The sequence below is a fragment of the Ixodes scapularis genome, unplaced genomic scaffold (assembly GCF_016920785.2).
Source record: "Ixodes scapularis isolate PalLabHiFi unplaced genomic scaffold, ASM1692078v2 PGA_scaffold13__105_contigs__length_92229423, whole genome shotgun sequence".
Classification (NCBI taxonomy): domain Eukaryota; kingdom Metazoa; phylum Arthropoda; class Arachnida; order Ixodida; family Ixodidae; genus Ixodes; species Ixodes scapularis.
The window spans coordinates 72562465-72705740 of NW_024609839.1; the positions used below are offsets into that span (position 1 = coordinate 72562465).

Genomic DNA, 143276 nt, shown 5'->3' on the forward strand with positions numbered 1-143276 from the left:
CGTCATCTCTAAGTTTTAACGCAAGCCACCAGTCAAGCGCCCCTCGGAAAAAAACGCGCGCTCGCGTGGAGCTATTAACTCCCGCGGCGACTGTACCTTTATGTTGATCGTGTGAATAGGGTATTAGTCGGCATATGGGTTTACTCCTAAGACAATGCTGACATCTATCGGAAGACACATTTTTTCAGATGTTCGAAGCAGGAGCGAACACTACGTTTGTTAAAGGACCCATGAAACGAATTTTGGGCTGGAGTAAATCAATTTATATTGGGATTTTACTAATAGCACATCGTTCAGTGGGCCAAAAGAACAAAGGTAGCAAGTCAAGCCTGACTTTCGCTACAAAAATTTGCAAAACATAGCGGACTATTTCGTACCTCCTTCTCTTCGTAAACTCTCCGCCTTTTCACTGCGATACATCCGCGGACCCCGCAGCGCGTCACCGGGCTACTAGCCACCATAACCGGGCCCCCGCGGCGCGTCACCAGGGCCCAAGCGCACGTCACACGACACCGGACCTCACTTAATCCCTTTACCCCTAAGCTGACATTGCGGTGGAAGCTACGCGCTTGCCGGACCAATCAGCCGCCTCCCTTTCATCACCTGACCTCATTCTCTGCGGGTCGGTATGCGCGAGAGGGCGTGATCACGTGGAAAATGTGTGGCTGGCCCAACGAGCACGTAGCTTCCACAGCACTGTCAGCTTAGGGGTGAACGGGGTGGGGAAAGCAACTCCGTTTCACCTTCCGTCCGAGCACAGCGGACGCTAGGAGCCATCCCAGCCAACGCGGCGTTGAGGGAGTGTCATGCGACCTTGAGCTCCCTGTGTCGCCCCGCCCCACCGGCAGGTCACGCGACTTTCTCCCGGCGCTGGATCGGCTGGGATGGCTCGTGGCGTCCACTGCGCTCGGACTGAAGGTGAAACGGAGTATAGTCGGAATTTTGAGCGACGGGCTAATCTTCTAGGGGGACAATGGCTGTGTCCGGGCTACACAAGCGAGATTCCGAGCAAGAGGGGACTCCCTTCTTTCCGACTTCTTGAACTGTTTGGTACAATGCGCGATTTATGAGTTGAGGAGGAAAGCTAAACAGAAAAAAGTTGAAAAAGCGTTCTCGCGTCAAACTTCACTGCGTCGCACAGGCGCTTTGGTGTGAAGCTTCACAACCTCACACCGGCGCGTGCGCTTCGAGCTTCACTGCTTTGTACCGGCGTTCTAGGAGAAATGGACGACCTGCCGGTGCCTGGTTCAGCTGGCTCCATCATATCCAAAATTTTTCTCACTATTGTAGGTCAGCCTTCACTGACAAAAATTTTAATTCCGCCCCTCTTTTTGGAGGGCGATAAAGAGTGGAAAACCTCAGACTTTATTGTTTCGCTTGCCATGTTACGTTTTACGCAACTTTTTTTTTTTTTTTTTTTTTTTTTTACAATTGTATGCGAGATGTTTGATATGTAATTGAACAGTTCATTTTCATAGGTAAGTCTCCTAGAAAAGATCTAGAACCGCGACTTCTTAAAATACTCGCATCAATTCTCATTAAATGTAAACTATTCGTATTCGACTCGCCGTCAATTTTCAATATCCGTATTCGCGCATCTTCAATCAATAAATATCCTATTATACTGTATAAACAATTATTGATCACACTAGAATTGAGGCTACGTCACACTTCCGCAAGCGTGTCAGTTATTTTTTTTTCCCCATTTTCTTTGGCTTTTCACTAAATTTCCAGATATATGCACGAGATGGCGTATTTCACGCGGCTTTCGCGGTAAAGTGCGCGCAATGTGGCCTGCATGACCACAGAAATCTACTGCTGCGAAAATAAAGGTAAAAAAATGTAGGAAAGTAGGCAGGGATATTTCAAAATTTTCTAGGGAAGAAGTACCTCAGATAGGAAATTTTTGTACCGAAGGGGATTCTTGGATGTGGTATGGAACATCACTGCCGTGTAGTAGAAATGGCAAGTGCGAGACAGCGAGTGCGTTGCGCGCGCTGGTGCTACTTGCGCGATAAGTCCAGAATCCAAAAGACCCACGGCCTTTTGAAAATATCAGTGCCAACTACAACCTACATCATAAGTTCGCGTATCCCCCAACTTCCTAGCAAACGTATTTGCTACCAGTTGCAACTTGATCATTCTTTTAAATATGATATTGAGCGTCATCTTGCTGCTCCACAGCCAATGGCGTCCATATTCTACCCTGCGTTTTGCTAATCCGTGTGTGGTTTCTGGTGGCGCTGGCGAAAAATTATGTTGTTGACAGCCACTTACGTCTTTCTTTTTTCCAAGGTAAACAAGATGTGGCGCTAACCATGCGTCACATCTTGTTCACGAGAATTCCTCGAATGACAAGATTGGAGACACCAATGGACTAATACAGAAGCTCACCCTCCCGAGATAAATAGAATTTCGCAGACAAGAATAATGACATCACAGAAATGATATTGACTTCTAATCTCCAACACGCTTCCATTTTCATTATAGAAAAAACAAACAAAAACAAAACAAGTGTTGTGCATTGTTTGCAGGACATAATGCTTAGTGCGCTGTACACTATGAAATCATTCTACTATAATGTTATTTTATGTTTTAGTTTATGCCAAAACACTCAACTGGCGGTTGCAAGCCTAAAGAAAGCACTAGTTACCTACGAATTTATGTGTTGCATCCTCAATAAAATGAGCGGGTTTAATGCCGAATCATTTAGCAAAATTATTTTTTATCTCCTCTACTTTCAAGTCCACTGGGCAAGCATTGAAGGTTCTACACAGGGAAATATTGCTCAACAGTACACACACACACACAAAAAAAGCTTTCTTATGTATACTAAACTTTTATTAAAATCAAAAATTCTGAAAACAAAGTATGTTCACATTCTTTTTATCATTATAGTACACCTTACTAGAATAATGCTGTATAGCACGTCAACTGCCTCCTGTGGAGGCACCAGTGTGCTTATACATGCCTCAACCGTAGCCATGACATGAAAAACAGTACCATCGTCACACCTCTAAACTGAGAACACAAAGAAAGCATGAAATACGCTTGTGTCAAGTCATACGTACCATCCCTATACATATGCTACATAGTCTCATATACAAAGCACTCGCCCAAAGTGATCTCACAGTGACATGCCACTCTAGTCGCAGTATCCATCACCGATCGAGGGAATGTCATTGAATCCAGTACACTGCCCCTAGGGAATTGTTATACAGAGGAGAAAATTGTAAAAACTTGTAAGTCGAATGTCTTTCTTTTTTTTATGCAAAGCCATTTTGGGATGAAGCACTGTCATTTGACCAGAAACATTTTTTATAGCCAACGCACTTTATGCAGAAATGCTTGCCTCACGTGATATTCCAAGCCGTGAAGTAGTGTTGCACTCGCATCACGGACAAGACATTCATTGCCACCAACGGGATCCTCCCCCAAGAGTGTTGGTACAGATTTGTTAGGGTCAATACGCCGTATCGCTCGGCTTATTCATCGTAGGAAAAGTTTGACTCAAAGCAAATAATGTGGGCTAAAAAAAGTTAAATAAGATATCGATATAAATCCACCCGTAGCAATACATAGCAGGCACGGCCGTGCACGGCCAACCTCAATGAAATTTAAATCGTGCAGAAGCTTTGCCGACAAAGAAAATAATCCAGGACATATGCGCCACCCGATGAACAGAACCTCTCGAGATGCAAATCCTGCTAGAATTGAACCAGAAAGTGTGCTTTGGACTGGAGCCACTTAATAGGCTATGCTTCAAAGTAACGGCACTTCAACCATCTTGGGGCTTAAAAGCATCGTTGTCAGTTATCCGAACCTCGATCTGAAATCTCGAGAACGCCTTTTCGTTCGCCAGAAATGTTAAAACAGTTTGCAACGGAGCAAAAAGACATTGCTCGAGCTTCCTGACACCGTGTCCGAAGCGCAGGCAAGTTGAATTTGAGAACTATAACAACCGCCGACTGCGCCTGCTCTGCACTGAGCACCAAAATGGCGGCGCCCATGAGCGAATCGAGGATCGGGGTGTAGATGCTCTAAGCATAGCCTGTTCAGTGGGACATGCAAGTGCTGCGAGCACACCCTCAATGAGAACTGGAATATGACGTAACAAAACGAATTGGGTGGTGCAGACACCTGACGAAAAACTGGTATTGGTAGGTTGCCTGGAGCGCGTCTCCGACTGGTATGTCTACCGCGTCCTCAAAAGTGGTCGCTCTATGTCTGCCTCGCGACGTCCTAAAATTGCTGCGCCGTCGTCTGCCGCGGTCCTGGTGGCAGCACAGCCGCGGATGCGGCAGACACCCGTCCTGCCGTGGGCCGTTCCGCAGCCAGACGGTTGACAGACACTAAAGCTGCGGTCCCACCGCTAACGTGTCACACAAAAGACGGCCTGCAGACACTGTCCAAGGTACGTTCCCTCCTCGTATGACAATCCTGTCACAAAAACTTGCTATAGACGTGTTCGAAACATACATCATCATGTATGCATCAAATGTTGTGTCTTTTGTACGATGCTCGAGCGGCGTGACCTCGGCTTAAAGCAGCGACCCCGGCGTCGGACTGCCTTTTTCGCCAGCATTCCTAACACCGACCGCAAGGATTGCACCATTTGACGCCACGTCGCGCCGGCTGGCGCGGTGCTATTTGTCGCCACTTTGGGAGCCCTTTGGATGAGTGGGTAGGATAGGACGGTGACCGCCCCAGTCAAAGACACGTACCATGCAACCCCAGTTCCGGCGAGACAGGAACCGGCGAAACTGCATCCGACGGATCTCGCGTCCGACGGAAACGGATCCGGCGAAGTGGAACCGAAGCTAAAAGGCAGTTCAGCAGATGCACGTGGACTCGTTGTAGTTCCTGTCGTTTGCATGGCGTAGCACGACGCTCCGCGAGCGCTCCTCGGCATGGCTGGACTGCCAGAGGGAGGAGGTGGCCGTCATCATAGGTTTGGAGTTCTTGAGCTTGTGGGCGAGGGTCATGAAGATGGCCTCGAGGTGGTCCGACTCGCTCTCGTCCATGGCCGAGGTCTCGAAGAGCGGCATGTTGTGCAGGTCAGCAAACTTTTGCGCCATGTTGGTGCTCACGGCAACCTGGGAGGAAGGAAGGAAAGACAGCGCAAGTTTCTACATCGGGAAAAGCTGAAGGAGTGAAAAGTGGGTGAGAGATGGGAGAAACTATATTTGAGTTGGTAAGAGAAGCACCAGTTTTACTAGGTTTAGAGATATCTCTCTTTTAAAGCGTTCTGGAAGGAAATTGAGCTTAAATTTAAGCTAAAAGTTGAATCAGCAGTAGCTCGTGGAAGCATGCAAAACAGTCGGATGCGGCGCCTTGGGAAACCCTTCGGGTGAGTGAAGACAAACAAACTGGCACATTTTAGCCACTTTTGTGCATGACATACATTAAGTAAAAGGACATTTTGAGGGTTTACATACCAAATGAGATGTTTACCCCCCCCCCCCCTTTTTTTTTCCAGATTTTCGCAATGTAGAAAAAAAAATTAATTTGATGGCAAGTCTCCAGCAATGGAGTGAGAACTAATTGAACCATCTCGGTATCACTTAACATGCACCCAAAATCTGTTACATGGCGCCTTTTATGCAACAAGCATCGATTGAATCATGGGCACCTTGGGCAAGATTCGAAATCTGCGGTGATGGTACAGTGGGGTCTCGTTAATATGGACACCTCCTTTCCACCAAAAAAGCCTCCATAATTCAAGTTGTTCGTAACGATGCACATATTTACCCAGTTTGTTCCCGAAACATGGTGCCTCTAAAGTGGGGTGTTTATATTAATGGTGTCTGTATACTAACGACACATGACCGCACCTGTCCATTCTACATCCCAAAGGAAATGCGGTTTCATTGCCAAAGCCCCACCTTCTCCTTGCAATCGCACTTGTTGCCAACAAGAATGCGGGGGATGTCACTGGTGAGCCGGTGCTCGTCGCACTCCTCCACCCACAGGGGGAGACTCTGGTACGAGGCCATCTTGGTCACGTCGTAGACAAAGACCACGGCATGCACGTTGCGGTAGTAGTGCTGCACCATGCTTTTGCGGAAGCGCTCCTGCCCCGCTGTGTCCCAAAGCTGGAGCTGCATCGAGATGGCAAGAGAGTGAAGGCCCATTCCACACGTATGGCACGGCACTAAATAGCTCGAAACCAGCCATTCATCAGCACTATTGTCGGTGCTGACTCCATGCTGAGGAAGCACTTCATTGTGTCTGTACATTGGGAAACGCAGGGTCTCATGCAGCAGAGTGCTGGCACAGCACTGATGTAGACCATAATCGTTGCGCATACAGCACAGAGCTGGCTCAATGCTGTGGACACAGCACTGACTTTGCACTATGTATATCACTGCTGTGTCAGCGTTCCACTGCATGTGATGCTACCTTTTCCAATGTACAGACACAGTGCAGTGCCTACTCAGCACTGAGTGAAATTTGATTTGTCCATGCCTCACGGTTTCGGTTATGACATTTTCTAACCAGCTTGCCTGTATACTTTTGCTTCTTGAAATTCCTCCCATTGTCCTCAAGTTCTGACGGCATAATAAATGAAGTGAAAAATGAATTGAAAATGTAAGTCGCACCTAATGCATTGTCGACCTCTTATACGCCAACATCAATGCGGTGAACTCAGAATGACAGCTCCCAAGCCCACAAGATATGGGAGCCTTGCAACAAGAAGAAACAAATTAAACAACTACTGCAATAAAACGTTTATCTCTCTCAGCAAATCTCACAGCTGCTTTCTCGAGCAGAAAATACATACGCACATGCTAGTTTTTTTTTCTTTTTAACGTTTATAGGTTAGGTTTTAAGATGAAGTGAAGCCTCAAAAGCGCGACCGCAAATTTCCCCGCTAAATTTAGAGGGCAAAATAGCGTGGCATGGCTTCATGTCTATATGCAAATAAATTCAGTTTCCCAGCTAAATTTAGCAGAAAAATTGACATCACGTGACCTCAACACCAATTCAGTTTCCCCACAAAAGTTGGCGGGAAAAATAATGTCACATGACTTGTCACATGACCTATACATGTTTGCAAGTACGTCCTCAGGGCATCGCCATCTTGCTCGCTTGGGTAACACTTGGGCACGGCCATAATCCGATTATGACTCCTTAACCGAAAAATATTCGAAAACTTTTAAGAGATTTCACATTTTTTGGTTCTTTTGGCATTCACCTGGAGAATTGGTGGTTAAACATTAGCAAGGCGTCATAAGCGGATTATGGTCGTACCCAAGCGCACCCGAAATGAGTAAGATGGCCGCGCCCGAAGGCCGTACTTGCAAACATGTATACACAAATTCAGTTTCCCCGCTAAATTTAAAAGAAAAATGTACATCACTATGATGTCATTGCGTGACCTACACATAAATTCAGTTTACCCGCTACATTTAGCAGGAAAATTGACAAGTGAAAAGAGGAGTTAGCACCCCTAACTCTAACTAACTGTAACCGACTCTAACTCCAACGAACTCTAACACTAACTCACCACTAACTGCACTTAACACTTGGTTTAGCACTGGTGCATGGTTTAGTACAGTGGACTCGCAATAATTCAAACTCTGATATTTCATACTTCTGGTTAATTCAAACAAATTAAAAAATTTTGGTTCTTCCGCCATGTTTCTCATGCATTTATAAGCTACTTAATTCATACAGCATTTTCGCTTAATTCATACTATTTGTTCATTGCGGTGGGTCAAAGACGTGTATAGAGAGAGTTTGGTCAATGGGAGGTGCGAGCAGAGCTAGGGCGTGCACCAGACTCAAAAAGAGGGCTTGGCATGCTCTCTTGACCAACCAGAAGCCGAAAAGAATCCCCTAGCGGTGGTAGCGAGGAACAGTTCTGATCAAAAGTATACCTTCGTATATGGTTTTAATAAGCCCATAAGAGTGAAGTGTAATAACTCTTTGTGGTTGAAAATAGGGTGCACATGATGTTTTGATCATGATCATGCAGAAAGATGTAAGAAACGAATGCGCCGCTCAACTCTGTTTTGCTCGGGCAGAGTGTGACTGCTCGGCGGCAGATTCTCGGCGATGAGCGTAAGGATTATGTCGCTCGTTCCGCTAGTCGCACTCTTCCACCATCATTTTAGATGAGCGTGATTGAAACATCACGTGTACCACATTTTCAGTCACCGAGAGTTACTCGGATGCACTTATCAGGTTTGTTTCTCGCGACCGCCGCCAGGGTATTGTTTCCAGCTTCTGGTTGGTTACATTCGAATTTGTGAAGACGCCCTGGAACACGCCCAGCCCGCTTTCGGCCAATGGCGCTTCCTCATTTGTCTCCTATACTTTCCAACGAATGGCCAAACTCTTTACACATACGGCTCTGTGGTGGGTTAACCCTGCTGAGTGCACTTCTCACTGAGCACCTGTGTACTGCAAGAAAACAATACCTGCGAAGCTCGTGGTCATTTTTTTCTGCAGTATGCGGGTGCTCGCTGAGGAGTGCACTCAATGGGACTAACCTACCGCAATTATGCAAGCAGAACTGTCCTGACAATCTGCTTTCATTATTCATGCTTTTTTTTTTTCTGATGTGGTTAAATTTGACATTAAAGAAAGAATATTTGCATATAGCAAGCAGATATATAAATTCCCTCAATTAGCATAGCTGAGCGTCTCTCTAGGTTTAATTTTATGTCAAATCTGTCGTTTACATGCCACCTCAACGTAGGCACTGGACCTTCTGAGGCCACGGTTCATAGATATAGACCCTTTTGTTTACAAAAATGAACTGCCATTTGCGTCCCAAGCGACATTTGTTCGCTCCATCTTTGCAAGCCTGTCGAGCTTGCTGATGTCACCAGTGCTAGAAAGCATAAATGCTACACGGACAACAAAGTTGGAGATTTAACGAGGGCATTCGGACATACAATTTAACGTCCTGGAAGAGGCAAGTTGGTTGACAAGAATATTGTAAATATTTTAAGAGATTTCACATTTTTTGGTTCTTTTGGCATTCACCTGGAGAATTGGTGGTTAAATGTTTCATTGACATTTCAAGCAGTGGTGTTAAAGTGGGCTTTGCTCATCCTTTTTATGAACCAAAATTTCTCTGGAACGTCAAAGACTGCACTGCCTGGTGGCATTTGCCATGAAAAGGCTGTATAGTTATATTAAAACTAACTGAGCTTAGAAGTGGACAAGTGGAAGGTTGGGAACAACCTTCATGAGTTCGGCTGAATTTTCTATAGTAAGAGACTGGGAGAAACTATTAGATTAAAATATATTCGGCTAAAACCACTATTCGCTTCGAACTTCACCAATGTTTTATGTGTGTGCCTGCTTATAAATAGGTCCCTGTAGAGGGAAGTGTAAACATCTGCTTGGTATCTGTAACTATTCCTATCTACAGCAAGTTGCTATTTAGCCTCACATCATATTTAGATGAAGTTTTGATCATTCAAACTTCTGATACTTCAGACTAGACTCTCGCTTCCTGGAGTTTGAATTAATGCGAGTCGGCTGTACACCACCAGCGCTAAACCAAGAATGTTTCATGTGGCAACACAACACGTACATAGTAACACAACACGTAGCAATACAGTTTGCGACAAGAAAACATTCTAACCAAAGATAGCTTTAGAGAATAAGTGCACTGCCTGCACTGGGAAATGTGAAAATGTGAAAACAAAAACATTTTTTTGCCAGCATTTGGGTTTTTATATTCCCCAGAGCATACAGCACACTTATTCGTTAAAACCACCTTTGGTTAGAACATTTTATTGTCGCTAACTGAGCCAACTGGTGTACCACGCTAGACAGAGCTACCACAGCTGCATTTTTTACGCAAATCAAAAACCAAAAATTTTGTAAAGCTGGTTCTCTATTTTTTGTGCGTCAATTCAGCAGTGGATAAGAGGGAACATAATAATGTTCAAAAATAGCATAAAAAGACAAAAGAGATAAGTCTAAAAATTGAACACACCAGGTGCTGGTCTGCGCTATGCTAACCTTCTTCAACTTATATGTTTTCTAGACATGTTTTTTTTAGACATTCTCATTTCGCCGTGCATAACCAAGTGGCCCAAGTTTAACACTATCCTACAACTCCTATATTCCCTTTCCCTCAAAGTCGGATTGCAGCTGCGCACACAACGCGAACAATGAATGCCCCATGATCGTGCACTTTTTTCGGTGGATGCTTGGTTTAGCCGATAACAAACGCACAAAGACGACGAGTGCCGTGACGATTAACTTCTGATGCTACCATTCGATGGCGACAATCAGTGTCTCCATTAAGTGATAGCTTCGGCTGCGATCCAACTGATCCTTTGCCTCGGACCACTGACGACCTTGGCGGTTTCACCACAAGTCTGTTGTGCGCTCTTCTGCACCTATTGATCCCTTTCATCGTTTATAAACAGAAACAATCTCTTGCTACACAAGAGACTTCCGGTTGCTCCGATTCGGCAGGCATTCTGAGCCCAGGAATGTCAAAATTCCTGGGGCGATGAAGTTCTGCAAGAATCACGAAGTTGGGAATTTAGCGAGGACCTCATGTTGTGCTATTCAACATATAAGAGTGGATGGGTTGTCTTACAGGAGTAATATTACAAATCCCCAACAAATCTTTCGCTAAACGGTCCTTTAGCTAACCGCCTGAGCCCGTTTGCTGGAAGCTGGCTAACTTTAACCGTGGCAGAAAGTTAACCGTGTTTCCCTACGAGGGGGAGTGTTAGGTCAAGTGACTGGCAGAGCAGGGATGGCGGGGAAACATGGCGGTGCCCCTTCCAGTCAGCTTCGCTCGCCTTGGTACTAATATGTCTTAGTCACCGCACTATCGGGCATGTCTGTCAACAATGAATGGTGCAGGAGGCTTTTGCTTTGTCTTATTTCGCTCAAATTGCAAAGTATGTGCAATGATCTATCCCCATTTTTTGGGTAGTCTTTTGATTCTGGCAATTCCTAAGCCTAAAGGGACGCGGTAATTGTCAACATGGCAAGTCTTTGGAATCCTAGTGGGTTGTGTTGACTCGATCGGCTGGGCGTTAAAGGGATACTGAACCGAAATTTGGATTTCGCAAAGTAAGGCTGCAGAAGTGTTAAACGAGACGCTACGAACTCCAAAACATCACTCGTACATCGATATCTCAAACGGATGGCCATACTTTTGTAAAAGAAGGGCGCGATCAAGCGAGGTCTTTGACGTAACTGTCCTCCGGGAGAATTTGAGAATGAGGAGAAGCGGCCTCACTTCTCTCCTCCTCGCTTCGGTTCACCAGCTTGACGGGACATAGCAAGGAAGAGAGAGAATGGGAATCGTGACGTGCCTTGTATCGTCGGCCTCGTCGGCCGGATTCAATCGCGCACTTCTTTTCCAAAAAATATCGCGATCCGTTAAATATATCGCCGAATGAGTGATATTTTTTGGTTTTGCAGCTTCCCGCCTATCCGCCCGGCCTTGTTTAGTGAGCTCGAAATTTCGGTTCAATATCCCTTTAATGGCACGAAGAAGCAGACCGCATGCCAATTTCCGCAGGAGCCAAACTATGCAATCTATTTTTTTTTTACAGAGAAGGTTTTACACCCACTTCTTGCATGCTAGTCAACGTTACTAGATTACCGTAAAATACCGGGCAAGCGCCCACTCAAACTTTGGGGTAATAGCAAAAAAATGGGGGATGGGCGCTTGTCCGGTCATCAATTTTACATATAAATGTATTGTGCGTGTTTTTTAGACCTCACAAATTTGATAATGGGCACTTAATGTAGAATGGGCGGATGCGCGGTGTTCTACGGGACCTCAGTTGTGGAACTCCCGCAAAAGGGGGTACCCCCTTCACTCAATTCAGTCCGCTACCCGTCATTTAAAGTGCCATCTAGATTTTCGTTATAAAACTGAGTGGCCCATGGAGTATGGTGGAACGCCATTTGATGGTGCGCTTCGAAACATTTGTATTCCATAGAATACACTGTAGATACCATAGCAGCCATCCGGCACGTCGAACAATGGGAGGCGAGTCGGGTGAGTGAGGGGCGGTACTGCCCGTGCAAGCGGCGTCTATGAGCAGTTCCGTAACTGAGCTAATCTAATAACGTTGATGCTAGCCGACCATGCTGCCGGTGTGTCGCTCGCCTTTCACTGCGCACTTGTTACTCATCGTTTCCTAACACTGAACTTCGCCGTCCTCTTTCGCACTAAGAAGAAAATTTCAACCAGGCCTGTCTTGACCTCAGACAGTCAAACATTAAATAACATAGCAACACCCCTTACCGATTTTTTGGACCGCGAGCAACAAAAAGTGTTTCTCAAGCTCAAATGTGTACCGTGCTGCGTCGCAAACACCCAGCAGCGCACTTACTCAGGTACCCCATTTGCAAAAAGTTTTTCATGAAAGCCACTTATATTCGCTACAACCAGTAAGTGGCACGAGATACCTCCCCATAATAAAACACTCGGCTATCGTGCATCCAGCCCTCGTCAAGCTTGGCTAGGTACTTGTATGTACCTAGTAGGGGAGGGCTGTTCACTTTTTGCCGTGGTTAAAGCTAACCAGCTCTCAGCAAACGGGACCTGGAGAACTGGTCATTAAAAATTTTATGAACATTAACAAGAAGCGTTGCTATGGTGGGGTTTGTTTGTCCTCCAATTTGACTGGAAGTTTGCGGGATTGTAAATTACCAAAAGCGCCTCCCTGCGGCGACAATTCTTGGTTCGCTAGCAAGCAATTTTATTTATTTATTTATTTATTTAATTTACCTCAAAGCGCCCTTTCGGGCATTGTATGAGGGGGGAGTACAAGGTTTTCGACAAGAATTTCGAAACGATACATATCGTACATATTTGCTTAATAAACAAGAAACAATGCAATACACCCACTCGAAAGGAATACACTCTTACACAAACAGGAAACAATGTGCCAACCAGGCTACAAAAAGAGAGAAAAAAGACCATCTTTGCACATGAAAAACAAGAAAGACACCATCCCGCGATTCATTCCATGGAAAAGTGAAACAAACGTTCACATGATGATCTCGTGAGAACTACGCTCTAGAAAAGCCCCAGTGTCCCAGTGTCATGCTTTTCAGGTGCCGATACGTATCGGTGCAAACAAAATGTCACCAGTGTAGTCATCTTGACTATCTCAAGACGGGGAACGCCACGGACGCCGCCGAGCCTGGGTGATTGCAAGACAACGGCATTGGCAGACGGTGTTTGCCTACTTCAATGAGCCACTGACAGAAGACGCAACGCACGAAACGTGAGAATGCAGCGCTGGCGCCGCGGTGCCTCAACCGACCATCTCCGTACAACTATGGACCACTACGACACGTACAAATGCAATGTGCACGGTGATCGAGGAAAAAACCTTGAATACCAAAGCAAGCAACTCAAAATACTAGAAAATTGTGCATTAAAGAGACTCGCATTGCAGCAAATTACTTCAACAATTTAACTTAATTACAATTTGCTCCAAAAGTAGTTTAACTACAATTACTACTATGTGAAAAGTAATTCATTACAGTTACAAATTACTTCTACAAAGTAATTGAATTACTTTAGAATTACTTATTTATGAAAGCGACCCGACTTGGGCCGTATAACTTTAAATGAGTTGTGTAAAATGCAGCATATTTGTTCATACCTTGCCCCAATGTTTGAAGAGGCTTAAGCATCGCTGCATAAGTGTCACGTATTGTACTTTCCTTTTACGAATTTTGTCAAATTCATGATAGAATTTGACAGTTTGGGGCAATGAGGTACTATGTTCTTATATATTTAATAATTAATTATAAATTAGTTCATATGCTGGAAGACGCCAGATCGCTAAAGAAAAAATTGGGTTGACAGACTTTTGTTAGCCGGGCAAATCAAAATGTGACAATTAGTCATATGTGAATATTTTACTAGTGTTAATATAAAACTAAAATTCACACGTGCTAATACGACCACATCCACATACAAACATCATGGTATTGTAAATTATTTACATTGAGCTGAAATTATAATGGCTCAGAAATATATAAGAACCAAATCGGGGCTCCCAAATCCTTGGTGACCATATTCACAGATGCGAGGTCAATCGCCAGAATGCTCACGCAAATAACATGCAAAGTAAAACCACCAGGAAATAAACTTAAAAATAATACGAAGATACAAACATGTGACAGCACTGGAGGAGGGACAAAAAACTGGCAAAATAAAAAGAGAAATAACTTCATAGCCAATTAAAATTCCCAACCTCATCTGAAAGATCAAGCTCAAGTTTTTTTTCCTTTAATATTCTGGCATGTTTACATGATTGTTCTCTGCTCGCACCGCAGACGGCGCTACACGGCGCCATCGAGGTAGGCTCCAAAGAGGATTGTCTTTCAGCCCGCAGTGTAAGTAACAAAACAAGACACAACGCAACGCTATTTTTGCTGGGCGTGCGTGTCAATTTGTGCGTGTGTGTCACCGAGCGCTAGGCCGATTGTGCGAGCGCCGAGGCTTACAGAGAAATTCTGTCGGCACTGCAAAGTCTTGCAAAGTATATTGTAATTGTGCTTAAAATTTTCCAATTACTGACAATAGAAAGAAATTAAATAACAATCCCTTTTTGCTAAAAGTAATTAATTACAATTATAATTACCAGAAGAGTAATTAAATTACAGTAATTGAATTACTGCCCAAGCATGCATTGCACTAAGGGAAGCGTAATAGAAGCTTTCGGAAGATTTTCTGCTAAAACCAAGACCCGGCACGCCGACGCCCCTGAGGAAGCTCGACGCATATCTTCGGTGCCTCAGGGAGGTAGGTGCCCACCGCTGATGCATTGCCGTTCACGAAGCATTTGAACGCTTTTAGGTATTTGTAGGTTTTAGGTCGTTCTTAGGTATATCAACCAGGTGGCTCGAATAGTTGTGAAGATGTGCCCACAATGCCTTCAGCAGATTTGTCATTTCCTTGAGGAACAAGTGCTCTTTCTTTTCACCCAAGGAAAGAGTGAGGAATGCCGATCCTTTATTGGTAGATTTCTAGAGGTACCACAGTTAGTCCTCAGCGGCGAACTGAGGGACCTCAAAAACAAGCAAAAATAATGGCCAATTGAAAGTAACATACTCCCCTTAGAAGTTTGGCCATGATTAGTTTATTTTTTACTTCCACATACCCTGTATAGTCACATCATTCCTTCCATTTGTAGATATATTTCACTTTTATTTGTAATCTAAATTTCTTCGGTCAATTGTATTTCCTCGTGTGCTCAGGAGGCTGGCTAGTAGGCGCCCATGCCTACGGCTTATATACGTATCTGCTAGCCGTGCACGCCTCCTGCTTTCCCTCTTTTCCATTGCGCAAATAAAACAATGCCCGATTGATTCAATCAAACGCGAATACGTCACAACATTGATTTCAGTCTGCGTGTTGGTGATTGTTTTGCCACTAGATCTTGGCCCCGCTCGATTTTGAGATGAGACAGAGTGTAGGGCTTCCGAAGTTTACCGGGACGTTAACGTCAGTGCGTCAACAGATGAAAGCGCGACCGATACGAGAAGGCGAGCCAGCGATCTTGCGTACACGTAATCAGCGTTGTATCTTTGTTTCGGACCGTTAGCCTACCTACCTTAATCTGCTCGCCGTCTACGTCGACGGTCCGTTCCCGAAAGTCGACGCCGATCGTGGCCTCGGTCTTGGCAGGGAACTTGCCGCAACAAAAGCGGTACGTCAGGCAGGTCTTGCCGACGTTGGAGTCGCCGATCACGATGATCTTGAAAATGCGCTTCTGTTTTTCCACGCTCACCCGATTTGGCGTGCTGCCCTGAGTCGTTTCCTCCATCGTCGATCTCGGCGAGACAGAAATTCAAACGATCGATCAGAAATTGAGTGAAGCGTTGGGCTTTTGGGTGAAATCTTGGGCCTTGGTGTGTCGCTCGAGCTCGAAGGAAAACAAATGCAGCTGTTTACAACATCCAGGCTTTGCGTCGGTTCTTGACACTCGGCACGTTTTGAGGCGACAAACGTGACTAGAAAGGTGGGATCGAGTGCGCCTCTTCGTGCGTCCAGTGCTCAGTTCGCCGCTGGTTTGGGATCGTAGAAAGCGCTGCGACAGTTTCACAATCACGACAACAGAGTCAGTTTCGATATTCGACTTTCAGCTCAGAGACGCCATGTTTGCAACGAGAGTAGTGTGTCTCTTTCCCGCTTGCTTTCCCGTATGTCTTGATTGAGAGGCGTTTGCAGCGTTCAATTTTAGGAAACAACCTTGTTCTGGCACAAGTATTTAAATAAAGACATAAAAGCAAAGTAACTGTCTTGACATTTTCATTATTTAATTTGTTGTTTACTTTTTGTCATACGAAACTATGGATGTGACAAGTGGGTTGTTAATGCGTTTCCTTTTCAATCCCGACAGCCACCGCGGCGCTCTTGAATCCAGCATGGCGACGAAATACAACATCGGTGACCCTGTATGGTAAGGAAATTTTTTACGCGCTAGAAACGCGAGAGAAATTTTTACAATTCGTATGACGAGCAGCGAGAAACCCCAGTTTACCCTCGGTCTAACTCTACATTTTTTCAGGGCAAAGATGAAAGGCTTTTCGCCGTGGCCCGGCAAGGTAAGTCCGCTTTGTTCGCACTGCCTACACTTCAACGACTATTCAAATTCAAAAATCGCCACTCGACGCAGCTTGGATGTTTGTATTAAGCGAACGAAATGGATCACTTCGTTTACGTCGAAGTCGTCGTCTCGGCGTTCTTCTTGGCGTTCTGCGATTCGCGCGAGTCGCTTTCGGTTTCGCCGAACCGGCAAAGACGTCAGCGAACCCAGGGTGTTTATGCTTTTAGGCCTAGCAGATTCCGCCAAAACTCGTATCAACTAACTCTTGCGGCGACTGTAACTGGCCGATTCTCCGCGCAATTTTTTCTTCACCGGACACGCTTGTGTCGATTCTTTTGCATGTTTTCGCTTGATTGAGGAACGTTGGGCTGCGTTGCTGCTTTAGTGCTGCATCTAAACGTTCTTTGTGTGTGTAAAAGAGCGTGGTAAAAGCCACGCTCGCGTTCTAACGAATTTCGAACTCGACGCGCGCTGCTCAGTGTTCAATTTCCACTCCATGTTTCTTTTTGCTTGTTTTTTCCCTTTCCCACCTAAGGTTGCCAACCCGACGAAGGATGTGAAGCGTCCTGCACTAAAGAAACCCATGCAGTGTATTTTCTTCTTCGGAACAAACAACTAGTAAGTACAAATTCCTTTCTCACTTTTTTCTTTTTTTGCACATTTTGTTTTTGCGTGATTGTCGACTGGCGTGTGCACCTTGAGGACCCCAGGATAGCGGTTGTACTACGCTGGTCAAATTGACCAACTGCAGTGGGGACGCCAGTTGCCATTTCAGCGAAGACTGCTCGCAACTTCTGCGACTTAAAGGGAATGACGCACTAGTTTTTATCAAAATAGCCGTAACATCCGGATGGTTGTAGAACGGGACCATATCACAAGAGCAAATGACATTTTAGCGAACAGCGACATTTGAGCGAATAACGGGGGCGCACGTTAACCCATCTGTTGCGCTGCGCTTTACGCCGCTTCGCGGCGACAGTCTGCGGCAGCTCACAAAAATATGAACCCATTTGGCCCACTCGCTAAAGTGTCGTTCGGTGAATTGTGGGCGTTCGCTAAAACGTCATTTGATCAAGTGAGTGCCGCCCTTGTAGAGCAGCCGTACAAGGTTGGTTCTGCAACGCAAAGTAATTTTTATTTTGTGGAATGCGAGCGTTAAAAAGGCCTATTCACACAATGCATGTTGTTGGCAAATCTTGTGTCACGAAACTAGGTTTAGGGAAACAAATTCCCCGTCTGAATGTAACCAAAAAGGTGGTGCGTGTTCCTCGCTTCTGGAGCAATTTTTTGCTGAATCCTCGCCGAGGCCTGTCAATCACCCGAAGGAAAAACGCGGACGCTGCCAATGACCGCTCGACTTGGCTATGGCGCCTGACCTTTGAGGCAGAGCAAGCTTTTGGAGGAGTCTGATTTTTGGCCGATTCCGTATCCGAGCCAAAGCCGAAAAAAGAAAAACAAACATGGTGAGCGACAAGCGGAGAAGCAATGCTTACGGGTCCTGCTCGGTTGAAAGTGTATGAACGGCTTGTTAGCAGTATGGGTTGGTGGCGCGGTGCAGATTCATCAACAGCCGCAACGAGTGCAAGCACCGCATATAAACACGATATTTGGGGATAATTTCTTTTAGCAGTGCAAAAATGTTGGAAATACTTCGAGATCATCCGCCTGTTAATTGACATTCGCGGTCTTTCCCAGGTTTGGCAGAACTAGTAAACCCAGTGAGCCGTATCTGACGAAGTTTATTGAGTGGTATTAATAAAACAGACTGTCTCTTCACACTGTGCGTACTTCATATCATGTTGGTGCGAAAGGCTTGATATCCCCCACGCAGATGACAAGGTTTGGCGAAATTCTCATGAGTCAATACGTCACAGGTTTCGCGCGTTAAACTCCACGTGAGAACAGGCCAATTTCCTGAAATCTTGGTTTCGCTAAACTGGCGCTTTGAAAAGATGCATTGTGCGTATAAGGCTTTAGAGTCTTACTTCTTGCTTCCACGTCGGGAAGGTGTAAGCAAGCACCTTCATTCTGAAGCCGATCGTCCAGGAGATAGGGAGCACAATTCTCACATTACAATGCCACCATCGCTGAAAATTCCAAATAATTGCTGGCACGTTGAGAAGGGTAGGACGTCTCTTTTAAACACCTGGCCTCCAGCACACGCTCCTTACCTTTAGCTGTGCTTTTCCGTAGGCCTTGCATTGCCTTTAGCCATTAGATTCGCTTTGCCTTAGCCGTGCACGCTAAAGGCGGATCAGCTGAAATGTCTCCCATCTTTTTCTCATCCTGTTAGTGACCATAACTTCCCACTGTCGAGATATCCATACAACAAATTCAAATTTTTCCTATTCCAGGCGACGAAACATAGGTGCCCAAGCTAGTCTTGGCCTCTGGGTGACCTGTGCGCCTTACATTTCAAAAAATAAGTCCCAAATGTTTTCAGTGCAGTTTGTGGCCGTCCGCTCGTGGTACAGCTGCGGGGGGCACAAGCAAAAAGGGGACGTGTGCCGGTTTTAGATCCAGGCCCCTCCAAGTTGATGGCAGACAGCAAATAAAGGAATGAGGCAGAGAACTTGCAATTGAGTAGCTATGTGGCAATGACGTCGAACACAGTGGGTCACGATCAAATGAAACAATTTGCAGCGGTGGTTGTGCCACAGTGTGAGAATTGCGCTCTCTAGTTCCTGGATGATCAGCTTCACTGTAAAGATGTTTGCCTACACCCTCCTAATACCAAAGTATAACATGGGGCTTCAGTATCGCTCATAATCAACAAAATTATATTTACCTACGCGTTGCAGGCCTAATTTCGCATTGTTGTTCTAGGTCTGTCATAGAGATGACGGCCATTTTGACTTGCCAGCTGTCAGCATTTTTGTGCTTTCTATTACGCGGGCATGTTGGTGTCCTAACCTGAGCACTGCGACCACAGAGTTTGACACCTCCGGTGCAATACTTGTTCGACGTTCGATGCAACATTGATCCGATGCCCGGACCTTGGCGACTTTGCAGTGCGTGGATCCAGGAGGACCAGATTCAGCCGTACGAGGGCAAGAAGGATCAGCTTTCCAAGTCGAGTAAAACAGCAAGCTTCAAGGAGGCTGTTGAGGCTATTGAAGACTACGTCAAGACCATGCCAGAGGTGAGATACTTTCCTGTTTCTTCAGCTTGTTATTTTTATTGAAAACACTACAGGTAGGTGACGAAATTCCGCAATGCCAGCACAAACGAAAGATGTGACTTTTGAAAGACTATGTTCCACGGATCTGTGCGACATACCGTCTGATTTAGGAGATGGGATGGTGCCATATGGGGAATTGTGTTACGCAGGATACAAGCGAAGTCTGTATAGCAGAACCTCGTTGGTGTGCACCCAGTTTGGTCAATGGACATCTGACTTCGTTTTGCAGTTGGACGGCGACTTCCGCCTCCCTGTACTGTGCCGCCGTCGGAAAACACAAATGTGTGCATGTGACCAACAAGCTTTGCTGTAGCTCCTGTGGTCACTCCCATGAGAGCACGACACATTCATGTTTCCGGATGGCTTTGTTGGTTTCACGGCGAAGTCCAGAAAATCCTAGCAGTGAGCTGAACGGCCTCTGAAATTGCAGTCCCTGTTATACGTTAAAGGGCACTATTGGTCAATATTTTTTTAATTTGAGATTACGACTCTTTAGCTAACGCAGTGTCCCCAAATTACTAGGTATCTTTTCTTTTTCTCTATATTGTGTGGTTCTATAAATATCACAGCTCAAAGTTTAGATTGAGCGTCTACAGCAAAACCAAAACTATCTGTGAGGAATGGCAACACTGATCTCCGGCCGTGACTTGACATCATTGTGGTCCTGCGGTATGCAGTACAACCAATGACTCGCGGCTCCACTGCAACGTGACTTCACAGGTGTGCTGGGCCAGTGTTCTTCGACTGAAAGCTAAACCGCTTGCCGGCCGATAAAGAGCGCTGGTCGCATCTTTAAAATTTGTTCTAATTGAGTGCGCGGCTTCGCTTTGACGAAATATTTCGGCTGGGATCACATTTCGTGTCGCTAAAGAGATATCAGTCATTTATTTTGGTTCCTTTTTGTACGGGAGTTGCCCTTTAACTCCGTGGGATGAGTAATAATGGCGCCGCCAAATTGTCCCAGAAAGTCTGTCGGTGAATGTAAACCAACTTTCACATTCCTTTAAAGGGATACTTCAACAAAATTTGAAATATATCCGTAGTGTTCAAAAATAGGTTGAATATGATCCGCATAATCCTTAAATGACAGTCGCATGTTTGTATTTTGAGCCTGGTGGCTGTATTTTTTGTTATCAACTGCCCACTCTAGCAAGCGCTTGGAGAAGGCCCAGCTTAGAGCACATGACATCCGGCGCAATCGTGACGTAGTTCGTCTCGGGACGAGCAAAGCTACGGCGAGGCTGACGTCGAGGGGATGGCGTAGTTGTTCCTTTGTACGAATTTTGAGTGACGGGTTAATCTTCTATAATCTTGTAGGGGGACAATAGGTACTTCTGCAACACACAAAAGGGATTCTCGGGAAGACGGGAGTTCCTCCTGCCCCTCTTCTCTCGTCGTGGCCGGAGGCGAGACACTCACCGTCACTAGCTCTCAAGGTTCCTGGACGGGCATTACAAACGAGGCGTTAGCCACTCCACCAGGTGCTCCTTGTTAATCGTTTAATTTGTTTTATAATTACTTTTCGTGACTCTTTTAACAAGATATTGGTGTCTTCGATGTGACACTCCTCCTTTGAACACATATAGACCATAAAATAAGCGCTGAAATTCCGTTGTAGTATCCCTTTAAAGGCTTCGTATCCTCAGCCTGGCTACAGTAAGTCCTTATACTTTTTTTGGTTGCACTTTGAAATTAAGTTTACGCCTTTTTTCACCCAGTTTGCTCTCGGGTTCTTACGATAGGCTTTGCGTCGACTTTTCTGTGCTGTGTTGGCCAGGATAGTACAGTCAGTGCTGCAGCCTTATACTTCTGCTGGTAAAGGGGGTGATGGGGCTCTGCCTTTTTGCCTCTCCGCTAAGCCTTGCTTGGTATGCTGACAAGATCCAGAAACAATTTTGCAAAAACAAAAACGAAAAAAAAAAAAATTATATTTGTGGTTGAATTGCAAGCATAATCTAAACAATATTTATCATTTTGTTCAGGAGTGAAACGGAGAAATTTTGTGATTGGTTTTCGGTTTTAAAAGAAAGTTCAAATATTTCAGCATTCATTCTACGCAGCAAGGTAGAAAACTGCCGTTGGTTTACTGCCATTTTAAAGGGGTAGGGAAACGAAATTTCAGCGCTCATTATCTAGCTTGAATGTGTTGCATGTTCCACCCTAACCTCAAAAACACCAGCCTTCCGTTGAAAGGTGCAAAAAAACTAATTTTAAAGCTAAATAAACAATCTTTCAATGTGCACCTGGTGGATGCATGCAGAGCCTATTTGGGAGGTAGTCTAGCAACGTTGTGGAATCTGCTGCGTAGTCGTGACGTAGCAGATTCCTTCGGAGCAGCGCCGCTCTTTGGCATTTCAACATTTTCCCTCGTAGCTTTCCTCCTCAACTCACAAGTCGCAGATTGTACCAAACTGTCCAAGAAGACGGAAAGGAAGGACTCCCCTCTTTCTCGGACCCTCGTTCGTGCAACCGGACACAGCCATTCTTCCCCTAGAAGATTAGCCCGTCGCTCAAAACTCGAGCAAAAGTTGCTTTCCCCACCTGTTCAACCCTAAGCTGACAGTGTTGTGGAAGCTGCGTGCTCCTTGGGTCAGCCATACGCTCGTCACCCCACGGGCACTTCGAACGGCTCGGTTGTAGCGCGCTGACGCTATTGACACCACCACAACGCTGACAACGCCACCAAGGGCAAAGCTCATAACCACGCCTGCCTTGCTACTCCACGAACGCGGGAAATTTTTTCTTTCTGTTTTTGTTTGCGCCGGTTATCCCATGACGCATCGCGCTCTCTGTTCGCTTCTCTTCGAGCGCTTGCTCGAGTGCTCCGTTTGGAACGAAAAATATGGCCAATCGTTCAAAATACAAACGTGCGATTATCATTTATGGTTATTTATTGTCATGCTTGACTCATTTCCGAACGAAATCTGAATATTTCAATTTTTGCTTCCGTACCCCTTTAAAGGGAAGTCAGGCGTGTGAGCTTGGCCCACTGGACATAGCATGTTTGCTTGAAATGCTGGATAAGGAGCAACGCCTTCCGAGAGCCACGAATTTATTGACATTGTAGGAAGAATGAGATGAATGCCAACTGGAACTGTACACATTAGCACAGGTAGCCCTTGGCATTCCAGCCACACAGGTCAGTGTGGAGGGGGCATTCTCAGTGCCGACGTTCATTTTGTCGGAAGAGGTCTCGCATTTCACTGGGTACAGTTAATGACAAGCTGTTTCTGAGGTTGTGATCAGTGCCTTGGGCCGTTCTTCCTCGCAGTGTCGTTTACCCGGATTTCTCGGTTTTCTGTCGTTGTAAGAGGTGCACACTTGGTTGGTTCTGGATTTTCTTCGCACTCAAAGAGAAACCGTTACGGACCATAATTTTTTTTTTATTCTGAAGCAGAACAGGAACAGAATGCTTTTTATAGACAAAACTATAATTGGGACAAAAAGCATTTCGTTCCGACACCCTGATCCTAGCCATCTTCTCTAGCAAATGTAACGAGAACAAATGAAAGCCGCACTTAGCTTGATTGCTGGATGATGTACTTTACCAAAAACTGCTTTTAACATGAAATACGTGCTTGTAAAACACTTTCATTGGCTCTTGAACTTTTTACTAGCTTAGAAGTCTTATTCAATTAAAGGGGCCCTGCAATCCTATTTAAGCATCTTCCTTTTTTGCTGTTTCACCATTTCTTGTGGTTCGGGCAACCCAGCAGACACGGAGAGATTAACTAAATATCAGTGCATCATATTTTAACCGGACGATGCAAAAACCTCCCCCTCTTATGGGGGCACCCCGCAGTGTCGAACGCACACAGCATGTGACGGAATCGTGACATTATTGGTCCTGGTCAGCCGAGGAGAGAGAGCTGCCCCGTTCCCGGGCAGCTCACAACTCCTTTCCCCGTCTTCCCTTCCCTCCCCACATTCCTCAATCGCCGCGGTCCGCAGCGATTAAACAACAGCAAAACGTCGTTGTAGGGCCCCTTTAAAAATTACCCAAGCAGCAGCGCAGGCAATTTGGCAAGCAGTGATCGCCATTGCACTTCAATATCTTCAAGGCCACTAAAAAATCCACGCAAAACGTCCGTTCACGTGACCAGCTCCAACCAGTACAACGTGCTCTGCTCTCGTTATCCGCTACAGGTGCCTAGTTTTTCCCCCCGCAAACATTTCACAAGCGTCCTCTATCCGGCAAATGTTTTTGGAGGTGTTGTTGGTCCTCCAACTTCGAGAAGGCAGTTTCAAGATGTCAACACCTAGTAGTAGCTGGTAAAATGAAATTAATGCAAAGGTGCAAGTGGAGCTGGACAAGAATGATGAAAATAATCCCTAGACAAAGGGAACAATGGGGACAAAGGACAAACACAAGTTTGTCATAGTAGTTGGTCACTGTCGTCTCCGCAAGACGAAGCAGCGCGACTCTCAAAAATACGAGGTTCTCTCGTGGGTGCTTGTTTGGGAAATGGACCGCTGATGCATAGAAAAGGAGGAGGAGATGTTTTCTTCTTTCTTGTGGAGCACCGCAGAATCATGTCAGCCCTACCGATGTTGCAGTAAATAATCGTTGTGGGCTTTGGGCTCACTCGTCCATGCCTCAGAAAGAATCTTGGTACATCTTGGTGTGGATCGGTGCACCTTTGAAGCAGTTGCCCAGAGAGCAAAATGGGGTTGTGTCTGCCTGCAGACGCTTGTTTTCTAGAACTTAGTTTCACGTGAGTCTGAGTGTTCCAAGACGATTGACATACCATCTCGGGACTATGTTGTTCTTCTTGTTTTCGCTGTCCGCTCAACGGTGTACCAACGAGGTTCTCCCGTACTGAACTTAGTTACAAAAATGTAAAAGAATTGGCTCAGTGTGTGCTGAAATGTCGGCACAGAAATGGCAGCAACGCATGAACCCTCGCAGTTCTGAGACTGATCTTCTCCTCTGCTTGGGCTGCTTCACAGACCGACATTATCAATGTGCTCGGGACAGACAACAAGCTCTGGTAGCACATCATCGAAGGAGGACAGAAGTGATTGCAAGAGCGCTTACAAGAGGTTTTCTTAACTCTTGTGAGGCTGCTGAGAGCCCTTGAGATGGAGCATTTCTTCAACGAGTGTTTGTGTGGTTACGGCATGTGGGAATCTAGAGGCATGTGTCTCTAGAAGGCTCTATTGGTTGAGCGGAAGTGATTGTTTATTCATTTTACTGGTTTGTTTACCATTTTTCAATGTGAGTGTGACTCAACTTCAACCCTGCCAAACAAACGAGTGTGGGGCCCTTTCTGATTGCTCCGAGTCTGCCTGTAGGGGAGATCCCTATTATAAGGCATTTATGTGCACTCGGTTGCAGAGGAGACGAGAATGGCGGGGCGTCTCTTTTGAATGACCGTTCTCCAGCCTTCTATCATGCTTTGGCTGTGTTTGCATGCTCGAAGCTTTCGAAACGCCGAGGTGCTGTAATAGTATTAAGCTCGTGCTGAAGGCAAAACAACTGAAAGACGTCCCTGCTGTTCTCAGCCTGTCAGTGATCTTAGTTTTGCGTGTAAGCTACCGCACATATTTTTTTCCACCGTTTGCACACAGTGATGCTCGTTCCCTGTGCACACACCCAGAACAGTGGTAAGGCTCAGGAAACTTGTGACAGCAAGCAGAGACAGACGTGAAGACGGGGACACGGATGAGCGGTTGTCCGTCTTATGTTTGCGCTTCCACGTTTCCTGTGCATCCTACACTGTCTAGCCCAACAAGTCTGTCAATGGACGATAACAACAATGTTCTTCTGACACGCAATTGTATTGCGCTCGTTTGACCTCGAAGCTAGTGGGAGATGGGACAGGCACTTAGCAAAAGTGTAACGATGTCCGAGAAATATAGTTTGGACTGGCGTCCCCCGGGTCGCCTTACGGTTCATTTCTCACTCGTAACGTTATCGTGCATTATTTTATGTACCATGGGCAGGGGGCCCAGCTCTTCGTGAAGACGATTAGGCTATAATTTTCTTGACGCACGCCGTTTTTTTTTTTTTTTTTTTTTTGCGTCCCCCATCACTGACGCTGTTGTGTTTGCACTTTGCAGCAGCCGGTCAGGAGCTCTGATCTGCCCAGCATTGATGAGGAGCTATCCACAATTTTTCCTAATGGTTCTGAGAAAGATGCCCCCGTAGTCCGCGGCGCTTTGTCCACCCCAGCCAAGGTGAATAGCCGTTTCAAAGTTAAGTTTGAGGAAGCGGAGAGAGAAAAAGATTTTGTAACGCTAGTGTGTCGGCTCCACGGGTTAAAGGGGTTAGGACATGCAAAAAAATACAATGCCCGAGATAACTGCTATTAGATGTCGCTATATCTTTGCTAAACATCTTTTTTTGTAAACAACTCACTAGTTTCGTGTACAAACTCTGTCGTATCTCGGGATCCTCGGACCCCCCATTCAGGAAGGCTGCCATGTTTGAGGTAGTACGTCCCCCAGGAGGTAAAGGCGGAAGCAGAACGCAGCAAATCTTACGTATTCGCATCGGCGAATCCAAGTGAAAGGACAAGAAAGAGGGCAACAAAAGAGCGGAGAATGAAAGCAGACAATAGTTTAGGCGTGTTAGTTTTGCTGCAACGAGTTGAAGTTGCTCGAGTACTCGTCAACTTAAATTTATGTTGTACAATCTGCGACGCCGGTGTTTTCGTGAAAATTAAAGCTAGAAAAAACTAGGTACATACCTTGGAAGCGGTGTTTTTTAGCTTCTCTGTGCGTATCAAAGCATTGCCACCAATATACAATCCCGTTGGGACCACGATGCCTGCATCTATGCCCTGCCGTTCTGGAAGCGGCCGAAATACATGGGGCCTTTCCCTCTAGATTATAATAACTCTGTGGCACCCCCGTCTCCATATGTCACGCGTATATCTGCCCGCCTGCACTCGCGGGCTTGGCTGTTTCGGCGCTTGAGCTGCTTTATCTTTTGACTTTCTCGTTTCCCTCCCGCATTTCAAGCTGTCAGGGTCTAAGGCGTCACTCACGTCGCCAGAATCTTTTGTTTCGAGAGACTAGGAGCGAGGAACAGGCTAGGTGGCAAGGGAATAAGAGTAGCAGCGTAGCGTGTGAGCATGGATAGGCCTAGAACAAGAGAGCATCCAGCTATCGGATTACAATCACGTGGTTAAAGGGATGCTGCAACGAAATTCTAGCGCCTATTTTATTGTCTGAGTGTCAACCACGTTCTGACCACACCACAGGGACACCAATTTTTTGCTCAAAACAGCACCAAAGGATTTTCCTTTTCTTTCTCGGCCTATTCAACTCCTGCGGGGAGGGGCAACTAAAACGGCCGAGTTGTAACGTGCTGACGCCACAAAGTGGCAAGGCTCCCAACTACGCCAGCTTCCGGGAGCTCTCGAGACGCATCGCATTCGTGACGTCGCATTTTCTCGCACGGCAAGATACGTGGAAGCTGGTGTGGTTGGGAGCTTCGCCACTAAGTGGCATCAGTGCATCAAAACCTGGCCATTTCTGTTACCACTCCCCGCAGGAGTTGAATCGCCGCGGGAGAGAAGGGAAAAGTTGGTTCAACCAAGTTCAAAAAAGCTCGCACGTATGCGGCTTGCCACCGTACATCCGTGGAGCGGCACTGCTTTTATGTTCAAATAGATATAATGACATTCATCTTCCTTTTTTTATGTTTTCATGTATTTTTTTTTTGAAAAGATGACTGTCTCGTGTGCCCAGGACGTGGTGGACATTTAGACTATGAAATAGGCGGTAGAGTTTCATTGCAGTATCCCTTTAATGGACACCACGATGCAGATACTTTTTGTCGGTTAAGACAGTTCTCTCCAGGTTGCCTGGTCAACAGATGCAAATGATTGATGTATGAAAGTTGATTCTCAAAGTTACCGGTGCTAGAAAAATCACGAAACTTGGTTTGTGTACTGCCATAAAATACCGTGCATCCGCCCGTTCCGCAATAAGCTCCCGCCCCTCAATTTAGGAACATGTGAAAAATACACAAAGGAAATATCTATACATATTGTTGAACTTAGGAGCCCTCCTTCCCCGGGTTTTACGTGATTATCTTCAAATTTTGAGTGGGTGCGTGCTCGGTATTTTACGGTAAGTAGCCTGCAAACATTTTGTATAGAGAGAAATCCAACCGGTTTATTTCTGTGTCCTAACCCCTTTAACCAGCAGTTTAGAACAAATGTTGCCAATAGAAGTCATGCTTAGCTTGGAGGTAGTCTGGGCACTAGTTGAAGTTAGGTAATGCTAAACTGAAATTTTTTTTGTTTGTGTTTTTAATTACCCAAGTTAAAGAAAATGTAGTTCAAAGTTGAGCCTCTTGTCTTCTATGTATACCAGAATATTAAATTAATGGGGCGGCAAATAAAATTTTAATATTGTGCTTTTTGTGATCTGCACGATTGTTTTTGACTAACACGCTTGCTTTGGTTGGAGTCATGTGTTGCTTGCTCTGGGTGGAATCGTCACAAGGTGTTCATTTGGGTCGCGTGTATAGCTATCAGTTGGCGTAGCCAGGAGGGGCTGGGAGCATCAGCACCCCCACACCCCAAGTCACAAACATCCCAAGCTCATCAACCCCCCAATAAAAGAAAGAAATTCCTGGCGACTCCACTGATGGTTATAGTCACTGATGGAGTGAGAACGGCGGGGCATGTCTTTTGAATGCCCGCCTCCAGGACACTCTGCTCGAGGTGCAGAGGATGCCAAAGCACTGTCGAAGCTAGGAAGCTTGCACTGGAGGCGGTACAACTGAGGCTGCTCCCTGCCCTTCTTATCTTGTCAGTGACTGTGGTCAGACTTCACAGTTCTGGTTCTCTTTCTTCGTTTTGGTCACGTTTGGGGCTACGCCTTTGCAAAGCTCGCACATCGGCCGAAAAGCATTGGTTTTCTGCGGGGGAAGTGAACCAGAGACTTGCGCCGCTAAATTTAAGGGGCAAGGGTCAAGAAACGAAAGTCGTCGTGACGCTGTTCCGGATATGACGAAATCAGTCTGCCCCCAAACGTGCGCTAGTGTGTGGCAAGCTCGTGGTTGGTCGCTGCAGAAAAACAAAGCCTAGGCGGGCCCAAGTTGCCAACGGTATTAGGGCGGCAGGGACGGCATTCAGTTGTCCCACCTCGTGCATGCGTGCGGAGCCGAAGCACGACGGTAGACAGCAAGTGCATGGTGGAGGCCATGCATTCGAAAGGGACACCCCGTCATTTCCGTCCTGTCGGTGACTACGAAGTGCTCGATTGATACAAAACTGTGCCGATGCCTCTTCCGGGCTTGAGACCGAGTTGCTCCCCGGCCGTTGCAGGACGCATCTTTATCGTGAGACATTTTCAAAGTAATGCGGAGCTCGAGTTTGTCTGCTTTTACGGCGGAGCTGTTAAGGGTTAGTTTCCCCAGGATCCTGTCCCCCGCTAAGAAATGTCAACACAAAACTCTGGTTGCCGCCGTCGGTAGCTGTCCAAAGTGGTGTGTTTGCCGGTTGTCCGCTTGCTGCCGTCGCTCATAGATGGCGCAACCTTTCGAGCCCTTCCCTGCAGGGTATCTTTTGTGGCAAAGTAGCTCCGCAGCACATCCAGTGCAGCGACCGCCTGTGCGAAAGTAGCTCTTGGAGGAGTTTCTGGCTCATCCTCGTCGTCGTCGTGCTCGTCTCCGGTAACTTGGCCCTGTCGCAACTCCGCCACGATGTCAGCAACGGTTTGGGGGTCGCACGTTGGGACGTCGTCGTCCACAGCGACGAAATCGCTGAACGCCAGCTCCGCGCCGGCGGACCGGAGCTCCTCGTCCATGTAATCATCTTCAGTCTCGCAGGGGTCAGGGTCACCGCTCACACAGGGCTCGGGCTCCTCCACTTCTGGCGAACGCCGAAACCCGCACTTCCTGAAACAGTTCTTGACTGTTTCGCTGGTCACGCTTTCCCACGATGCATTGAGGTAATGCATTGCATCAAGCAACGTGACCTTGCCAGGGTCCTCGCCTCGGGACACGCGAGCCAAGAAGCGTCGCACGATGCACTTCCTGTACAGGTGCTTCACGTTCTTGATGATCCCGGCATCCAGAGGCTGCAGGTGACTCGTTGTGTTCGCCGGCAGGAAGACGACTCGGAGGTTGCGCAGGAACGACGTGTCCTTCGGATGAGCTGAACAGTTGTCCAAAAAGAGAAGCCCCTTTTGGTTTTTGCACACCGTCGAGGTACCGCAGAAACACTTCGAAGAGGCTGCAGGTCATCCAAGCCTTGGTGTTATGCTTATATATGCAAGAAAGCCGAGCAAGGTTTTTCAGGCATGTCGGGTTCTTCCATTTCCCGATCATCCACGGCTTGATCATTTCCGTGCCATCTTCGTTGCAGCAAAGCAGCACGGTTACTCGATCCTTGCTGACCTTCCCGCCCTGGCACTACTCCCCCTTCAAACTCGGGGACTTCGTGGGTTGCACCTTGAAAAACAGGCCAAGTTCATCGGCGTTGTAGACGTCGCGTGGGGCGTAGGCATTCACAACGCCTGGAAGCAATGAAATCCAGTTTTCAATATCCGCCGGATTCACGCTGGCTGCTTCGTCATTCACTTGGCGGTACGAGATGCCATGGCGAACCCGAAATCGGTCCATCCAGCCGTTCGAAGCTGCGAAATCCTCGATACCCATGATGTCTGCTATCTCCATGGCCTTTTCCCGCAGAATGCTGCCGTCGAAGTTCACACCAGACGCCCGTGCTTGCTTAAACCACTTAAGCAGCGCATCCTCCAACTCTTCCTGCTTTGCTCCGCGGGCCTGTTTCGTCGCTGCACCGAAGACCAGGGCGTTTTCTTCTATTTGCTTTCGTTTCGACACGACCGTGTTGACCGTCGACGCAGGCAGTCCGAGGTCCTTGGCGATGTCAATTCTTTTCCGTTTAGGGTCCTGGTCGACAAGTGCCAGGATGTTACACTTTTCCCTCAAAGTCAAAGGTTTCCGCTTGCGCGATGCCATTGCCGGTTCTCGGGCACGGGTACGGAAAGAAGCTAAGCTGACGCGCACCACGGCACGGCAACAGAGAAATGGCGGAATGCCGACCTCACGAAATGTCAAACAAAAAAGATGTCAGGTTCATTCATTTACTACCACCCGTACATGGCTCAAGAGTTACTCTTAGGAAAGCGTTTATCATCCTCAGAGTCTCGTAGCCAGTTTAAATGGTGTCTTCAGGCCCTTCAAGCATTTAGTGGAGTAACCGAGAGTGACTCTTAGTCACGTGTCTATCATGAAACCGACTAAAATCAAGAAGCGAACGCGAACACATCGACATCGAGAACGTTTGGCGTGCGGTGCGTGCGGCGACAACCGTTCTGCCTGAGAAGATTGGGAGCTCATTGCCCAGAAAACGTATAATCCGATCGATGTTTGGCGAAACTTTGGACGTACTTCCCGGGAAATCGTATTATCCAGAAACGTATGAACCAGTCGTAACTCTATGGGACATTTTTTGAGCCCTCGATTCTGAACGTATGAGCCGGGAAATTGTATGAGCCAAGATCGTATCAACGAGGTTCTACTGTAGTCGGCTTTTTGTGGATGGCTGTAACTAGACGTGTTTGTGGTAATGTAACTGCATTTGTAGCTAATTACATTTCATCTTGGGTAACATTGACCTAATCGCAGTGCTAGCCGGTGCGACCACCGCATCTCGAGAAGCGGTCCCTCAATTTGCACCCAACGATGTCGTAAGAGTGTCGTGCTGTCACCAACCGCAACCGCAATCGCTGTCGCATGGCGGTGGTGGATGTAGCAGCTCGCTCTCCAGCTTGACAGTCTGTGGGAGTATGGGCAGTCACGAGTTGGGACGTTGCGACACTCGCATTCGCTCGTGCTTTTTGCCCTAACTTCTAGCACCAGCTGCTGGGATCGCGACGTCCGACGACGCGACACACCGGCTTTTGCGACGTCCTTCGTTGTCGCCTCGAAACCACTTTCGACCGACGCAGGGGCAGGGCAGGACGCTGAACGCACAGGTCGAAGATGCGTTCCAGACGCCTTGGTGGAGCAGTTGTGGATTGCCCGCCTCCGCCGTTGTCTTTATGACGATTCTGATGGGACCCCGGCATTGTCTTCTTTTCTCTTTCTCGGTGTGGCGACACGCAGCTGCCAGTGCGGAGCGTGCCGGCGGAAGAGGAACCGGAAGAACTCCCGGCGCCCTCCTCGCCGCCGCCGGCCATAGTGAAGACCCCCAAGACGCCCAAGGACCGGAGTACAGAGGACAAGGAAAAGGAGCCCAAGCGGAGGAAAAAGGTTGGTCTGGCAGTTTCGGGGGTTTTGACAGGGCACTTGACCGTTTGATTGTCGTCGCCGGTGGCTATTAAAGGGCAACTCCAGTCGAAAACAAAACCAAAAGAAATTACTGGTATCGTTTTAGTGGCACGAAATACGATCGCAGCCGAAATATTACATCAAAGTGAAGCCACGTGCTCTGCTAAAACCGATTTGTCAGATGCGACCAGCTGCTCTTTAGCGCGCAGCAAGGGGGTTGACTTTTAGTCGGGGAAGGCTGGCACAGCACCCGTGACGTCGGGCCGTGGTGGAACCGCGGTTGATTGGTTGTACCATGGTGACGTCGCGCCGTGGCCGTGCGGCTGATGACCAATGTTGCCATCCCTCTGGCAGATAAGTTTCGGTTTTGCCGCAGACGCCCGAAACCAAACCTTAGGCTGTGATATTTATAAAGCTATGCGCGATATCGAAAAAATAGTTATACCTTGTAATTCAGGGGCACTTCTTTAGTTGAAAAAAGTTGTAATCCCAAATTCAAAAATATTGACCGGAGTTGCACCCTTTAAAGTTTGGAACGTGCCCCCCTAGACGTGAAACAAACTAAAATCTTTACATTTGTGCAGGCTTTGCTTTGCTGGGGCTCTTTATCATTTTGAAATTAGACGCTCCACCCGCGAGATGGCTGTTCCGCACATCGTCCGCTCTGGGGGTAGTGGCAGCGGAGCACCGGCTCTTTCGATTCAGACTTTTAACGCTTCTCAGAATTTAATTAAAAGGATAAGAGCTTGCCATTCGACGGAGAAGCCCTCATCCTTGTTCGATGGCGCCATCTGGCGCTGGCGATGCTTCCTAGGCAATTAATCCTCTATACCGATTTTTAATATAGAAATCGGCCACGCACAAATGTAATGTTTCTTTTCTTTTAAAGATGCTTTGAGCTTGTAGATTAAGTTATGACCGTAAACAGTCCATCGCAGAAAGTGGCTTAGTGCCCCTTTAAAGCCGCAGTCGTCTCGATCATGCGTCGAACAAAAGCCATTTTGCAGACGCTACCCGAGGCGCATGACTTTCTTGTCTGATAGTCCCGTCATGTTGGTCATAGAAAAACTCTTCTGCAGACATCGTCAAAGCACGTATTGCAGGAAGGCTTCGAACGTGCGTGAGGTGTGCACGCAGATAATTCTTTCACCGTTTCTGCAGCGTATGGGCAGTGTGACCCCGGCTTGAAGGGAACCTGCAGCGGTTCTGTATTTGAGAGAAAACGCTTAAATCGTCTCCATTGGCCTCCGGGATCACGAATGTCAAGGTCATTTTTTAGATTTGGTCTACGGAGGCTGTAGAAAATAGTCTTCGAAGTACAGCCGAGGCCCCTCCTTCCCAGAGCACGACGTCACATTAGCAGGGAGGGAACTGCTGCGCCAGTTGTGCCATGTGCGCCTAATGACTTTTCGTGCTCCACACTGATACAAAAGTATAAATGAGAATGAGTTTGCACCAAGGTGTGCCCAAACAAATTATAAACGAGAATTGCCGAAATTAGCCGTCTCACAGTTTTTGTTGGCAACGTTGACGTTGGAACTTACGGCAAAAGGAAACGCCGGTGGGTCCGAATCTGAAGCTCTGTATCCAAGGGTCGCTGCCGTGGTTATACTTTGTTTCAGCTTAAAACAGTTGTTACAGCATCCATCATTGCGAGGCTTCTGCTACCAGACCTCTTTGAAGCCATTCACTGTCGCTCTGCGAATGCTACAAGGACGAGCTCCAGACCTTCAGCGTCCGTGCCAAGAACGCGTGCAAGCTTTGTTCAAGGCCACACGCTGGCACATGTAGCATCGACTGCTTCTGGACATAAGTTAAAACAAAGCATAGCTGCCGTTGCTGTATGCTTTTCTGGAGTAACCTCATCTGAATAGTGGAGCAAACTGCGCCGCCATATTGCGATAAACTCAAAAGATATTTAATTTGGCGTGCCTTCCTCTTGTCTGTACTTGCTTGACTATAGACGTTTCCACTGTTTATAAATATGACAGTCCACACGTGCAAAATCAGTCCAGCCAGCGCTTGCTCGCTGTTGCGGCCAGCCAGAAACTGCGTGCATAGCACACAAACATACACTTTTATGGAAATGTGTATTGAAAGCCTGCAGCCCGCGTTGGCCCACCCTGAAACCCCGCTCAGAAAACTTGGAACATAACAAAGGCGAGTGAGCAGTGAGACGTGTGACGGAGCAAGGTACGAGCTGAAAGCTATCTATTTGTTTATATTTACCTCTTTGCAAGTCGGTTCCATCACCTGTCACACTCTCGTGCAGTTTTGCTTTATATGTTTTGTGTAATTTTGCTTTATAATGTTTTGTGTAATTTTCATGTAATTTTGCAAAAAATTATTCAAATAAAATGTTCATTGAAACAATGTTTAAGTTCACGTGGAGTTATCTGCACACCATATTTCCTTGAGTTTTGAAAACCAGATGACATTTAACCTCTATCTTGACATTCTTAAAACTCATATGCTGCTCCCAACTTGCTCGAAGACCTTGTTTTTGCTGCTCCCAGCCTGCTCCAAACTGTAGCTTTTTCTGCTCCCAAGATTGCTCCAAAGCTGCTTTGCCCAGTTCCATCCCTGCATTAGGAATTTTTGGAATCTCCGCTCTCGCACATCTTCAGGGCCTTTCAAAGCCATGCACGAGCAGTCTTGCTGTTTTCGAAAAAGTCGTGAAAAGACATCACGACTGGTTTCAGTGCAGGGGATTATACCTGGCAAGCTTGCGATTGCACGCACTGCCGACATGACTGACAGGCGCTTGGCAGCCGAATGATCCTTTTATGACATGACGACTGGTCGTAGGTTTTTAAGTTTGTTATTATCCAAAACGATTGAAAACAATGCCTGGACATTACCCTCAAAATTTGAAACTTGAACTCAGTATTTGTGAAGTAAAAGACGAATTTCCCATAGCCGAATTTGAAGCACCCGGGCGATCCGCGCCAATGCAGTGACGACAAAAGATTGAGTCGTCCTTCGATTCGAGTTTCTCTCATGCCTCGGAACCGTCCCGACTCAAAGTGTCGTGTTCGCCAACGTCCTGCAATCGGCCGCTCTTCTTTGTGCCTGCCGCCTATCGCTGTGAGGAGGCGACGCTTCACTTTTGAGTTGGAAGTTCTTTTAGGGCCCTTTCAGCGATCTCAAATTCTTTGAAACGGTGTGAGGTCGAAGAGAATGTGCAGTGAACTTCTGTGAGCAACGTGAGGGGTCACGTGGCTCTGGTTCTGCAAGAAAGGCTGCCCTCTGTGGTGTCACAACCAAAACTACAGTACACGAACGCCAAACCCTGTATTCTTGACCGTTTGACGATTTCCTTTTCGAAGTCCAAGAGGTCGTCAGGCTCCTAAAAAAGTTAACTTTGTCCGACTCACCGATCATCCTCAGTGCTACATGCGCCTAGCGCCGCCAGCGCCTCCATGTTTTCCAAGGGAGGTTAAAAAACCGGGAAGCAGCGTCACTCCGGACTCCGATGTAGTGCGTTTGCATTTGCGTTCAAAAACATGTTCTACGAATGTCGTTTTTAAATATTATAGAAATGTCACTTACAAAGCTTCTAAATTTCGTAATTTCTGACGTCGCAAATAAAAAGAAGCGAGGGGTTAAGAAGAGAGAGGGAAGGGCACCAAAAACACAAACGCGCCTGCACGTAAGAAAGTATTTTTTTGTGGTATTTCTTGTGTATGGCTACAACTCGCATCGTTTTAGACAACCCAACCTTTGGAGTGCCAGTGCCCCTTTATAAAGGAGCTGTGCAACAATTTCAGGGCTTTGCTTAAATAATTTGGGAGTTTGTGTCTTAACCTTTCTGAAGTAAAGATCAAAAAACCATTTTGCCTGCATATCCTAGTTTTTATTTTAGAAATTGACAAAGATTGGGGTTTTCGGCACCTCTCAACTCCTTCATCTTCCGAGTCACGTGCGCTGCGACGTGAAAGAGGCACGCACAGGGTTTCGGTGCAGCTCTTTTTCTAGAGCCATCAGTGAGCAGCGAGAACTCGTCAGCTCGCGACCACGTGACCACGTGCTTGCTTAGCGCAATCAACACAGCAAAAGGAGGAAAGTCTCGTCCGGCTCTGCCCCCATCCCCTTCCGGCTTCTGTTCGCGGTAGCAGATAGAGCTGACAGTTTTGTTGACCTCGGATAGATGGCGCCTCTAAAACTCCGTAAAATAAAAGTTTTGTCGATGATACCAGGGTTTTGATGCATTTATATTTATGTTGGGACAGCAAGATTTAAAGAAACATTACCTTTTATCGAGCAGATACTTGCACAACTTCCTATCTTTTTACAAGTCCCCCATTGACGTCACGCCGCGTGGTTCTCATGGCCGCCGGTTGCGGCTGCAGGCCGGGAAATGTTCTAATTTTTGCCTCGCAATTACGCGGCGGAATTGGAACATTTCAAAGGCCAGATGACCAGATGAGAAAGAAATAATTTTTTCCATTTCCATTTATTGTGGTTCAACACTAATAGTGCACACTCCTGCAAATTTTTATTGCAAAGTCTGAAATATTTACGGAGAAGTAAAACATTTTCGGGAAGCCGACGGTGCAAAATCGTGTTTTGAAAATGTGAAACTTCTATGTTTCCTATTCTCTAACAGCCGTGACTCTGCACCTGCACACCCTAGAATGGCGACCATACTTTCGTTGGAAAGAGCATTTTGTTTCACAGTTTAAGTACCTTAAGTATATTTGGTCGAGAGCTGACACTGTTCGGGCAAGAACGCTATAGATTTCTGCTTTCCCGTGGAAAAGGCTGTGGACATGGCCAAGAATCGCAAAGCCCTCCCTGACTGAAGAAAAAAGTAACTAAAACCAATATTCGTTTATAGAAAATTATGTGGGTTTGTCTGCATTGTGTTTCGACGATGCTTGCCCTGCCCATAATTGCCGACGCTGGTTCGTGTATTGCACGCATACCCAATTCCTCACTCGTGTCATAATCAATGTCCACATGTCGACAACAAAGTGACACTGGAAGAAGGCGTTTTAAACTCGGACTTGCTCAGCAAGGCCATGCAGGAGATCGGGTGTAAGCAGAAGGCATTACCTATCCTCTTGGTGCTTTCTAGTTGTCACCACCACCAGTAATATCAAGTGAAGTGCTGTGGAAACTTGAAATAGATTTTCTTCTGTTTCACTTTTTGCAGCAACTTTTGTTATAGGAAAGCTATCATTTCAATGAATTGCAGAATTTTTTCTTTGCTGTGAATATTTCCGAACTGAAATTTAATCAGGAATGTGGCTAAATATTGATTTTTCTATTTAAATAAAGTTCTTATTGCCTAAAAGTAAGGTTTTGATGAGAAGAAAATGCCTCATTACAGGGAATGCCTTTCAAATTGTGATTTGCACAAAAAAAAGCGCAGATATTAGGGTAAAAAATAGATAGCCGCACCCCCCTATATGTTCTAGTTACACCTGAAGCGTAGAAATGCTCAATAGTTTGCAGCTATTTTATATGAAAGATTTCCTTGCCAAGTGAGGCAACTTACATCAATAGCTGTATACCTCCCCCTCTAGCTTATCGGAGAATTGTCCTACGAAGATGAAACGTCAAACAGTGCATATAGGCTACGAGGTGAGCTTCAGATTTCATTAATACTAGTGATGGACCGAACCTGCCGAACTTTTGAAGAAAACTTTGGCAAAGGTTCGGCAAAAATTCGGCAAATGTCTGCGCACGCGCGACAACGCGACGGGGCCGTGGAATGCAATTGGACGCCGTGCTGTCGTGCGATTATTATCGTGCTGTGCAGTACAACCAGCAGTTACGGCGAGGTGTGGGGCTGTGAGGGAGTGTGGCTCTGTTCAATACGTTCTGTCTCAAGAATAGAAGATCGACCAGTAATTTACGGAGTCCTCTGTGCGAGTGACAAATGATGCGGTACATTCTGGATAACGTGATTTTCATTTGTCATTTCCAGTGATGCAAGGGAGTAGTTGCAACATTGGCACGCAATTACTTTAAAGCACTTCTCGCAATTATAACTATTCAGTTTTCGGCTCGGAAGTTGTGTGCCAAAACAAAATAATATTGCTCTTTCAATTAGCGTTATTTCGCGATTTTCATGTATCTGCATAACACTAAACACAAAGCTATCATGCTCGACGTTGCACATCCGACATTCCTAACTCTCCCTATCTTCCTAAATGTTTGTGTGTGTCCTAACACCAGAAACTATTATTGTAGAGATTAAAAACAAGACATTGCGAATATGGGATGCACACTTTCATGCAAAGCTGACGTCAAGTGACTCAAATCGAAAAACAAGCATATTTACAATAGTAATATTATCTCTTCTGGTGAAAGCTCAGCAACCGTTGCATTCATTCTCGCGCACAAAACGGTGACTCCCAGAGAAAGCAAGAATGCAGCATTATTGCCTTCATTTTAACAATGTACACATGCAGGCTTGCTCTGATAATGCCTCGAAACCGAAACTCTCGTAGCGTGATTTGTGACTGCGCCATGCTGGCTTCTACCCAACCTCGTTGTCACGTCACTTCTGCAAGGAGTCACTAAAATTGTCAGTAAACACACAAAAACGTCACCGATACAATTATATTGTAGAATATCACCTTATTTAGTAATAACTGTGTCAATATGCATTACATAAATAAAACCTGGAGAAGGGGAACAAGAAGGACAAAGTACAAACATAAATCTCCAAACACAGCTAGGTGACTGGTGAGCTACCGAAAAAATCCGCCTGGTCCAGGTATCGAACCCGGGACCTCTCCATTACAAGTGGAGCGCTCTACCAACTGAGCTCTACCAACTGAGCTGGACAAGAATGACGAAAATTTTCGTCATTCTTGTCCAGCTCACTTGCACCTTTGCATTTAATTGCATTATAATTATAACCTTAAATTTGCAAGCTTCACCCTTGTTGGTGTTAGACTGATGGCAACTGATAAAACCCGTTTGCTCTACTGACGTCTAACCCCTGGTTAGCTCAGTTGGTAGAGCTCTCCACTTGTAATGGAGAGGTCCTGGGTTCGATACCCGGACCAGGCGGATTTTTTCGGTCGCTCACCAGTCACCTAGCTGTGTTTGGAGATTTATGTTTGCATTACATGTTGCATTTAAGTTAAGAAGAAAGAAAAACAACATTTTTTCGTTCGAAAAAACTAAATATCAACGTTAAGTCTGGTACCAATGTATTTTGCCGAATCTTTAGAAAACTTCTGCAAAAGTTCGGCTCGGCCGAATCCCAAAATTTGGCGCCGAACTTTTGATTCGGTAGAAGTTTGACCCATCGCTAATTAATACTGAGCGACTGGTTTAAAAGTTGACATTTGAAGGTGTTGTCACCCCTGAAGGCGTTTTTGCGGCGTTTGCTAACGCAGGACCAGGCACACAGGCTGTCCAAACGAACGTCCTCCGAGAGCAGTAGTACGGGCTCGGCGAGCGCCAAGCGTGCCAAGCATGCCAAGGTAACCGCCGACAAGGGGCCCCCCGCAACGCCTTCTACACCCAACAATACCAGTGGAAGCATCGCCAACAGCACGGCGCACGTCTCGTCTCCCAACGCCACCTCGCCCTCACCCTCCAAGTCCCCTTCGAACCTCCTTCGCCAGTCGTACGTCAGCCGACCGGTGAGTGAACGCCCTCATTATGGTGCCCGAGGCACGATATTGATCATCGCGTGGGCTAGATCTTACTCGCCCCTCGCAGAGCGAGCGAGGATAGCAGTCGTAGACGATTTCTCTGCTAACGGAAGCGAAGAGTGCGATTCGTTTGCTACAGAGTCATTTGCGGACAGAAGTAAGGAGAGGAATCCCCGTTTGTCGTCTGCTAACAGATAAAAAGAGAAAAGAAAGTTGACCGTCTGCTACGAACTGAGTGAGATTAGATGCGGGCCGAAATTGTGATCTTTGTTAATTAAATTGGAAGCTCGAGCTGTGTTTGCTAATCTTGAGTTGTTCTGCTGTCGTACACGAGCTGAGATCAACCGATCTACGAAGAAGTACTAAGGACAAGAACATCAGAGGCAGCGAGACCTCTCGTTATTTGTGCTTTGGTGGAACGTTCCCACCAAAATATTGCCTGACTGTGAACTTGCGAACAAGTCTAAGGTTGCCTATGCGTCAGCCATACCGCCATGACCAATTGGCAGCCGAGAACGCTCTCGGTCTCACCTTGACAGAAATCAAACCCCCGGAGCGTGCGTCTGCCTGGTGAGTTTACCCGTAACTCAAACGTGGTCCCTCAATATCTGCCCGACGACGTTCCAGAAACGTCCCGCTGTTGCCTGTCGCGCTCTTGGCGGTGACACAGTGGCGGAGATGGCTGCAGCAGATGTTTGTTTCGACGCAGGTCGCAAAAGCGGGCAGTAAAGTCTTGGTAGTGACGCATTCCTGTAACTTTACATTTTTTTTTTTTGTCAGCTTTTAAAGGGGTCATGAAACGCTTTTCCAACTTTTTCCTGTTTAGCTTTCTTCTTCAACTCATAAATCATTCTACCAAACAGTTCAAGAAGACGAAAAGAGGGGAGGCCCCTCCTGCTCAGAATCTGGTTTGTGTACCCGGACAGAGCCATTGTCCCCCTAGAAGATTACCCCGTCGCTCAAATTTCAGACAAAAGTTGCTTTCCCCACCCCGTTCACCCCGAAGCGGACAGTGCTGTGGAAGCTACGTGCTCGTTGGGCCAGCCACACTTGCCACGTGATCACGCTCCTTCGCGCATACCCACGCGCAGAGAATGAGATCAAGTGATGAAAGGGAGGCGGCTGATTGGTCCGGCAAGCGCGTAGCTTCCACCACAATGTCAGCTTAGGGGGGAAGAGACTAAGTGAGGTCCGGTTTCGTGTGACGTACGTTTGGACCCCATGACGCGCTTTTGGGTCCGCGATGTGTCACAGTGAAAAGGCAGAGAGCTTACGAAGTGGAGGAGGTACGAAATAGTCCGCTGTGTTTTCAAATTATCGCACTGAAAGTCAGGCTTTTGACTTTCTACCTTTTTTCTTTTGGCCCACTGAACGATATGCGATTAGTAAAATCCCAATCTAAAATGATTTATCCCAACCCAAAATTCATTTCATGGGCCTTTTAAGTGTAACCTGGTGCTTTTTTGAACTGTAACTTGTAACGACGAGGGCAACAGCATTATTTTTGTCTTTGCCTTTCACACATTCTTTGCATTAAGACGTCATTGAACGGGTACAAGCTAGCCGTTCCTCACGTTACTTTTTAAAAAATACCTTGCCCAAGACTGTTGAGATGGGACGCAGTGACGACGGCGACCCTTGGATCCGCTCGCATTATTCGCCGGCATTTCTGCGACCAGCTGCCAGGATCGCGACAGCGTGGCACGTTGCCTGGATGGGACTGTAAACAGAACAGTCGGAGATGCATTCCAGGCACCATACCATTTAATGATGCACGGCGCCTCTAATTTGGGGGGCCATTTCGACCAAAGACATGCCTTTGGATAACCAACATCGGGCGCAAACTAGTTGAAACTTGGAGCAGCCCCCGACACAACCATTATTGGCATGGCTTTGCAACGGATTGGGTGTGCGCGAGGTGTGGCCCGCTAGGCGTAGCGGGAGGTCCCTGTGTTGCGCAGCGTATTTCCCGTCAGATTTGGCGGAGAAACTTTCCCTGGTGAAATCGACGGGGAAACTGCGACGTCATGCGAGGCGTTTCCCCACAGGGTCTAATGAGTGAATAGCGACGTCACGCAAAGAGTTTCCCCGCCAGGTTTGGCGGGGGAATCGTGACGATGCAGTCTTTTCACCTTTGCCGAATTCACGGTGCTAGTGTGTAGTTTGTGCGCAGCAGAGTGCGACTTTGTAGTCAACGACCGGGCGAGAACGGCAAGACGTCTCTTTTGAGCGCCTGGCCTCCACCAGACGCTCGTCGTCTTTTGCGGCGCTTTGGCTGCACCTGCACATGCGAGGCTTACCAAATATTGAGGTGCTATCAAAGCCAGGGATCTCGCACCGGAGTCCTGACAGCCGAAAGGCCTCCTTGGCATTCTCATTTTCTTTTGCAACAGTAGTGCAGCCGTCATGGCGCGGCATCCAATGACGGTGAACGCGGTACCGGTTGGTTCTCAGGTGACGCCTCCACTGGACGTGGAGCGGATATCGGACGTGCTGAAGCAGAAGCGGGTGAGCCCGTCGAACCTCAAGTTCGGCTTCCTGGGCCTGGGCAACATGGGGCAGGGCATGGTGAAGAACCTCATCAACTCGGGCCACCACATCACCGTCTGGAACAGGACGCCCTCAAAGGTCAGGACGGCTCACTTTCTTTTTTTAATGCAATGCACGTTTATGCTCTTAATCTTAGGAAGTGTAATGTTTGTCTGTTACACATACTTTAAACTTAAGTGAAGTTATATGACAGCCGCATGGCTGTTGTTTGATCTACGATGAACCTGAGCCGTACGTGTGCGTCCATCGTAGTGCTAACGTCAAACTGTCTCGCGCATTGGGTGGTCTGTGCATGTGCTCTTGTTCACAGTAGCTGTCCGAGCAAGCGGCGCACCGTTTTTAGGCAATGGCGGGCATAGCATCGTGTGTACAAGCCATTGCATCCACCCTCGCTTGTTTGTGAACTCCTCCGTGAGAGTGCATATAAACGAGCGTTAGGAAGTTTTAGAATGGCATGCCCATAAACTTTGCATATCCAAAGAAATAGCATAATCGCCAGTGCACGCGTGCCGAACTCAAGCGGCGTCTTGAGTTTTTGGCACGCGCAATATATTTGCGAAGATTGCATGTATACCCAAACTCGCCCCAAAGCCTCTGCGTTGCTCTCGCAAGGCGGAAGAAGTTGGCTAAAGCCAAGAAAAGCCAAATTCGAAAATGGCGGCTCCTAGGGCTGCGGCCGCCATGAGCGCGACATCAGCGCCATCTTTGCAAGTGTGATTTTTTATACGGGACGACACTGCACTTCTGCGGAAGGTGCATGTCACAAACGGTTTGGAAGACCTAGCTAGGTGGGCAACGATGGCCAAAAACTTGCTGCTTGCAACAAGCAAATACTTCTCAGCAAAGGTCAGTGCACCAGGCCAGTGATGCGCCAAATGCTTCATTTTGCGCGAGGGGCAATTTCCTGTGCCATCCTGATAAACATCCACCATATTGCACCAAATTGTGTGGCTGGCCGAATTAGGCGACGACTTGCGCCACCTATCAGCCGCATGCAACGTGAGCCACGGTGAAGGGGACACCTAGCGGCTGTGCTGTCAACCGGGGCAGGTGCTTCTTTTTTAGGCAAACGCAAGCCGTTCCGAGCACATGACAAAGCTGGCAGGCTTGAAGGGGCACTCGCGTGGATTCTGAGATTGTCTATTTATTGTCATAACTCAATCTATGGGCTCTAAGCATTCTAAAAAACCCAAATTCACATTAAGCTCGGCCGATTTCCCTATTAAAAATCCAATCAAAGATCGTACCACGCCCTCCTTTATGTGTCGTGGCACAGAACATTGGGGTGCACCTCTGGATGGGAAGGCAGCTGGGAGAGTATGCGACAGCCAATCACAAATGACGGCTTCCCAGTAAACTAAATTTTCGAATATGTGCGTTTTCTAGAAATCAGTTCGCCAGGAAGCCGTCACTTGTGATTGGCTGTTGCCTGCCCTCCCCTGTAGCCTTCTCATCCAGTGATGCCCCCTGGTGTTCTGTGCCTGCACCACAACACAGAAAGAGGGACGAAGCACGATCTTTGATCGTGCTTCGCCCCTCTTTCTAAAGTAGATGATGACTTCAGAATCCACTTGAGTGCTTCTTTAATGGGTTCTTTCTGTTCAAAATAAACAATGCACAGAAAGTTGCATCAACAGTTGTGTCAAGTTTTTTTATATGAGAAATATCTGTTTAGTAATCCCTCTGGTTGAATTTCTATGAAAGATAGGGATTTCATAGTGAAGCCCTCTGGAGACCCACATTACAAAATGGCATTACTGTATACAGAAAAGAAAAAACAAAACTTAGTAGGAGATTTTTTAACTTAAAAATTCTCTGAACAAATTAGGTGATCATAAGATTTCATAACTGCATGCTCAAAAGTACTTTGCAAAGTGATATTTAGGTGCTCAAGAGGGCTCCAAATTTCATGCTTATATGCTCCAAAGCACTCCAGAAGCCATTTTTAAGTGCTCAAAAGTGCTACAGAATTTGCTGTAAAGTGCTACAGAATTTGTTTTTGAGGTGCTCCAAAAATTGCTCCAAATCACAATTTTTTAGTAGCATCAGTGCACTAGGCCGCTCTTTGTGAGGCAAGGCAAGCGGACACTACCAGTTGACCGCTTCATCATGTTCTCAAATTTAAGAAAATCCAAAATATTACTCGAGCCTAATACATTTCTTTAAAGCGATAGCTCTACGTGTGATACTTTGCAGGGATTTTGGTGTTAGCGCTTGTTGTCTCTCTTCGGAGCAGGTGTTTCCACTGCCCGCACCGCGCGAAGAGGGCAGAGCCCCGATGACCTGCCAATAACGATGTGATGACTAGGGAGCGTCAATAGAGCCTCTTCCCTTGTCGTGTGCTGACGATAAATTCAGAACAAGTGTTTTCAAAGATGACTCGCGTTACATCAAATCCCACTTTGCAGCACCCATGTTGGAGGTGTTTGAGAACTTCGACCGCGTTCAATTTTATTTTAACATCTCTACTTCTTGAACCCAACTCGAAATGTAAAATACTCGCATGTTCTGGCTTAAACTCGTCGCCTTGCGCCCGGCTTTCCCGCAGAGCTTCGCCTCGTTTATCTGCATGCGTCCCCCTCTCCGCTCATCACTAAACGTCGACATTACCCCCTCCCTTTGCCGCTCAACATCACTGGGAAAACCCGCGTCTTCACTTGCTTCATCAGCGCCGCAGAGTCTTTCTAATGGCACCGGCGCTCCAAGGCCGTGCTCTGTCTAAGGAGCAAGCGCTTCCGCGGTTCGCAGCCGGCGTCAGAGGCTCATCACAGCTCACCACATGGTCGCAGTTTTAGTGCATTGCAACACGTTACCAATCTGCACCATTGTTACTAATAGTTTGTTTTAGCATGGCGTAAATGCAGGATACCTTTCAGTGCGCCATTGCAACCGGCATCTCGTGCTGCACCTTTGAAGCAAGATTTCCAGCACGAGACAGGAGCGTTGCCGTGCCCACTGTATCCTGTGGTAACGCTATGCTAAAACTGCATTATTAATGCTATCGGTGTAATTGGTGTTTTTATTTATTGCTCTATAGAAGAAGATATTCTAATATACTGTACTAGCTGCGAAATGTTTTGGTGGCACCCTTCTATTGTTCCCTCTTGTGACGTCATGACCTTGTGAACAACAAGTTTGGTGGTGTTTGTAATGAGCAGTGTGGAAGCTTGAAATCATTGTGCTCTGAAACCAACACTGCCAACACCGTCAAAATTGAAGTTCTTCGTTACTCTTAGTTCCGTCGATGAGAAATCCTTTGCTGACAGCACTCTGCCAATAGAACTGTTGCAAAACGTGTAGCACTACTCCAGCAGGGAATTTTGGGAACCCTCGGTACACATCACGCGCTTTCTCGTTGTGCCTCCGCGACTGCGTGCGCGTCCCGGCAGCTACCGCCAGCAGCCGTTGCAGCCGCCATTCCTCCCATCCATCGAGTCGTACGTCGTTGGCACCGTACCGCATCTGTGGCAGCGTAACGGCATCGCGACAGGTGAACTTGTTTAAATATGTTACCCGTCGTAACTTACCTTCACGTATTGAAGTGTCGCCAAATCCATTTAGTTTGCACTGCAACCATGGCAGGTTTTGATCAGGTTCGACAAAGCATTGGTGCAGCAGACGACAGAGCCGGTACAAAGGAGAGGGATGAGAAAGGGGCAGCCGTTGGCTCGTCGCTCGCCCAACTCGGCTGCTCGATGGTTGTTGCTGTGGTAACCTGCGCTTGCTCTCGTATGCCACGTGGTAGCGGGAGGAGAGGCGTACCGAGGACTCCCATTATTCGTCGCGCGCGGGCTTTCGAGATCTTTGCAAAGGGTCTATTGTGGAAGGCCGACCACAGCGACGGTTTCGATCGTGCACGTCGCCAATACCAGCACCTGTGCACCGTGTTATTCGCAGTGTCGCAACCTGCCTCACCAAAACTGTCTGTTGTAAGCACTCGTCAACAAACTGCTGACTTACGCAGTTGCGCTTAACAATGCTACAAGCATTTTTTACTTGCCTTTATAATTACCCAAAGGCAAGTGTGCATAGTCCGTTTTCTTCTTAAAGTGCTTGGAGCAAACTTATTCCTAGTGTCAATCGCTCGACACACAGTTGAGCGAGCAGCTTTCTTCACTTTTGGGAAAGAATAGACTTTTCATAGATCGCACGCAAGAGGTTTGCGCTGGTAGCAGAAGCTTTTGTCGTCACATTGAGCACAAATTGAGCTGGCGACCGTAGGACCCGAAATTCACAGCATGCATGGCCAACATTCCGTGGAATAAAGAGTTCTCACGGAAATATCAAAATTTGAATTAATTTTCGTTCTATGATACCCAGACATATATATCCTTTGGAAACATTCCAATCTTTTTACAAGAGATGCCAAAATTGACAATTTCGTAAATGTGACCTCCAAAATTCAATGAAAAAAAAATTCTTTGTAGTGGAATAAGTATTTTACATGCATTCAAGAGTTTCATTACTGCTTATTGATATCCTATGACTGTCATCTAAAATATTTTCGGGGAACATTGCGTTCTTCAGTTGAAATTCTCAGTTTAGTTGGTGTCCAAGAAAGTTGGGAATGCAATCTACGAAAAGTCTCGAATTGAATTAGGCATTCCTGTCTCTTCGTGCAACGCTGTTACAAAGCGGAACACAACCATTCTTATTTTAATGCAGTCGGTTGTTTTAGTTAAAACTTCATGATGCACGAACATGCCGTCCAGAGCCATTCGGTAACAGGAGCACAAAGGCCGGCAGTCCCTGCCACGTTCGTCCGCGAAAGGACAAGTGGCAGGCTGGAGTTGCAAATAGCGCGTGCGGTAAAGTTTGTTACATGGTGGCTTTGAATGTACGAGATGCCATGAATTTGGCGTTGCGGCAGAACGCCATTCAAAACTCTTGCGTAGTCTGCGCCGACGTTGGCACTGAGAAGTGCTAAAATTGGGTATACTCTTCTACTGCCTTGCAAAATATGCAGTGTCAGTGATGGTTCTAATTCTGACACCATGGTTGCAGTGTGTAGTTAGTGAATATTGACTACATTCTAAGGTCATTTTGAATTCTGCAAAACATCGAGAACAAGTGGAACTTGCATTGGATCGTGCTTTTTATCCCGCTGTCTGTGTTTCATCCGATGTGGAAGATTTGCAACAAGATATTGCGTTTGTCTCAAACAGCTTGCGCCAGAACTTAATTTTGACACTCAAATCTTTTCTTTTTTTTCTGCCAGTTTTTGAAATGGTCAGGCTTGCATCTTTGTTCCTTGTAATTGCCGAGAAATGGCATCCCAGCTCGCACTCCTCTGCTCTTACAGAACCATACACAGTGGCTCCGAGACCTAGTGTCACTGTCGGTCAGCATGGCGGGCAAAATAGGTAAAATTGCTAATTTCGCCCCACAACCCAGAAATTCAAATTCAATATTTTTACGTGAAATTTGTTACTTTTTTTTTTTTTACGGATGCAATAAACTGATTTTTTACTTTCAACTGCTATTTCCGTGTTGCCATTATCTTTTGTGGTCCACCTCTCGGGATGACGCATTCGACTTCATAGTTAAAAACTCATTGGCTCTTGCTGCAAGTGGATTCGCATTGCGAAATGGCGTGTGGCCGTATTGAAAAAATCCCAAATCCTAAAAAGAGGATCAAAACAAAATCGTCCTTTTCGTTTCCCTTGTCTCGGGGTTTTCCGAGTATGATTGTGCACCAGCTTGGAAACCAAAGCAAGGGAATAAAAGGCTAGTACTTTGTTTTGCTCATTGTGTTGAAATCTAGAATTCGAAGATGTAAAAATAGGCGCAGGGTAGACGACAGCGTAAGCAAGGAGCAAGCATCGTCCGCTGTTGGCCCTCATACTTCTGGGACATTGTGTCACATCACCGATTGCTGTTCACTCACCGACTGCTGTTCATTTGGCACGTGCGGAAGTGTAGTGGCGACATCACTCCGTTGTGGGCTATGTGGCCAAGGGAGAGTGTGCGCTCTCATTGGGAGATTATTTAGACATTAACAAAGCCTGGCTTTTGTTAGAAATAGCAATGATACTTGTTGTGGTCAAGTCTATCTGCACGTCCCAGCATCACTTTAGCAGAGTTGGAAAAAGTTGTGATTGCCCTGCCAGGTTAAAAAAATCAGGTGTATGATGCAGTCCCGATTTGTTTTAACACGTGATGCGTTTTGGGTCTGGTTTCAAAACCCAGAGCGGCTCAAAATGTTGCAACGAATGTCTGATAACATGGCCGGCTGTTACCACAGAAGACTGCATCGCCCAGCAGGAATCGAACCACTGACCTCTTTCCGCGATTCAATGAAAGCCTTTTGAAAGGAATGAAAAGGTTCGAGTGAGCAAGGGAATGAAAAGGTTCTGCGAGCCTTGTATGCCGTGTTCTGTTAGCAGGTATCTAATCGGGTTGTTTGGTGTCATCAAACCGCATGATATTCTCTTATCTAAATGACACCCAGCAACTTTTTTTTTTATAAGTGTTGTCTTGGTGGGTTGCTATGCTTACTCTCCCAAAGCTTCTATCATCTTTCTCTCAGTTCTTCCTAGCCGCATTTTTGTTGGTCCACGTCAGTTGTTTTGGATCACTAATGAATGCAAGTATGAATCACACACTTCCTTTTTAACTAAAAATAGGCACAGGGTTTTATTTCGGTTGAAAACAACGACGAAAGAAAACAACCCTGAAAACACCCCCAATGTCTGGAACCAGAATTAATCAAAATGTAGGTAGCACTCTTAAATTGGGAGAAAAAAAAAAAAAAAATAAAGATAACAGGTCCATGAAACGAATGAAGTATATTACTATGGCCTAGGCAGAAATGGCAAAGGACCTTGCTCGAGTAGTATGTCGGGGGAGCAGACGTGTTAAGTGATGTTCATTGGTGCCCTAAGTGAAATGGATGCCTCAGCTACCGTGACGACAGTTGCACGTCGTCTGGCAATTCCCGAAGCTCGCCAAATCTGAGCGCAATGGAACGAAGAACACCAAGGGAGCGGAGTACGCCTGCCTAAGAAAGTGTGCGAACACAAGCGCATCCCCCTCCTATCACAGAAAAATCGGTTCGACTAATCTACTCGCCACTGTCTAAGACTAGACCGAAGAGAAGAGCCGCAGTTGCCCAAATTCCTCGGTCACGCGCAAGCATGCCATGTGGAAGATACGTGGCTTACACCACCTTTGCATTGCCGGTCAGTGGACCTCAACGATATGTAGGCGTTAATCCGAAAAAACGCCCCGGTACGAAAATAAGCGGCTACCCAAACCTCTCCGCCATTTGAGACGAATGAGTCTAGGTTAGGCCTTTTTCCAGACAAGCCTGTTTCCCTTGCCCCCCCACCCCCTTAATCGAAACCACAGTCATTTCCACTTGCATTCGGATGAAGCTAGCCGCAGCACGACTCGCGCCAAATCAGCTTCGTCTGCCCGGGCTGTTCACATTGAGCCTCGGTTGTGGGAGTCTTCCGGAAACCCGAGAAATGTCTGGTTTAAGACCAGAATGAATCCGCACCATGCCAGAAACGGGCCATGCTAAACTAAGTGGTCGCATTCTTCTCTCGTTTCAAGTAAGTTCGATCCAGGCACACTGTCAGACGGCCGTTTCGTGGGAAATGTCCTCGGCGGCATCTGCTTCCGCCGTGGCCTCATAGTGATGGACTGTCACTTCCAGGGGCACCGTCTTGTGGTTGCCGTTCTCTCCAGAGGTAGAAGGTGCGTCACCCACGCTGGCGGCGTCCACTTTGATCGACGATGGATTGTTAGCGCTCGAAGAGGGCACGTCTTCCATCGAAACAAAGAGGCGTGACCGTGCCTCGAGGTCGTCATTGAAGCAGGTGTCTTCGAAGGGAAAGTGGGGCTGGAGAACCACCTCGTCGGGAGAGACTTCCGAGAGGCTGTCCGGGGTGTAGTAGGCAGACAGCTGGCTCTCAGTATCCAGTTGGTCCAAGAACAGCGGGAGCGGAAGGATGTCGAGCGGCGGTGGCGGCGGCATGAGGCCCAGCTCGGCGGGGTCGAAGATGATGGAGTCGGTGCGGGCGCAGACGCTGCGGCAGCTCTCGAGGTTGAGATTCTCCAGGATCTTGTTGAGGTGTTGCTGCTGGAGCTTGTAATTCTCGCGCAGCTTGTACAGGTGGGTCGTGCTGAACTTGCGGATGCGATTGCGCTGGAACACATAGTTCTCCCGCAGCCGGTCGATCTGGGACACGCCATAGTCCCGAACGCGCTGGACCTGCGATGCAGAAATTACTTCAATGAGACTAGCTCAGCTCTGCAACAGCTTGCAGGCCTGTGAGGACCTTCAAGGGTAATGATGATCATCATCATCATCAAATCTGTGAAAATTTTTAACATTAAGTGAATGAAAGCTGCAAGGAGTACATACCTGCATATAGTAGTTGTCCCTGATGCGGTCGATCTGTGCCGTGCCATAGTCGCAGAAGTCGCGGAGCCGCTCGGTCTGCCCAGAGTAGCTGTCTCTGAGCTTCTCCATCTGCAGGACACAGTTGTCCTTGATGCGTTGCACCTGACCCGCGTAGTTGTCCCGGAGACGTTCGAGCTGCTGGCAGCGGTACTGCTCGAGGCTTTCGAGCATGCGGTACAGCTGCTTCGCCCTCGGCGAGTTGGCGCCCACATCACACGGGCAGGTCAGCCCGAACCGCCGCAAAATGGCGCTCACCAGGATCCCAATCAGAGTGGCCAGCACAAAGGCCAGGGCAGTGGCACACCCCACTAGGACGCTCACAATCTTGACACGAATGAGGAAGTCGTAGTCAAGGGTCAGGTGGATGGCAACCGTGTGACGACCCAGGACGTTTGTGGCCCGGCAGCGGTAGTAGCCGCTGTCACCGCGCTGCACTTCGCGAATGAAGAGCTTCCCGTTTTCGAGCAGGACAAACTTTGGGGTGTCATTGCGGCCGACGGGACCGTTAATCGAAGAGTTGCCCACGGAAGCTCCGTACTCCCTGGTCCAGTTGAAGACGAGGCGATGCGGAGTCACCCAGGTGATGGATGGTTCAGGGCTACCCTCGACGTCGCAGTAGAGTAGGGCAGACGACCCGAGACGGTAGTGGGCCTGATTTGTGTGTTGCACGACTGTGGCATTGGTGCAAGTCATGTGCTTGTCGACGGCGTCGAGCACGGTATGGCCAGACAGCCTGAGCGGCTTGGCACAGAGAGTGGCAGACGGAGACAGGAGGTGGGCCGGTACGTGATCTAGCCAGAGGAGGAGCCAGTGGAGCCGGCAGTCGCAGAACCACGGGTTCCCATGCAGCTGGATCCGTTGCAACTGTACCAGCGGGAGGAACAGTCCGGCAGGAAGCGTGGTGAAGTTGTTGAAGCGTATGTCCAGCTTCCGTAGACTTCCCAAGGACTGCAGACTACCGGGGTCGACGGTTTCTAGTGATCGGCAGTTGGTCATGAGGAGTTCTTCTAGGGAGTCAAGTCCCTCGAAGGATTCCTTGGTTAGGCGGGAGAGAGCTCGTAGATGGGACGCATAGAGCCGGCGGAGCTTGTGCGTGTGTTTGAAGACCAGCTGTAGGCTTCGAATGGGGTTGTAGCTGATGTCCAGCACCTCCAAAGTGGGTCGGAGCGTCCCACTCTGTATCATCGCTATCTGGTTGTGGCTGATGTTAAGTGTGCGGAGAGAGTCCAGGCCCTTCAGGCTTAGGAGCCCCACGGACGTTATCCAGTTACGGTCTGCACGGAGGTGGACCAGCTTGTGCAAGGACCAGAAGACCACATTGTTGAGCTCGTGAATGCGGTTGCGTGACAAGTCCAGCATGGTGAGATTGGTCAAGTCTTGGAACCATTCGTGCTTGAGTCCTTCCAGCTGGTTTCCAGAGAGGTTCAACGAAACGAGGGCTTCGAGACCGTCGAAGCCATTCAAATTAATATCATTTAAGTGGTTGTCACTGATGTCTAGGGCCTCGAGGGTCCGTAGAGAGTAAAAACTATGGAAGCCTAGTTCTAGAAGCTGGTTCTGGTGGAGGTTGAGACTTTTTAAACTGCACGAGTTGTTGCACAGCCCGGACCAGGCGTTGTCGTCGAGGCTATCTATCTTGTTGAAGGAGAGGTCCAGCAAAGTCACTCTAGGGTCGAGGTCAAACGGCACAACCTTGAGGACCTGTCTGGAGCAGGCAGCCTCGACGGCTCCTTGATCTTTGTGGCGGCAGGTGCACGCAGCGGGGCAGTTTGAGGAGACGTCGTCATCCTGGAGACTAGCATGGACGTGGGTTACACTGGTGTCTATGGAAGCCAATCCGTGAGGAAGTCCCGCCAGCAGGACTGCCGCCACGGTAGCGTACGTGACTAGTAGTAAGACACCCCTAGCCGGACACTCTTGTTGCATCGTAGCTTAACTTCAATTGCTGCCGGAGTCCTGCGAAGGGAAGGGAGAGAAAGAGGAACAGGAGTATAAAGTCATTGTTCGCGTGCTGCGGCGGCCTCAATTGAGCCGTTTATCGCGCCGTCCTTTTATCGCAAAAGCCGAGTCTATTTGGGCTCGTCCGGACATATAGACGGCTTTCCTTTTTGCTTTTATGCTGCACGCACTATCCCCACCAATTACTTCCAAGGGTCAGATAAGGAGGATCAATCTCGATCCGAACCACCTGCGTCGGTGAAACGTGGTAGTTTGCTCGAGCAGCGCGCGTTGCTCGTGATCCTCTCCCAGGAAACCGACACCGTACCGCGAAGGAAGGAACTCCTGAATATGCGTCGCGATCCCTTTTGCGCCGAACTGAAGGTCTTCGGATGCTCCTGCCGTGTTTCCCCGAAGCCCCATATTCGTCCGACTCTCGTTTCGGCATTTCCGTGTTTTGTTTTGGCTCTTTTTGTTCTTTGTTTTCGAAGACTGACTGCCGCCGCGGTGCGGAGATGCGGCCGATCGAATAGCAACAGTACGGAGTCGAACTAGGCCTAACCAAAACTTCGCTTCGCTCGCTAGGCAGGAGCGAAGATTGGGACAAGAACGGGTGGAAGGTGTGTTTGGATCGCCTCGGCCGTTTTTGTTGTTCGTTTAATGCGGAATTGGGGGCATTCGGTCGGAATCGCGCGCGCGCGCGATGGGGGGGGGGGGGTCAGCGCTCTTGCACCAACACGGGTTTGCGCAACGATCCCTAGAAAGGGGTAGCTTTGCAGCCGTTGCCACTCACCCTAGCGCGGTTGTCGGACTGGCGCCGTTCGCTTTAGCCTGGGCCGCTTGCCTCGCACCGTGGTTCGACCGCGGTTCATTGTGAACTCGGGCTGGTGGGACAGTCGCTAGCGAGCATTTCGGACGCGAGCTTCCTCCGGCACGTCGAGACGAGCGGCAGCTCAAAGAGCGCCAACATGTCCGCTGCCTCGGCGATCGGCGTTGTGGAGCGTGGAAAGGAGGAAACCAGGCGCCGTGCTGCTTTGGGGCTTCGGCGTGGCGAGAGGGCAGAGCGAGCGCGAGAGCGGCTCTTTGGGAAGCGCTCTCGCTTTTTTCTCCTTCGCTTTCCTCCTTACTTTTTCTCTCTTTCCTTTCGGAGTTGCGTTCGGTGACGGTGGCGGCACGGCGGGTTTCTTCGATCCGTGACGTCATGACGGAAAGGAAATGTGCTGCTTGACGGGCAAAATGAACACGTTAGCACCTGGGGTGTGTTCGATTTGCAGAGAAGCGTGTCGCTTTTGATATCTGCGGCGCGTGTTCCGCCAAAACCGGTTTAATCGGAACGTACAGTACATGCGTTGAAAGACGGGAAAATACTCCTTTCTTATTTTTTTTTTTTTATATTAGCTTTGCCCGCTGCGCGGCAAACTTCTTTTATTATTTTTTTCTTGTGTGTGGGTTTTGTGTGACGGGAAAAAACGTCGTTTTATAAAGCCAAACTGTTTTTTTTTACTATTTGCAAGTTACTTATTTTTTTTTTTTTTTTACATGTCTATATTTCGGTTGTGAGGGAGGAGCATACGACCGCCTCGACTTATCTGGGCGTATCAGTGATGAAGCGGCCCGTAGTTGAATACAAAACCGTAGCTTTATTCTAGATTGCGACACAAGAGAGTGACCGACCCGATCCGGGGGGCGAATAAGTGCATCAAGGAAAGTGGAACTTTATTGATCACTCAAACTAAACATCACTTCTTCTTTTTTTTTTTTTTTTTTGCGTATGTATTGTAGCGGTTGCGCTAGGTGTTGGTTTTCGTGATCGAGGCAGCGGTCGTCCTTTTGTGATGCGCTACTCTAGGAGACTGCGTCTTAAATAAACAATGACAGCCCCCCCCCCCCCCCCCCCCTTTTCTTTTATGCGATTTTATAGGGGGGTCAGGACACTACCCGATCAATATTCTGCTAATGTCACGTGTATTTTTAATAAAGTCATAAAACGCACCTGCTCGAAACCGAAACTGGAGGAGAAAGATGCCAAAAGTCACGTAATTGTGCTTTTTTTTTTTTTTTTTTTTTAGTTAACGTGTTTGCAGCTTTTTAGAAGCCACAAATATATATATATCATATTTTTTGTCTATTTCTAGTATTGAGTGCGTGCCTTCGATGACCCACGACTTTGATTATCTTTGGTGGTTGTATGCAAACCATAGAAAACGGCATGTGTCCACGGAGAAGAGAGTGAGTGTGACTCAAATCGGCCAGTTGGTCGATCGGCGGTTTTTGGGCGGAAACAAAATTAATTTCGAGCCGCAAATCGTGTTTTGGGTAGATGGGCTTTCGTATGTCATGTACACATAAAAACCTCGGCGAGCATTAATACCGTGTCAGTGTCCCTTTACGCGTTCAAAACTTTTTTTTTTTTTTTTTTTTTTTGTAGCGCCGAGGCATTAAAGGGGTACTCCACCGATTTTTTGAGCTACCTCAACTAACTATAATTTTTGACTCCCCGGCCTTTAGCCTTTCCGGTATGCTATTCAGCATCGCGAAATTCATAATAGTTTTTGTGAAATCGGCAAATGAAAATGGTGCAAAAACCAATATTCAAATATTCGCGCACTTTTCAGTGCCGTGACGTCAGTGGCAGGCTGGCTTGCCAGTCGAGCAAGTAGTCTAAAAATAGAATATGCCAATCATTTGTTCCGTGCTGGAGCGCGGATACGGGAGCGAGCTTCCAAAGCACTCATTTGACACCAAGAAACTGCTTCAAATCCGTTGGGAACAACTTCTGTAGTCCAAAAGGTTAACCCCTGCCTTCCACTGACGTCATTTTGTTGTTGTTGCCAGTAGAGACTTTCAGTTTGAAAAACATGGTGAAGACCAAAACTGTAAATTCAATAACTTCGCGAAAAAACAATACTTTGACCTAATATTTGGGATACTATTTTAGCAATGTTTGTTGGTTAGTTTAGCAAAATTTCAAGCAAATCGGAGACAATGAAAAAACCGGTGGAGTACCCCTTTAAGCGCAGACCGCATGGCGCTTTTTTCTGCACGCGAAAACGCGACGCGCTATGAACGCTCGCGCGGAAGTTCACGTGGGTGCACCCGCATGCAGACGAAGCCAAGCACCGCCGGCCGCGCGTTACCAGCGTTGCCAGATAACAGAATTCTCAACACGCGATGTAAATGTTGACGAAAATACTACAAAATGAGAATTAAATGAACAAATAAGTAAATAAAACGGGTTTGTGTGTTAAAAGAAACACCTTTTCAATTTTTATATGGAAAATAAAAATGCTTTTGAAAACTTTGAAATGTGCTGAATACGAAACAGCGTACTGTGCTGGATCACGTGATAGTTCGACCGACCCTCATTGGGCGAGAGCCGCTTCGACGCCTCGGCCGGCGCTTCTTGTTTTGAGACTTTGTGTTTGTCCGTCCCTTTTTGTCCCAGTCTCGGGGTTTTTGTCGAAATGTTTAACCACCACCAGCTCGTTTGCGCCCTTACCTTTTGTTCTGGGTCGGCCAGAAACCAACGCTCCCGCGAAAACGCGCGCCCGCGCGCAGGAAATGACGTCAGTTTGACGCCAACGCGCCTGAATCGCGAGCAAAAACGCGCCATGCGGTCTACGCTTTACACGTATGAAGAAAAAAGAAATTGCACATCACAACAAAACACAAAAAAACTTAAACAAATAAGCGTGGATATTAAAAACCACACATTATCAGCACGCAAAAAAAAAAAAGAAAAAGAAAACCAAATATGTACAGGTCTGAAACGAAAAACATTGAAATCACAAATACCCACATCATCAGCATGCAACAGCCGAGGGACTAAAGTCACAGGGCATTGATCATTCTAGGGAACGAATCAGTGTCAGGTGATACGATATCTGCTGGCAGGTCATTCCACTCGGATGTAGTGTATGTAGCGCTTAGTATGCTTAGGGAACATGCACAAGGGGAACTATTTTATTATTATTATTAGGCTATTGGAATGGAATATTTTTTTTAAAGTTTATGGTGCTTAATATTATCTTTATAAATCCGGTGGTCGATTTGATATAGCTTGTTTCTCTTTTAGGTTCTCGATACAATGTACATGCGGAAAAAAGCATGTTCTTGCAAACACGTCAGGCATGGCAGCACACTTCAAAAAGCCTAGGAAAATAAACTCACTCGCTCCTTTTAAATCACTGAGTGCAATGAGCAACAAAACTAAAACGTGCGACGCTTCTTTTTTATTGTGAATTAATTAAAAATATTTAAAAAAATGCAATTTCATTTGGCAAACGAGTGTTCCTTAAATTTTTCATAGATATAAAAATAATACATTCTTTCCAAACCTAGATAGTTGCATTCTACATATCATAAAGTATGCGTTCCATGTTTGGTTGTGATAGAACAGTATAAAGAACTGAAATTCTTGCGCACGAACTCTGAAGATGCCCCGAAATTACGTAAAAAGAAAAACGTGTTGGAATATGTTACCGTAGATGTGTAGCTATACTGTTTCGCGGTGCGAAAAGTAGTAATTTGTTAATAAATTTCTGTGAGAATTAGAAGCTACTGAAGACTTCAATGGAGAGAAGACGGCTAGGCCTACTTGTCAACGCAAATGTGATGGCAGGCGACGTCACCACTTAAAAAATCACGCAGAAAAAAAAAAATTTTTTCGAATTTATGTCGTTCTGGGTTGCGTGGAGGTCTTCAGATGCGTATTGGATTAATTTCGCGATCATAACCGGCACTAATTATTTTTATGCATCAAACTCCCCCCCCCCCCCCCCCCCCCGAAACAAAATCCTGGCTACGTGCCTGCACAGGCATATGGGACTAGCCCCATGCTGTCGCTGTAGCGCACCATATCTAATTGAATTCTGCTCAGCTGCGTTGTGTCCATGGTTATCGCGGCGATAAGACGCGCCGTTCAGAAAATATGTCGGTGGCATCAGCGCACTCAGCTCAGTAAAACCTACCGGCACACCGCCAACTCTATGCCGCTAACGCTCCCATTCTCCTACTGCCGAGAGAACTTCCGGTTCCGATGCCGGCGGATGTCACGACCGTCAAAATTACACCACAGCTTGTTTTGCGGTGAGTTGGAGAGGAAGAAAAAGTCAATATTTCATTAATTTTTGGTGTAGAAGTTAATGAAACGAAAACGAATGCCCGTTCGGCGTTCAGTGAACATCGACAGTTTAATGGAAAAGTTATTTGGCAAAAGTAGAACGGTCATTTCATGATCCCTTTAAAGGATACTGCGGTTCACACGTGTGGGTTGTAGCAGGTGTGGGGACGTAAAAACCAACATTGGCTTTGTTTTAGCATGCCGTATGACGAACACTATATCACGACAGAAGTAATGGAATCTACAAAGTGACGGAAAGGTTTCACTTTCATTTGACAGGGAGTTTCGTTCGTTAATTGCTCGAGAAAAAAAACAAAAAAAACACGAAATACTCGAAAGATCGTGGTTAAGTTTGAGTTGTTTTATCGCCATGGTACAATAGAACCGTTTGTTTAAAGGTCGATATATCGTTCACTCTTGAGGCTGGTTCACACGTGTCGTCAGCTACTTATCGTCTGCCATGAGCAACAGTTAGGACGGTGCGATACAAGGCTGCAGGTGAACGCTCCCGCCGGCACGCGCTTAGCGCGAGGTCAGGGCTACGCTTGTAGCGCTCCGCGGCACATGTGAACGGGCCTTTAACCTCCGAAATTTTATTTACGAAAGCATAGATGCCTTAGACCGGGGCCACACTGCTTACGCATCATACAAAAGACAGTCTACATACAGATTCGAACGATAGTCACCCGCGAGATCCGTGCTTCGAATGCCGCTCGGCAATGAGTTCAAGGGAAAGCTTGCCACGTGGCATTCAAACCACTGATGTTCCGGTGGCTCGTGTTTGCGGGCTGTCTTTTTGTATGCTGTAAGAGCAGTGTGACCCACGGTTTCACTCTATTATCTTCGCTCTTGTCTCTAACGGCCGGACATGAGTTGTCTGAATTCGAACACTTTTCGATAGGGAGTATTCGCTGGCGGCCATATCTGTGTGCGCAGCTTTTGAGCGCGTGCTGACGGCGAGCTTCCGCAGTTCTTTTCACAACGTGCATTCCGCACCGTCAAGATTGCCGGTCTTAGCAGCCTATCAATGTGAGCTCGCTCTGAGCATGCGCTCTAAGCATCGCCCTCAAATATGGCGTCGAGTGAATCTTGCGAATCGCCCGACAAGGGGGGTGCAGTTTGCAAAGTCGTCAACGGCCCCGCGTCCACGTTCAGGAACACGCAGAACAAACGTTAGATGACTGCGAAAATGAAACCAACGATAGGACAAGTATTTGACGTTTTCAAATGGACCAAAACCTGATGGCTGTTCATGAAGATGCGCGCAGGTGCAACCGCGCATGCCCGGAAAACCCAGATGAAGCACCTGCGCGTGCACCGTCACTGCTGCCACGTGACGCCGGAGGCGCGCGTTGGATTACTCCAGGGTAATGAGCCTGGATGGATGGACGGGACTGAACCTTTTTAATCGGGCGGCGGCTTGCGCCACCTAGGTAAGACTTCTAGATTCAACGACTGACTAATCCGGTTAAATTCCTATTTAATGCAGAAAAGCATGAAATCGCATGTCTCCCTGAAACATAACCGAAAGTTAAAATACGTGTAACAATTTTTTTTTTTTTTTTTTTTTTTTTTCGAGTTGACTGGCGCCGTTTGGGGAGTTGTCTGCTATCCACAAATGAAGGGCAGCCCAACATGCCTCCGCCCTTCAGAGAACATCGTGATCGTGCCGTTGTCTCGGTTTTCATTTCTTTTAATGCCGCCATGCTACGGACAATAAAAAAAAGAATCGTCGACATAGACGAAATACGCGCAAAGATGTTGGTCGCGCGGGACGATGCCCTCCGATAATGGCGACAGCGGGAATCGAGCTCAAGAGAAAAGGATACGTACGCGCAGATGTGTACTGGAATAAAGTTGGTTTTAAATTTCTCGTACGTACTTTCATTCCATTTTCTTCCTTTTTTTTTTTTGGGGGGGGGGGGGGCGGTTGTAATTCTTATCTAATGACTTTAGTTGTAACTGGATTGAGTTTGAAGCAGCTGTGAGTTGACTGGCAGGCTTATCGGAAAGGAAACAACCGTGGCGTTCTGGTGTTCTTTGAAACGACTTTACAGTCGCAAATTTTTTTTCCCATTGGCGGGGCGGAATGGGTACGCCGATGAATAGCAGTGTTTTCAGTTTCCGTCGTAGCTGGTCGGATTTTACCTGCGAGTTTTCAACTCACAACATATGGCAGGATTTGAGGTGCTTCGTTTAGATCGCGACGCTATTCGGTTCAGGGAGAAAGTGGTCAAATTGATCGGGCAAGTTGTAGTTGCGATGGATCGTGCACTCAAATAGTTCCTTTCGCTCAAAGCAAGAAAAACGAAATAAGAAAGAAAAAATAAATATTAATAAAAACAAACAAACAAGGTTTGTTTACGTACTAGCATATTAGTAATTCAATCTGTGTCCTAATTTCATTTCTTTTTTATTTGTGTTACCTCGAATCGCCCACTTCTGGGTTTTACATAAAAGTTCAGAAGAAACAGTCGCACAGAAGTTACGATTCAGCAGCTAGCCAGGCCACGTGTTTTAAGCTCATCTCCGAAATCATCAGTGTTATCTAGAGTAACAATGCTGTCTGGTCGATGGTTGTAGTCATGGAACGGTAAAAGTGAAGCTCGCAACTGATCTGATGCGGGGATATGCGTTGCGCGGGTTTAAAGGCATTTTCGATTCTGGGGAATGATGACTCAGTCTGTGTAGCATTATCAACAGGCCCGCACAAGTTCTCATGTCTGTTGACGAAAGTGCGCCTGAGCCTCGGGGAGAATACCGTGCATGAAAATGAGTGTCTTCTATGGTACAAAGGTTGTTGTTGAGTTCGTTGAGTCCTTATTCTCCACCCAAAGCTATAGCGCTAGAGGTCCGAAATATATGCCAAAGTTTCAGCACGAACCGATGTTTTATTCAAGGGTTAAGTGTGGTTTTCTGAAAATTTTCCGCCTGGAAAAAGGGCCCCATTTTCCCTATGACATTTTCTGAAAATTGTTTATAACTTTTGAATGAAATATCGGTTCGTGCAGAAACTTTGGCATTTCGTTCGGATCTCTGGCGATACCTTTGGGCAGAAAATAAGGTTTCGGCAATGCGTAGTTTACTTTCTTTTTTTTTTTTTTTTTTTTTTTTGGGGGGGGGGGGGGGGACATGCTGTATGTATTTATGCCGTAAATTTAAGTTTCGTAAAGCGCTTTGTGTCTTAAAAACTAGGTCAGCGGAATTCCTTGCGCTTTAAATGTCGGTGAGGAACCTTATGTGTGCTTCTCATTACATAGAAATGCCACATGTCTTTTTTTCCCTACTCTGACGAAAAATATATTTCCTTTTATGATTATTCTGTCAAAGCTCGGTCGCAATTAAATGCATTCATCGAAAGCATCGAATACTGTAGTCTCGATGTAGCGATAAAATTGATTCTGGTAACAGTGTTTGTTTTCGGGGAATGGTCCAATTCAAATCATCATTTGAAAAGCCATGTAATATATACAAGTCAAGATCTGAATCGCATTTTAAATCGTGATTTTTTTTTTTTTCTCCATCCGGCTTTCGGTCATGCACTAGCGTAGCTCTTCGTTATTGTTAAGTCTGTTATTATGAAGTGGCACGGGACAAACGGGTCGTTCGTAAAGGAAAATGGGTTTTCTTTTTTTCTTTTCTTTTTTTTTTTTTCTTCTTTTTCCTGGATGGGCGAATGTGTTTTCCGTTGGCAGGAACGACTTGAAGAACGACTGGCAAGCGAGGTAGGTGAGTTACGTCGTTGAGGGGTTTGCGTGATGAAATGAGCGAAAGGGAGAGGATTACATTCGGGACGTTTTTCGTGCCGACTGACCGCGTGCGCTGTACTTACGGGAGCCGGCCACCGCGGACACAACCAAACAAGGTCGAAAGGACGCGAAAAGGAAATTGTACGCGTTATTCGTGTGTGCGCCTGCGTACGTTCCTCGATTGAGGAGGGGGGGGGGGGGGGTACTTTTTTGTGTTGTGTTTTAACGAATTATAAGGAACATTTAAATATTGTCTTGGGCTCTTTTTTCCGGTTTCCGCAAATATTCAAAATTTCGTTTAAAAAACGTATGTATTATCGTTAATATGGACGCCGTTAATATGAATACCCTGCTATATGGATACCACTTTCGGGACAAACGGGGAAAAAAAAAAAACATGCATTTTTGTCTCGTTGTCGTGAAAAAATCACATTATGGACGACTTTTTTTACGGGAACGGAGGTTTCCGTATTAACGAGGCATGTCTGTACATGCGTGGCTTGCAGGAATTGTGTACGCGGCAAAAAGGAAAGCTCACATTTTTCCGACTAAAATAACTTTTTTGTTTGTTCGTTAGTTTTCTTGGGAACTATTGCGAGTACCGCATACTGTGTGCGTGTGTCTTTGAGAGTGTTGCCAGATCGATTGTTCCTCCCTGTTGACGAAGAGGAAAGGTTGAAGCCAACTTCGCCAAAACTTGTCAGATATCTTGTCGGGGAGCTTTTGTACTTAAAAACCAGATTATAAGTATCCCCCCCAAAAAAAAAAGTTTCAAGAAAGAATATGCCTTGTCAGTCTATGCCGCAGTCAAAACCGGGGCTCCAGTTTGCCACCTTGATCTCTTCTTGAAAACGTTCGAGGGTTTTATTAGTTACATCACAATAAAAACAATTTAAAAAACTATGATTTTTTTTTTTCGTTTGTTTATATGTAAATTTATGACTGCAAAAATAGGGGGATGATCACTTATTGTAGCTCCGATCACACCTGCTTGTACGTGTACCTCGGGTATGTTCGTCAAAAAGAGATCCAACAAAGTTTCATTTAAACTGTTAAAACGGCTGGGTTGGCAAACAGCACTGATATAAGCATACGGCTGATAAAGCGTCGAAAATTTCGTCTGCTGCGGCGATGACATAAGCACGTTAATATTAAAATCATTCCCCAAAATAAGCTTTTAGGTCATTACCACCGATAAAACGCAACAGATAATCTAGGTATTTACAGAAGGATGACATACTGCCACCAAAAAAAAAAACAAAAAAAAACGATACGTAACACAAAAAAAAAAAATGTTATTCGCATATTCCTGTAATGTCACAACTTCGTAGTCATCAGAAACTGCCGTCCAATCATCGGACATGCGTCATACAAAAGGAGATCGTCTGCGGCCATCCAAGCCCGCATGCTTTCGAACGTGCTCGAAGAGTGTCTTTTGGGCGATGTGCGGGGGGGCAGGGTGGCCGGCGGCCGACCTTTATGGCGTCGCTGGGCTGGCTGCTCGTCGGGGGCATTATCTCTCGGACGAGGTAATCGGGCTTTCGTAACACTGCCCGCGCGAAGCCGACTCGCCCCGGCGGCGTGCGCGGTGGCACGTCGGCCACGGTTGCGCTTGCGTAATCGAGTGGGACGGCCAGGAGGGGAGTAAAGCAATTCTTTTTTTTTTTTTTTTTTTTTTAATTGTGAAACCGTTTTGTTTTTTCCCTTGAAATTTTGGGGTATTTTGACAATCCGCGTTCGGTCATTTTGATCATCTGGATTCATTTCTTAGCGTAAAAAAAAAAAAATGAAATACAAGTTCCGTTTTGGCGGCGAGCTTCCCTCTCCGTTCGGCAACAACGTCACAATAAGCGACCGATGAAGATATATTGTATATGTTTGTTTGTTTTGTCTGCGCAAGGTGGCGGCGTAGCTAGACCCGACTTCACTGGCGAAGCCGGAGCGTCAGATATAATCATCGCGCCAACAGCGGCCCCATGATGACGTCACGCTCGCAATTCTGCAGACGACATTCTGACGTCTCATAGTAGTATGCTCGAGCCTACACTCTCAGAAAAAAAGGGTGTATGTGGGTGTATCGCGCACCCTTACACCCCCCTTCGACTGGAGACACCCGGCGAGCGTAATCGCACTCCCGTCACACGAATCCTCCTCTCCCAAAGGAATCGGCGGGCGAGGCGAGGGTGTTGCCAGGTGCACCATTACACCCCTCCCCTCTCCTTCCTTTTTCAAAAAGGGGAGAGGGAGTGCTATCAGGAGAGCGCAAGAAAACAAACAAAATGCGCGCGGTAATAGAGTAGAGCGCGCGTCCTGATTAGCAGTCACTGGTTACACGTCATCCGACTGACAACCTATCGCGATAGCGATCGCGTTTCGCGCGTTATCTGGCCTTCGTGTTGCTAGGAGACTTGACCTCCTCACCTCCTGCATTCCATCTCGGCGTGCTTCGGCGGCCATACTTTTGCTTCGGCTGGCGGGTGACATCGCCTTTGTTCATTCGCGCTATTTTGAATTGCGTGTTTTTTTAGAAGGTGGTTGGACAAAGCGGATCGTGTTCACGAAGCGATGCTTGGCACGTAGCTGCACTGCAGTCACAAACCAAGATGTGCCCGCCCGATAAAGGTAAGTCTGCCGTTTACATGCACTCGTTGGATGCTGCGTTTTGCGAGGCATGGGGCCTGCTAGTTGGGGACGTGCTTTCCTTTTTCTCCTGTTTATGTCAGAGTTTCTTCGCTTTTGTATTTGTGGCATGTGTGCGCGGTGGCGGTGCCCGGTTCTCTGAGTGTACAAACGAGCACGACATCGCAGCTTCGAGACATTATTCTTGCGTGTAGAGCTGGCGTCATTCAGAGGAACGGGTCTCTATCGTTTCGCCAAAAAACACTTTTTGTGGACAGATGTTTCATGGACTCTCGTTCGTCGACACTACCGTTCCATCGACAGTCGTTACGCGGATTTTGCGTTGTAGGGACATTTCGTCGCAGGTGTATCCTACACGTACTATCCGCTTCGTGGCAACAGTGTGAGGCAGCTCCTTACAGAAAAAAAGGTAGTTTGTGCTGTCGATGAAGCATTCTGGCGATGAATCAACGCGTATCTATAAAACGATCTGTCGGTGAAACGTTCGATTGCAGAGCAACATGCTCGCGCTTGTTACCGGCTTCGCTCGCACGTATGGTTGTGCAATGCGATTTTCAGTGGGGATGATGGAACTAAGGTGGCGCTTCAAGGCAAGGCAGTTAGAGTTCTTTTATAGGTTCCCTACGGGAGTCAGAGTTGCGCGTTCATCTTCTTAGCGCCGTCTTTCCTGCACGGCATGTTGATCCAGCTCCTCACGCGACTTTTGGACCTCTTGGCGAATATGTGCTGCCACCTCGACACGAGGCTAAGTGTCGAGAAAACAACGCGCGCGCAAGGCCTCTCCCACCCGTTCTACACCCAAAACGTCAGCTACATCCTGTTCAACCATTGAGGCGCTGTGACCTAGATACTGAGTCCCCAAACTCGCCTTTGTCCCCATCGTGCGTAATCTTCCGCCCCCGAGGTCAACACAACAAAACCATATTCCCTCCCTGCTCGGCCACTTCGAAGAGGGAGAGGGTACTTGAATCATTGACTCTCGAACCGACGAGGCGCGCGGCGCGCTCAAAAGCAGGGGTCCGTACGGCGGGGCGCGTGCAACGTTACTTTCTTGCACGGTACGTGGTCGGATCTCGTCAAATAGCGGCGCGGCGGCACGTAGAAAATAGACGCGCAACTCTGGCTGGTACTCTAGTGCAGCATTGAGATTATAGGCTCCAGCCAGAGTTGCGCGTCTGGTTTCCACGTGCCGCCGCGCCGCTATTAGCCGATATCCGATCACGTGAGGAGCAGACTCCAAATGCCGTGCAAAAAAGCCACCGGTACGGCGGCTTCGCCGACGGTGCAAGCGCCTCGGTGTGCATACCCCCGCTTTTGCCTCCTCCTGTCCTGTGTTGTCCCCCCCCCCCCCCCCCCCTGTGCCACCCCCCTAAAACAGCCGCCACAGGGCAGGTTAAAGACTGGCCGGCGGCGCCCAAGGGATACTAAGAGCACTCCCCCCCCCCCCCCCCCCCCTTCCTGACTGGAAAACAAGTTGAAACGCCACTGACCGTACATGTTCCCCACGAACTACACCCTCCACAATACAGATACAACTACACATTGTATCTGTATTCCTGAATACTTTTTCACCAGTTTCGCGGAAGTGTCTCGGGGATATAGCATTGCATAAAAGACAATGTATCTCAGTATCTGTATTTTTGGCCTTAAAGCAGATGTATCTCAGTATTCCCGAATGCTTTTTGGAGTGTGTCTGCCCAGCCCTGGTTTATGGCACATTAATTTATTCTATCATTCTTATTATTTTCCAGGTACTTCGGGCAAATCAACCCATCTGAAGTGCGATACAAAAGTGCAACCAGTGGCATTGCACCGAAGTTGCGAACTCTTCAAGTGCTTTGACATCTGTGAGTGTACCGTCCTTCAATTATACTCCGTGTCACTAGTTGTGTGCAGTCCAGGTGAATGCAACGGCCATGCGAAGAGAGAAAAGGCGAGCACTAGGAAGGCATATGGGAGGGGAGGGCAGGGCTTGGGGAGAGGGGGAAAGCACTACGAATGTTAGATAGGAGAGGAGGTTACTCTCCTCACCCGCCTTTCTAGCGCTTGCCCTTTCCCCTCTTCGGGCATTGCCTTAGCCTGTGCGGCGCGCAAGTAGTGACTCGGAATATATTCACCATTGTACAGATTATGATGCACTGGCAGGGAATAGATAACTGGGTAAAATTAATCTGCTCAGTGCTTGAAGACGCAGCTCGCGACTTGCTTGAACACGGCCCACAGGAAACCAGCTGCAACCTCCCGTTCTCATAACGAGCATTACAAATCGCATGCATTATAATATGTCGCTAATAGACCGATCTCCCCAGCTAGTTTGAGTACGCCACCGCTGCCGATATGCATCGTGGGAGCTGTAGTCTTTCTACACGCGCGACAACCATGCTGGAGGTTTGCGCGAGCACACCACGAGGCAGCATGACCTGTCGCGTGAACTGGAGTCTGCCTCTTACGAACTGCAGTTATGGCGGCGTCACGCATGCGTGGAAAACTTGGTGGGATCGGTCTATTCATTTACGCTGGAGACGTAGCTATGCTCTTATAACATATCCACATAGTTAATGTAGTTTCGTTTTTATTTTTCAGGTGTTTAGTCTCTATTTTTCCTTCCCGTCTTTTTTTTAGTATTTAGCACCTGCACGACAATTCCGCTGGTAGGCTGCAACCACGAGCTCTTTGCCCAAGGATGCACTTCAACTGCATGAACTATCGCTTGTCCGAAGCAACCACCAAAGATAAATTCATGAGCTCTGGATTCTCGCCCTCAGAAAATATCTCCAGTAAAATACAAGTATTCGCTCAGACTGGTGCTACCAGAAATTCTCAGAAAAGCAAAAGGCATTCTTTCGAGACATGTTGAGCTTGAATATATCCTGAGTGAAATAAGCAACGGCAACAACAGTGTACTTGTTCTCTTGTCCTCTTACAAAATGCCAGTATGTTGGTGGCAGTACCACTTTAATTCTTGTGATTGCATCAGGAAAGGGATAAGGGGAGCACTACAAATGAATCACGGCTAAAAATGTCACTGTCAAGATTGCAAGTTACAAAATGTGGAGAGCGCAAGGTCCCTTTAACAAATTTCTTGACCCCCATGCCTTACAGAAGCCCTCGATCTTTTGGGGGTGGGCTATCTGGCCTCTACACTCAAATGTGTTCGAGAGCACAGTTTTAGGTGGTCCAAAATTTTGTTAAAGGAAGCTTGCATTAGGACACCTCTGATGTTGACATTCGTTTATCTGGTTAGGCGCCACAGTCCAAGGTTGCTTATGGCATTTTTCGGCTAATTGTGCATTTTATTAGTAAAAAATAAACACAGTTGCAATAAGAAACAGGCTGGCATTGTTGAAAACCGCCAAAATCAGTTGTTTAAGTAAATTGAAAACACATGCTTTTTATCTGTGTTTTCGGTTTGCCAGCCTTGCGCCTGTATCTAAACTGGTAAACTTTCCACCCCACTATTCTTCAATGGTGTGCAAAATATTTATGAAGTTGGCTGAGTTCCTGGTTTTTGGTAATGCTCATTAAGTAAGGTGAGGGGCCTTGACAGTGTCCTATATGTATCTAATCACGGTATACAACTGGGTTTTCCTTTTCAGGAATGCTCCATGGCTCTTTTTGGTGGTCAACACCCAAGGCACAAGACTAAAAGATAAGACATGCAAAAAGAAGAAGAAAGGAAACAAGCGACGTTTCTGGCGCATGCATTCAATGTGTATTTTTGTAGTATATGTTTCACCCAGTGTTTATGAGCAATAAATATGTAGGAACAGATACCAATTTTCGTAGCTTATTTTATAAAATATTGCATGATCCTAACAATATTATATTCGCAGGAGTGACACAAAAGCTCTCAATTGTATTTCAGGTTGACAGTTAGGACGTCAAAATGATGCCAGGCCACATAATGAAATGACGATAGAATGTGGGATTGCCAGCTTAATTGTTTTCGGGTTGACAAATGGGACATGAAAATGACACAAAACACCGTCGTTTGACGGTTAAAAGCTTGGAAAAGAGCTGCAAAGACATTTCCTGTCAATTTGATGGAAAATGTTCTAGTGTTAGTTTTGTTGACTTCGCACGTGTACATCTAAGAGTGGGGTTTATCGGTTCCCAGTAAGTAAGAACGGTGTGGAAAACGGTATATAAGTACACCTAAGAATGGGGTGTAACTGCATTCCCAGTAAGTGAGAAACGGAATATCTGTGCACCTAAGAATGGGGTGTATCAGTATTCCCAGTAAGTGAGAAATGGAATATATGTACACCTAATAATGGGGTGTATGAGTATTCCCAGTAAGTGATAAACGGAATATATGTGCACTTAAAAGAGGGGTGTATCTGTATTCCCAGTAAATGAGAAACGGAATATACGTACACCTAAGAATGGGGTGTATCGGTATTCCCAGTGAGTGAGAAACGGAATACACGTACACCTAAGATTGGGGTGTATCAGTATTCCCAGCAAGTGAGAAGCGGAATATATGTACACCTAAAAATGGGGTGCATCAGTATTCCCAGTAAGTGAGAAACGGAATATATGTACACCCCGGGGTGGGGTGTGTCTTATGCACCCGCTGAGGTGCACATGTGCACCTCCAAATGAGGTGCATGTATGCACCCCTTTTTGGGGTGTCGCATATATACCCATGGGGGTGTCGTATATGGGACAAGTCACATACACCCCACTGGGTGTAAGTACTACACCCTTTTTTTTTAGAGTGTAGCTAAGATCACCGCGGCTCGGATACTTCTAAGATGGCCGACCTCAATGAGCTCTAGCGTCGCCTTTAGCACCGCGGTCGTGCTACTGACGGAGAGCTTGTGAGGGAATCGTTTGCAACTTGGATCGGTCAAACCGCTTCCCGATACGATAGTCAAACGACAAGACGCGAATACGTTCTCGCTTCGACCAGAAGCTCGCAGAAAAAAAAGGACGAGAAGGCTGGAAATAGAAGTGAAACGAATCGCCTTCGCGTGCTTGAGGAGTGGCGTGTCAAGTCACTGCCGGTGAAGGTCGTGGTAAAGGAAAATCGATGGAAAACTCGCGTCCGCCGGTCGGGGGAAATACTGACATACTGTATACGTTCTACGGCCAGCCCGCAAAAATAGGCGGCCCGAGAAAAGAATGCCCTGACAGTCGAGAGGTCACGCGCGCGCGTTTCTGCTTCGCGAAGTCCTACTGACTTCGCGAAATTGTGAGTTCGAATCCTCTTTGGATTGTAGCTTGCTTGTATTGCTCAACTTTATAGCTTAATCTAATCGCATTCCTCAATCACGTTCCGACAACCGCGTTTCGCAACGAATGCGAGCCGCGGAGGGACGACCAGCGCAGGTACGATGGTTACCAAACGACAAAAGACTGATATGTTTGAAACCGAAAGTGTACCTCGATCACGTGATGTAGTGGAAGAACGTCAAGAAATAACTCACTGTTTGCACCACTTCCAATTTATTATTTGAAGGAGGAATAAAATTAAATTCCTGTTCGTTTTTTTTTTTTTTTTTTTTTTTTACATGGTTATTTTTGACGTTCTGATTTTTGTGCTGCCGAGAGGTGTCGCATGGTCGTTTCAGGTGGTCTCGAAAAAGACGCGATTTTTAAACACGGTTTGTGCGATGCAAACGCAGCATTTCCCCGTAATACTTCGGAATCAATGTCTTTGTCGATTAACCGTAACGAATATACGAAAATTAATATCCGGCAGATACACTTTCTTTTCGTGACCCCTTTCACTGTGATGAAAAGATGATCCATCGTGCGGCTGCCGCACCGTAGTTTCGGAGCGTTAACTGTACCGCATTATTGACCGCATTGGGATCATCGATCGATCTCTTCGATCGAGATAGATCTCAATTTCGTCAAAATGTTGATAGACATCTTGGCTAAAATTTTCCAAGCGCCAGGGAAAATGCTGGGAACGTAGGTGCACGCGGTTGCCTTGTCTGCTTTAAAGATTCGAAGTGAATAACCAAACCAAGTACAGAATGAGTAAAACTTTTATTGTACCACTTGTTACCAAAGAAGACGACCTGCGTGCGTGCTTGTTAGTGGTGCAAACCTATCGATTATGGAAGCTAAATTTAACTATCGATATTGAAAAACAATCGATGTGCCATCGATAGCCGTAAAACTATCGATAGTTCTACCGATTGTCGATTATCGTAAATTCGTAACGCTATCGATATTTGACTGCCGTGATACTCGATATCATGCTTCAGTAGTCGACTATCGTGAAATTGTGTATAGTCGAATATCGAGTCCGTTTTTTTTTTTATGTTTTAGATTGCTTTTTATAAGCAGAGCTCAATGATAAAAATGGAAATCTGGAGCCCTGTTTGAATATGGTGCTAGCGATGATGATCGAATAGGCGACTAGGAGGACATGACTACACGGACGAAAACGATAAGTGTGGCTTCTTTGGGAACCAAACAGGTTTCGAGAAAGAAAGAGAACAGTATTACCTTTCGAATTCACGTGCTTTGTGCACTGATATATTGCCTCATCGCCAACAATATCGTTACTTGGATCACGGGAAATTTTCGCTTTTATCTTTTCTTTTTTTTTTTTTTTTTTTTTTTTAGTTAACGTTATGTTCGCAAACTTACTGTACTTGAAGAATGGCAAATCTAAAAGCGTCGGGAACTAACCATGTTGGCTTGGTATAAGTTTTTCATCTGATAATATTCGATTTGAAGTCTCCACAACAAAATCTCTGTTACATTTATTGATTTAAAATATATATATATATTAGGTGACGGCTTCTTTATTTTGAAGTTGTATTTTATACTAACAGGTAAATATTTTCCCAGCCACAGTTATTAAAGTACTCTAAAATGGAACCGAACAAAAAGCGGCAACATTTCACGGCGTACAAGCCTAACTGCTTTTGTCAACAGCTAATTCCTGATTTTCGGGAATACACCATAAATAACCATAATCAGAAGAGAAAAAAAAAGATTTCCAGTGGAGTGCTCATTTTCATCTTTTAGTGGTCAAGGCTGTGAGAAGTAATATGTGACAAGTGAATACTAAAGGAAACACAAGCGTGAACCAAACTTGTGAAAACCCTGATGCTAAATGTCTTCAGCGAGTGTTTTTCCTAGCTCCAAGACAAAAACAAATACTGAATATACTTCATAGTTTTACAAATGCGTGCGTACTAAAGTGTGCAGCCTGATATCTGAACCCCACGAATATAGAAAATATGTACACAAGAAAACTAGCGAAACGCCATTTCTGTTCTACCTCTAAATGCATTGAATGAAAATGCAGCTCTATGCTTTGTTTCCTTTCAGTTTCATGATTTTCCCAGAACCACGCGTTGTCTGCCCGTACATAATCTGTCGGCATTCCCTTTTTGGGTAGGACTTTAATTTTCGTAACACTCGGTAGTTTTCTGAAAGCTGACTTTCCATAGTTATCGATAGTCGATTAAAACCCAACTATTGATACTACCATCAATAATCAACTATCCTTTCCCGGTACTATCGATAGTGCATCACTAGTGCTTGTTCGTGCCTTTGTGTAGACAGCGCTGAGTCAGCCCCAGTTTGCACGAGTCTCCGCGCAGAGAAACGTAGCCAGTGCAATTCCATTGCCTGGGGGTCTCTAACGCGCATCGCGCAGTAGCGATACACGCCGGTACGATCGAAACGGGCAGGGAGCGGGGATTGAACTCGGGATCCTGTGCTCCGAGCTCGCTAACAGGTGCGGTCACCAATCCCTCTCTGTGTGGGTGCGTATGTGTATGCGCCTTTATGTGTTTTAGGTACAGGTGGGTTCGCATTTCGCGTAAGTTCGAGTGAATCCAATGGTCGGTGCTGGGTAAACACGCAGGAAAGTGACAGTGAGCGAGGGGGTAGATAGTGCTTATTTCACGCGGCAAGTGATTCTCGCTCCCCGGTTCTGTTTGTTTGGAGAGCAGCCAGGCCGACCTGTGGCCCCCGCGGAGCGCGAGTGCTGAGCGCGTCCGCGTCAACAACTTAATGGAAGCTGTCCGTCGGAAGAACGTCGTGACACGGGCCCCCGTGACTTTCGCGTACTGCGCCTCTTGGGGGTTCTCGTTCGGGGTCGCGATCTTCCCGGCGTTTTATTATTTCTTTCGGTTCACCGGTGGCTCGGCTCCGGTCCGACGCCGATGAATGGTGGGCTGTGTGTGCGCTCCATTCAGCTAGCTACGAACCAGGCGTGCGTATTCGTATCAACGAGCGATATTGGTCGCGCTCGGCGTGAGAGCGTTGTTGCGCACCCGCAGCGGTAACGTCGTCGGAAGTGCGACGCTCTTCCGCACGCTCCGTTGTACAGCTGCCACTTCCACGCGTCACTTTCCGTGAGTGACGGCTGCGTCGTCTGCGTGGGGAAAGGGAAGAGGGGGGCGGCTTTGCTTTTTTTGGTGTTATTGGCCGGTCAAACTTAAAGCGACACTGACGGGGTATTTATGCGCGCCGAAGTTTTTATTTGTACTTGATGTCTGAGAGTCCAACGACCCAGAACGCAAATTGGGCCTCAAAATTCGTTTACTTTCCGCCCGATAACCGTCGATCGAGAATCGGCCGGTTTGAGTCGCGCTCGCTCTCTCTTCTCTGTGATGACGTGCTGTTTTCTATGGTTTAGACGCAACCACCGGAGATAATCGAAGTCGTGGGTCATTCAAGGCACACACTCAATATTAAAAATAAAAAACAATATATATATTTTTTTTGCTTCTAAAAAAACGCACATACGTTGATTAAAAAAAATTGACAATTACGTGACCTTTTTCCATTAGGGTCATAGCAGAGAGGGTAAAAGAGAAAAAAAAAATTCACTCCCCCTCTCACCCCGCATGTCGTCTGCTCCGCCGAGTGGGCTGTAGCTAGCGTCCGGCTGGCGTGCAAACTCTGTTTAAAATAGCGTCATTTTGGAACTTTCAAGCGCAGATCCGCCGATTTTGGTATGCCAGTTGTCGTGTAATATTATGCTAGATAAAAAGACTCACAGGGTCCAATTGCGCTGTTACCTGCGTGCAATTAAAAAAAAAATTATGGAAAACTGTGTCAGATTGGCCGGTCTCTTTGACGAAAAGTAAATCCGGTTGCTGTACCTTTTTTACTATACAAAAGGTCGTACTGGTGTAGGCCTTTAGCGACCATGAGTGGAAGTCTGAAATAATAAATTGTGGGATTTCCCCTTTGTGGGGGTTACCACTTAGAAACACACAAAGCTCCTCGGGTTCGGATAAAGACGTGTTTATTGACTGAAATGCCAACACGCAAGACAATGAAAAGTCTGGGCGCTGGCTCAATTGCCAGTATCACCCGGTCGGTTTCCCGCGCTGCCGCGTTAGACAGATTCACGGAAAGTCGGAGGCCCACAAAGAAAAACCGAGCTCCGTAGAGCCAGGGCCTCCGCCGACGAGAGCCCCTGGCTAGTCAGTCAGAGTCTTGAGAGCAAGGAAGTCAAAGGAAGTGTTGCTGAGCCGCCCCTGGCCCACCTTCGGGGCCAGCTTATGGAGCCTCGGAGAATGGCCCACCTTCGGGGCCAGCTTATGTAGCCTCGGAGAATGGACGCGCCCGGGGAGGCCACTAGCAGTCGCGTCCATTAACTCTCAAGGGTGTGCCAGTGGCACATTCACCCAAATGGGCAAGGGAGAACCGGCTCCTTTGGGGAATTCGGCCTCGTGGTTCCTTGTATCCGGGAGGCCGACGCCATTGGTGACGACGACTCCCACGGCCTGCTCGAAGCTAGGCCTGGATAGGGATAGGGGGAACCCCATGGTTCCCACAAAATAAAACGTGCTCTCCTGCCGCAATACAAGCAGTAGTTGAGGGTAGTACTGGCGGCTGACTCAACTGCTATTTAAGTAGCGGAAAAAAGATATGCTAGTTGACCATTTAGCAAAATAGAACAACAGAGAGCTATAGCCCGATTTTGGAGTAGCCATAACTATTCTAAGAACGCGAACCACTTCACAACGGCAGCCACGAGCAAGAGTTCGATGTTAGGTAGAGCCCGCCGATACAGACCAAAGATGGAGAACGGCAACCTCCCTGTTTGTCGTCTGCTAGCGGAGTCGGGCGCGTGCCCTCTCTCTCGTTTTACCCCGCCGAACCCGCTGAACTTCTCGGATATGTGGAGGAGGCGCTGCGGTCGAACAAAATGGTGCCGCCCAGAGAGCGCTAAATGGAATTCTTCTTCCTCCCCAGTCCAGTTCCGGTTTCGAGCAGTTGGTTTTGTTTTTTGTTTGTTTTCTAAAAAAAAATGCACGTGACGGTGTAGCAAAAGGTTGATTGGGTGGTCTTTTGACATCCATAACGGCAGATCGCCTAACAAAAAAAAAATTTAAAAAAATAGTTTTCGGGGGTGTTAGTGTCCCCCTTAAAGACCGGTCTTGTCTCTCTCGTCCTACTGGGTTGCAAAAGTGTGCACTGCGCTTAAGGTGTTTCGTACGGATGCGGAAAAGTGATAATATATTATAGCGGTGACATCAATGAGAAAAAACAGCAAATAATGACCCGTACCTCTTTTTTTTTTTATGATTTGAAAACAAAACACGGTGATTTATATTTTGTTGTACATTTCACTTGCGTAGATACTGCGGTCTAGTGTTTGCGAAATATCCGAACTTTGGTGGGAGAAAAAAGTATGTGTGTGTGTGTGTGTGTGTTTGATTATAATGCAGTTAAATGCAAGGTGCAAACGATCTGGACAAGGATGACGAAAATAATCCCTGGAGATAGGGAGGGAACAAGAGGGACAGGAGGACAAACCTAGCTGCGTTTGAACATTTGTTTGTCCTTTGTCCCTCTTGTTCCCTTTCTCCAGGGATTGTTTTCGTCATATATGTGTGTGTGTGTGTGTGTGTGTGTGTGTGTGTGTGTGTGTGCGTGCGTGTGAGAGAGAGAGAGGGGGGGAAAGGGGAGAATACAGCGGCGGAGTGTGCAGATGGTTACGAACGATAAGGTCAGTGTTTCTTTTGTTGCCGGTCTTTCGGGCGACGAGGCGAGCCGCATGAAAGCGACGGGAGCAAGCGACCAAGGCGATGAGCGACGTTTTCGAGAAATCCAAGTACTGAACGACGCAACGGGCGGCAGTGAGGAATCTCCGTCGCTCGTCGCTGACTCTCGTCGCTCGCTGCATCGCTTATGCGGCGGTTTAGCCTTTATCCGAGCAGAAGCTCTCCTCCCGTAAATCGGCCAAGCACGACTTATTTATTTTTGTTCCGCTTACTTGTTTTTGTTTGACGTCGACTGCCAGGCTGGTTTCTTCTGCTTCCTTTTTCCTGCAGCGACGGCGTGCGCATTGCGTGTTGCCAGGGGAAAACTCCGGCGGGTTTAGGCGTACGCTTTGAATGTGGCTTGTTTTCGTGCTTTGACCATTTGTTCTTGTTGTTGTTGTGTTTGACGCATGTGTACATAAAACAGCTGCCTTTCTCCGTCTGTCGACGACGCGTGTGTGGTGGGACTGGTGTGTAACTAGAGCCACTAAATCAGCTGCGCTGCGGAGTGACGACACTTGAACCATCGTGGTGTTGCAAATCAGTGTTGCCAGTTATCTGATGCTTTCGTCTGAAATTGCAGGACACGCTTTTCCGTCCTCCAGAAATGTTAAAAAGGCCGCCTCAGAGCAAAGCGATTATTATCTGGCCCAAGCTTCCTGATGGCGTATCTCCTCAAGCTTGGGAAGTCTCACTCTCGCGTGGTAACGATCGTCAGTTGTGCCGTCTAAGCATTAGGCACCAAAATGGCGGCACCCAGAAGACAGACGGGGAATAAAGTGCCTGTTCTCTAAGGGTGTTCTATTAGGTGACTCTCGGTCTAGCGACACGTGCGATATTATGAATCTTTTGTGATTTGGAATTCGTTATTTGCTTTTATTCGCGCTCTCGGGGTGCTTCTCTTCTTTGATTTTCATTTCCAAATCCTTATTTTTTTTTTACTTATCTCCAATCTGAAGGGAGACTGTTAAAAGCAACTCAATTGTTGTTTATAGCAGCTACCTCGAGTATGTTTGTATTACTGCTAGGGTTGCTCGGTATAGTGATCGATTTAAAATGGTTTTAGTTCCTGTGATTCTCTCACCGTTTGAAGTGATATGTGTGTTGTCGTCGGTTTCTTTTTTTTTTTTTTTTTGAAGAAAAGGGGGGGGGGGGGGGTAAAAAAAAGTTGTTGAATTCAACTCGGCCACCTTTTTCCCGTGCTTCGGTGTTTTGATCACGAAACTGCGATGAAATAAAAACAATAATGTCGCGCGTTTTCTTTTTTCTTTTTCGTTTATCTGTAGTCGTAATTGTCTTTTGCTATTTTAGCCGCAAGAATAGTCACAGCCTCCGCGCTCGACAGCCGGGACTTCGTCGAGGCCAAACTTCGTCTCACAAAAACAGTTTTAGTGAGACGCGTTTTAGTGGTCAGAAATGTGCAACATGGCTGCGGCCGGTGGGGGTCGCTTTCAGCTGCCGGTTTATCGCTCTACCCCGTTGGCAGACCCCAAGTTCGAGTTCGTCGGGTAGTCCTTTATTGTCACGGCATCGGCGATTCTCCCCGCTTTGCGTCGGAGATTTTGCTTCCTACCTGGCGCTCGGTATAATTATGCCCGAGACACACAAATGCCGAAACTAAGACTGTATCCCCCCTTGTAGGACTTTTCACTTTGTCGTCCTTTTTTCGGTCGCGCACCAGTCACCTAGCTGTGTTTGGAGATTTGTGTTTGTCCTTCGTCCCTCTTGTTCCCCTTCTCCAGGGATTATTTTCGTCATTCTTGTCCAGCTCGCTGGTACCTTTGCATTTAATTGCATTATAGTTATAACCTTGAATTAGAGCTTCACCCTTGTTGGTGTTAGACTGGTGGCGGCTGATCAAACCCGTTTGCTCTACTGACGTCTAACCCCCGGTTAGCTCAGTTGGTAGAGCGCTCCACCTGTAATGGAGAGGTCTCGGGTTCGATACCCGGACCAGGCGGATTTTTTCGGTCGCCCGCCAGTTACCTAGCTGTGTTTGGAGATTTTTGTTTGTCCTTCGTTCCTCTTGTTCCCCTTCTCCAGGGATTATTTTCGTCATTCTTGTCCAGCTTGCTGGCACCTTTGCATTTAATTGCATTATAGTTATAACCTTAAATTGCAAGCTTCACCCTTGTTGGTGTTAGACTGGCGGCGGCTGATAAAACCCGTTTGCTCTACTGACGTCTAACCCCTGGTTAGCTCAGTTGGTAGAGCGCTCCACCTGTAATGGAGAGGTCCCGGGTTCGATACCCGGACCAGGAGGATTTTTTCGGTTGCGCAGCAGTCACCTAGCTGTTTTTAGAGATTTGTGTTTGTCCTTCGTTCCTCTTGTTCCCCTTCTCCAGGGATTATTTTCGTCATTCTTGTCCAGCTTGCAGCTTTGCATTTAATTGCATTATAAAAATATGAAAAGGGGCGTTTTTTTATATGTACTGCTCTCGACTTGCCCACGAAGGCGATGAATGCTGGTACTTTCCCGTTCTAGTGCAAAGGAAACTGCAAAAAGTTGGCGGCGTAAATTCTGAGCTTGCGACTGCTACTGCATTTGCGTTGGCAGCTGTTGGCAAGACTGAATAGCTTACTTCCACACAGGTGGCGTCATCTGTCGGTAGTACTGCTAACCAACGCTGTCGGGCTGTTCATGTGCGTTGGGGTGCGCCAAGATAGGAAAGCTGGAGCGGTCACCCGGTGGGTGACAGGCCGCATAGATAAGCTATCGGTGGTTCTCAATCTTTAAATGAAAAAAAATCAGTATTTTTTTTTTTTTTTTTTTTGTGTGTGGGGGGGAGAGAGAGAGAGAGGGTTGGAAACGAAATAATACGAAGCAATACGAGTATTGTGCGCGCGAGGCTTCCAGAAAGCGTTGCGTATGGAACGCCGTGGACCGGCTGTCTGTGGTAGCTATGCTTGTGTAATGCTGACTTGACTTTGGCGTCACTTCGGGGAACACCGCTTCCCCTGCATTGCGATATTATCGCCGCGGAGCAGCGGGCTCTCTTATCTTCTTATCAGTCACTGTAGCAACTTGAGTTGGGCAAGTAGGCAAGCGTTGCATGAAAAGCAAACAATGCAAAGACAGAAAAAAAGGCGCGTGGATAAGTAAAATGAACACATAGATACAGCGCTGTGTCTGGTTGCGTGTCGAGTTTGCTGAGGTGTCAATTCGGCTGAAGGCTCAACTTGGCTGAAAGGTTAATTCGACCGGACGCTCTAATTCGACTAAATAAATGCTTTGTTTGGCTCAAGTATCTGAATTCATCTACATGGTTTTACTGGTGCATATGATTGGCTGAGGTCTCCCCATTTTACCTAACTGGGACTTCCAGTCAAATGAAGCATCCAACCAAATTATACCCTAGTTACACAGGCACCCTTGACCACAGTCTATTCTGACTGAAGCCACACCTAACTGTGGCTAAGGGTGAGGGTGCTTTTTGTAATTAGGGTAATAGAGATTCTAGCCAAACTGCTACACGGCCGTATCATTACGGTAGGCTTGTCCGAATTTTCAAAATCTTTGATTATCGCCTTAAATAACGTGCTACTCGATTTGATGTCTGTATCAAACACTGACAGCACTCGGAAGTCGTGCAGTATTTCTCATGTTAAGGTTCTGTTCACAGTTGGACAGGTAGCTTCGTTGAGTGTGTGTCTCATCGCGCACTGGTGCACTGCAGTGAAGCAAGAAACACGGAGTATTCATTGCGATTTTGTTAATCTTGCTTTGCCGCAGCGCAACTGCATGCTAAGGGTAAAGCACTGCTCCAGAGCAGGACGTTGAACTACACAAGCCTTAGGTATGCTCTGCAGCTAGTATATATGATAGACTGCAGCATTTATACGATTTTATTGCAAATTTAGCGAGGATACTTATGTATTGTGGGAAGATTTATATGGGTGGATCTATAAGCTTATGTGTTTACTTCAACTCGTTTAGTTACCACCTTTACCTAAGTATCATCTGTGCAATGGCACAATTAACAAAGTATATTAAACTAAATTAGCTGGAGTGGAGGATGGAATATTGGGAATAAACAATGAGTTTGACTGGAGTGTTTCTAGGGCTCATTTATTGTATCATGAAAACTAGTCAGTAAGTACTATGGCTTTATCTCACATCTATTGCATCTTGAATTGGTTTTGTTTTCAACTTATGAAACTTGTAATATGGGTTGTTAAAGGTCACAATGTTCTGTTTTTATGAGGCTTAAGTTGTGCTTCTTTAAATGGCTATGCCTTCTATTGGAAGTCCATAAGAGGAACCAACCTGCTACCAGGACAGTTCTGAATAGCTGCCGTTCAGATAAATTGTGATTATGCTGTTTGCTTTTTATGCTATGCGCTGGATTATATTTAAGGAAAAGGGTATGCTTGGAAATGTTTCTGGAACGTCATATGGAGATGCTTTTTCATTGTGATATTTTGTTTGTATTTAGAAAAACACCTCTCAGCTTATAGCTGCAAGTTTGACCTGGGTGACCAGCTCCAAGATTTACTTATACTGCTAGGAAGCATGACTTTTGTGACTCCTGAGCTACTCCACAGCGGAGCTTTTACTGCTTTAAAGAGGATCTTTTCTGCTCCCAGACCTGCAACAAAAAGCTGAAGCTTGCTTACAACTGCACATTAATGATTGCCAAGGGGGCCAGTTGAAAGAAGTATGTAGCATTGAGAACAAAGTACCTAAATTAGTTCTGCATAATCTACTTCTTGGTTGGTAAAAATAAACATGCTTCTAATAAGAAGTTGGCCGAGCAACATTGGTAAGCACCAATTTATTAAACCGAATGCAGCTGGGATTGACGGCGCAATGAGAGAAAAACACAGCTTGGAGTCGAGAGCAAAGTTTTGCCGAATCCTTGGAACGTCCCAAACCACTTAAGGAAATGAGGGAGCGCAAGTTTTGAGCAGCATTTGCATCCGGCAGGAAAACAAAGGCTGTCTCGTTTTCATGCAGTGTCGAGACTTTGTGAAGGCGGGGGCCACGAAGGGGCTGACGCCGGCGGACGTGGTTGCTGCCTCGGACGTCACCTTCTGCTGCGTCTCCAACTCCCACGCAGCGAAAGAGGTGAGCCTTCTCAGTCCGCCTGTTGTTGCATTATTTGTGTTTGACTTTCGGCATTTTCCAAAGCACAGGTCACTTTTTGTTTTATGCGAAAGCGTTAACTATCTTATGGAGGGGAGCCAGCAGCATCTGTAACCGCAAAACGACGCCAAAGAAATGCCCATTCTTTCATTGGTTAAGAAAAATGGCTCCTAGATACTCATTGGCTGTTTCGTCACGAAGGTATGCGCTCGGGCGCTGTTCTCGTGTCAGTCGTTACTGGAAGGGGGGGGGGGCGAGCTGCGGCAGCTTAATAAGAGCACGCATTCGACCACTGCTCTGCCTCTGTTTCTTTCGGCACCAAGGAGATGACTGTGCCTGAGGCATCTATATCGTCGACGGTGGCCGCAACCTCAGCAGTAGCGAAACGTGGCCGTCCACGCCAGTACACCGCAGACGAACTAAGGGAGCGGAAGAACGACATTCATGCTTTTGCGTTCACAACTCGTAAGAAGTGCTTAGGTGTCCTCGAAATTTTTTCGTGCATTATAACCATAATGTTTTTTTTGTTCTATATAGATTTTATCTGTGCAAGATGTAGGCTCTATACACATTTACCTCAAAGTTGGAACTGCCGATCACCTGCTGGCAGCCTGTTTTTTCGGCGGGCAAAGCCGGTTTGAAGTGTGGCAGCATAGATTCGCCGGTCGTACAAAAAGGTGCAACTTATATGCCAGCTTTTCTTTTTCTGAAAACGGCCGTGCATAGGGCTTGTGCAACTTACAGACTGGGAAACAAAGTGCTTTGCTGTCTCGCCAAAAGCGGGGAGCTTTGCTTCATTAACACAACTACAAGATGGGGCAAAGCCGAAAGAGAAGCATGCATGACTGGCGCTTGCAGCGTTTTCGTTACAACGTTCAGTCGCCAACTGTAGCTACTGTTAGGATGTCGAGGTAAGTGAAAAGTTTCAGTTGCCTCACCCCCGGCGCAAGGTTCCTACCTTCTATGATGCTTCGGCGCCTGATGAGCCATGGGCATGCATGCGCAGCCAAAGCACTGCGGAAGGCAACGAGCAGGTGCTGGGGGCCAGGCACGGGAAGGAGACACCTTTTCATTTTCATCCTGTTAATAACCATACACCCTTTACCGCAGGGGTGGAACGGCTGCGCCATTTGCGCCATTTTGCGCCAGACGCATTTGTCTGCGCCATCCTGTGCCATGTTTCGGAAACTGCGCCACAGTCAATACCTCGCGCCATTATGCACCAAATTGGAAAACGTGCGCCAAAAAAATTGTATTTTGTCTTGGTTTCGGTTTCTATCGACTCGATTGGCAACAATGATCGCGTTTAGCTTGGTCGGCCTTGCAATCCTTTTTTTCTCTTTATTCTCCCTGTGTATCCCGAGTAGGAAGTGTGCGAAAAAAACTCGGGGTTCGGATTCCAAGCGCTACACCATCTGCCTCTGGATTGTTATTCTTCAACCATAAGCGGTTAAACAAGTCGGTCGAGGTAAGGTCGAGTCGTTAAGCGTCAGATTGCCTGAGGCTCCGCAGCCCGGGATCCGGACGTCAGTCAGTTGAAAACAAATGAGCAAAAGATTCCTTTGAGCACTTCATCGTTAGAAGTTGGAACCGCATTCCTGCAAGATAAATCGTGATTTGATAGATCTGAAACGCAGTCCGATCCGAAACCTTGCCGGCCAGCAGCTCTCACGCGAGCGGTAGATCTGCTCGGCATACGTTAACCTTGCTCCTGCTTATCGCTTCGAATACGATAACTCCGTTAATCGTAGTCTGCTGCTTCGATATTGAGTTGCACAATAGGATAAACTCGAATTTTGTTGCGATATTGAGTTGCGCAATATGAGAAACTCGAAATTTGTTTCCCTGTTCTTCCGCGCAACTGCACGTTCGTTGCTTACGCACGTCACGTGGTTCGCACATAAAATCACTCTGTCGAGGACGTGTGGACTGTGCGATAAGCGGTGCTGGTTTGCATTTTGAGCAGCTGAAAGCCACTCAGAAAATATCAAGGCTCACAAAGTTCCAAGTTTTCGCAACTGTTACACTGTTATCCCATCTGCCTAGGTCCCTAACCACTCATGTTTATCTGGGCTGCTAAGCTCAACTGAAATTGCTCCCGTGCTTGTCTAAGATACAAGCTGGAGTGCAATGAAAACTGATCTGAGCTGCTCCTAGCCTGCTCCAGAGTGTAGTTTTAGCTGCTCCCAACCTGCTCCAAAACAGCTGTTTTAGCTGCTCCCGTGGCTGCTCCCAAGCACATTTCATGAGTTCCACCCCTGTACCGTCTACAAGCGAAAACCGTCTTTTGGCTCCCAAATGATTTCCGGTCTTTTGGGAGCAAAATCAGACAGGCACAACTTGACTTCTCATGATAAAAAGGCTCTAGGTACACCTAAACACTTCATATGAGTTGTGAATGTGAAAGCATGCATGTCGTCGTTCTGGTTCCTTAGTTCGTCTGCGGTGCACTGGTGTGGACAGCCGAGCGCGCCCTCTCCTCACTGCACTGACCTTGGCGGTGATGCCACTGCCTTGCTCGGCGGCCAGGCAGTTCATTTGACCGGCGTGCTGGCGGTGCGGACCCGCAGCGCCATGGGGTGGCAGTCCTTGAAACTATTGACGCGCGCCAGCCAATGTTTTGGCTTCACTGTTCTCTATTGGGAGCAAGGAAATTAGGTGCCGTTTGGCTAGGCTTTTCGCGCAGCATCAAAGCTGAGAGCCATCAGATCGCGGCTTCACTTGGAAAAGGTCAGGTGCCGTTTGGCGCGGCTTCTGAGCTGATGACATCGGCTCGCTCCATGGGACGGTAAATGCTTCCGCATTAAAACACTACTAGACAAGTTAGCTTGCGCCCTATCAGGCTCGTTTGAGCCTCTTACTTGGTCTGCCCTCATAATGATTACACACATGTTCAAAGGTAAGAAAACTGAAATGCTCACTTTTTTTCTGTCTTTTGTGGTTGCACATTCATAGGTTTCCGAGAAAATGCCGTGCGGTTTCTATGGCAGGCGCAACCCATCATTCGAGTCGACTTTTGGATACAGGCGTGTCTCTCCGCACGACTTCATTGCCGTTGGTGCACGTCGTTTCAGATGGTGTTTGGGAACTGCGGTGTCCTGCAAGAGATCCGGAACAACAAGGGCTACGTGGAAATGACATCCATAGACCCCGACACGTCACAAGACATATCCGAGGTGCGTGCCAGACGTTGTCGCTCGTTTCAGGGTGTTTACCTAACTCCTACGCTTGTCAGTAACTTATCAGTAGTGATTAATATTTCTAGGGGAAGGGGGGGGGGGGGGGGGAAGTCTCTCAAGTACAAAGGGTTTGTTTGGTTGTTTTGTTTTTTTTACAGTTTTTGTGTTTTTTAGTGTAAGTCTGCCATTGGCAAAAATATTGGCATTTGTCCAGGCTTGTGTCGAAGGAAACAGGACACGGACATAGAATTTCCCAACTTGCGGGGAGTACAGCCAAACCCATTTATAACGAACAGCAGGAAACGCTACGATCAGTTTCATATAGCAAGTAGTTCGATATAGCAAAAAACATTTACAACGAACTTCTACGATGCGTTCGTTGTAAGGCCGAGAGCTTCTCTTTCTTTCTCATCTCTTCGCTTCCGCCGTGTAACTCCTCGCTGGAAAGACTTTTTTTTTTTTTTTTTTTTTTTTTTTGGCATGCGTGCAGAGTTTGTTTTTTAGCTTATCTCTCCTTTTGAATCGCTTCTCTTCGCTCAATTATGTTCGCAACTTGAGCTTTTGGAATTTTCTTTCTTTCCTACTTCTGTTTTTGGGGGAAGGGACAGGCTAGAAGACGATTGTTTGCGCGTTTTTTGAGACCTTTCCAGGAAAAAAAAGTTTGATATAGGCAATATGTTGTTCGTTATAAAAAGTACTTTTTACATGCATCCTTATTAAAATTTTCCATGAGTTCGATATCGACAATAATTCGCTGTACGTGGGTTCGTTCTAAACGGGTTTCACTGTATGTGAACGACCCAAGTACTTGAAAAACATTTGAGTGCCGGTAAGAGGGGGAAGGCGGGGCAGTGGGCATGGTTCCCGAAGAAAAAAGCGCACAGTTCGGGGGAGAGCAGTGTTTCGGACCAACACAAAATTAAGTCATAGCTAAAGATTTCTTTCCGTGGGGCTTGGGTTTCTCTTATTCAAAAGCAGCTCAACTCCTTTTTTTTCTTACTTTTTTTTTTGGTAAGACGGGCAAGGACATTTATTTTCAGGGGTTCATTGGTATTTACCGAAGATGCAGAACCCTACTTACGAGCTGGAAATATTCTCGGCTATGTTAGCAGGTTGTCTGTGCCAATCTGGAAAAACTGATGTTGACGGGGATTTTCAGAGCATCTGGAAAATTTTCGAGAAGTTGGCTAAGTCGGGGAAAACAGGTGCCATGGACGGCGCAGCAACATGCAACAGAGCAGAAGGGTGTGGCATGCGGCGGTGTAGACAGCCTTCATACAGAGTAACAACTGCTCGAAGCATCGCTAGGCGGCGTAAGCCACCATCCGATTTGCCGGATCAAAGGAGAGCAGCCACTACAACCCGATCCTCAGCATTTTCTTCTTTCGTAAGGCCCGCTTCAGACTAAACAACTTCCCCAGGAATTTCGGTGCTTCTGGCAAGTGTTCCATAGCTTTCCGTAGTGCGACACGAATGGCTCGGATCGCATCTGGCTGGAAATGGACGAGCAACTCGGAGACGTTTGTAGCTTCAGCATCAAATCAGGGACGCAATATTTTCACATGACACCCTGGGCCGGTGATGATGACAACAAAGGACTTGGGTCTGGTTTGAAATCGATCGTTTTTGGAAATAAACCATTTCAGAAAGATGAATTAGTATTCTCAATGACATTTAAAGGTATGAAAACATGTTTATAGCATGTAACTGCGTGTCTAAATAGTGCAAGAAAAATCTAGTTTAACGATGATGATGGTAAATCGCAGAAATCAGTTGCTGCGTGCGAACGCAGGTGGCCCGTGTTCCTGGCGTTGCGACATCGAGTTGCTGGGGGAAATTTCCACATCTGAAGCTGGCCTAATGGTCAGGGAGTTTGATCAAAACGTTTGGGGCAAACCCAGTAGAGTTAGAGGGAATTCCAGAGGGGCGCCCAAATAGCGGCTTCACGAGCGCGTCTCCGTTGCCGCAGGCCATCTTGTTGCGGGGCGGCCGCTACCTGGAGGCGCCCGTGTCGGGCTCCAAGAAGCCGGCCGAGGACGGGACGCTGATCATCCTGGCGGCCGGCGAGCGGTCCCTCTTCAACGACTGTGCCAGCTGCTTCGAGGCCATCGGCAGGCACGCCTTCTACCTGGGTGGGTGGGTGGGCGCTTTGACGCCAAGAAAAGAAAGATTGGCCCTCTCCCTCATTGTTCTGGCAAAGAGCGATGCAGAATGCGGCGCGACGTAGAGCGGCAGTTGCTAATGGAGTGCAAACGGCAGGGCGCATCTTTCAAATGCCCGTACTCCGGCCCGCCTGTGCATGGCATCATCGCTAATGAATTCCCGACCCACCCAAGGCAGCAGACGCATTTGTCTTGGCATTGCGCTTGTCCTGTTGTCGGCGGCAATGCTGACACAAGCTAGGTGGCGCTGCATAGATCTGCTAGCGATATATAATATATGTAGTATATAATAGGGGGTAAGGGCAACAGAAATGCAGCTGTAATGAAAAATAGAGCACTTTGGAATTACAACAGGTATGAGGTGGTGAAAGAGATTTGGAAAGGGGGTCATGGTCCCTGGCTTGACTTTTGGAAACGCAGTGCTATGCGTGAAATCCGAAGTGCATGCAAGACTAGAAATAAAACAGCGCGGAGTAGGTAGGCTGGCTTTGGGGGCACATTGCAAAACGCCAAACCAGGGAGTACAAGGAGACATGGGATGGGCGTCTTTTGAGAACAGGGAAGCGGTGAGCAAGATAGAATTTGAGGATCGGTTGAGGCAAATGGATGGGGACCAATGGGCACGAAAAGTTTTCAGCTATATATACATGAGGAGCGTAGACACAAAGTGGAGACAGCGCACTAGGAAATTAAGAGGAAAGTTTTTAGGCTATAGTGGAGATACGGAAGAGCAGGTCTCAGTTAAGAAGAAAGTTAAGGCCACAGAAAGAGATTGGTGGCTAGACGGAATGCAGACAAAGACGACTCTTTGAAGCTATAGATTAAACAAAACAGTTATTGCCAAAGAAAGCATTTATGACAATTCTAGGGGAAGCTCATTGTTGTTTGAGGCGAGGACGGGTGTTCTGCGAACTGGAGAGCGAGGTACCAGGAAATGGATACGGTGTGCACTGCTTGTGGAGAGGAGGACGAGACGGCTGAGCACTTGATAATCTACTGTAAAGGGCTTCACCCTATGCCTACTGAAGGCAACATGGATTTAATAAAGTCCTTGGGTTTTAGAGACAGCGAAGGGAGACTGGATTTCAAGACTGTAGAGATTACCAAGCAAAGATTAAGTGAATGGTGGCAGAAAGCGAGAGAAAACTAGGTATTTTCTTATTAACTGATGGCAAGGGGGTTTATAGCCCAACTTTCTTTGTAGTGCGGAGTAAATATAGATTTCACATTTAAATATTCTAAGCTTAAATGGTAAAACAAAATGGCTAGGTGGCATAAGCTACCGCCCAATCCAAAGGGCTCAGCTGCATTCATGCATCCATCATCCATCCATCCATCCATCCAGCGATGACATTTCAAGACGAAGATCGAAAGTATCGAAAAAATTTGTCCCTTTCATGCACTGTCATTATGGTGCATCAAACGCGTCTCCAACTGGTATGTGTACCGCGTCCAAAAAGTGGTCCCTCAATTTCTGCCGGCTGAGGTTGCGAAAATTTTCTTTAATCGTTATTCATTTAACTTTTGCAGTGTCTGTGGGGCATTGTTGCGGGGCCGAACAATAACGAGAACTTTTTGGCATTTGTGGCGCAAAGTGTCATTTCTTGTGGCTCACTCCAGTCCTCTATTGTCCTCGCAAAAGATTAATTCTCACAGTGCTCCGTCCCAGTGCCGCGTTCAGTTACTTTGAGCATGTGACCTTTTCAATAGAAAAATAATTTGGTATTGATAGGCACTGAGATCAGCTGATAATACCGGCGGTTTTGTGGTAGGTAATGTATAAAAATATTAAACATAAATTTTCGTGCCTAATCTTTGATGGACAATGGCCCAGTGAGTTTTTCGTACAGCAAAACCTCGTTATAACAAAATGGGATATAACAAACAAATGGATATAACAAAGCAATCATAATTCCCCTTGCTTGAATAGTTGGAAGAAATGGACATTGGCTATAACAAAGTAATGGTTATAACAAAGTAATTACGACCGCTCCTTCAACTTCTTTATAACGAGGTTTTACTGTATTAGTGATGCTCGAAAATCGGTTGTCACGGTTGTGCTGTTGCCTGCTGCATTCCTGTTGGTGGCACTGCAACAAAGCCGGATGCGGCAGACGCCTGTTCTGTCACAGGTTACTGTTCAGCTTAACAGCCTGCGGAATAGTCGGGACGTCGCAACGACAGCGACGCCCGCCCTTTTTGTCTGCATTCCTATGAGAAACCACCAGAGTCATGACGCCTGACGTCGCCGGAGCCCGTTGGCTCCCGCGACATCCTTTGTTGTTATTTCTGAACCGCTTTCGACGCAAGGGCGGTATAAACGGCCAACATGGTGGTCAGAGACGCGTGTCTGGTGCCATACTTTATTGCGGAAAAGGCATTGGAGTCGCAGAATGTAGTGTGCATCGCTTCGCGCCAATGCTGCACGGAGGAACTCTGTACGCATTTTGTGCCTAGACGGTGCAAACGTCGTCGCACGTAGTGTCGGCAAAAGAAAGCCCTGCCAAAGCTAGCACTCCGGCGGGAGTGCTAGCTTTGGCAGGCTTTGACTCGAAGATTGCGTCTCTCACGGTCGCGGCCCGGCTTCGACCTCGTGGCGGTAGCGGGGTCGAAGCTAGCCCGGCGCGTGCACCGGGCTGGCTTTGACCCCGCTACCGTCACTGGAAGCTAGCCCGGTGTACGCGCCCTTTTGTCGTGGAAGAGCATTGTGGGAAGTGGCCAGGAGCCCGAGATATTCCGTGTCGAAGGACAAGAAGCCCCGCCGCTCTCACCTTGTCGACGATCGCGGTCTTCGAAGTGGTCGCCTCTCCTCGCCTCTTGCGGAGCGCTCACGTCTGTCGTTTCCCGTGGATGTCCAGGGGACGTGGGCAACGGCTCCAAGATGAACCTGATCTTGAACATGTTGCTGGGCACAACGTTGGCGGGCCTCTCGGAGGCCATGGCACTCTGTGACCGGGCCGAACTCTCCCAGAAGGACCTGCTGGAGATCCTGGAACTGGGGGACCTCAACTCACCCATCATCACTCAGAAAGGGCAAGGTACGCTCCCGCTGCAGTTACCGGACGCTGCAGGTGCTCAAATGGACGCTTGACACTTCTAAAAAGTGCGCGCCTTTTTCGATTGCTCCGAGCCGGCTGTGTCTTGGACAAGCGCCTTGGGCGTCCGTTGGACACTTGCTCTCAGCGTCGACTCTCAACGGGTCGTATGCTTCACGGAGGAAGTGATGACCAAGAAATGGCGACCGCCAGTGTTGCTCGACAGGATTTCGAAAGGGCTCTGTAGCCCTTTTTCAAAACCCCATTGGGCAACGTTGGCAGTCGCCGTTTCTTGGGCACGAATCGCGTGACTGGATCAGAGTCCTCGCTAAACATTTACACAACCCTCATGTCCATCACATGCTCGGAGTGTGCACCCAAACAATGGTGAACTCAGATAATTGACATAGCGTCTACTAGATGGCGCACACTTTCGAAAAGGATCTATTGCAGAAGTTCCAGCACTTCCGGCGGGCGCCCTAGCAATTTTTTAGGTTCTCCAGGCTTCTCTAGCCAAGCCAAGTTTAATCTATAGCGGGAGTTCTCGTGCTTTTCAATCTCGAAGAATTTTTCTATGTCTCGACTCAAAACTGAGTTACCCCCGCCGGTCTCCGCAATGATATAATAAAGCGGAGCAGAAGCCTACAAAGCTTGTAAATAATGTTGCACATTCTAGGGAGTGTTTTTCTCTTATTCATGCATCAATGGGTGGCTTAGATACGATAAAATAGTGCGTAAACCGGGGACACGCTCTACTCGGGGGCAAGGGGGTCGAGGAAATAGGGGAGCTTGGGGAACCCGTGAAGACCCTCTGAGGAGCCTCTGGCCTAGCGAAATGTGGTGGTGAATGCTACAAAGAGTGCAGCCAGAGTATTTCATTTTATGTATGCATTGATCATAAGCTAACATTTTGCGACCCTTTGGGGTTAGGATATGCCCCTTTTGATAAAGCACCTTGTTTCATCCAGTTTAAGAGGCATCGTGCAGTGGGGTATGTAAGCTCGAGGTACCACCGCCCCTCTTGCCGTTAAGTCGTGGGTTGAATTCCTGCTTTCGACAAGCTGGTGAGCTTTCGTGCGCCACCCGTCTCGCAAATGTTGCATTTGTTACCGTAGCCTCACTGAGTTTCCACAGCAGTGAACCATGGCAGTTTAACTTGTGGGCATAACTTAATACTGTCTAAGCTTCGCTCTCAATTTCCTTTCGGTTTTAATTGTGCCGTGCGCTTTTACGGATTCGCTACTACTTTGCCATCATGCATTCTCAAGCGACGCTAAGGTTATGAAAATGATCACCAAAAGTCACAGCATACCCTTACATCTAAGCGAAGCAAAGAAACAGCTAGTGAAAATGGTAGATACCATTATAATGCTAGCAAAACAGCACACAAACTTTGCATTCTTGGCAAATGAAACGCCCGACAACGAAAGTACAGTCAACCGAAGCGTAATTAAAGGTTCCTTATCTAATGTGGGCTGTTTCAAAGATTGGAGAAATCTAAACAATGAAGGAGAGATTGTCAAGCTTAAGCAATGCGGTTCACGCTAGCAGAGGCAACCGTACGACAGAGCAGTTTTCCCAAGAATTCCCAGGGTGCCTCACGCGCCGCCACAAGGATGCACACCACTTTTCCAAATGGCACAACGTTTGACGCGCGGCCGTTTTCATTGCTGTCGTGTTTGCCATTTGCCGACAGTGTTGCCGTTTGGACTTGCAGCAATCATTGAGGGCACATTTGCCACCCACATGCCCCTGCAACACCTCCAGAAGGACATCTGCCTCGCCATCGGCATCGGCGACCAATTGGAACAGCCGCTACCAGTCACAGCCGCAGCCAATGAGGTGCCCTTCCACTCTGTACTCGTCCCATAGAACCCTTTTGTAATGAGGGCTTTTGTTTAGTACAAAACGTGCCCCCCAGTCGTTTGTTATCTGTAGGCCAACATTTAAGTCTGGTTCGCACATTTGCATGTGAGCAGTCATTAAGCACTCGTGACCACTTGCAAAAATATGCACTGGGATACCAACGCCATCTATGAGGTAGGCCTGCAACCGCCGCTAAGAGGGGAAATCATTTTTATATGCCAAAAATTTCCTGAATTTTTTTTTCTTTTTTTGTAATAGTGATCTAAAAGTTTAGAGCTGTTTTGGCAAGTTTCTAATTTTGTGCATCACTATTAGTGCTAAAATATCAATTTTTAACATCTATGTAGGCTGGGTTTGCATTGAAGTTAGTTCTGAAACGGAATTTTCTCGAAACACAAAATTCGCGCTCCTTGCAGATTTGCTCGAGGAATAACTCGGCATCTTGGGCAAATAGAAATATCAATATCACTTTCTTTTTTTTTTTTTCTTTTTTTTAATGCAATATGTTGCAAAATATGTGAGGCATACAATGCTGAGGGCAGAAGTTTTACTGGAAATTTTTCAACTGATCTAGCGTTTTATCACTTAATTGCCACATGTTGAACACTGACCTTCAATGCTTCGTAAAATCACCAATAATGGTTCAATCTCGAAGGTACTTCCGACGTTGTATTCTTCATACTTTGTAGTATCTGGCCATGCATTAAACATAATTTTTTGTTGAGTGAATGTTTCCCGCGTTGTTCCTGAAAACAGGCAGGTGAGTTCTAATTATTGTGGATACTGAACTGCTGACTGGAAAACTGACCAGATATATTTGCAATCAGCAAGAGAAACTGAACAAGCTCGTGCACCTTCATTGAGTCGAATTCCATCAAACAATGCGAGGAGCAAGTCGTCTGCCTCTTGCGCAGGGGTTGCGGCGACGTCAGGAAGACACTGAGTTCTGATGGGCTTTGATTGGAAGGATAGTGGGTAGACGTTAATGCTAAATGCCTCAAAATCTACCCGCTTTTTTTTTTCTTCAATTGTTTAATAAGAGCTTGGCGTTCTGACATCATCGCAACCCCTGTGCAAGAAGCCGATGAACTTGTGCTCCACGTAAGGATGAAAGCTTCAAGACCAGTGTTTCCCCTTATCTACTAGCGTGAAGATTTTGCAGTCTTTGCGAGATAGAGTACACACTTCCTATGAGAAACGGGTGTTTTTAACATTGTCATAAGTTTATCAAGCCCATAGTGAAAGAGTAATACGGAAAAAATAATTAGGAAAGGTATGGAAATCGCAAGCGTTCCTGGGCCACCGGATAGGTGGCACCGGTGTCTCCTCGTTGCAAGCAATCTCAAGGGACAGCAGGGCTGCGTAATGCACTCGATTGCAACCAAACACAAGTGTGTGAACCAACCTTTGTACTCTAGTGTGGTGCGGCGAATGTCGGCACTTTGTTCTCAAGTTTGCTACTTCGTTACCTTGCGTGCAAAACGACATTGACGCTGGCCAGCATTGCTACTCGGGCGGGAGAATGCCGACGCCGGCAGACTTCGCCTGACGTTTGCCTCATTTTTGCCTCGCGACAGCGATTGTTCTTTTGTACGTCATATTCGGTTTCTGAATACCGTAATATCCCGACTCGTCACCCATCCCCGAGTCATCGCCCATCCCACTTTTTGGGCAAAAATCAATTTTTGCCCAAAAAGCCAGCGAAAAAGGCTTCCCTGAGCCTTTTTCGCTGGTCGTCAAAGCCGCTTGTTCCAGCCTTCTTCATTACGACGTCCCCGGATTTCAGGGGGGTCGATATCGTCGATTGAGAGTGTTCATACTTCCGGACGAGACTTCCGACCTTGAATCTTTGCCGCCTATCACGTAGGATTTGCTTTTTCTCCTCGAAGGAGATAGCTTTTCGCTTCGTCGGAGCCATCTTTCACGCCCGCAACGCGGGGAAGAGGAGGGCGGGGAGGGGTTACGAGGTTACGGGTATGATGATGATGATGATAGCGCCAAGGTTTTGAGGCCGTGCGCAGCACCTACTCACGGAGTATTCGGTCGGGGCCCATCGGCGATCATCGCGTCCGCCGATCTCGGTCGTTTCTTCGCGGAATTTCACCATTTTTATCTCATTTTCCGTTGAATTTTCGTAGTAAACACATTCCACGCGATCATTTATTAATCGTTATATCCGATATGCCGAAAAAAATGCATCGCTATATATGGTTTATTTTTACATAAAACCGATGCAAAAATTGATGCTTCTATAAAATCGATCGTTATAACCGATATATCGTTATAAGTGGACTGCACTGTACCCCAACGCAAACCTTGCGATCCGTGAGAATTCGTCCTACCCGAATGACGCAGCCGCAAACCTTACGGTTAGAGGAAATTCGTGACAAAGTAAAATGAAAAAGGGGAAGACACTTCACTTTGTTTTCAAACCTTCTCCCCAATGGCTGCAAAACGAAATCAGAGTACATGCATGCGAAAGAAAAACAAAGAAGATAACAGAATCTTTTGCTTACAAAAAAGTTCATTCGGACAAAAAACTAAAGTGAAAAGGTAACACAAGCCTTAACCCATTCAGGGATTGCGCGGTCAGAGAATGCCCCATATCCCGGAATGTAACTGCGGAGTGTGAAGTCAAAGTTTGTCTCCACAGAAATAAGGTCACTGCGAATATCTCCTTCTTCCGGAACGTCGCGACCGCGGTTGGTAAGGTTGTGCGATGTTTCAGACAAAGCCAGCCGGTAAATAAAGGTTTGTTGGAATGCCGCACACAGGCGTTTGTAAAACGTCCCATTTAGAGCTCTGTGTTTGTGGTGCTGACGTGGCGCCACGCAGCAACGCCGCCTCATCCCGCGTTCATAGCACGCCGTGCATGAGCGCACGCATGCATGCACCAAACGAGAAAGTTGCACAAGTGCCTGCTCCTTGTGGTTGACTAGATGCCCGACTTGGCCCAACGCTAAAATACTTGTCAACGCGATCACCGGGTTTCCCGCTTTCCCAGCATCTCTTCTTTCGCCTGCAAGCTTGCTCGTTGCACCTTATTACTTTTTCTATTTTCATAATGGCCATTTTTCTTTTTTTTTTTGCTCCATTTTTTTTTTTAAATTTTTATATCGGGGAACAAAAGTTTTAGAAACATGCTATCATGAAACAAGCGTTCGCATTGTATGCCATTCGGCAGTGTTCATCGTTCGTATGCAAGCAACGGACATCGCGATAGTAAATATTTTTAATGAGCATTTTTTTGTATAAAACAATGGCCCTAATTCGAGTTTTTATTTCATTGTATTTCTTGTGCAGCCATGCTTGATACATATTTTTAAAAAAAAATTGGTGTTTTCTAAGCTTTTTCTAACCTTTCTGTGCTTTCCCACCGAGACATGGCCCATCCCACTTCTTTTTATGAATTGCAAGCGGCAGGGGGTGGGCGATGACTCGGGATATTGCGGTAAATCTTGAAAAAGAAGTACCAGTGGCAGAAGTTCTTACCAATACGCCGGAACAGCCCCCCAATTTCGTTGTTCCTCTTCTCGCTACCCTCTCAGTTTGTGAGGGGAAGGAACTGTAATGTTTTGCATTGCGGAAACTGCATCTAAATCAAACGAAGAGCGTGCTATTTTAAATTTCTCAGTGTGCGAGACAACAGCTGTGTCTTTTTCTGAAAAAAATATGCTTTCTTGCTAGCATTTTTGGCCAGTGTTACGTGCCGACTTACAGAAACAAGAGCGAGCATCAATTAACGCCGACTGTAAATTGATACAATTATTCTTTTGTGTAGTACCCCTCATGTTTTTGTAGAGCGCAACTCTTAGGCACCTGTTTCCGGGCTGAGCGGCGTCCGCGTCGCCGTCGAACAAACAGAATTTAGTGGGAAATCTAATACTATGCGCGAAATTTAGAGGGAAAATTTTCGCTAAATTTCCCACTAAATATAGTCGGAAGATTTTCCCTAAATTTCCCACTAAATACAGCAGGAAAATTTTCACTACAGCTCCGGCTAAATTTAGCGGGAAAATTTTCGCAAAGTTTAGCAGGAAATTTAGCAAAAACTTTCCTCTAAATGGAGGAGGAGATGAATACCCTCCCCTCCTCCTCCTCAAGAGTTGCGCTATGATTTCACATTACAGAAAATTGTAATTGTCTTTCATTTTTTTAGATTGTACATATCTTATGTACCGTATTTACTCGCATATAAAACGCACTTGTTTCCCAAAAAATTGACGCATATTTAGAGGGGATGTTCATTACGCGGAGGAAAATTTTTGCATTTACACACTCTGCGCAAATGTCATTTTAAGTGCCAATATGACATGGCAGGGTACTGTGGCACGTCTCCACTGACAAGCGCACCCATGCCTGGTCATGGGCACACCACAGTAACCATGCTCTATAAATTGCGAACCTTTTTTAGGGTGCTTTTGGCGTGCCCTTTGCTGAAGAAAAAGTGCCCTACAAAGCTCTCTTAGCACAGAAAGCGATGCGACCGTTCCTAGGCCTAACCACTTTGGAGATATCACTGTCCGATAGCGGATCGCAGACGGCGGCGATTAGTTGACGTCAATGGGTCCAATGGACGAAGCACGTCTGGGGCTGGGCAATTCTTTGACCCCAGCTTCGCTAGACGTGCGTGCCGCTCGGTTTCACGTTTGATCACTTCCGCAACCACGCAATTCGAGTCATTGCTAGAGCGGCTTGGCTTGGCTTGACTTGGCCTGGCCACTTGGCAGCAAAAGAAAATTGGCTTCAAGACTCGCGGAGCCGAAAATTAAAACTGCGTTCATTACGCGAGAAAAAGAAAAAAGTCCAAATATTGATGCCCGTTGTGGAAGGTGCGTTCATTATGCAAGTGCATTCATTATGCCAGTAAATACTATATCTGCCCTTTTTTCTTTTCTTTTTTTTTTTTAACTTAAAGTTTGATTTACAAAAGTTTTGCTGCACTTTGGGGGGCTACCACATATTTGAAATCAGCACAAAATATCGAACCAGGTTGTACAGTTTCGTTAAAGGCCGACCTACAAAATCATTTTCTGCATTGTAGGAAAAGCCTCCTTGCCACTCTTCCAGTTCCCCCTCTCTAATTGCTGCCTTGACAGCAGGGAGACTCCTTTTGTTGCTGCATCTTGGGGCTGGATAAGCCGGGGTAAGCTCCCGGCTTATCCAGCCCTAAGATAAACCAACAAAAGGAGTCTTCCAATGATCAAGGTACAAGGTACCTGTGGGAGAGGAGGATATGGGAAGGGGGTGAGGAGAATTTTCCTATCCCATGGAAACTGATTTTCTAGGTCCGCGGCTAATGAAACTGCACAACCTGGTTCAGTTTTTTATGCTGATTTCAAATATGTGGTTGTTACTTCAGCAAGTCAATTAATTCTTGGGATAATGAAAAATATCCTGCCAAGCGATTGATCAGACCGAATGAAAAGGTTAAAAGCGCGAACGGAAATAAGGACAATAAAAGACACAAAGACGACAGGACAGACGCTAACTCAAATAATTTTATTAGAAACCTCGTCACTTATATGCACACTCGTTTGCCCAACTTGCTTCTGAGCCAATCACCACTCTTACCAGCAGCCATTCAAAAGAGTCGCTTCTTTTTGAAGCAGGTAAAGAGAAGGTGCACCAACATGTTCGTCATCTGTCTTTTTGATAGAAAAGGCGTCCATAATATCTCTCCCTGTTTTATCTTTTCGTGACTTTTTTATTTTTTTTTTAATTTTTGTTGATTTTAAAACAGGTTTACCGCCAGCGCATGCATCTCTTACAGTGGTCTGCCTCCCACGTGGTTGTGCACAAAAGATTATGCTTTCGTGCTCCATCATTTAAACAGTTTCCAGTTTGCCCGATGTAAACTTTTCCATGGCTTAGCAGTATCTTGTATACAACATTGGTGACACATTCAGTATACTGCACTGCATGCTTCTTACACGTGCTTTTTTCTGCTGTGTCAGCATAGTACAGTTTTGAGAGAGTTTGCAAGGTGCTGAGCCTTTACATCATAGCTACTGGCTTTCTTTTTCATGTTGGGGCATATTTTATGCCAGTACGGAAATCGGAAATCATGTTTACTCCTCTTTTATCTTTCTTTGTCTGGCTGCACCTTTGTAGGTTAATACTTTTTATTTCTTGAAAAAGGCTCTTGCAGCAGCTCGAAATTAGGTCAGGGGTGTACCCTACGTTTCTGTTTGTGCTTTTAACCTTATAAATCAGTATGGATTAACTCTGCTGAACCAAAATTTTAGAGGCTAGAAGCGGCAAGGTGCACAAATTGCAGTGTGGGAAGTACTTTTTCAGATTGCTTCATTATTAGTGACTTCACGACGCATTGAAGTTCAGTGCATGGCAACCAACTGAAAAGAAAAAAAAAAGAGAAGAAAAGGAACACTTTAGCAGTTACTTTTGAAATGACCATAAAAGAAATGCTTGATTTATGTTGATCCCACGAATAAATTCTGTATACACAGGATGTGTTTCCGCGGCATTCTTAGGACTTGTAATCGACAGTGCCAGGTGGGCTTTTTATTCCGAACTCTGTCCTTTTTTTTGTGATGGTGGGCACGTCTTGGATTTCTTGTTTCTTCTCGAACTGTTGGAATGCCGGAATTCGCACAACAACAGCTAGTTGCTACTCCTGTGGCAGAGACACGGCCAGCCAGCTTTGCGCCCACTCACTTATTGGCGCGGTGGTAGAATGGCGAGCTCGAAATGGCGGGGTCGTAGGTTCGGTTCCTGTTGGGGCACGTTTAGGAATTCATTCTTTCATCTCCATGTACTACTTTTTTTTTTATTTACAGATTGTTATCCGAAGTACTGTGTGTTAAAGATTTTGTAAAGGTTTTGTCTCAATTCATATCTTTTGTTTACTGATTGTCATTTTTAACTTTCCCTGGGAATCCCAGTCCTTAAACACCTGTGTTAAAATTCCCTTGACCTAGATTGAAAAAAATCTGTGTCTGTCACCGGTTGCAGGTTTTCAAGCACGCCAAAAAGCACGGCTACGCGGAACACGATGCATCTGCAGTCTACATTCGAACGCGGCTCTGAGAAAACTTTTCCTGGGCGGGACATACAAGGGCAAGGCAAGGCACGGCACGGGACAAAAGACGGACACGGCTCCACAAGTGGCTCAAGCAAGCCAATCCAATCCGGATGCACGCCGACGACCACCATCCCAGACTCGACGGAAAGGCGGCGGCGCAAACTCAGTCTCAGTATTTTCCCGGTTTTGAAGCATGTGATTGGTCCCTTAGGCTCTTCGATTTAATTGACCGAAATTAATCTTTTTGTTTGTTTACGTTGTCGCTCGCACGTTTTTGTGTCAGAAGGGAAAAAGGAAGTTCTGTGTTGCCTAGACTTGAAAATTGTGTAGTAATATGGTTTGCTTTTGTTTTGTTTTACCCGGTGCTGGCGCACTTAGCATGAAGAAGGAATTGTCATGATTTGTTTTTCTCTTCCTGGTTTTTTTTTAGATTTGGAATGCAGTCATTGAAGATGTCTATGTGCTAGAATTTACTAATCCGAGCCACCAGGTTAGGCTTGAAATTTAGTGTTCATCTTCGTAAAATTGAGAAAGGCGCCACTGTCATGTTCGTGCTAACTGTGCCGCACTGTGTGCCGTAGAACCTTTTGAAGTTAAGACTGATATAATGAAAAAGAGTATTAAGTAAGTTTCTATAAGGGTGCAGGCATTTGAGGTATTGATACACTAAAGTATATCCTTGGGAAAAGGAAAACAAAAAAAACACCGACTTTGTTTTGTTGAGATTTTACGGTTGCGATAAATAGAGGCGTAGGTGGCATGAAAACACAAGCTTGACTCGTAACATTGCATCGAAACTGGTTGTCAGGGTCGTGGGGTTATTGTCTGCTGTTCCCTTCTGTTCCCAAGAGGGGGGAAAATGGGTTCGATCATTGCCGTCTCTGTGTACAGCCTTTGTTTTTGTTCTCATTTTTCTAGATTACGAGACGAAAGGGGAGTGAGAAAAAGAAAATGCTGATGGAAGTCATTGTTGCCAGAGTACTGTCCCTTGGCTGATGTTGAAGAAGGCCTAGTTGTAAATAGGTACGAGAACAGTGGGTCTTCAGACGTGTTCCCACTAGCGTACGTTGTTACCATTGCCACATTTTTAAACGACTGATTGACACACAGTAGGACAACGGGAACGTCTGGGAACCGACCGTACCCGTCCCCCCAACAACACACTTCATTGTTTCCGTTTGTCATGTAGTTCGAACGCGCCGTTGCACGATGGCTCATTCTTGGGAACCGAGCATCGTGATGGCGTCGCCGTCGGTACACCACTCGTATGTCCCGTGCACCCCGAAAGTACAACTTTTCTAAGGACGGGGGGTGGGCGGCCTGACGTTGACCGATCAAAGATCGGCAGGCGACATGCCGATTGCCGCCGTCGTTTGCGACCGGGGACGGAAATATGCAAAAGTGGATTGTTCCGCGCACGCCGTCTTTGCGTCCTTGCCGTTGCTGCCGCGAGCATCATTAACCACACGCAAACATACACATACACCCCATTCCATTGGAGAGTTTCATCCTGTCACAAAGCAACATTGCAGAGAAATAAAAAAAAAAGTATCATGTTCATTTATTTTAAAACGTGGAGTGGAACTTTTACTATTGTGTCGCTTCGTCGGGCTCTTGTCTTCTCATGGTGGGTCTGTAGTTCTCGTGCTCAGGTCCGAGGGAAGGGGAGTAGCACGGAGCCTAGAAACGCATCTCCGACCTGGGTGTTTGGCGCATCCTCGAAAATGGTCCCCCATTTCCGCCTGATGACGTCGTCGGAGTGTCGTGTCGTTGCCTGCTGCGGTTCTAGTGGTGGCACGGCGGTGGAGGTAAATGTTGCAGACGTCTGTTCTGCTTCGGGTCCCTCTCCAGCTTGACATTGCGTGGGAGCTTCGGCAGAGGCCAGCAGCACTCGAGTTCACTCGTGCTTTTTGCCGGAACGTCTACGACCGACCGGCCGCATCACGACAGCATGATGCTCCGGCTTCTGCAGTGTCGTCTGTGACCACTTGTGACAGTTTTTGATGCGTGGGTGGTAGGGACCCTAAGGGCGAATTAGCCGATGGAGCGGTGGAAGCTGGAAGTATAGACTGTTTTCTTGGGCGGCGCAATTTTTAATTTTGCAGCACCCTCTGGAGTGGGTCGGGTTCTGTTGCCGCGCTGAGTGGGGGCGGAAGCTGACCTTTTCCGTCTGCCGTTGACGTGCAAAAGCGACGGTGACCGATGAAATGTGATTTCGTGATTGCCGTCCAGTTCTCTTTCCCAGCAACCCACTTCCAGCCTGGGGCAGCCCTTGCCCACTTCTCTTGCTCTCTCGGTAAAAAAGTCTCGTCGGTAACAAGGCGTGAATGGCACGAAGAAGCTTCAGTCGTCCCACCTCGTTTGTGAGCTTTCTACCTTTGGCAGTACTTCGATGTCTCGTGCAGCCAAAGAACAGTGGAAGGTGCGAAGCGTGTGCTGGAGGCCAAGTGTTCAGAAGACACTTGGCCTGTTGTTCTTACACTCGTTGACTGCCGGTCTTACCTCCCGTGATCAAGGTTAAGCGATGAAAGACTGGCGATGTATTGGTTGGAGAGTATATAGCTTGTGCCAGCTTAGCAAAGATTTTCTGACGTGTCTCCTTTCACACTACCCAAGGTAAGGAATTTTTTTTCTTTTTAAAGGGCAACTCTGCTTCATTTTTGATATTTAGAAAACTATGTAGTCCTCTTCCATGACAAGTATTACGATCTAATTCCGTTTATATATTTAATAAACTGGCCAGCAAACCTTCACGCGAGCCAAGTCGCCGAAATCTGCCAACTCTAGAGTGCGGCTGGAGGCGCAGTCAATGCCACGGAGTTGGAGCAGCCGACATTGAGCCACTACGTCAGAGGCATGACTACGTCATTCTCACGTTTTGCTTGTTTTTACTTCTCGGAGCGAAATTGAACAATGACGTCATGAGTTTCTCCTCCCGGTGTTGGCTGAACGGCGTCCACGTGATCACCGTAACGCGGATGCGCTAGTTTGCGCTGCCCTGCGCGCTTATCAGTCTGTTTCTCCGCTCCCCTTCGTTTTCGTCTTCTCCCCTTCCCCCTCTCCCCGGGGCCACCACCGTCCACGCCACGCGAAGCGACCTGCCCGCGTCGCGTGTCCTGTCCCCCCCCCCCCCCCCCCCCCCGAACGTCACAAGACCACGTGGTTCGACGTGACGTGGCCATGACTCTGACGACCCGAGACCAATGTTGCCTGACGCAACCGAAGTTTCGGTATCAGCTGATGTTTAAATTAGGATTACACAAATAATATTCCACATTTCGCGAAACCGAAGACGTAGAGTTGTTTGGTAGTGCTTTGTGAATTTGAATCACATGTAAGCCTAAAGTTTTCGGAATTGAGCGGAGTTGCCCTTTAAGTTACAAGGAAGCAGTTTTATAATCAGTTGTGATCGTACTGCTTACATCTTCGTGTTACTGCTATGCACTGAAAGAAAACCGTAAACGAACTGCCGGTTGAGGCTGGTAGTGCACACGCTCGGAAAGGCCTTGGTGGTTTTCTTTTTCTCTTGTGTCTTTTGTTAGTACCAGTGCTAATCCGACAGTTCTCTCCGTTTGCATAAAAATAACCCCTTGTTTTTTTTGTTTTTTTTTTGTTTGTTTTTTTTATATAGTTTGGATGTTTAGGGTTTTAGAGAGTTCTGGCTCCGGGTTTTTTCCGTCTTCCCGCAATGGGGGTTACTTTTCGGATCATTGTTTGTCCGAACGTACAACCAAATTTTGTTCAATATTGAAGGACTGATATAATGTAAAGGGCAATTTTAATCAATAAGGTGGTTAAATAAGATAAAAGCGTGGCGACGATGGACGTCTGGACCAAGCGTGTCTTCGCGCGACCCCTCCATAGATGTGACTGACCAGCCAGAAACTCCTAAAGGAAACTGGAAAAAAAAAAACACGGAATTTTTAGGTTTTAAATTTTGTGTTCTGTTACCGTCGGCACAAAACCAAAATTAAATCTCGCATTCTTTATTCCCCGCTAAACAAACAAAAAAAAATGCAGTGCCTTAGCTTGGCTATGCCAGGACATACTAGCGTAAGCTTAGGTTCAGCTGGTTATTCTTAGCTTTCATGGTTGTCTAGGATTAGCTTGATTATCGTGCTTACTGCTGCTTCAATTACACACACACGGTATACGCATTATGTGACTACTTCGGGATCTGATGAGTTGAGCTTCTCCGCTCCTATTGTGGAGGAGGCGCCGTGTAACCGAGCCTTTGGTTGCACGTCAAAAGATCCCCAGGCGGTCCAAATTAATCCTCAGTCCTCCGCTGGGGCGTGCCAGATGCCGGTCGTTGGTTTGGCCAGCTGTGCGCCGTGTCGTTATGTATCAAGCAACCAGGCTGCCGCCCAGAATAACCGGACAGCGCGAGCCATGATCTCGAGCGGGTGCATCGGGGACTGACCTAGGCGCCATACCAGTCCTGCCCGTTCCGTCACTGCTCCCCGCGCATGCGCAGCACGGCTCTCCAGGAGCCACGCGAAGCTGCTCAACCTCGGCCAGTGTAGTTTACGCTACAAAAACAATCACAGTTTTTTTTTTTTTACATTTATGTGTTTTGTTTTGCACTGTGCAAGCAGTTAATGCTACACTCCATCTCACGAGTTGCGTGCAGCAAAAGCACAGGCTCGAGCGCATGGCCTTCAGATGTGCTTTTCTTTCGCGATCACTCGCGAAAGGAAAGCAAATCTTAAAGCCATGTGCCCGCGCCTATGCCTTTGCTGCACACAACTCCCGAGATATAGTATAGTGCACATGACCTGTGTCTTCATAAAACACCATGCTGGAAAAAAATATATAAATTCCAGCATCGCGTAACGCATGCCTCCCGAAGGTCGCGTGATACAGACACGCTGCATTGGATTGGCTGGGACGAGGAGCGTCCTCTGCGATCCATCGTAAGGTGAGGCGGAGAGCGCGCGGTCGTTGCCTCTCCCCGTTCTTTTGGGCTGCGCGTGTGACCAAGTGTTCTCAAAGGCAGAAAGCTCGCGCTAGAAGCGGAGACATGCCCAGATCACACACTGCGAGTACATCGTACATGCAGACACTAGGGAGTTTTAGGGAACCGTTTTTGCGCATCCGATACGGTAGTATACGATGGGCCCTCCGGTACGAACTGCGCATGCGCTATCGCAGAAGACTCACATGCGCAGTGCGTACCTTATCGAATGTGCAAAAACGGTTCCCTAAAACTCCCCACTGCCTGAGCCATGTTTCTTGTACGGCTTTCCTGTAACACTGGTCATACGAAAAAAAAAAACAAAAAAAAAACGCATCTTTACGTGGTGATTGATGTTGATTGGGGCGAAGCTCTGGTGGTGCTTGTCTGCGCAGACGTTGAGCCGCAGCATGCCGAGCCTTTCGTTCGTTTTCATCCATGTCACGCCGCGGTCAAATGCTCAAATGCGTATATAACCAGGTTCCATACCACACATTCTCTTTCTGACATGGATGAAAACGAACGAAAGGCTCGGCATGCTGCGGCTCACCGTCTACGCAGACAAGCACCACCAGACCTTCGCCCCAATCAACATCATTTACCTCGTGGAGATGCGGTTGTTGTTTTGTTTTGTTTTTTCCCCTGCACGTGCTCACGTGAACGTGAGCGCGTGAGCTCACGAGCAGGAGCACGTGCACCCGACGGCGGACGGACATACAGACATGGCTAGCCCCTAAGGAGCTTCGCCCCTAAAACCGTCCTAAAGCCTAGTTCACATGCAGCGATTTTGATTTTCTGCCGTCGCGGCGCTCGTGCCGCAGAATTGCTGGTGCTGGCCAGAGCGCCGCGACGGCAGAAATCGCGCCGTAATTTTGTCCACCATTTTGTTATCAGCTGTCTGGCGCGTGTTGATCACACGACACCCTCAAATCGGTAGTTTGCAAAAGCTTGTATGTGTTATCACGCCTCCTTTTCCTTTTTTTTCTTTTTTTTTTTTTTTTGCTGATAATTTTTTTAGTTACTTTCAAAGAAAGTAGGGGATTGACGTCATGTGAAAACGCCCAATACCCATGCGCAGAGAGAGGGGCGTGTTGTGTGAAGGTTTAGGCAGCGGGTAATCCGGAAATGAAAGTGAGGCAGTTTATTTTCTTCCGGCGAGCCCTCAGCTCCCACCGCACTGTCAGCTTAGGGGTGAACACGAATGCAGTTTGTGAGGAACAGTGTGCGGCGTTTCGGCTGTCGGCGCATTGCAACATACCGCAAGGAATCGACACTTTTTATCTCTGTTCGCAAGGGGAAAAAAAATGTTCGAAAGAGTAAATGTGAGCGGGGAAGGCGGTTATTTATATGGACGGACAGGATGTGCATTGCCTACACACACAAACCTCTCCGTCAAAGAGACAAGAAATGAAAGCGTGTGTGGGGCCTTTGTCTTTTCAAAATTTTTGCTTTCATAGATCTAAGAGAAGAAAAAAAAAACGATTTGTAATGTGAGCTAAATCACGCTTGTTTTAACAATATTGACTTAAATCAAGCCTGTCCCATAGAAGAAAAATCTAAAAAGAACGCTGTTGCTTGCGTCACTAGTCGCTACAATCGATTTTCCAGAGTGCTTTTTTTTACTTATAAAAGAACTATTAATAAAGATCTATGAGTGATCGAGTCGTGATGAGCAACACAAAACGCTCCTCTCGAGCAAAAAAAAAAAAAAAAAAGTGTGTGTACGCACACAATCGCACACAAAAATTCGGCGCGGAGAGAATCGGGCAGATCGACCGAGTTTCGAGTACGTCTATGGTTGATCTTCTAGCGGCTAGGATATTGGCTTTGTCTTGCATGGGCTTGCCGCCTTGGGTATCTTTAAACAACAAGAAAAGGCCATTGCCGATGGGCGACTGGCAAACGGCTTTCGAGATCGTGTAGACGTCCTTTGTTGTTGGTGCATCGCACTTCTGGTATGGCCTCGGGACCGTTCACAATTCGTCTGGAGTCTGCCGGAGGGGCGATTGGCCAGACTTGGCACTCGGTGAACGAGACGGGCAGAGAACAACTCCGGTTGCAGTTTCCCACAGAAGAACTAAAAAAAGAAAAAGTAAAAATGTGCGAGCTTGGTGGCGGCGGTTCGCCGGTAGTTCCGTGCTGATCGTTACTATTATATGACTTGCGTGTGATTCACGTTTTGATTTGTTGATGTATGATACGAAAATATTTGGGTCACCAACCAAGAAATGAATATAATATTAGCCCCTGTTCCAACCCAAAGTATGACGTAATTTACATCGAAAATAAAGAGTTCTCAATTAAATTGCACCTTACGACATAAACACTAAATTACTTTTCTTTTTTTCTGGTGTGGTTGCATTAAAAATTAGTTTGCAACGTTTAGAAAGGAATTTAGTGACGAAAGAAAATTATTTTGAGGAAGCGTGGTTTAAATTATATGGTTCTAAATTAAATAAAATCTGATAATATTGTACTTCCAAAATGTATACACCGTGCCCCCCCCCCCCCCCCCCCCCCACACACACACACACACGCGCGCACACATAATATATATATGGGTAATTTGATTCTCAACTTTTTGATTATTTTTTCATACTTGTTATCGGGTAACTCCTATAATAAAAGAAGACGCAAACGGCAAGTTCGTCGGATTTTTTTGTTTTCGAGTTATGGACCGTTGAAGGGGCCAGGGCGGAAACTGTCGTTTTTCCAGCTTATCGGGGGTGCCATATTTCACTCCATCCCTTTTCCTTATTTTTGCGCTACACCAATATAACTTTTTGGGAACAATCTCGGTATATGCTTTATTTATGCTAATTAATCGTCTAGGTCGTAACATTCTTAATGTATTTCTTTTTATTTGTCAAACCGCCTCTCTGGGACGATATTTGACGAAGTTCAGCAAGCTGTGCTGTCTGACCTAATCAACATATGTTTATGATCTTTACATCACCCTAAAGCTCAAATTGAGCTCTTTCTTTTTAGCATAATTTCGATATTGTGCAATAAATATATAATGCGCTACATCTGCCTGAAAAACGGATATTTCGAAGAACTAGCAAAGTTTGGAGTCGATTATCTAAAAAACTCGACATTTTATTTCTTTTATTTTTTATTCACAGTTAGGTAATCTAGTATCAGGTGGGCGCGGCCATGTTGTTGCACCCAGACTTCATATTACTAATGCCCCATGCTTGTCCGGCACTCAGTGGGCCGGATTGTTGCATATCCGAGTACTAGTTCAGAAAATGGATGAACATCAGGGACTACCAACGGAAATTGTAATATATTGTTTGTATGGCATCTATTATGACTCGAATCTCGTGCTATGAGCGTTCTGAACGGGACTTCGTACAGGCGCTCTGCTGAGCAGAATTTCGGCCTATGTAAGGTTTTCTACTTATCGTTGGCAGTTACCTCAATATCCAACCATAAACATTAATAAAGGTTGAAGTAGTGTACTTAAAAAAAGTTACTTAGAAGTCCGTAGTCCGTATCCACAAGTGCGGGCGCAGCGCTTACTTCCTCTCAATACGGGGGAATGCAGATCCTTAGAGAATTCCTCTGGGGCCTTTTGCTTTCGGATTTGAGTTTGAAATACCGAACTTGATATGTGATTGTCATATTTTCTTTTGTCAAACAGATATGCAGTGCATACACATGTGTATGATTTTGTATCTGGCGCTTAGGAAGTACGGTTCATTTTTTTGCACATACGGACACTCTCGTAAAATAACGAGCATTTCGTAGCGTACGTGTATGGCTTCAGATGTGTTAGTCATGTGTTTAGGTTCCATTTGTATTTTCAGGTATTCATGCCGCGTTACTTAGATTTGTCCCTCTTGACTTAAGTTTGTCCGGGAGTCTAGATGGTATACGTATCTTCTCCGTCAATACATAGGGCCAAGCTTGCACGCCTTGCAAATCACCCCAGTGCCAAGTAAATAAATATTGTTAGGATAAATACTGTTGCTTCACTGACTTTTACGCTCAGATATTGAGGTAAGTACTAACATTAAATAGAAAACCTTACATAGGTCAAAATTCTGCTCTGCTGAGCGTCTATGCGAAGTCCCGTTCAAAACTCTCAAAGCGTGAGATTCGAGTCCTAATAGCAGCCATACAAACAATATAATAAAATTTTTGTTCTTAGTTCCTGATATTACTTAACTGTAAATAAAAAAAAATGAAAGAAATGAAAATTGGGTTTTTTTAGAAAATCGACTTCAAACTTGCAAGTTTTTATAAATATTCGTTTTTCGGGCAAATGTTCCGCTTTATATGTATAGCGGAAAATATTTAAATTATATTTAATAGAAAGAGATTGATTTCAGCTTTACGGTGATCTAAAGATCATAAAATATATTGATTAGGTCACACAGCACAGCTTGCTGAACTTCGTCAAATACTGTTGCAAAGAGGCGATTTAAAATTTAAAAAAAGAAAAAAAATACATTTTCTTTTAATTGTCTAACTGCCTCTCTGCAACAATATATTTTTATGATCTTTCAATCATCGGTAATGCTCCAATTAAGCTCTTTCTTTTAAATATAATTTGAATATTTCGCGCTAAACATATACCGCGGATGGAAAGGGGGTGGGGGGGGGGGGGATTTCGCGCATTGTTTTCTCGCCGCACCAAATAGTTCTGGCAAGATTTGGTTGTTGAAGGAAGATATAATGGTTTTGGCGTTTGAAGCGTCTACGTCTCGATAAAATGGTCTCTTGTCCTTCATGTGCAGTTGTTGTTGTTGGTGTTTTTAAGTTGAACAGAATAGACCCTTTTTAAAAGTTGGCGCCAACACCTGTCCGCCATTGCTTGCTCACCTATGAGCATTTATTGGACACGAGGCTCTGCGTCAGCGTTCGGCGTGAACTCGGATCCAATCTCGCGCTTCGCAAGCAAGCAATGGTGATCGCCAATGTTGCTTGACGGACTTTTGAAAAAAGTCTATTGTTGAAAAACAAAAAAAAAAAAAGAAGAAGAAACGGGAAAGCTACACTTATGTGGTTTGTGCAGGTGAGTTATACGGACAGGGGGACATAGTAATAAGGGGCTAACCGTAAGGATCAACCGGCTATAAATCATATTTGTCAATCAAATTTTTGTATTAGTGAAAATAGACACATGATTTCAATGGCAAACTTGCTAAACGTCATCCAAAAATTTTTTTTTTTTTTTTTTTTAGCGCGTGGGAGGCGTATTAGTGCGCTAAAGGTATTACTCGGGCAACAGGTACAAGGCTGGGGGGCTGTAATAAAAGAAGAAGAAATCACGCGGGCGCGTTATCGCACCTGTAACCTTGCTCCTACAACGAGTGGTCACTTCAGGGCATTCACTGCGCTTCTCACGCGCCTAAAGTCTTTATAAAAATGTCTGATTTAGTGGTTTCCGACGACGCTCAGTACGAAATTTCTAATTAGAACAATGTGTCTATTTTCACTAATTGAAAAATGAAAGACGTTTACAACTCTCCGTAACGCCGAATTAGAGCGCAGCTCTTGAGGAGGAGGAGGGGAGGGTATGCCCCTCCCCACATTTAGCGGGAAATTTTCGCTACATTTTCTGGTAAATTCAGCGGAAAAATTTCCCCGCTAAATTTAGCGGAGAAATGTTTCCGCTGAATTTATCGGGGAAATGTCTCTGCTAAATTTAGCAGGGAACTTTTCCGCTAAATTTAGCGGGGAAATCTTTGCGCTAAATTTAGCGGGGAATTTTTTCCGCTAAATTTAGAGGAAAAACGTTCCTCCTCCTTCCTCGTGACGTCACACGTGACGTCACGTGGGACGTTATTATGGGAAACATCCCATAATGCAACGCGCGCGGTTACGCGGACGGCGGCGCCGCTCAAGCCGGAAACGGGCGCCTAAGAGCTGCGCTCTAAAAGTTAATTAGCAAATGTGACTTAATTATCTGACTGATCGTTACGATTAGCCTCCTATAGATGTGTTTTTTTTTGTTTGTTTTTTTTGTCGTTCTCAGCCACGTGGGTTCCGTATCTGGTATGCGGGACGAAAATATAATAAAACATTTCAATCTGGAATATGCGAGAAAAATATTGCTGAGGCCAAACAAGAATGCGTCACAATCACGTATTTTTCGTGAACACCTTGAAGTGGCGTGGAGAGATCAAAACGATGTTTTAACGTATACCAGAATTGACGACATTTAAGATGGCTGCGCCCTTGTGGAAAAGCTGTATACTATATGTCCTCCTGGCCGCAGAACTCACCTGCACAAACCGCATTAATGTAGCTTTCGCGTTTTCTGTTTTTGTTTTTGTTTTTTTTTGTTTTTTTTTAACAATTTTGTTAAAGAGTAACTTTGCTTAATTTTTTTTTTAAACAGTGCAGCTTTTTTTTTTTTTTTTGTAACACCTGGGAAGACCACACGTCAGATATTACGACGTAGTTCTGTCTAAATGTTTCTTAAACGATCCGGCAAACTTAAACGGTCCGGCAAATGTTCAGTGATGGAACTGCTGCGCCATTCGCGCCAAACTGCGCCGGAACGAATAACGTGGTACATGCTGTTACAAAGGCTGTCTTTGTGCACTATTTGCGCCATGTCTGCGCCAAAAGGGAGCTGTTGTTGAAAAGGAAACTGAAGGTGTCTGTCACGTGGTATTGTTGGCGATGCTTCTAAAAATAAAAAAGTGCAGTTTTTTTCTTTTTTTATTGTCTATGTGCGAAGAGTAGGGTTGCGCGAATATTCGAATTTTCGAATAATAGTTTCAAATAATGAGCTTTTCGATATCCGCTTCAAAATTAACTGCGATGTTCGTACTTTTCGAAGTGTTGATCGCGGCGGGTTAGCCCCCTTGAGTGTGCTTCTCCTGAAGCACCGGTGCACTGCGGAGAAGCAATACCCGCAAAGCTAAAACCGCAATCTCGCGACTCGCTTGGCCCCAGCGCAGCCGCGCACTTAGGCGAAAAACACTTAAAGCGGTAGGGTGTATTAAAAAACCAAAAAGGAAACATTGTGATTGTTGATATTTACTAGTAATGGACCGAATCTGCCGAACTTCAGATTCGGCAAAGTTCGGCACATGCCGAACTTTTGAAGGAAAGTTTGGCAAAGCTTCGGCAAAGATTCGGCAGAAATTCAGCAAATGTCTGCACACGTGCGAGAACGCGACGAGGCCATGTATTGCAAATGGACGCCGTGTGGTCGCGCGGATCGTACAGTAGAGAGTTTTAGTAGATCGTTCCGATGACTCCGATAACGATACCTGATACTCCGCCACCACCTCCCTTGCGCATGCATAGTATCGCTATCGGGGCTATCGGAGGTATCGGAACGATCTACTAAAACTCTCTAGTGTAGTACAACCAGCGGTTACGGCGAGGTGTGGAGTAAGCAACAGGGTAACTGTGCGTTTATGGGCCTTTGCGAGTGTGGTTCTCTTCAATATTTTCTGCCTCAAGAATAGAAGATCGACCAGCAATTGATGCAATCCACTGCGCAAGGGACAAATGATGCTGTACATCGTGGATAATGTGATTTTCATTTGACCTTTCCGGTGCTGCAGTAAGGTAGCTGAAACATTGTCTTACAATTACATTAAAGCACTCCTCGTAATTATAACAATCCTGTTTTCGGCTCACAAGTAGTTTGTACCAAAACAAGACAATATTGCTTTTTAATTAGCGTTATTTTTCTGTTTTCATCTACCCGCATAAAACTAAACACAGAACTATCATGCTCGACTTTGCACATCCGACATTCCTAACTCTTCACATCTTCCTAAACGTCCGTGTGTGTCCAGACGGACACACACGGAGGTTTTATGCTTCTAAATTAAATTAAAATCAAAACACCAGAAAACGGCGTTTTATATGTTTAAAACAAGACGTTGCGTATATGGGATGCACACTTTGATGCAAAGCTGACGTAAATTGACTTAAATCGAAAAACATGCATATTTACATTAATATTGTTATCTCTTCTGGTGAAGGCTCGGCAACCGTTGTATTTGTTTTCCCGCACAAAACGGTGACTCCCAGAGAAAGTAACAACGCAGCGTTATTGCCTTAATTTTAGCAATGTACACACAGTTGCAGGCTTGCGCTGATGAGGCCTCAAAACCGAAACTCCCGCAGCGCGATTCGTGACTGTGTCACGCTCGCTTCTACCCAACCTCGTGGTCACGCCACTTCTGCAAGGAGTCACTAAAATTGCCAGTAAACACAAAAACGACACTGATACAATTATCTTGTAGAATGTCACCTTATTTAGTAATAATTTTGTCAATATGCATTACATGTTGCATTTAAGTTAAGAAAAAAAAAACTGAAATCGTTTTCCCCAGAAGAAAAAAAAACAACTAAATATCAACGTTGAGCCTGGTAACAATGTATTTTTGGTGAACCTTTAGAAAAGTTCAGTTCGGGTTTGCCGCATCCCGAGATTCGGCGCCGAATTTTCGATTCAAAAAAAAGTTCCGCCCATCACTAATCATTGCAGTAAAATCTTCAAAATTTAACGGTGGCTATGGCTATTATGCTAGAATGTATGTTAGGCAGTGATGTTCTAACGACCTTTGTTCATTATTTGTGCTTGTTTTTTTTTTTTTTTAGTCAGAATTGAAGAAAATAATGGCATATAGCAAGAATATTTATAAATCCCCTCAATTAGGTATGGTTGGGCTCCTTTATAGGTTTAATTTTATGTCAGATATGTCGTTTTGTTGCCATCCCAATGTAGGTATTGGACTTTCTGAGGCCACAGTCTATAAATATAGCTAGATTAAATTTAACGGAGCTCACAAGTGAACCACTGGAAGCTTGGGAACAACCTTTGCGAGTTCAGCTGAATTTTGATTGAAGCGTGGTGTAACAGTAGTGAAAGGCGTGGAGAAGGACGCAGCTGCTGTCCAATGTTTGATTAAAAAAATTCGACCAAAAGCACTGCACACTTTGAATTTGCTTCAAACCCAAAATTCATTATTTGCACATGCCTGACTACTATTAAGCAGGGAGCAGAGTGAGACACATTGAGCAAAAAAATGTGCGTTTGATATCGAACTCGTGACTGTTACGTCACCGTGACACAAACCCTACAAAGTAGCCACAAACATCTTTTTACGTCAAACACAGAGGGAAGACGCCATCGGTACTCCTAATAGGTTAATTGAGTCATCTGCAAAGTTACCCGCGTATGAATGTTCAATAAATAAATACATATCTGTAGCGGCCAGGACCCCCTGTGGGTACGACACTTTAAATAGTCTCCCAACACTCACACAACTGCAGTTTTTGTTTTAGGCTAACTTTTAAAGAGATTGTTTTAAATTTTCTGACATGAAAGGGTCAAAATTGTCTGCTTCAAGAGTGGGAATCTCTGCTCCAAAACCTGTTGTTCCCTGCTACAAGAGCTGCTGCATGTCGCCACTTGTCAGTTCCACCACTGAATGTTTCTTAAAAAGCCCGGCAGCGTCATCGAAAAGCACTAAATCAGTAATTTTCAGGAAGACTTTGAGCGCGTGAGAAGCGTAGTAGTGTACTAAAGTTACCACTCGTGGATCAGGTACAAGGCTGGGGCTAGATAAGAGACGGAAAAATTGCGCGGGCCCGTTAACGCAACCGCTAGTCTTGTATCCTGCTCCACGAGCGGTAACTTTAATGCACTACTACGCTTCTTACACGCTCCAAGTCTGTCTGAAAATGACTGATTTAGTGGTTTTCGATGACGTTCAGCAAGTTTCTATTGGGAACCATATAGTTGGCGCAACCGTCGCGCTATCATCACCATCAAAGTGGAGATAGGAGCCAGCGTGCTGGCCCCATTGGCTCTCCACGTTCGCGCGCGAGGTGGTGTAGATTCTTCTGCTTATTTTGTCGCATAGTATAGGTGGAAAAACGATTCTAGCAGAGAATGGTGCGGTACTGTTCGGTACTTCAGTGAAGATCGAACCGCGCTACCAGCGTACGGCCTAAATTTAGATAATCGCTTCTTTGGACGCGTCGTCTGCTCTGGGCAGATGTTGGGAAGCATAGATTACCACGACGGATGCCTGTTTCCAGGTGAATTGCATTAGTTATGTTAAGTATCTGTTTATATTAAAAGAGATATATTGGTTTACCAGCGGGGAAATTCAACAAAACAAGAAATTCCAACCGGATACTTACATTATGCTGGTACTGTGCGTTGTGGAATCGCAGGTTCTATGCATTTTTTTTTGTCTCGCTACTTTTAGCTTTCGCAGTAATAAATATTTCGCATTGAGAAACGTTAGTGTTGTATTGGTATTACCGTGATATTGCTAGTTTCTATGAGTAAACAGCTCCGCTGTAGCCAATGTTTCCCTTTCCTGTGACATGGTGTGAATACGCTTTTCGGAGTCGGAACAACTCTAATAATTTGCGATGAGGAGAAAGTGCCTTTTCTGTTTACGATCCGCAAAACTGTTCGTTGGCAGGACAAAAGAAATGTGTGAAACAAGCTGTTCTACTATATCTGCCACGAGTGGTATAAACGAGTGTAAACAAGCAACGCAGCAGCGTGCGTGTTATTAGATGACCTTTTCGGTGGTGTGGGTTCACCAGCTTCGATTGTCTCAGTGAGGGCCGCGGATGTCAAGAGGATAATATTATGAATGTGTGGCTAAATTTTATTCTATTCAAATGCAGTAGACTCTGCAACTCTAACAAACTACCCACACCACGACACAGACAGCATCGGCCGCAGCGACTCTTTTACTGAGGAGGGCTAGCGAGTCTTCCGAGAGCTTTCGTCAACCATTCGCCCTAACTTAACGCATATCGGGACTGGGCAGTTCATCGATTAACCTACAGAATATTCAAATAATGCTTGAATTGCGTTTTAGAGCGCAGCTCTTAAACGCCCGTTTCCGGCTTGAGTGGTGTCAGCGTAACCGTGCGGTGCATGATGGGTAAATTTCTCCGCTAAATTTAGCGAAAAATTGTCCCCGCCAAATTTAGCGGAAAAAATTCCCCGCTAAATTTAGCGGAAAAAATTGCCGGCTAAATATAGCGGAAAAGTTTCCCCTAAATTGCAGCCGAGCAGGAGAGGAGGGGGGATAGCCAACATAGCCCCCTCCATTCCCTCCTCCTCCTCCTCCTCCTCAAGAGCTGCGCTCTAATTCGGCGTTACAGGGAGTTGTAAACGGCTTTCATTTTTTTTTGTCGTTTAGTTGGAATTTTGTGCTGGATAACGTCATAAAAGGGAAAAGTAAAAAAAAAAAAAAAGCCAGCTTGAACATTTTTGACGTCTTTACTTTTTAATAGAGAGTTTTAGCTTACCGCGTACCGGGCGACCGCCGGGGTTACCGCGACCGCGACCATCGAGCCGGTACCGGACCGAGAGCGTAGCGGGTAAAGAACGTTTTAGCATACCGTAACCGCGCCTGACCGCGCCTATGGAAGTTTCTTCTTTCTCCAACGGCTGGAAAAAGTCATGATGATGATAGTGAATACCGGCGTGGTTCGTTTTTAAAGCGGTACATTTATTTGGACAAATGCCGCATAAAAAGCCACTTTTAAAAAATATTTTCCTCATTACGAGTAGTTATAGTGGTACTTCCTTGGTATACGACCAAGTAACTTAATTTGTCAGCTAAGCTGTTGGATACTGGTCGCGCCTCAAGCCAAACGCATCCGTCGAGGGCTAGCCGACGCCGTCTCGTGTGCTCACCTCCGTGGTGCAACGTGGTGCTGTCGAAGGTAACCTGCAGCAGCCTCGGTTCGGATCATCGGCTCCTTCCACGGGTGTGATGGCGCGCTACAGCGTGTTGGGCGACAATTTACTGTTAAATGAGCTAACGTGGCCGGAGATTGAAGCGATATATTCTGTTCAATCAGAGCCTGTCCCCAGACGCAACATTGGGCAGCACGGATTTGTAGATGTTCCGAACATGGACGAGTGGACGTTCAAAAGGAGCTTTAGATTTGAAAAAATGGATTTAGAAGATCTGGTGGCAGCTCTAACAATTCCAGCCGAGGTGAAAAGCGCCCAGCGAGTGAGGGTTCCGGGGTACGAGGCGCTGTGCATGACCCTGCGAAGGCTGGCGTACCCCAATCGCCTTTGCGATTTAGAAAGAACGTTCGGTCGGCACAGCTCGGTCATTTCGAGCGTAGTAAGCACTGTCATGGCGCATATAGAATACCAGTTTGGACATCTGCTATCAGACCTGACGAACCACAAGTGGCTTGACGTGCCCTGCCTCAAGAAGCTCTCCGAGGTGAGAATACGCCGGCCTTTTGCAGGTGTTTGCGCTGTGCATCTGTCAACCTTAATTTCCGGGCGATGTTTTGCAGGCGGTGCATGCGAGAGGTGCGCCGTTAAAGAACTGCTGGGGCTTCATCGACGGCACTGCCCGACATATCTGCCGGCCGTCGGTGGGGCAACAGGAGCATTTCTCCGGACACAAGCGGCACCACGTGCAGAAATATCAAGCACTGATGTCTGCCAACGGCATCATCTGCCAATTAGATGGCCCTTTTAATGGGCGACGACATGACGCAGGCAAGTGTCTTCTTTGTGCTCAGATTTTCGTTGATGCTTTCCATGCACATTTTTTTTTTTGCACGAGGTTACAATAACAACCGACCCTATGCGAGTGTGCGCAGCTAGTTCTAGGTTACCTTAGCATTGTTCGTTCGTTCGCGCAGTAGTAGACAAATATCTAAATAGCAAGCATTGTCCACAGTATTACTCATAAGCATCCAGCTACATGGCATGAAGGGCTGAAACCTACTTTGAACACGATATAAGCGTTGTATCCAAGGAACCAGGCCGATGGGGTTCATCGCTGTACCATATATTTATTTGGTGGGAGTCGCAATACAGCGCAAGCCCTGTCCCGCAGTGTACAGCTTTCCATTCAACGAACACAAATTTGAGAATGGGTGTAGTCCTCCATTCCTAAAGAAACTAAAGCAGTATATGACAAAAGAATGGTTTCACACAGCTCAAATGATGAAGTAGAACAATTCCACGGGATATCAGAGAATAAGAGTTTCACTTTCCATTTTTTTAAGAAGCTCCTAAGGTCGCTCCTAAATGTAAGAGAGGCCTTGGTCTTGGATGTTCAGTGCCAATAAAAGTATGCAAATAACCAATTTCAGGTATCCTCAAAGACACCGCCCTTTATGACAACTTGCAAGCCATCAACCACGGTGAAAGATACGTCATCTACGGGGACCCAGCGTACCCACTGCGGCCTCTCCTTCTCAAGCCATTTGGAGGCTCCCGCCTGCTGCCGCACGAAGCTCTCTTTAACAAGAGGATGAGTACAGTCCGCCAGGCGGTCGAGTGGGGGTTTGGGAAGGTGGCCGCAGATTTTGCTTTTGTGGATTTCCACAAGAACCAGAAAATGTCGCGTCAAAGACTTGGGCGCATGTATAAGGTTGCCACCCTACTGTCAAATTGTCACACATGCCTATACGGCAGTCAAGTGTCTAATTTCTTTGAGGTCGAGGCACCCGCCCTTGATGATTACCTTGTGCCCCTTTCCCCTGATTCGTAAACTTCATGTTATGTTTGGTGTATATAGATGCACTTGCATGTAAATGTATAGCATAGGACACCAAGTGTTCCTTTCTTTCTAGTTTCAATTCTACTTCAGGTCCGCTGTTTCCATTTTGCGCGGCATGTAACGCTGTGTTTCTACGTATGTAAATCGAAAGTTCTCTTTGAGCTGCTTTCATTTTCTGAATTTGTTCTAATTTTTTTTGTGTGTTTGCTATCCTAGTTTGTGTGTTTCTGTTTCAATTTACATGCGAGTTTTGCCCCCTCCCCCTATGTAAAGCACCCCGTGGACATTTAAGGGTGATAATTAATCAAATAATGAATCAATCAGTGTTCCCTAGACTGCAATATATATTGTAAGGATTCAGAAAGGACAGAATAACATCCTCAGAAGGTGCAGTGCTATTATGTCCTCTTTTCTGCATCCTTCTAAAATATTTCCATCTTGGGGAACTGTCGCCATGATTAACTGTCGCAAACTCTTCAGCACCTCTACCGTTTTATTGCTTTGTTACTGGCTCTAGAGGGCGGACACACGGGGGAGTCAGGATGTCCTGCCCTCTCTAGAATTTTGAATTTGCAGCCGGAAGTCACTCTTAATGAGATTTGCTGAATGCAGTCGAACACAATCTTCACTCCTGCAATTACATTGGACAATGGCATAATGAGATAGCACGTACGTCTTAGTTAGGGCCATATATTCGGCCGTGTGTAAGCATGCTCTCTCCCTCCGCCCCCTGGCCTGACCCCCTCTTGGAAAGAAACCCTGATCCGCCCCTGCTGGTTTTGGCCATTCTGTTTCGATATGTAGTATAGATTGTTTCAATAAAAGGCTGAGTCGATGTAATTACCAGACACTTTGTCTCCCTTGCGATAAAGATAAGTACGGTTTTCTAGTTGCTTTATTGTTTATCCAGCTTTGCTATTAATGTTTGAATGAGCTTGAGCTGGCCATCCTGGAGCGCCGCAGCCGTTCTTTCCTCCTCTTCCTTGGCTAGTCTTTTGCATTCCTTTTCACGCATTTCGTCTTCATGTTTCTGCATTTCAAATGCAAGCCTTTTTTCCTCAAGTGCGAGCCGCCTGTTCTCGATGTCCAATTCGCGCTTCCCACGAAGGCGTAAGTAGCTTAGTGTGGCCGCATTTTGTCTCTGCATTCCTGCAGAAAACAAGAAACAATTATAAAGACCACACTACATTCTGTTGAAAGGCTTCTCTAAGTAGCTAGAGGCCAACTGCTACCAGATACCATGCATACAGATACTTAGGGGCATTGCTCACATGGTTCATTGCCATTATAAACAAGAAAAAATTTTAATACGGAATGTAGCAACGGTAATCCATTATAAATGTTGCCGGAGATATGAGGAAATTGAAAAATTGAGTTGTTTCCAATATTTAACACAATATATCAATTACCTTTTTACTTATAACCCTCGCATAGAATATTATAATAGAAGTTAACACCTGCCTCTACATAATAAAGTGCAATAAAGAAAGAAACCAGACAGTACACAGGAGATGCAGCAGCCTGATGAAATGGGAATATTTGCACAGTTTCTGGATGAGGAGCCAGCAAAGCGCATTGTTATGCGCAGGAAAATATCGAAGCGTACAGCATTGAAGGAGGCACGTAACAAGATTTCGTCGCCTTCGCCTCTGTTGTCGGTGAGAAAAGCGGCTTTCCTAGCGTCTGAGTTGGCGACGTCAACGACACAGACAGTGGCCTAAAAACTTCGACCGTGTGTGGAGGCCAGCTCCTTCCCACAACACTGCCCTTTCCTGCTGTCCCTCTCTTCCCTTCCGGCGGCCCGGCAACTCGAAACTTAACAGGAATAAAATCATTTGTGTTTTACAAGTCGAAAGGCGTGCTGTCCCGTGTCTCGATTGAGATGTAAAGACTGTTTCGTTTCATCATCAGCCCCAAAGTGCTTTCCCGAAAGCAGGATTTCAATAAGTTCACAGTAAAACTTTTTTTGAATGAAGGACTTTTTCTGAACGTGGCACAGAAATATTAGTCAGATTTTCTTTGTGCAACCATTCCGAACAAATTTGAAAATTGCTTTATGGTTCCTTCAAAGATCGCTATATTGGAACGATTTGAACCTAGTACAGAGGATTTCCTCACCCAGCCAATAAAGCGTGATTCTTACTAACCTCTTGGTGGGGCTAAATGAGGTGTGCTGGGTCTTTGCTCGTCGAGAGAGGATTGAGAGCTGGACATGCTTTGGCTCAAATTTGCTGGCTCCTCTACAGCATCCTGGTGTTCTGCCACATTGTATATCTGCTCCAGCAAGTCTGCTGCAGATGCTGTCGCACCAAGTCCCGAACTGTTCTCGCCTGGGTTTAGAAACATGATTAATGCACATGGGACAACATATCGCCCATGGCGCAGTAACTAATGAGATCGATGTGATTACCAGGTCTATTATATTTCTTTAAAATCTCTGTAGGGAGACAACAAAAGACTCGTAATAACTCAAGTGAAAAAAAGTAGCTTTAGCAAAACCAATGATACAGCTGCGCATCGTGACGTAATCTTTATGTAGATGGGGGTGGCTTGGACACCGCAATACCGATAAGGAAAAAAAATGTTGTGGACAGCTGAGCCTATTAGCTGTACATTTAGCTTCTAGCAATCACCCCTGCTGTATACCTCGTTTAAAACACGCAAGGATAGAAATGCCAATAATGATTTAGGGTTTTACTCAAATCTTATTTGAGGAGTATATAAATTGGCGGAATGTACTTCATAAAGTAGACAGAAGTAAACCATGGACCACGTGCCCACTTGTCAGATAACTTCCCCACCTTCAGCGGCGTCATTTGGGGTCGCGGCATTGAACCCTTCCAGAGCGGCGACGTCTCTCGCCGCCTTAGCGGAGTCTCGCGCCGGAGCACGTGGTTGCGCCGAGACTTTCCTTGGAGCGCACAAGGTCCTTTTCCTGAGGACCGTTTTGGGCTTTATCCCAGCTCCCGCGCAAGCTCTGCGACATCTTGCAGGAGTCTCTCTTTCTCAGAGTATTGTTCCTCTGTGCCGGACCTGAGTCAAGAGCGCCAACACTTATTAGCAAGTGATAATACTCTATTACGTAGCACCTCGAGGATCGACTTACTTTCGGAGATTGTGCCTTTCCTCCCGAAGGAAATAGGTCAGCAGGAGGTCTAGTCGTTCCATCACGCCGCGCGGTGTGAAATCTTTGCCGGTGGCCGAACTTACGTTCGCGGCTACCTCGCACCACTTCGCCCGGTTGGAAAATGGTGCTGCATTGACGGCCTCTTGCAAAAGACATATATCATCGGACGCGCTGAAACGCATTCTCAAAACAGGCGCAGGGCCACATACTACCTTCTCACTATACGCGCCATTGCCATGATCGCTAAGGCGCTGCAGTCTAGTCTTGGCTAGCTTGCTAAGAAATTGCAATGTAATGTTGGATCCTCTATTTTTCTTTCATATATTTGTTTGTTCCCTGTGATAAAAAAAAAAACAAAAAAACATGCGGTTACTTGAAGAGATTTGTGGCAACTGGTAATTTATTGGAGCGCGCAAATGAATAGAAAGCTTATTGGAACGAATGCAAGCCAAAAGAAAAAGTGAAATTGGTCGTTGTGTGAATATTTACACAGCGCGAGGTTAGTCTGCCTGAATTTGGCGATACTGTTTCTTCGCTGTAGATGGGCAGTGTGGCCAGTGCGGTACGACCGAAAACCTGGAGTCTTTAACGTGCACCACCAGTCATCGTTATACGAACGCAGCCGGTACGATGCTCGTCCAGATCGAACCGGGCAGGGACGGGGATTTGAACCCAGTGCTCTGAGTTCTGCAGCGCGAGCTTTCGCTACACGTGCTCCGAGCTGTGGTGCGTTAGCCCACTCGGCCACCGTTCTCCCACGAATGCAAGCAAACAGCATCATCCTGTACGCTGCTTGTTTGCATTCGCAGCTCCATTGCCATCAGCACCAGTCTCTAATGTCGGCTAGGTGGCTCAGGTTGCCGCCCGAAACAAGGGGCATAGCAGTTACCATCCATCTATTCAACCGGCCTGTCCGGCGGCCATGGAAGCCCGGATTTTTGCTATGGACCTCGGGTAGGCGAAAGCCTTTATAGGCCAACCAGAGCCGCTTCCCTTGCCCTTTCCCATGTTATGTGGTGCGACGATTGTTTCTAGACGCCTCCCCCGCCATTCCAAAACAGTAAGTGATTAGTCTACGCCGGCCGTCGGAGCCGATGACCGGCAGTCGCCATTGACGGTAAACGCGGTAAACCGAGTAGCGTGGCATAATTGGCGCATGCGCAGTTCTGCAGTGACGGTCGCGGTAACCCCCCGGTCGCCCGGTAAGCGGTAAGCTAATACTCTCTAATAACCGGCTTGCCCGGTAAATCAATAGACCGATCTCACCAAGCGTTTTGCGCATGCGTGACGCTGCCATAACTTTAGTTCACAGGAGGCAAACGGCAGTGCACGTGAGGGCTCATGCTGTCTCGTGCTCCACTCGCGCAGAGCTCCAGCGGGGTTGTCGCACGTGCAGAAAGACTAGATCCCTCGATGCATTGCGGCAGCGATGGCGTAGCCAAACTGGCTGGTGAGATCGGTCTATTAAGAATGCTTGCAATTGTCACTGAGGGTGATTATATGGTTTAAATATTAACTTAAAAATTACTTCACTTTAAAAGGCTTCCTGTGTTCATACTTCTGAAGGCGTCACAACGAGAAGTTTAAAATTGGACTGCAATATGCCATTTGTAGATAGTAAAAATGGTTAAAGAAACTTTCAGCCTTTCCACTCTGGTGAAGAAGGAAGACCACCGGAGCTGTACAATGGAAAGTAATGGCCGGCCGCAAGTCGGCAAACCAGAGTGGAAAGGCTGCCGCCCTCTATGAGCGACGGCGGCAACCAGATACGTGGCTTGCCCCCGTCGCTCATAGATGGCGGTAGGTGTCCAGAGTTCGGTGTTTTCATTTCTTTGCGGAGGACTGGGGAAACTAGCTCTTAACAGTTCCACTGTAAAAGCATTTTCAACGTCTTTCATGCAATATGACTGGAGACAAATCAACTAACGGATTTACAATTGATTAGTTTATTGAAGGGTGGTGATCAGTCGGGTTAATTTTTTAGTCAACCCAATCAACATTGAATGTTTTATGAAATCTATGGATTTTGCAAGATAACAAAAATATCTGGGACCAGCGGTTCCACAAACAACACTAAAATCATGGTAGCATACGACTTTATATCAATCGCACTGCTGAATATCCACCCGTGTGGAACGACACAACATAACTTTTAGTAAGAAATAACGACAACAGAAAGAGTAAACATTTCATAAAGATGGCCCAGCTCAGCCGGAAACGCGCTTGCGTCGTTATGGACGTGCGCCTGTAGCAAACGAGGCACGGCGGTATCCCCTCTTCATGGCCTCCGATATGTTTCCAATTTCGGCCGCACGGTGTTGACACGGTTCGATCTCGTGTTTCACGAAAGGTGGACAAATTCGATATTGCTGAAACTACGCATCGCACTAAAAAAAAGCTTGTGACATTTTGGTCCTAGGCCAGGGGCCTATTTAGAAAAATTATTAAAGTTGGAGATAATTAAGTTGTTAATTATTTTCGCTTAATTCTTTTTGTAAATATTGAGTTCAAGGGCATGGTTTTATTTGGAAACTTGCTGAGCGTTATCGGAAAACACTAAATAAAAAAAAATTGGACTGCGAAAGAAGGCACGCGCTGCATTTTACAGCTTTCTGAAAAATCGCCCAACTTCGACGGGTTTTTAAGTTTCGGTTTCCAATCGGAGCGCTTCTTGGCACCGACGGCACCCCGCCCCGTGGAGAAATAGTGCAACCTGCCTCTGCTGCGTCGCGCGAGGACAGCGAAGCAGATATTGGTTGCACTATTTCTCCATGCCGAGGAGCGCTCCGATTGCAAACCGAAACTTAAAAATCTGTCGAAGCTGTGCTGTTTTTAAGAAAGCTGTTAAATGCAGCCCGTGCCTTCTATCGCCTTCCAATTTTTTTTTTTGTGTGTGTTTTTGATGATGCTCGGAAAGTTTCCAAATAAAACCATGCCCCTAAACCCGATATTTAAAGCAAATTATTTACGCGAAAATAATTAACGACTTAATTATCCCGAACTATAATATTTTTCCTAAATAGGCTCCTGGCCTAGGACCAAAACGACAACAGCCTCTTTTTGTTGCGATGTGTAGTTTTTGCGATATCGAATTTGTCCACCTTTCGTGAAACACCCTGTGTATATAAATAAAGCGGTGAACGTTTACAAATGCTTCTGTTGATGCACGTATAAGCGAAAGTAAGGTGCGCAGACATGGTATCGTCACCATCACTGATAACTCTAAATTTAAAATTGTACTAACCAACCACTCTCCCTCCGTAATGTCCCTGGGGACCCTGAGGGTAATTATAAGTAAACAAAAAAAAAAATGATAAAATGGTGAAAAAAAGGCGTACAAGAAAAACGATTGAAGTGCGGAAAAAAAAACTTGTATAGGGAGTATTCACTGGCGGCCATAGCTGTGTGCGCGAATGCTGAGCGCGTGCTGACGGCCAGCTTCCACAGTTCTTTTGCAACGTGCATTCCGCACCATCAAGAGTGCCGGTCTTAGCAACCTATTGATGTGAGCTCGTTCTGAGCATGCGCTGTAAGCAGCACCCACAAATATGGCGCACAGTGAATACTCCCTATAGGGGGTATTCACTGGACGCCCTATTTAAGGTAACTGCTCACATCGCATGCCCGGGAAGAGTTTCCCATCAGCACTCAGGCAACCGCGGGAGAAGAGGGGAAAGAGAAATTCTCTTATCACCGGAACTCTCCTTTGTAGGTCCCAGGCTTCCCCAAACATCGCTGTTCTCCCTCTAGAACAGGGGTGGCCAAGCTGCGGCTCGCGAGCCGCATGCGGCTCTTCGCGTGTTAAAGTGCGGCTCGCGGCTCCCTCCCGTCCTTCTCCCCCTCCCTCCCCCCCTCCCCCTCCCCTCTCCAGGACCAGGTCACACAAGCACTTCTCCGCAAAGAGAAATGGAAAGCTTTTTAAATCGGAAGACAGGTTGCAGTTTGGTAGTCTTGTGCTAATGCTACCTTATACGTGCAGATGGACTGCTTTTGACTTTGATAGATTGAAAGTTGTTAGTGTTTCATTTATTGCTCTGGACAAAAGTCTGCCGTGTGCCCTGTCCCCCCCCCCCCCCCCCCCCCCCCCCCCCGGCTCTTGGAAGTTTCGTGGTTTTGTTTGCGGCTCTTAGGCCGGGTCAGCCTGGCCTAGAAGATTATAGAAGATTAAATTGCCACTCAGAATTCGTACCAAAAGCATCTTTCCCCTCTCTCTCTTTTCCCGTGGTAAGAAAGCAGCAGCGAGCTCAGCTATGACCGCCAGTGTATACTGAGAACAATCAAGGCTAGACACAAGAACGCTAGATACGCGGAGAATTCACTTAAAAAATGACGGAATAAAAGTCAAAGTGAAACGCAAGAACTTACAAAAATAAATTGTTAGGAAAATATAATCAAGAATTAAAAAAAAATTAAAATATGAGAGGATGTACATATACACCGTATTTTCCTGGCTATTGTCCGCGCCCTGTGTATAGTCCGCAGATATCAATTTAGGGCGAAAACAAAAGCTTTGATTTATAGTCCGCACCTGGTGCTTACTCGTCACGAATATCTTCTTATAGACGACACACCTTGAGAAATGTCTGCTTTCTTTGCTCACAAAAAAAAATAAAAAATTTAATATACATAAATTTTCATTAACATACTCTTTCAATCACAATTCCGCCACTTCTCGTCACAATGAACGACCTTGAAAAGAAAAATTCTTGTATAGTCCGCGGACTACGTACAGCCCGGAAAATACGATATATATATATATATATATATATATATATATATATATATATAAGGTTTATTTCCCATTTGTGTTCAAGCTCCGGCGAGATTACATAAGCGGATTAGCCACCGACACAAGATACCCCTTTCTTTCTTTTCTTTTTTATCCTGCGGCGGGGCCATCCCGTCGGGTAGCAATTTATTTATTTGACACGCATTGAAGAAAAAAAAAAAGGAAAGAATAAAATAGCACAACTACAGAGGAAGCACGATGCAGGAACACCTATATATATAATACGAAGAATCATCCCATTTGGACACAGCACTTACGCCGTATCCAAATGGGATGAAAACAACCTTGAAATTTTCTGGTAATACGTTCCATTCTCGCAGCAGTGCGGGGATATGAAAATAAAACCTCTAACAAGATTTATTAAATGAAGATTCTCGCAAATAACTTGACTGCTTGTTACGAATGATAGGCGGTCGGTGAAAGGTCAGGTAACTTGATCGGACAGTGTGCGGTGATTGGGAAGAATAATGAGAATAAGTCGCAAGTGCTCGTTTCAAATGCGATATCATTTCTGAGGTCACCAGACCGTGAGAACGTGTACAACCGTCCGTACGCACTTCAATTGCTAAATTTAGCGGGAAAATCTGAAATTCTGTATAATTCACGGAGTGTCACAGCGTTACGGAACACTGTAACATCACGCCGTGTGACGTAGTGTGACATGGCGTTCACGTGACACTCTAACGTCACGGCATGTGACGCAGTTTCACGTGGCGTCGCGTCGCTCGCGTCACGTGACACTGCGTCACACGACCTGACGCCACAAGTCACACAGTGGCACTGCATCATGTGATGTGACGCACGAGGTAGTTGCGAAGTACTTGAAAGAATTTTGGTTTCCGATATATCGAGCTTACCATCTGAAGGGTGCTGCTAGAACACCCTTTGCGGTGTTAGCCCTAGCCCCGTGACAAACCACAAAACGCCCTCCAGGGTGTAAACTAATATATATGTTTTGCGCATACGACGTTTGAAGCTAGGGCGTCGGTCGAAACCGCGACCCCTTCGTTCGAGGTTTGGTCGTCGACAAGGCGAGCGCGTGTGTTTGCAGTGCGACCACTGTACTCCATTCACACCTCTGACAGCCCGGTGGAAGCTGCGTGCTCATTGGTCCACTCGTACGTCTATCTTTCCCCATGTAATCACGTAGCCACGGACAGAGATCAGGATCGGGTGATGGAAGAGAGGCGGTTGGTTGGCCCGGCGAGTGCGCGTAGCGCCCACCCCACTGTCAGCTCGGAGGCGGACGGACTATAATAGGGGCATCGAATTTGTCCAAGACGCCCGTAGCGCTCCGAGCTGAACCTATCGATTGCGGCCAAAGGATAAATTGAGGTTAATCTGAGACGTCGATAGCAGCACGACCTTGCTCCGGTCTTTGGGGGCTCTTCGAACCGCCTTTATTACACCGCGCGGCACACTGGACGCTGCCACTCTAGCTGTGTGTCTTTGTGTCGGTTGGCTGCCGCACGCGAAACTCAACTCGTCTTTGAATCTTTTTCTTTTTTTTTTATTATTATTTACCTTGATAGTTGTTATTGACGTGGTTTCGCGGCGGATCTCGGGGTGTGTTTGTGTGTCCGTCGTGGTCCCATCACTTCGGCTGGTGTCACCTGTCAGGTCTAGGACGGCAGACGATCGCGCTGGTGCCTTTCACAACGAATGTTTGGCCAAGCTCTTTGTAATACAGTGTTTTCTTTTTCCTTTTTTTATTTTCGTTCTTTTGAATTCATCCCTATTGTTAAAAGGGTTGTTCTACTCGTCCGTTTTTATTTTTTTTAAAGATTTTTTTTATTTTTTTTAGAAGTAGAACAATTATGGCGTGAAGTAACGCAGGTTGGCTGCTTTCCAAAAAAAAAAAAAAAAAACCGTCTCCTTGGAGGTTCTTTAATGCGGAATTTTAATTAACTTTTATTTTGCTTTGTGAAGTGTCCCTTTGTTGTCTCTTGCCGCCGTACCGACCTTGACAGGGCGACACCGAAAATGACTTCGAGTGTTTGACGCCTTTACAACAATTATATCACGTTATGCCCCCTCCACCCTCAAACGGGCAAACAAACAAAACATACGAAGCCAAATTAACGCGTACATTACAAAGCCGCGAAAGGGGTTTAACTTTCACGCGAATCCATCTGGATTTATTCCTGTAGTTTCTTGTTTTTTGTTCGTTTCTTTTGTCAAAAAAAGGCTTTCAAAGTGTGTTTTTGTTGATCTGCAAAGGAATCGAGCGAGCGTCTACGACGGCAACCGGCGCAGGCCATTCGCAGTACTGCTTCGTTTTGGGAAAACGTGGACGCTCTGACTGTCGCTCCTCGTTCGCCTCTAAGGACAGGGCGAGCCGTTGTAACGGATCATGTCTGTTTTCGTTGTGACCGGTAAAGCATCCCCCCCCCCCCCCCCCCCCCCCCAACTGTCTGCGCATGCGGATCCTTCTGAACGGTGCGGGGAGTGAAAGCGATCGGCGTAACGGCAACCATTCGTCTTCCGTCAAGGGGGCGGCCTGTGCTCTTTCGTCGGATCCGCGTCCGTAAACAACGTCACCAGAACTGCAAGCTTTCAGTTCGTGGTGGTCGCATGGAAAGCCACATTCGATTACGCACCGAAACTGCCGTCCGCTAACTTATGTGTCTTAGTTTCGGTTTTGACTTGTATACGCCTACGACGCAGTTATTTATATATGTTGCGGAGACGTCTTCGTGGCATTTCCTGAAAGCCAACTAAACGCTTTTCTAGCAATAATGGTATATCTATCTATGTTTTGTTTTGTCTTGGGTTGTCTTTATTGTTTATTTTTGCTTTAAGTGCGATTGATAACGGGGGGAACTCAAGTTTTAGTAGTTCGCGGTCTTGCGCGAGAGCATTCAGCTTGGCTGCAGAGTGCGATATGCGAAGTGCGACCCGAACCATGTTAGCGTTTAGGTCACATTTAGCATATCTGCTGCTTAAATCACAAATAAGGCTTCAAAGTTTTTGAGGCTTTGGATAAAATTAACTTTTTTTTTTTTTTATTTACGGCCTTGCTACTAATGGTCAAGCGCCCGCCATCTGAGTTAGATAGTCTGTCAAACTTTCAAACCTCCGGATATCGCCGACCCGTGGCGTTTACGTTTTCATTGGCGTGCGCCGAAAGGGGGTAGTAAAAAATTGTACGGGGCCTGCGATTTTAATCGAATAGTTAGAATCGAATAGCTAGAGTTTAGTTGGAGCTCGGATTGTCCCCGCGCTCTCTTGTCTCCTCCTCTCCCTCGGTTTCTACCCGTACAGGGTCACTAAATAGGCTCTGCTTCAGAGTATCGACACTCCGAGCGAGCGCCGCCATTTTGTGGCCTAGTGAAGGTCGGGCGCAATCGGCGGTAGCAATTCGAAAATGTGGCTTCCTGAGCTATAGGTGTACGATGTCAAGGAACTCGGGAAATAGCAGTTTGCTCCGCAGCGGACTACTTTTAGGATTTCTGGATGACGGAAAAGCGTTTTTCTGCGATTCCAGATAAAGCTTGGGATAACTAACTGCCAACAACGCTTTTAAATAAAAAAAAAAATAATAATAAAAAAGGTGGCTCAAGGGTCGTTCTCCCTGAACGCGTAGCTAAATTGGTTGCTCATAGCTTGTACCCCATAAATCCTTCAACGCTCTTCAAACTTTTCTCCGTGTCTATGCGGAGCGTAAATTTGTCTGCTTCATGCACAGAGGTTGAGATAATGACAGAACGCCGTGCTCTTATTGTCTGATTAAATATATATATATATATATATATATATATATATATATATATATATATATATATATATATATGAACGAATGTGTGCAGATGAATGAACCATACTTAATCCAATGAATCAAAGAATCAAAGTTTCCAGGAACCCGCCGAAAGCCAAAAATTGGCGGAGACACAAGTTTCTTGGTGAAAAACAGCGACAACAACATATCTGTAACTATACGTTTATAGATTCATTGGTATATAGTAAAATCACAAAAAAGGCTTGTCAGAAACAGTAATTAATGCCATCAATTGCCACGACCAATGTCGTAATAATCGGCGTGTCACACGTGTGTATTTATATTCTACTGCAGCTAAACGGGAAAGGCGCGCCTACTACGTATACTATTAAATCGGATCTTAATCTCAGTCTTGTGTCTTAAATTAACGGGGTCATAAACGATTTTTCTACTTTCGCTAAGTACTACTTAGAATCACTCCCTAACGTTAATAGCTGAATAAACGTGCCTTAGTTTTTCTTTCTCGAAAATGGCAGTAGGCAAAAAAAAAAAAAAAAAGCTTCTTGAGATATGAGCATCATTCATCCTCTCAACTCGGAGCCAGAACAAGCGGCCACGTGGCCTGGTACCTATCCTATGCCGCCAAAGTTAATCATAGTCAAGCCCTGGGTTTAGCAAAATAGAAAACGCGTGCTGAGCTCCAGGGATTGTTAGAGGTCGGCTATTCTCATCGCCGCAGTGGTCGGATAAGAATCACTACCCGAGTGTTCGCCGATGCACTGGATTGTTACGAACCCAGGTCGAGTACTCGCACAGTTCTCGAGTTCAATCCATGGTCCGCGTTCGACTGTCGTCAGACGGGTGGTTTTCATCCCACAAGTACAGAGCGCGACACTGTTAGCGCGAACAAGCGATCACCAGTTTTTCGAGGTTTTCTCTTTGAAACCAAGGGATGTCATCCAAGTTCTTATTGCTACGGAAAGAGCTCATTTAGCTCTATAATGTAAGCGATAAAATGTCATGCTGGCTAATACTGTTTAGATGTAAAATGAGAAAATGCGCCGATGTCGTGTTCGCGCTAACAGTGTCGCGATGTGTACGTCATCAAGCTTTGCGAAGGCAAGACCGAAAAAAATAGTCGCCTTCTATCCTCGCAATTTCACTGCAACAAAGAAGCTTCTGAATCAGTGGCGGTTTGTGCGAGTATACTCGGGCCAGACTAGGACCAGCTGCAATGTCCTGAACATTCCGATCCCATGTCATTTCATGACTCCTTTAAACCGCCGGGCATTATCGTTATTATTATATTTTTTTTTAACGAAATATATATAAAAATAATCTGAGGAACCAAGTTTGTCGACTCGAAGTCCAGAAGTGAATCTGCAATTTCACCCTTGGGCATCTTCTTGGCAGAAAGTAGCGGCTTAAAAGACAGAAAACAAAGGGAAAAGAAAAATTGGGGTTACAATAAAAACAACAAAAAGCCATCCTTTTTCGAGCATGCTCAGCCGAGTATTTAGAAGGAGGGAAAACGAAGAAAGAAAAAGGCTGCCTTGGTCGTTGCAATGAAAGAGAAATGGAGTTGGAAAACGCGCGGGGATCAGCGACTTCGCCGACGCCCGTGATTCATGTGAACAAGCAGAAAGTCAAGCCAACTGAATTATCAGCGCGTAGGAGCCTAGATTCAAGAGAGGGTGCAACTCAAACCACGAGAAGCGTTCGCAGTGTAATGGCGGACGTCTCTCGAGCAGATTGGTGGCAAATGCGCATGCTCCGAGTTGTCTTCTGGCAAGGAGGCAAGCGAGTGGAGAGAGAAACGGAGACGCTTTCATCGCCTTCTCGCCGCTCGTAATAGTTCAAACGCGGCCCGTAAACCACGTGACCCCCCCCCCCCCCCTCGATCAGTTGGAAACACTGTGTAATCTGGGCACACTATCAGCGCGCGCAGACTGGTGGCGCCCCGCTCTTTCCAGTGGTGAACTGAAGCGGCCTCGGGCAGAACCAGTTTTTACTAAAAAAAAAACCTTGCTAAAGAAAAAAAAAAGTGTTTTTCGTGTGTGTGTGTGTGCCGTTATCGCGAGCAAAGATCTTCTTTTCGGCAGGGAAATCCCGAAACTAGTTTGCTCTCTTTGTTGTTGCTCTCGAGAGCAGTATATATGGCGCGGGTTGCAGGAGGCAGCGAGCGTCGGCGGATCAAATACGCGCGTGCCAGCAGACGACGCGACTTAGCAGACGACGGCATTTTTTATCGAGCCACTCAAGCCGCCCGGCAGGCAGTGCAGTTTTCGCGTCGGATTTAGCGAACAAGACGACAGCTTCGAGAAGACAACAGGATTTGAAAGAAACGACACGACTTAGCATGATGATGATGAAAGTAATGCAAAGGTGCAAGCGAGCTGGACAAGATGAAGATGATAACATAATAATAGAACAGAGCGCTCCACTGGAAATGGAGAGGTCCCTGGTTTGATACCAGGACCAGGCGGATTTTTTCGGTCGTACCCCAGTCATCTAGCTGTGTTTGGAGATTTGTCTTTGTCCTTTGTCTAGGGATTATTGACTACTTAGCAGACGACGGTATTCTACCAGACCCCTCAACCTGCTGCCAGGGGGGTAAATTATGCGTCGCTTTACCAGACTGCAGAGCGCACTAGCAGCCGGCAGAGTGCGCTTTAGCAGGCGATGGGGCGGGTTTTAACAGAAGGCTAGCGTGCTCGAATAACGACTTCCTGCGCATGCGCTGTGCCCACCGCGCAGACCACTTCGAACCGACTAAGGTCATGTAGTGAACGGCCAGACCGAAGGGGAGTGAGAAGAAACGCGGATCTCGAGACAGAAGATTGGAACCGATCTCGTCGGGGCTAGTGGTTCGAACTGGATGTAGTTTAAAATAACGTATTAAATATTTATGTAGCCTCAACGCTACATATTGGTGACCCGAAACAAGTAACATCGGCAACCTTCCTTACCCTGGGTTTGAGGTGAGCTGGACATACCTCCGCCTTTTTCCAACGATGGACGTTCAAGGCGACGCGACTTCCTCGGCCTCACCTACGGTAGGAGCCACCACGGCCCCGATTAAAATTCCAGAGTTTTGGTCCTCAGATTCTGAGCTCTGGTTTCTCACCGTCGAATCCGTCTTCCGGAAGCATCGAGTCACAGCGTCGCTTACGAAGTTCGACTACGTAGTCGCCGCTCTTTCGCAGTCGACGGCGGCCGTAGTCCGCGACATCTTACGGTCCCCACCAGAGAACCAACCTTACGAGACTTTACGCACGGAACTGATACGGCGTACAACAGAATCGGAACCCCGACGTCTTCAGCAGCTGCTGACAGAGGAGCAATTGGGCGACAGAAAACCCACGGAACTCCTCCGACGAATGGAGCAACTCCTCGGAGGCAAGGCGGCGACGATGGATGCGTCCATCATGCGTGAACTTTTTCTCCAGCGTCTTCCTCAGCAAGTCCGGATGGTCCTAACCACGGAAACCACGGACTCCATTCTGACGCTGGCCCGCAAAGCGGACGATATAATGGACGTCTACTCGCCTAACATTTCGTCGGTTCACCACGAAACGGCTCAGCCCAGCTCCCATCTTCCTGCTCCCGAAAACGACTACCAGCGGGAAAGCCCTGACTTGGTCGCGGCCTACGCACGTATGGAAAAGAAAATTGACGACCTCAGTCGCGAGTTCCAAAACATGCAGCGCCACTCTCGAAGAGGGACGCTACGGTCGGAGGCCACAGCCGCAAGCACTCGAGACAACGTCGAGCACCACACCACTCGCTCGCCTGGAACTTCTACTAACCAACGTCAGTGCTGGTACCATAGTCGTTATGGGAACGCCGCCCGATTTTGCAGACAGCCTTGCTCTCAATCGGGAAACGGCACGGGCACTCACTGAAGGCGGCAAACGTCGAGGGCCCTTCGTCATCCAGCCGTCTTTTCTACGTGACCGACCGCTTAACCAAGGTTCGGTGCCTAGTAGATACCGGTGCCGAGGTTAGCGTAGTACCCCCTACGCCGGAGGATCGTAAATATCGCAAAGAAACTCCTCCTCTGCAAGCGGTCAACGGAGCCACAATAAAAGCGTATGGAGAAAAGTCGTTGACCTTAGACATCGGGCTCCGGCGGACATTTCGCTGGATCTTTATCATCGCTGACGTACGACAAGCCATCATCGGGGCGGATTTTCTAAGACGATTCGGGCTCACTGTCGACCTGCGCCAATACCAGCTCATCGATACCGAGACGCAGCTCAGTGTCCAAGTGTTAATATCAAAGACACCGCCACTGCGTCCTTTTCTCCCACGTGGGGAGATGGACTCTCAGTGGAAGCGCATCACGGATGAGTTCCCCTCGGTGTTTGGGCCACATGTCCTTCCACAGAAAATCCAGCACAGTATCACACATCATATTAAGACTACAGGCCCCCCTGTCTTCGCACGTCCACGACGACTGCCACCAGACCGACTTCAGATAGCCAAACACGAATTTGAACATATGCTTGAACTAGGCTATGTACGCCCGTCTTCCAGTCCCTGGTCGTCAGCGCTGCACATGGTGCCGAAGAAGACAGGAGACTGGCGGCCATGCGGTGATTATCGAGCACTCAATCAGTCTACGATACCTGACCGTTATCCCATACCCCATCTACAAGATTTCGGCGGGTTGCTTCAAGGCGCGACAATCTTCAGCAAAATCGATCTTGTTAAAGCCTACCATCAGATTCCAGTGGAACCCGAAGACGTTCCCAAGACTGCAGTCACAACGCCATTTGGGCTGTATGAATTCTTGCGGATGCCATTCGGCCTCCGCAACGCAGCTCAAACGTTTCAAAGATTCGTAGACCAAGTACTTCGTGGACTGTCCTTCTGCTTCGCGTATCTGGACGATATCCTGGTGTTCAGCTCGACACCTGATGAACATGCCAGTCACCTTCGACAGCTTTTTACGCGCCTGACGTCGTACGGCCTCGTTGCAAATGCCGCGAAGTGCGAATTCGGAGTCAAGGAACTGGATTTTCTCGGCCATCACGTAGATGCTTGCGGAATCCAACCGCTGCCTGACAAAGTGACCGTTATTCGCAATTTTCCACGGCCTACAACGGCTACAAAGCTGCGAGAGTTTTTAGGACTGGTCAACTTTTACCGTCGGTTTATTCCCCGCTGCGCTCATATTTCCCAGCCTTTGTACGATCTGCTGCAGAACCCGAAACCAAAAATGACACCACTACAGTGGACACACGCAGCAGAGGGCGCCTTCACTAAAGTCAAGGAAGCCATTGCAACCGTTACCACGCTCATGCATCCGAGAAGTGACGCTCCTACCTCCCTCATTGTCGACGCGTCGGACAAGGCAGTTGGAGCTGTCCTGCAGCAGCTTGTTGGGGACACATGGCATCCGATCGCATTCTTCTCTAAAGGCCTCAGTACTACAGAAACGCGCTACAGCACTTTTGGTCGGGAGCTGCTTGCAATTTACCTTGCCATACGACACTTTCGGCACTTCATCGAAGGCCGTCAATTTTTTGTACTTACAGACCACAAACCACTCACGTACGCCTTGTCGTCGTCCAGCGCGGCACACACACCACGAGAGGTCCGGCAAATGCTCTACATATCTGAATTTACCACCGACATTCGCTTTGTTAAAGGCTCCAATAATGCTGCAGCAGACGCTCTCTCTCGAATAGGCGTCAACCTCTGCCTCTCCGAAGGTGCTTTGTTGGACTATACCGAATTGATAGCGTGTCAAAAAGACGATGCGGAACTCCAACGCTTACGGACATCATCTAAGACACTGGTTTTTGAGGATGTCCCCAGGCATGGTTCTTCTGACACCGTGGTATGTGACGTGTCAACTGGTCAACCCCGCCCGTTCGTTCCTCTTTCGTTTCGGCATAAAGTTTTTGAGGCCATCCACACATTGGCCCACCCTGGCATACGAGCCACCCAACGACTAGTTAGCTCCCGGTTCGTGTGGCCGCGTATGAACACTGACGTGCGCGAATGGGCAAGAACATGCATAGACTGTCAGTGGAGCAAGATTCAACGTCACACGGTAACCCCCTTGACCGCCTTCAATCCACCTGACGCTCGTTTTGCTCACGTTCATGTCGACCTTGTGGGCCCACTTCCTCCATCACGCGATTACCGATACCTCCTGACATGTGTCGACAGGTTTACGCGATGGCCGGAGGTCGCCCCTATGAAAGATGCAACGGCACTGACGGTCGCTAGGACCCTTGTTGACATGTGGGTGAGTCGTTTCGGGGTGCCACAAACCATCACCACGGACCGCGGGCGACAATTTGAATCTTCATTGTTTAAAAACCTCTCTCACTTACTGGGCGCACAGCATATTCACACCACCGCGTACCACCCAATGTCTAATGGAATGGTAGAACGCTTTCATCGGCAATTGAAAGCTGCCATCAAAACACAGGACAAGACTGCGTCATGGACGGAAACCCTGCCTTTGATAATGCTCGGCATCCGCACAGCGTTTAAGACTGACTTGAACTGCAGTGCAGCCGAGCTGGTCTATGGAACGTCTCTCCGAATACCAGGAGAATTCTTCCAACGAGCCATAAATCCCCCAATTGACAGCGCCGAGGACTACGCTCAGCGGTTGCGACTTCTAATGCAAGACCTACGCCCCGTTGCTACAAGAATTCCCTCCACACGGAGTACCTTCGTCAGCCCTTATCTGGCAAAGTGTACACATGTATTCATTCGGCACGACGGTGTCAAAGCGCCTCTCCAGCCTCCTTACGATGGCCCTTTTCCGGTGGTTTGTCGTGACACCAAAACCTTCACGGTGCTAATCAAAAACAAAGAACAAGTTGTGTCCATCGACCGCGTCAAGCCCGCCCACTTGGACTCCAACAGTGCGACCTCTGCCATCTGACTCATTTAACAGACACCACTAACAAGCCCACTTCGCTTTAATCCTCTAAAAAAAAAAAAAAGAGACAACCGCTTGGTCGCTGCGCTTCCTCGCTAGGGGGGGAATATTGTAGTGAACGGCCAGACCGAAGGGGAGTGAGAAGAAACGCGGATCTCGAGACAGAAGATTGGAACCGATCTCGTCGGGGCTAGTGGTTCGAACTGGATGTAGTTTAAAATAACGTATTAAATATTTATGTAGCCTCAACGCTACAGTCAGTATAGAAAGCGTAATTTAATACACAACTTTATATATATATATATATATATATATATATATATATATATATATATAAGACGTTTTGACAAATCTAATGACCGGCTAGCGAACACTGTTTACCAGAGAATTGAACTTTGCAAACCAATTTAATCTGGAACGAGCAGACATCCGTGCGCTCACCATTCCTCCAGCTTGAGATCTTCGGCCATAAGCAAGATGCAAACTAAAGCCTGTACTTTACTTCTTTCTGGTGGCAATTTTTGTTTTTCAAGCTAATTAGGCACTTGGTAGAGCTGCAATGAAATTTCAAGACACCCGGAGTGTCACTTCAGTTTCGTGTCACTTTCACTTTATTTTTTATTTATCTTTTATGTATAATTAGAGTGACGAAGGACTCTGGTAACTATATACGTATACGCTGCACAACTACATTTAAAGATGATACTTTCTTTCTGTGATTACGTATTTATAACATTTTATTCCGATGAGCGCCCAGGGTGTACAACCAACCGGCAGCGTCTGCAGCTAACTGAAACGAGTTGTGACAGTTAAAGCTTAATATCTTTCCAGTGATGCGCCGCCTGACGAAAATACGAGCTGCACGAACGACGCCCCTTCAGGTCGAGTATATGATTAAGTGCAGCGGGCCTTTATTTCCGTAAATTATAGTTAGCAAAGCGAGAGAAACACGCGTGTAAGAATGTGTGTGTGTGTGCGCACACACACACACACATTTATACAAGCGCGCGCACAAAGAGAGACACACACACGCAAACAAACACACGCTCGCACGCATGCACGCACGCACGCACGGAAGCCAACTATACTCTCGCACCTGCTGGTATCCTAACCTCCATTTTTGAAGGTCGACGCATCCGACAACTTCGGAACAAAATACGCACACAAATCCACAACACAAGGATCAACTGCGGTACGAACTTCTAGCAACACGAACGAAAGAAGGACCTCGAGAACACAGCATATGTCATATCAAACGGAAGAATGCGGGTCTGCCAAAAGCGGCTTGTAAGACTTGGTCCGGCGTAGGAAAGTACAAGATATCATCACAAAACGAGCGAAAACAAATTACAAAAAAAAAAAAGAAAAGAGGAAAAATAGCATGTTACATAAAAAAATAACAGAAAAAAAAAAAAGAACAAACACTACACAGCATTCCCTACTGCGCGGTGATGGCCTGAATGTCCAACGAGACCGAATGTCCAACAAGCCTGAATGTCCAATCGGTCACGTGACAGGCGAGACAGAACGTCAAACGCCGACGAAAGGTCCATTCGAGACGGAACGTGCAACGAGCCTGAATGTCCAACGAGTCTGAATATCCAATAGATACGGAATAATTGGATTACTGATAGTTACGACGGTGAAAAACGCGTTCGACGAAATGGGGAACCGGACGTTTCGGTAAGGGGTCGTTTCGGTACTTGGCTTTTCAGCACCGGGCTTTTCGATACACGGCTGTTTTGGTGCGCCGCTGAGCTTGTCCCACTGAGGTTGCCTCTGTGAAGTCCCCCGAAAAAAATGAAAATTATGTTCGTGTATTTCGTAGACTTCATAGCACCCACATGAGATAATTCCTATAATTAAAAAAAAAAAAAAAATGAGGTGGAAAAGGTCACACATGCTACAAGATGAAAAACCAAACTCTGACCATTGACAATCGGTCACGCGTTTGATTTTCAGAACGTCGTAACTCTGGCGCTGATACAAATGTGCGGTCTACGAAAGTTCTTAGAATCGTCAGTCGTGCGTATCCCCAGCCACCAGTCATATTTCCGTATTGTGCGGGTTGCTGTATTTTCCTTATTGGTGTCCCCGGTCGCACAAAGATGATGTCCCCCGCATGGGAGAGAAACGCCTGGTTAAATTGTTAGTATCATTGTTAAGTGAAGTCGGTGTAGTTTGTGTAATTACACAAAATTGTAGTTGTTGTTTTTTTTTTGTTTTTTTACAAGACGAGAGTGAATGTTCCAGACATTTTTATTTGACTTCTTGGCCCCCAGAAACAAAAATTTGATCCTCATGTCAATATCAGTGATAAAAATACAACGTTCCTTCCATTAAGCCTTTGTGCAAGTGAAGTGCTAAAGTATTGATCTTTTGTCCGGTGATTGTCCGGAGGATTCGGCACATTGACGATTATTGCGATGATTAGTTTCGCATGCTTCAGCCACCAAACCGATTGCAGTCGCAGTGAACCATGTGTTAAGCGACAAGTAGGTGATTTTACTAATTAATATGATACTTTTTTTTTTGGATTTGCTTCCGTCGTTTCCGCTCTGCCTTTTCTGGTCACGTGGCATGGAGCAATCGCACCGCGATACCAAGCACCAGCGCCGTTGTCAACAGGAACCTTCTGTATACACGCCGAGATGGATGCGTTCGCGTCCTCTATCAGCAGTCAAGCTCGCACGTACCAAGACGTCATCAACTGCCTCGCTAGGATTGCGAGCTTCGGAGTGGCTTCCAGAAGCCAGTTGAATTACATGGGCTTCTGAGAACCACTATGCGTGTCCCGCATGCAAAACGATTGCATACTGCGTGATGCCAGTATTCTCGCTCTAGTCTGTGCCATACGAACCTGCTGGCAGGGAATGCATGCGTATGTAAACTACTGGCAACTGAGGTGTACTGTGAGTAATTGTCTGTTAGATAAACGGACAAAAATAACAATCTGTTAAATTCACACATTTGTTCTGCATTTACTCATAGGTTCTCGGGTCTTACCCCCGGTTACTCCCGTGCATTTATAGGCGCGTTAGATTTAAATTGATTAAAAAAGAAAAGAAAAAAAAAAGAATATATATATGCACATATTTTTATTAAAGGGAAATTAAGCTTGTGCAAACTGCTGATGCCTTGCACCAACAGCTCCCAAAGCTCCTTCCAAAATTTTAAATATTGACTCTGCGCATAGTAAGTGGCGCTGGCGGGCGTTCATGTGCTTACAATGCTGGTCTCCGTGTAGCTCATCCATAGATCGAAATGGGCAGGAATGAGGACTGAACTAGAAATTCCTGGGTTCTGAAGCGCGGCTTTCATAGCCCCCCCCCCCCCCCCCCCCCCCAATTGCGATACGCTAGAACACCCGAACACCGCATCCATAATATACTGTGTATTTGAAACTGGCTGCCCTATGTCATCGAAACATTTGAAACATTTGAACTGTCAATATCAAAGGACCGTTTGGCGTCGTGCAATCAACACCTTCAACCGATGGGTACACAGTTGCGCATCGGCACTCAGCTAACTAACCGTCATGCCTTCTAATAGATGAAATTAGAATATTTGTGTCTGCTCTGTGTTTCTCTGTCGACTCGTCAACGTCGGCTCGTCAACGTCGGCTCGTCAACGTCGGCTCGTCAACGTCGGCTCGTCAACGTCGGCTTCAGTGGCGCGAAATTTTAGTATGACGAAAATGTGGCAATGATTGCAGGAACGCATATTAAATATACACACGTCTGTATATTTAACGAGACAAATTTTTCTAGCACGCGACAGGCGAGACGGAATGTCCAGCGTGCCTGAATGTCAAACGAAACGAAAGATGCAACCGAGACGGAATGTTCAACGAGCCTCAATGTCCAAACGAGCCTGAATATCCACTACTGGATCTTCCGTCTCGTTGGACATTCCGTCTCGTAATCCTACTGCGTACTCGTTCAGCCTATAATCGCATCTATACTTGCAGAAACAAACAATTTACTGCAAAAGCAACAAAACGAAAACAATCACATCGGATAAACTATCTCACACTAGCGCGGTCATGAGAACTACAACAGTTTTCAGTTTTGTTACGATATTAGTATCCATGTAAGCAGTGACATTGCCAAAAACACATGTGCTTACTCAAAAGAAACCGGAGATAAATAAAAAAAAAATAAAGAAAATGAAACAAAATTGTATTCGTATTCAAAACACAAATGAAGTAAAGCGGACCAAAAAAAAAAAAAAGATATATATAAGGGAGTATCTTTTCGCCGTACCCAAGGCAGAGTATTGCAAGATCAGCATATTGTTCTTAGTAGCTTTTAGTAGTCGCCAACCGAGGCAGAGTAGCCAACCGAGGCAGGCCGCCTTGGTTAAGCTCTCTGTTTTCTCCCTCCTGCCCTTACCTTCTTCTTCTTTCAAGCTGACGTCGTACTCGAGGAGTTTTAAAAGGGCTGTACCGAATATGCTTGCTGATAACAGATCTTTGAAAAAGCTGACCAACCTGGAAGACATAACGGCACAAATAATTCGTCACAAGGGATATCCATCATATGTGTATGCTAGTGTTTCGAAAGGCCTCTAAGGATATACTGTCAATCTTATTACGTCATAGCGTATAAATAATAATAATAATAATAGTATTAATAAGAAAGAATAATAATGATTGAGTTTAGGCTTTTTTGCTCCCAAAACATACTTCCACAGCATCTCGCCAAAAATATCACAAAAAGAAAGGAAAAAGCACTTAGAAACTTTATATATATATATATATATATATATATATATATATATAATGATTTTTGACTTATTTACAAGCTGTAGGGTCTGACCGATGCAATTTCACAAAGTTACTACTATGCGAACCGTTTCTCTCGCGACACCTTTGACGTCATCTGACTCTTTGTGAATGGCTTTTGTTTCCGGCGAGTTTGCCTCATGCAGTTTGGTTACAATACGACTGACCGCAGCGGACGCTACAAGCCATCACAGCCAATCCAGCGCTTTCAACGTATATCACGTGACCAAGCACCCCACGCGTCGCTGCGCACCTCCCGAAGGTCACGTGACAACGGCATCGAATTTGCTTCCATATTCCATGGCTCGTAGCGCCCTCTGCGGTCTAACGTAAACACCAAGACTCAGCTCTGACGTCATGCCCCTGCGGTGGCTCTGTTGTCGACACTGCGCAAGCGCAGACGCTCGCGCCAATCTCATTTCTGCACTCGAGCACTCCTGGTGTGGGCTGCGGTCCATTGCGTATATATATAAGGTAAAACGGACTACTGTAGATAAGTCCGAGCTGGCAGCACTGTACTTATTGCGCTTGTGTTCTGTCATTGGGGACTTTTAGCAAACCGTTACCGTGTTCCGGTATCGGTTTGCTAAAAGCGTTACCGGAACCCGGTAACGCTTTTGAAGCGCGCATAAAAGCACGCTTCAAAGGCTCTGGTAGTGCGGTACGCGGAACACGGCAACGGTTTGCTAAAAGTCCTTAATCTTAAAGCTTCTCAAGGTACCGTTACAGTAGCTGCACACTGCACAGATGGAGCGCGGTAGGACTGCAAGATGGGATCGTTTGTTTCTGGCTCCACCCGGTGATGTTATGTGAGTAGTATACACGTCGTCTTAAATTAATTAGGATGTCGCGAAGCTTCGTGGAACCTCGAGGTTCGACTGGTTCGGCGAATGTTCGAACCTTTTTGGCCAAATATGTTGAAGTTTGACATTTGGACAGTGTCGCCCGACTTTTACGCAGAATATTCAAATATCTGGGGAAAAAATCAACTTATGCTGTAGTTCGTTTCATATTTTACACACACCTTGTGGTACAAAAGCAAACGTACAGTTTGAACGGTTTGGTTTGTTTGTTATTGTAAAACGATACTGAAATAGAGTTTGAAGTTGAGCTAGTCGATGCATATTGGTAATGGGAGAAAAGAGCGCCGTGTTTGTGTTTTTCGCCTACTTGTCCTTGTGTATTTTTTTATTTATTTCTTTTTCTTTTTTTTTTCTTTTTTGTAATACGATACTTCCGAAAAATAGTGCACCCCTTCACCTCTAGGTGCGTCAGCTCGTTTTAAAGTTTCGCGGGCGGGCTTAAGTCGAACTGTAGTTACTTCAGTCCCTCCCGTGCCTTCGTCAAACATTTGTTAAAAAAAAAAGAAAAAGCAGCGTTGTTTGATATTTACATAAAAAAATTCAAATATTCGGAAACATTTAATTTGCAAAGGAGTTTTGTTTCATACATTACACAACGCGAAAGCAAATACATAAACTTTGTAATATCTATTTCGTTCGTTAACGTAAACAATACACGTTTAACAAAAACTGCACCATTTCACCGCCAGGTGCCGTCAGCTCGTTTTCAAGTTCCGCGCATGCGCATAAGAGTCGAACTCCGGTAGAAAGTTTTGTAGAATTATGAAAGTTCGAAAAAGTTGAACCTGGTCTGCAACATCGCTAGTCTATCTCTAGTCCTAATACCTATAAAGAAAAAATTAAAAGAAAAAAAAAAGAGAGAAAAAACGAGTTTTCGCTAAGGACCGAGAGGTTGTCCTCGGAATCTCATCGATTGAAGACGCTAAACCGCCCAACTCGAAATCGACGGCTGCTGAGGGGAGATAAGATAATTCGGCGGTAAAGTCTATAAACTCTCTCTCTCTCTCTCCCCTTACCTTCCTCCCCTTTTTCCCCCACCCATCTTGTTCTCATCCCATTTTCTGCACTCGAGCTTACAATCCGGCTTGAAAATATTTAGGTTTAGCGATACCATTCAGGAAGAAGACACTTTTAAAATGCCAACAGCACACCACAATAGAAACAACTCGTATAAAATCCCCTTTCGCTGTGCGATTCTGATTACCGAGATTGGCTGGGGCCATGTGTGTTTGGGACTAGTTTAATAGCCTTCTGCTACTCCTTTTCTTTCTTCTGTGTGTGCGTGTGAATGTGTGTGTGAGTGAGCGACTGCATGCGTGTATGTGTGTGGGTGTGTGTTTGTGTATGTGTGTGTTTGTGTGTGTGTGTGTGTTTGCGGGATTAAGGTGTCGAGCAGTACTGCTGGTTTATATGTGCACAGTTGTTTGCATGAGTGCGTGGGGCAACTGGCAAACTCATTTCAATCTCTCGTTATATTGAGGATTTTTTTTAAATATTTTCTGATATTTTTTGAGCTGCCGAAAGCAGACATATTGTGTCTTATTGAGCAACCTTCCCCCACGAAGGCGAAATTGTTCGAAATTAGTTTTTCCACCGTGCGCGCCGCCACTCTGAGAGAAACCAATTGTAATACTTAAAGTAGTAATGATAATCATACACTAGACTTGTGTAATACAAGTTTTCCAATAAAATAGCATCAGTCTTTTATCTCGTTGATTTCCTACGCCGTAAGGAGTGTGCAATATGTCTTGTCGCAAGAGGTGATTCTTGTATTCTCTTGTGACAAAACACGCTCCGGAAGAATGGAGCCCCGTTCGGTCCGACATCCTCCGAATGCCACGCCGCACACTGCTTCTTCGTCGCACTCAAATTCTTAGTCAGCTTCTACTTGAACTCTTTATTTCGTAGCTCTCAACAGCGCTGAGCTGTCCACCCCTGCCCGTTTCGATCTGGATGAGCATCGTACCGGCGTGCGGTCGTGTATCACTATACTGCGTGACGGACAGAGCCAGGCTAGCAGCCGTACCGCACTGACTAAATTGCTCATCTATAGTGGGTAACACCGCCGCCATGTCCTGGGAGACTAAACTCCCGCTGTATAAACAACTAACGAATTATTTGTTTCGCTTAGCTGCCGAGATCAAAGTGAAATCTTGAAATTAAAACCTGGCTTCCGCTTCCTTCAGATGTTAACAGTTTGTTGTTGTTTTTTTCTCCACCTTGTCTACAAATATTTCTTACTTCATGATTCTTTTATGTAAATCACAACTACGTATTTACATAAAAAGTACCGAATGGCGGAGGTTGTAAACTATTAAAAAAATTTTATCGTTTTTTTTTTTTTTGTAGGGAAAAGGGTGTTATTTTTTGGAGGTAGGAACATTTATGTGATTTAAACCCTTAATCGAATCGTGATTCAAATCTGTATTTAAATGATGATATCAATCGTGACATAAATGATGATTAAAGTTATCTTGAATTTTTTCTCCTAGTACGGCGGGTCTCATAAATATTGATATTAAACGAAAATAATAAATACAATTATGAAAGATGCGTCTTTGCTCGCTTTGTCATTCTCTTGTTTATTCTTTCTGTTTGACATCACTGTGTCTCAGTTCTTTTCAGGTTTGTGAAGTTCGTTGTACTGCCGGGAGCCCCGCTGTTGAAAAAGCCCCGCTGTTGTTACATGCGGGCGGAAAATATGTTTTATTATGAAAGCCGACGACACGAGCATTTTTTTTTATTGTTGCAAAATTGTTTTAGCTTTTCTTTTTTTTTTTTGTCAGAAGGGGACCGGTTTTGTAACAAGTACTCTCAAACGGGAGGCTATTGTAATCGGCTCTAAAAATAGGCGCGTTATGACACTCTAAAAGGGCTAGCAATCATATTGAAATAGTCAACCAGCAAAAAACGCTATCTGTTTTTTTTTTTTTTTTCATGTACAATAAGATTATATATGTACGTATGGTAATAGACTACTTGTAAAAATCCCTGTATACAACACTGTGCGTGTTGCATTGTGGGACCTGGTTGTCCATGGAGAGTATACTGGCATGGTTTCGGTTTCGATCGCCCCGTTGACAAACTAGCGCGTCTCAGCCCTGCACAAAAACAAAGTCAGCGTTCGCTTGCATTACATCCATTAATCTTCGTGAGAGCCCCCTTTGAAACACGGGCATCTAGCGGCCGTAAGGCCCTGCCTATGGGCTTAGCGAGGGGTATAG

The 143276-nt window shown here is 46.3% G+C and overlaps 4 protein-coding genes across 5 annotated transcripts; 2 read left to right on the plus strand and 2 right to left on the minus strand.

The window, feature by feature from the left end:
• Positions 1-2823: 2823 nt before the first annotated feature.
• Positions 2824-16152, minus strand: LOC8039787 (putative Ras-related protein Rab-33). Its single transcript, XM_002413685.5, has 3 exons — positions 15582-16152; positions 5886-6101; positions 2824-5096 (listed from the first exon to the last, which is right to left on the minus strand). The coding sequence occupies exons 1-3, from the start codon at positions 15792-15794 to the stop codon at positions 4833-4835; spliced, it is 693 nt and encodes a 230-aa protein (XP_002413730.4). The 5' UTR covers positions 15795-16152; the 3' UTR covers positions 2824-4832.
• Positions 16153-16341: 189 nt separating this feature from the next.
• Positions 16342-98972, plus strand: LOC8039788 (putative oxidoreductase GLYR1 homolog). Of its 2 annotated transcripts, XM_042289945.1 has the most exons (14): positions 16371-16430; positions 16539-16575; positions 17113-17195; positions 19590-19719; positions 25822-25938; positions 31853-31999; positions 39379-39627; positions 42094-42267; positions 79985-80095; positions 83188-83289; positions 85262-85424; positions 88313-88492; positions 90207-90331; positions 97331-98972. In XM_042289945.1, the coding sequence occupies exons 1-14, from the start codon at positions 16396-16398 to the stop codon at positions 97403-97405; spliced, it is 1728 nt and encodes a 575-aa protein (XP_042145879.1). In that variant the 5' UTR covers positions 16371-16395; the 3' UTR covers positions 97406-98972. The 2 variants fall into 2 exon arrangements, with proteins under 2 accessions (XP_042145880.1, XP_042145879.1); XM_042289946.1 differs by lacking the exon at positions 25822-25938 and having other exon boundaries at positions 16342-16430.
• Positions 48799-53614, minus strand: LOC8039792 (leucine-rich repeat and immunoglobulin-like domain-containing nogo receptor-interacting protein 2). Its single transcript, XM_002413683.5, has 3 exons — positions 53331-53614; positions 50561-52555; positions 48799-50407 (listed from the first exon to the last, which is right to left on the minus strand). The coding sequence occupies exons 2-3, from the start codon at positions 52523-52525 to the stop codon at positions 49769-49771; spliced, it is 2604 nt and encodes an 867-aa protein (XP_002413728.4). The 5' UTR covers positions 52526-52555; positions 53331-53614; the 3' UTR covers positions 48799-49768.
• Positions 98973-114068: 15096 nt separating the features above from the next.
• On the plus strand, positions 114069-115850 carry LOC121835457 (protein ALP1-like). The gene is made up of 3 exons (XM_042289674.1): positions 114069-114563; positions 114640-114847; positions 115450-115850. Exons 1-3 carry the CDS (start codon positions 114096-114098, stop codon positions 115848-115850), a joined length of 1077 nt encoding a protein of 358 aa, XP_042145608.1. The 5' UTR covers positions 114069-114095.
• Positions 115851-143276: the final 27426 nt, after the last annotated feature.

What these genes read in the sequence shown, in the direction of transcription:
- LOC8039787 (XM_002413685.5), bottom strand. Translation starts at nt 15,794, where the DNA reads ATGGAGGAAACGACTCAGGGCAGCACGCCAAATCGGGTGAGCGTGGAA. An exon ending in TAGACGGCGAGCAGATTAAG is followed by an intron (nt 6,102 to 15,581) that starts GTAGGTAGGCTA and finishes ATCTCGATGCAG; the next exon opens with CTCCAGCTTTGGGACACAGC. An exon ending in AGTGCGATTGCAAGGAGAAG is followed by an intron (nt 5,097 to 5,885) that starts GTGGGGCTTTGG and finishes CCTTCCTCCCAG; the next exon opens with GTTGCCGTGAGCACCAACAT.
- LOC8039788 (XM_042289945.1), top strand. Translation starts at nt 16,396, where the DNA reads ATGGCGACGAAATACAACATCGGTGACCCTGTATG. An exon ending in TTCTTCGGAACAAACAACTA is followed by an intron (nt 17,196 to 19,589) that starts GTAAGTACAAAT and finishes GCGACTTTGCAG; the next exon opens with TGCGTGGATCCAGGAGGACC. An exon ending in CAGGCACGCCTTCTACCTGG is followed by an intron (nt 85,425 to 88,312) that starts GTGGGTGGGTGG and finishes GTGGATGTCCAG; the next exon opens with GGGACGTGGGCAACGGCTCC.
- LOC8039792 (XM_002413683.5), bottom strand. Translation starts at nt 52,525, where the DNA reads ATGCAACAAGAGTGTCCGGCTAGGGGTGTCTTACTACTAGTCACGTAC. An exon ending in GGGACAACTACTATATGCAG is followed by an intron (nt 50,408 to 50,560) that starts GTATGTACTCCT and finishes TCTGCATCGCAG; the next exon opens with GTCCAGCGCGTTCGGGACTA.
- LOC121835457 (XM_042289674.1), top strand. Translation starts at nt 114,096, where the DNA reads ATGGCGCGCTACAGCGTGTTGGGCGACAATTTACTGTTAAATGAGCTA. An exon ending in GCCTCAAGAAGCTCTCCGAG is followed by an intron (nt 114,564 to 114,639) that starts GTGAGAATACGC and finishes GATGTTTTGCAG; the next exon opens with GCGGTGCATGCGAGAGGTGC. An exon ending in TGGGCGACGACATGACGCAG is followed by an intron (nt 114,848 to 115,449) that starts GCAAGTGTCTTC and finishes AACCAATTTCAG; the next exon opens with GTATCCTCAAAGACACCGCC.